A 144,179-nucleotide genomic window follows, 5' to 3' on the forward strand; every position below is an offset into this window, starting at 1 on the left:
TCATATTTTTTCGCCGGAACTCCGTCGGACCCAGTTCCTATCGAGAAATCAGCTCGTGTGTATGCTAGTCCGACGTATGAAAACCGACGCTAGGGCAGCTATTGGCTACTGGCTATGAACTTCCTTATTCTAGTCCGGTCGTACGTCATCCCATTCGAATCCGTCAGACTTTGGTGTGATTGTGTGTGGCCAAGTCCCTTCATTCGGAAAGTCCGTCGGAACTTCGCCAAAAGTCAGTCGGAAAGACCGTCGGACCTAGTCCGTCGAAAAGTCTGCTCGTGTGTACGCGGCATTACTGATGTGCATAAATCATGATAAAATACATACAATATTACTCTAATATACAAACAACAATAATGATGATGTTTACATAAACCAACAGTGCATATATATATATTAGAATGAAAGTCCCTAAAGTGACTCCAATATATAAAGTGACTTGTGAGATAAATCTGTGAACTAGTTGTCTGTTGATAATTCACCACCAAAAGGAAAGAGGGTTACCAGATAAGTTGAACCCAACTAGGCATACGCCTGATGAGTCATGGCTCTCATTAGGGCTGTCACACACAGTCTCGCCCCCCTGGCCCATCATTAGACCACTGCTCTGTCCATAATATGAGCCGGGGCGGGACTGTGAGTGACTGAGCGCCAGATACACAGGAGATTGCGGTTCTGTGTCATCCAGCACTAGCGCGGCTGCAATCATCTGCAAAGGCGAGTCTGCAGACTCAGACAGGCTGTAATCATGGGCATGCTAGAGGCTGCAGATGGGCATGTTAGAGGCTGCAATAATGGGCACATTAGAGGCTGCAGATGGGCATGTTAGAGGCTGAAATAATGGGCACATTTGAGGCTGCAGATGGGCATGTTAGAGGCTGCAATAATGGGCACATTAGAGGCTGCAGATGGGCATAGAAGAGGCTGCATTGATGGGCACTGGTGAGGCTGCAGAGCACTGACCCTTATTTTAAAATTAATTTTTTTTTCTGAAACTTCCCTCTTAAAGTTAAGGTGCGTGTTATATGCTGTTGAGTGTTATACACCGATAAATATGGTAAATAGAAATGGCTAAATACCTTTTTTCATCAGCAGTATATAGCAGTCTTGTGACTTCTATCGGTGTCTGGTTCAAGCTCGTAGGAGGAGTTTTCAATCTACTCTGAATATACAATGAGGCTCCATGAACCCTGACTCTCTGTCTGGACAGTGCTGATTGGCCCTGTGCCGATTCCAAAAAAACTCTCTAGCAATACACGCCAAACTGAGCATGTGAAGAGTGCCTCCAAGGCTCTGTTCTATCAGGAGATTGATTGGGGACAGTAAAAGAAGGGGAAGATCAGAGAAGACAGTATAAAACATCCTTTTTACAGAATGTGGAGAAATAACCCCTAAGGTGAGTAGGTATAAAGCCTCATACACACGATCGGACTTTAAACAAACTTTCCTGTGGATTTCTGTACAAAGGGCGTTGGCCATGAACTTGTTAAGCATACACATGATCAGACTTTTTCAGCCAACATTCAAAAAATCATGTGGTTTTTCTGCTCTTTACCGCCACCTTTGCTCAACTTCTGTATTGTTGTCTGATTTTTTGCATTGGTTCTGAGTATGCGTGCTTGTAAAGTCCAATGGTTTTCTGTACACACGATCGGACTTTGCTCCATCAGACTTATGTTGTTGAAAAGTTTGTTCGCACAGCCAACATTTATCCGATGAAAACCGAAAGAGTTTGTCCAATGGAGCGTACACACAGACGGATGTTGCCTTAAAACAGCTCATTTGCATGTTTGTTGTCAAAAAGTCCAATCATGGGTACGGGCCTTAACAAGCATGCTTTACTGCATATACAGTTTTACTGTTTTGGGTTTAGTAACACTTTAATTCCTATGATCATCCATGCTATCTTGTGGCCAAAATGCAGTATTTTCTTGAAACACTTTTTTTCATGAATGAGAAACATTCCACCTGTAAAGAAAATAGCCTGAAAACAATCAACTTTTGCCCCACTTGCACAGAATAAATGTACAATACACTACATAAAGAGTCTGTGAACCCTATAATGAACTTCTATTACTGGCTCTCTTTTTAGCTGGTAAATATGTGTTGAGTAAGTGCAAAAAAGCACCAGAAATCAAATCAAGCTAGAAATTATTTTGGATTGTAAGCTCTAAAGGTAGCCCTTTTCAACCAGGGTGCCTTGAGGTTTCTTTGGGGGTGCCTTGGCAAGATGCCTAAAAATTTATAAAAATTTGTATACAAAACACAAAGCCATGGGTTTTCATTAAGCACCATTAAGAATTTCTAGACACTGGCATCCTAACAACCCATGACATCATCAGTTGATAAGGAGGATGTCTGTTGCCTCCACAGCATCCTTGTTTGACCCTCCTGTGCTCCTCTCCCTCAGCACTGGGGTCACATTAGCTGACTGATAGAGAGAGATTGAGAGAGAAGAGAAACATTAGAATACTAGTCACTACCAGCGTGCAAAAGTATATTTGCTTTGGAAGAATAAATCACCTCTAATGTTGGGGGTCCTGTGTGTGGATGTTGCTGCATTATATAAAGCTTTTAGAATACTTTTTTTACATGCTAGAATGGGGTGTCTGGAGACTGTCCATGATTTTTAAGGGTGTCTTGAGATTGTCTATAATTTTAAAGGGTGCCTTGACTGAAAAATGGTTCCTCTGAATGGTCCTGTATTGAATTCTATACAAGATTCTGTTGGCACTAAAAATCCTGTATAATAATAATAATATTGTTAAAATAAGAATGCTGTCTGCCTTTGCTGCTATCAGATAGCATTATTTCTGCTATTTCTATGGACTACAGAACATCTATAGAAAAGAGGAGGGGGGTGTTCTGTAGTATTGTCCTAGGGGGACAGTGTTGCTCCTCCATACAATGGAGTATGAAACAATACGATGAGTGAGCGCTGTCACACTGTGAGAGCAAGTGTGTTATTAGCAGGATCACCAGAAGAAAATAAAGAAAAAAAAAGCCTATAAAAGAATAAATGCAGCTACATATAAAAAGTGTTATGCTGAGGTATATTACATTTCTGTTCTTGGGTTTAGATATAGTTTAATCCCAGTGGCATCGATGTCCAGTCATTACATGGAGCACAATGCCTGAGCCACAATTGCTCTGCCTGTTGGCCTACACAAGAAATGTTAGGGGCACTTTGGTCCAGCAAATACAGATTTAAAACAAAGAATAATAGAAATATTCTAATATAAAATAATCATAAATACTATTATTGACATATAAGCTTATTTTATGTCTTTTCTTTAGTTTTTATCCCTTTGAGTTTCTACAAAGTATATAGAACATACATGCACAAAACAAAATTTTATACAAACAGTATAACACAAAATTGTGTCCATTTGTTTTCCTCTGAATGTGGAATCTGATGTTTTAGATGTAAAGGAGAATTTAAAAAATATTTTAAATCTTCCCTAGTCCCATCAATACACCCCAGGTTCTTACTTACCTTCAAAGATGGCTGCAGCTTCCAAAAGCGGACTATAGCCTGACTAATTAAAATCGAATGGCGTGCTAACAGCGCACTAACTTCTCATAGGCTTGAAAGGGACATACCGCCACTGCAGGAGCATTTCCCCATTTAAAGTAGAGCTATTGGACAGAGCAATGGAAGGTTATAACCCCTGTCATATTTTTTTTTTCACCATTTGCATCCCATTGTGTTGATTTCCCTTCACTTCCTGTCCCATGACCAAACAGGAAGTGAGAGGAAAGCCCTGCAAATTAAGGGAATTCCTTGGGGACTCCCAGGTCACCAGAACTATTGGAAGATTTCCCCTCTATTACTTTTCTGGGGACAACCCAAAATTTGGGATTTTCTTTTACTTTAACTTTCAATGATAATGGTAAACAGGACAAATAGAGGGAGAATCCTATTAACGGGGGCACAGATAGCAATAAAAACTGACACTCTCCACTCTATTCAAAACAAAACAAAAAGTGTTGCCACGTTCTAGACACGCATGTCCCGATGCTGCGTGTGGGTGTGCTCTGTCCCCAGAACTAGCATTGCTTCCTTAAGTCAGGTGGTAGTAATATACATAGGACAGCCAATCACATCGGTTAGGAGATCAATTTTGATTTGTTGCTTTGGGCAATGCAGTTTAATACTGAACAAGTACTACATATTCCAAAGCTTGAAGTGATACAATTTAAATTTTCATTGATTAAATAGGATTTTTGTAATTGCCATAAAAGCTTTTTCTTGAAGTTCACTGAGGGACACAGAAAGTCTTTAACCTTTGGGTATTGCCATCTAAAACAGGATTGGACCCTGGCAAACCAAAACTAAAAAACATAAAACAGGCCAGCCCAGGATAACCACTCTTACTACCAGCAGGCCTCAGTTTTGTAGCAAAGCAGTGCTGAGAGCATTATCATAAACACACAAGAGTGGAACCTGTGTTCCTCAATGGACTTCAAGAAAAGGATTTATTGGTGAGTACAAAATTCCTGTCTACCTTCTTGCCCATTGAGGAACACAACGTCTTTAAAGAGGAACTGCAGTCTGCTCACATATTTTGTAATAAAAATATCTTTGCCATTCTGAAGCTTCCCTCCAACCACTTTGCATATTATTTATATTAACTGTGATTCTGTACTTGCCAAATATGCTGCAGAAAACTCCCTCCACTGAGTCTGGCTGCAACCATTTTAACTGAGGGCAGCTGAAGCTGCTGCCTATTAAATTCCTGGATTTACACAGAGGCACACCTCCAGCTCTGCAGCTCCCATTGGCCCTTTTATGACTCATCTCTCCCTCCCTTCCTGGCAAACTGTCACGAGAGTGAGAGGGAGCTGTGTATGGTGTCATAAGCCTAGGCTTTTTACCAGACAAGAAACAGGAAGTGGGCTGTAAAAGGTATTTACTGGCACAAAAAAAAAGTTTTACTATCCAAAGTTAAAACAACAAGGGCAGAATAATTAATAGATGGAAAGATGAAAAATTTATGAAGTTCCGCTTTTGTTCAGGACACCCAAATGTAGGCTGAGGAGTAGGCTACACAGGAAACAAACGTGAACAGGCCCAAGAAAGAACAACAGAACTGGGGACTGTATGCATTTCTAAGAGTCAACTGAAGGAAATTACCTCAACTTCTATCACTGCTCAAGGTAAGTCTGCAGTTAACATCCACTTTCCAAACACAGGAAGGGTGCTTGCCCAATGTGCTGCTGTACATGCACAAATGAGAAATCTGGATGACTGCACTCAATTGTTCTTCAGAGCAACACTTTATTAATTCAAAAACAGTCCAAAAGAGCAGCTCAATGGTACAAAAGTACACACGGGCAATTGAGACACCGGTGAGCATATCTCTCTCTCCCCCGTGTGTACTTCTGTAAAATTGAACTGCTTTCATGGACTGTTTTTGAATTAATAAAGCGTTGCTCTGAAAAAACAAGGTAGTGCAGCCTACCAGATTTTTCATTTGTGAAGTACATTACACCTGAAGCGTGCAAATAGAAATGGCAAAAACATACACCTGGTAGAACTCAAAAAACCTGTTCAGTTTGTTGATGAACCAAGAGGCCAGGAGATCCATATCTGGTGTTCCACATCCCTGACACAGGTTCGGGTAACAAGCCTATGGTGTAATAACCACTCCTCTGGGGCCCAGGTGTTGCCATCTGAGGAAGTTTGTGGCACTGTCTATGCCCGAGATGTAAACAGCAGACAAGGCTGGAATGTGAAGTTCTGCCCAGGACAGGACTGGATCGACCCCTCTTGCTGCAGCGGGACTTCTGGTTCCTCCCTGATTAGTTGATGTCCACCAATGTTGTGGCATAGACAGACTAAATCCAGACTAGATGACCTTCCAGCTGGAAGCTCACCCAAAGGTCCGGGATGCTGATTGGGAGATGAGACTCCGACAGTGACCAAGTCCCCTGCACTGACAAGATTCCCAGAACTGCTCCCCAGCTTGATAGGAGGCTGCTATCCATCATGAGGAAACTCCAAAAAAAATAGGAAAGGAAGGAAGGACTCCCCTGATTCTTGAGCAACCAAGCCAGGTATAACCTGGTCCTTGGTACCAAGGGACATGATTGACTTGTTCCACAATGGGCTATAGAGGTCTGATGTGGATCGGGGCAATTGGAACTGCCTTGAAGAAGGACAAAGACTATCATGCAAAAGTGGAGTGTTGGGTGACTTATAGACTGGGAAGCTTGAATCTGAGATTGGAGAATCTAAAGCTTCTCTGGTAAAAGAAACACTGGCCTAAACTGTGACTAGTACTAAATCCAACTGCTCCAAACGAGTTCCAGTGACGATTTCTGAATTGGTTACACCCAACAGCTAAAGGGGCCTGTGATGATGGAATAGATTCTAGGAGCAGGAGGGCACAATTACTGCAGGCTGCAGATGTGGGCAATTTCAGTTGACATGCTGTAAGCCACTGGGAGTCATTAATAGAGTGAGCTGGGACACCCAGTACAGAGGAACTGTCCTCCCGTGTCTAGAATTAGACACGTGGAGATATGCAAGGTTCAGGGTAAGAGGCAAGACCTAATGTATTTATAAAACCTGGTAGCAGGTGAGAGTCAGGAGGCCAAAAGTGACCAAAGCCACCATAGGCGGGAAGCAGGAATGTATCGAAGATTGAAATTCCAAATGGCTCTTTGCAAGCAGGAGCAGCAGTGGGGAGATGCTTCCTGTGAGCTGTATGGCATAAAAGAGAGCACAGGGGGAAGGTGACACACTCCTTGTCAGCACACTCCACTGTCTCAACATAGTGTTAACTCTTACTGTGGGAGAAACTGGCGGGGAACAAGGAATTTTAAAGAAAACCAGCAAGCTGTGAAATTAAGGTATATACCCATGCTTGGCTTGACCAGCCTACTCAAAAAGTGAGTCTTCAAAAACAGGGCAAGCACTGAAGTGATGCCAATGGCTCTGGTCCTGGAAAGCAAGCTGCAGATAACTTTTACCAGAACATAGTTTGGAAAGCTTTCCACACAGAACCCAGTTCACAAAGGTCACTCCCAGGCCATCCGTGTATCATCCAGTTCAGCAGGGTCCAGAGGAGGCATTATGTGACAGGTTGAAGTCAATGTATAACACTTGATCTCTGTAATCGAAGAAACAAGCTCTAGCAACAATGTAGAGAATAAGAGTCTTCATTGAAGAAAAAAATCAAAGAGTAAGAAAAAAATGTGCTAGCAAAAATAGATTCCTTTTTACCATAGCAGAGCTGAAGAAAGGATGTCCTTCCTCCTAGGACACTAGCAAAAAACTCACACATGCAGGTAGTAGGAGGGGTTAACCTGGGCTGGCCTACAGTTTATTTGTTTGCCAGTCTTTTAGTGGTTTGCCTGATCCTCTTATAGGTGACAATATAGCTCGAAATTCAAAGACCGTGTCCCTTCACCGACAGTAATTAATGAGCCAGTATACTAAGGCTTCATTCACATCTGTGAGTTTTTATGTGCATTTTGCAGCGATAAAAATAGATAGGTCATGAAAAACATTATTTCCAGCATCTGTGTGCTGTGTTGTAAAAAAAAAAAAAAATAGGCATGTCCTATTTTACAAGCATTCACCTGCTTTCTCTGGCCCATTAAAGTCTATGGAAGCGCATGTAAAACACACTAAAAAGCATGTGTTAAAGAACACAAACAAAATACAAGGAAAAGTGCATGACAGCAGAAGTGGGGAAATGTGAACGGGACCTTGAAGCCAAGCTCTAGCCAGATGTTTTATTTTTGTTGTTGGAGTGAGGGGGAATTGGAGTTCAAATTGGTTTTTATTTCTGTCTGTTATCTCATCGGATAGATTTTCCCTCATTTTCTGTCCCTTTGATATGCATGCAAGAAATGTGGATGTGGTTATACTGGGATACTGTAGGTTTTAATCATTCCTAACTGTACTAAAAATGTGTTTTTGTCTATATTCTTCAAAGTTCCTACAAAAAGCATTCACAAACACATATTAACTAGATCCCACATTTGTACACTATAACACTGACATAAGGCTTACCACAGCCTATTCTCCAAGTCATTTTAGGCTAAACCAGAAATCGACAAAGGCCTTCCACCATTATTTCATTGGTTTACTCAGTTGTTTCAAACATGAGTTTATATTTCCTCTTCAGTTCTGAAGATATATGTCTGCCAGTGCATCTCATGTCTCTAATATCATCCAAGTTGTAGATCAGGCCTACTGGCCCATTAGGGCGTTTCCACAGATCTGAAGATTTTTTCCTTGCCTTGCAACAAAGAGTGTGTGACACAAATGGTAGTGATATCTGGCACAAAGTCTTATGTCATCAGGTTCCTTTTTGGAAGTGGCGTGTCAGAGGGAGTCTGCTGGGGACACCTACTTGATATTTACAGCTCATGATGTCTGTCTTGACGTCCTCCTCTCACACAGAGACATCTTCTATGCCCGCTGTAAATGTAATTGAAACAGTTAGTTCATGATGACACACAGAGAAGATGAGATATCTCCCACTGTGACTGAGGTGATAGCACATCGGTATCACTGACAAGCAGACTGAAAGGAGGATAATTCCTTGTATTGACCCGGTCTCTCCCTGAAAGACTTGTTGTCCACATGTGACAAAGCAGCAGTAATTCTCTGTATGATGGATTTATTTATTTTTTTAAGTCTCAGACTGTAAAGCCCAAAATGAGGGAACAGTTAATGTTTGTCCTCTCTGTCCTCTATGAAAGCTGTAAATATATTTAACTCTTTTGTACTTTTTTTGATTTATGAATTTAATGAATGTGTGAACTCATTTCACACATCATTTTTCACTTGATAGACAGGCACATCTCATCTAATACCGTATTTTCTATCCACAACCAAGGTTTTTGTTTTAATATTTTACAATGACGACTTAACAGATTGGAGCAAGCAAACCACTATAATTCAAGTACAAAGCTATGCCTAGGTAATACAGGAGACTTGGAATACCTACTGTATGTATGGATTTGAGTTTATGGATGAAAGTATATCACTTACTGCAAGAGAGTGGTAATTCTTTTCTGCAGTTATACAGTATATATTGTGTATATATATATAGTAATGTGCATAAATTTGTACACCCCATGAGAATCGTTGCCTTTTTCAATACATTTGAACAGGCAAACATTAGATCTTCATTCAAACACTACCTACAGATAGATGATATTCTTGAATAAAAAAAACACATGGAAAATTGGTCTTCTCAATCATTTATTCAACAAAAATATCAAAGGATGTAATGGAGTACTGTGTCAAGTCTAATTACCCCCTTGTTTTTTAGAAGCTGAGAGTGCCCTCTTTTGGTAGAAATTACTTCTTCTGGGCGATTTGCATAATTGTTCACCAGTCTCTGACATCTGACCATTTCTTACTGCATAATTCTTTCAGCTGCAAGATATTTGCAGGTCTCCTTGACCATGAACTGCCTGTTTTAAATCTATGATGATTTAAACCAGGGATCTGTGTAGGCCAGTCCATAAGAAAATGAAATTCCGGCTCCAGGTGTATGAAGATAAAGCTGATTGGAATATCTTGCAGCCCCGGCCCGCCTCCGTGGGAAACTTAGGAAGAAGAAAGAAATGGCTGCACATCCAGAACTTCTGACTGCCTTTTATTTTGTTCACAAAGATAACACCAAACTGTGGTCATGTAGATGCGTTTCACACATGTCTCTTGTGCTTAATCATTACCTGGTAATGTGTGAAGCGCGTCTACGTGACCACAGTTTGGTGCTATCTTTGTGAACAAAATAAAAGGCAATCAGAAGTTTTGGTTGTGTATCCATTTCTTTCTTCTTTCTAGACCAGTCCATAACACTCCATTTTTTCTTTTTGAACCCTTAGTGGATTTACTAGTGTGATTTTCCTTGTTATTTTGAAAGAACCATTTTGGGTTCAACTTTAAATTTCAGACAGATGGTTTACCATTCTCATTAAGCATGTTTTTTTTTCCATTCTTTAATTATAAGTTTTTATCATTACAGAACAAAAAAAAACAAATGGTACAATCCATTACAGAATAGCCTAGGCACCTCATAGATTGATCAGACCGAAGAAAATATCTTGAGGCTGGATGGGGATAGGCTTGAACTCCAAGGATATGATTGAAAATAATTAAGTATGCACAATGGAGGTTATCAAGCACATTTGATATGATGCAGAATTCATAGGCGACTCAATGACTGCAAGATGCCCTGGCTTTGAAACAAAGCAACCATAAACTATAACATGTCCACCACCATGCTTCACAGGTGGTTTGAGGTTTTCTGAAATGCTTTTGTTTGTACCATACATGTTTGGTGTTACTGTGGTCAAATGTATCTATCTTTGGTCCATCAGTCCACAGCACATTGTTACAGAAGGCCTGGTCTTTGTTTATAAGGTCAATGGTAAACTGCGGTCTTGCCTTTATGATCTTTTTAGGCAGCAACGGTTTCTGCCAGGCCAAATCCCATTGAGGTTAACCTGGTGCAATTTTTATCCGATTGTAGATGCATGCATTTGGATACCAATTGTTGCTAAAGTTACCTGCAAATTCTGAAATGAAACTTTGGGGTTCTTGGAAATTCTTTTAACATTAGGCAGACATCTTTTGGGCTGAATTTGATGGGCAGGGCAGTCCTGGACAAATTAGCAGTTGTTTGAAATTTAAGCCTCTTGTAAATTATTTTCATTACAGACAGGTCTTTTCTTTAAAGACAGGTTCTACCCGCATGCTCTCTAAGGAGATTCTAATCTGGAACACAGACTCTAATTAATGGCTTTGTAGTGGTGGTAAATCTACTGGTCTACTTACTTGTTCCATTCGACATATCTGCATTTTGATTCATTAGAATTATTATAATAAATACATTGTGCCGATTTTATGTCTCATTAGTGCAAGTATTTTCCCTTTATTCATAGTGACAGTTTGAATGAAGATCTAATGTTTGCCTTTTTAAATATGTTGAAAAAGACAACAATTTCAGTGGGGTGTGCTTACTTTTTCTCATGACTATATGGTATAATTTGGTTATCTGAATGCTGTATTTACATTACTGAATGACTATTGTTTCTAAATGCTATTGTTTATACATTTGAATTAAAACAGTTTTACTTTTGCTCCCACTTTTCATATGACTGGCGGAATACTACCAGGTGTAAATAGAGAGTATGACAGTATGCAAAAAAAAAGCAAACTGGACAAGATAAGGAATTTAATTTACTCAGTACTTTATAATGCCTTTGTTTGTGTGAATGCTATGAGAGACAAACTTGTGATGATCAGACAATGTGCAAGCTGAAACTAAGTATTTCCAACCAATTCATAAAATAATGCGTAACATACTTTTCTGTACACTGTGCACAATTTCTCCTGCACCTCCTTTCCTTACCCATTATGTTACTGAGACATGCAGAAATCTAAAACCCTTATTTTATAGACACTACTGAGAAAAACACACAGCTTTGAACATAATGTAAACCAATAGCTATATAAGAGCACCTTCATATTTTTTCAACACAATCCTTTTAAAGACAAAGTTTACCTTTACAGAAAAGATAATAAATGCACATAATTTTGCAGAAAAATAATGTGAATTTATTATTTTTCCCTGCAGAAGCATGGAAAAGCATTTCAACCACAATCAGTAGATCACAAGTGCAATGTGGGCTCCTGCAGACATACAGCATTCTTTGACTTTCAGTCCATACCTCTGTATGAGCTTTCTGTTTAAAAGCCAGAGGACATGTCAGTGTCCTATGAAAGCGCTCTTTAGTGCTCCTGCAGCTCATAGAAATTGCACATCTGCCATGATAGAAGACTTTACTTGTAGTTTATTCATTTACAGGAATCTGTGAATGAATGAGAGGCTGTGTGGGCGGACCCCCCAAGAGCTGCGCTGTAGTTAAAAAGTAACATCACCTGCTGTCAAATGGAGGGGGGGGGGGGTTATGGGGGGAGGAGCTGGAAAATGTTACATGCTCCACCCTAAATAAAAGTATCCAAAAAAGTAGACAGACAAAATGGATACTAGGTATGTATTTTTCTAGCTAGAAGTTATACTTTACCAGACTAATCATAAATATTTAGATACAAAGAGGAGCACATGAGAAAAATGCAAAAGCAAAATTGGTTTCTGTGTTGCACAGCACTTAAAAATGTAGAAAATCTTTGACATGTGTGCTAAAAAGATGGCCTGTGGGAATCAAACGAGGAATATAAATCACAGCAAGGGAGTCGTGTCTGAGAACCTGTGTACAGATCTCTCCCAGTGTTAAAAATACTGAAAGGTACTGTATAAGTATCTACCAGAGGAAAGAGGTGAAATATCTGAGATGTCAGTGTAAAACCCCATCCATTCTTTACATAGCTTTTGACATTCTCTCTTGGACTCAGGCCAACAATGCTCTTCACTGCCAGTTCCACCCGCAGATAATGGCATAGGATTATGATTACAGGATTTATAGACGGAGCACATATATAATGGCTTTCAGGGCTTATTGCAATCAGCATTATTGACAGGAAACCTGGCATAGCTGAAATGTCCCTGAAGGAACTAGCTCATACATATTAATATTCACATGCATACTTGTGGCATACTTACGTTTTACCGCTAGGAGAGTGTTACCATGGCAACATGCCACTGAAGTTACTGTATAGGGGTGGCTCTCCTCCAGTTGAATCATTTTAGGTACCCCGATCCCCTCGTCTCTGCGTCCTAGTCGTCCTCTGGCTCCTTTCCCCCATGTGGAGACTTGGCCATCTGCACAGACAGTGTCTATAGGAGTTAGTGGAATCACTGCACTGCAACATAATGCAAACAGACAGTGCTGCTCCCATGTTGTCCCCATAAAAGCCTTACAGTCACATGTAAAGACATGAAAGCAAGGAAAATACAAAACTCTGCAGTAACACATTTGTCCAAACACTGTATTGGTTTGTTTTTTCGTGCATCTTCCAGGGATTGTCCATGCACATTTCACAACTTAAAACAACATTTAAAAAAACAAAAATAGCCTTTCTAAGGGCTCATGCACACTGCAGCTCAAAGGAAGTTGCTTGTACAGACATTTGAACTTGTATTTATCTGCCTTTTATTGAGCTTCTTCAAGCTTTTTTGAGCATAACTGTTTTTTTCACAAACCCACCCCTCAGCTCATTTTATCCTTTTTTGTGCATTTCGGAGCTTTTTCACGCGTTTATGGGCACTTAGGCATCTTTTCTGCTCAAAAGATCCTCTCAAAAACACAAGTTTGGTGGGGGTTTTTTTATGCCTGTAAACTCCTGAAAAAGCCATAGTGTGCATGGAGACCTCAAAAAAGCTCAAAAGCCTGTAGGAGTGGCTTCTTTGAACTTCTTTGAGATGCAGTGTGTGTGAGGGCTTCAAATTTTTAACTACCGTATTTATTGGCGTATAACACGCACCTTTTCCCCCTTAAAATCATGGGTGCGTGTTATAGGCCGATCCTCCGCCGATTGTGAGCTTCTCAGCGGCTTTCGGGCACTTTCGGCCGTTCTCAGCGGCTTTCGGAAAGCCGACGAGAACGCCCGAAAGCCGTTGAGAACGGCCGAGAGCTATCGAGTGCCGCCGAGATACACAAGACATCCACTCTGTATCTCGGCGGCGCCATTTTTAAATGGCAAGGCTGCAATGCAAGCCTGCAACGACACTGACAAGGCTGCAATGCAAGCCTGCAACGACACTTACAAGGCTGCAATGTAAGGCTGCAACGACAATGACAAGGCTGCAATGCAAGGCTGCAAATGACACTGACAAGGCTGCAATGCAAGCCTGCAATGACACTGACAAGGCTGCAATGACGAGGCTGCAAATGACACTGACAAGGCTGCAGATGGACACTGATAAGGCTGCATTGATGGGCATTTAAATGTAAGTTTTTTTCCTTAAGCTTCCCACCTAAAAGTTTTTTTCCTTGAAAATTCCCTCCTAAACTTGGGGTGCGTGTTATACGCCGGTGCGTGTTATACACCGATAAATACGGTAATTTTCAACCTTTTTGTCGCAATAAAATTACAATAATTCACTATATCTTATCTAGTCTCTCTCTCTCTCACTGTCCAAACCAGTGTTGTAGGGGTGCACCGAATGGGTTTTTTGGTGCCGAAACCGATACCGAAAATGAAAAATACACTAGGCTGAAAACCGAAACCGATACTGAAACAGCACCGATACCGAAAATGACTGTTTTAAAAAAATATTTTCATACAGCAGATGGTCAGAGACTGCAGGCATGGTACAGGAGATGGTCAGAGACTGCAGGCATGGTACAGGAGATGGTCAGAGACTGCAGGCATGGTACAGGAGATGGTCAGAGACTGCAGGCATGGTACAGGAGATGGTAAGAGACTGCAGGCATGGTACAGGAGATGGTCAGAGACTGCAGGCATGGTACAGGAGATGGTCAGAGACTGCAGGCATGGTACAGGAGATGGTCAGAGACTGCAGGCATGGTACAGGAGATGGTCAGGGACTGCAGGCATGGTACAGGAGATGGTCAGAGACTGCAGACATGGTACAGGAGATGGTCAGGGACTGCAGGCATGGTACAGGAGATGGTCAGAGACTGCAGGCATGGTACAGGAGATGGTCAGAGACTGCAGGCATGGTACAGGAGATGGTCAGAGACTTCAGACATGGTACAGGAGATGGTCAGGGACTGCAGGCATGGTACAGGAGATGGTCAGAGACTGCAGGCATGGTACAGGAGATGGTCAGAGACTGCAGGCATGGTACAGGAGATGGTCAGAGACTGCAGACATGGTACAGGAGATGGTCAGAGACTGCAGGCATGGTACAGGAGATGGTCAGAGACTGCAGGCATGGTACAGGAGATGGTCAGAGACTGCAGGCATGGTACAGGAGATGGTCAGAGACTGCAGGCATGGCACAGGAGATCAAAGCAGCCTCACCAGTTCCCCTCAGATGCAGCCTGCCTGATAAAAATACATGCACAGTGTTTTCCATGTATTCCAATGGCTTTAGTTCACACCACGCAGTCAGTTTCCGGTGCATGCATTTTGTGCAAAAAAAAAAAAAAAGCACACGGAACTGCATCTGGTGTGAACTGGCCCCAAGCAAGCTACCTGGTTCCGTTCCAACAGACTTCTATTGGGAATGCTCATATCCTTACCTCTACTAGCAATAACTTAACCCTTCCCCATTCTATCACATGGCGATAAAAACCTAGCTGGGTCAAAATAAAGATTTTTTTTTTTATATGGTCAATAAAGTGAGTACAGCCTTTGTCCTGTGACCTGGTTTATATAGCATGGCTCCATTCACACAATTGGCCAGATGTAGATAGTTTCAGAGGCAAACAAAGGACTTTTGGATGCAGCAGCACTGTGGGCACAAAAAAATTGATTTAGCTGCGGACAAAATCTCTGCAATGCTTGCCCTGGGCACACTCTTGCCCTGGGCACACTCTTTCCCCCTCATGCAGCTTGCCAGTGTCTAAACGCAGCCTCACCCATGTCCGGATCTGTGCGGTGATCTCCGTGTGTCACGGAGCCATGCATTGAATTGCCTGGGCGGCTGCAGTAACAATGTCCCGCCTCCTGTAATCACGTCATGCGGATTCAATGTCCCGCCATTGGATCAGTGTACCGTCTGTCACAGGAGGCGGGACATTGTTACTGCAGCCGCCCTGGCAATTCAATGCACAGCTCTGTGACACACGGAGATCACCGCACTGTCGGGCGGGAGGAAAGGAGGAGGGAGGACAGAGGACTGGGGACGAGCCAGGAAAACACCCGTGCAATGGGTGGCACCAGGGGGTGGAGCCCCGCACAGGCCACTCCCCCATTTTCGGCCCCATTATCGGCAAGATTTTCCTTTCGGCAATTTGCCGAAAACACAATTTTCGGCCGATATGTTTCGGCGGCCGAAATTTCGGTGCATCCCTACAGTGTTGTGTTGCTTAGTCTCTTTTTCCTTGCAACGACTCAGTGTTTCAAATAGTAACAGAGGGGCTGCTCCACACAGCCCACAACATATACATAGAGCACAGGCAACATCAACAGTAAACCGCTTAGAGCACACAAAGAATACACAGCAAATACATAATGAACCGGTGTTCTGTCAAAAACTGTCCAGCCATCGGATAGTGTCCACCCCGTACTGCACAGGGGCAGCGCTTGCGCAGTACGGAGGAGAAGGAGACTCCGAAAGTCTCCGAAGAAGAACGGCGCCTGTGCACTGAGTCCAGGTGCAAGCCCCACCATCCAAGTGGACATACGGTAGCACATAGTAAGAGGGCCCCTCACGGGCTCGCTTCACTCATCACGCTTCGTTCGCCATGCTTCACTCGCCACGCTTCGGGCACAGCCTCGCTTCGCTCGGCTATTTTTTATTCTAACTCTTTGTCCACTTGGATGGGAGAATTTATGCAGCTGTATTTACTCAGAACAACTTAAAATAGCCAATAGCCAAGTGAAAGATACCACACCAACATGTCCGAAAAATAAATAAATAAAGATCAGAATCACAGAGTTGGAAAAAGGTTCACCCCTCTTATGTCAGTATTTTGTTGGACCACATTTTGCTTTAATTACAGCCTTTAGTCAGTTGGGATATATCTCTGCTAACTAACTTTGCACATGTAGACTTTGCAATATTTGCCCACTCTTCTATGCAGAACTTCAGTTAAATATGATGGTGACTGTTTGTGGACTACAGTCTTAAAGTCAATCAACAGATTTTATTTTACAAAGGTTTTTTTAATAAGTAGCATGGATATACAGAAAAAAAAACAACTGATAGGCTATGGAAAAACCGGTACATTAGGCATAGCTTAGGGTTCAAATCCAGAGTGGAGTAAAATAATCCAATAGGTAAGCTGAACCACCTTATTAACCAATTCAATACTGGACACTTTCACCCCCTTCCTGCCCAGGCCAATTTTCAGCTTTCAGCACTGTAACATTTTGAATGACAATTGTCATTCAATTGTCAATGGTCATGCAACAGTGGAAACAAGTGAAGTTTTGATAATTTTTTTTCACACAAATAGAGCTTTCTTTTGGTGGTATTTGATCACCTCTGCATTTTTTTTTTTTTTGCACTATAAACAAAAAAAGAACGACAATTCTGAAAAAAAAAAACCCACAATGGAGCCTATTTACTAAAGGAAAATCCACTTTTCACTGCAAGTGCACTTGAAAGTAGAGTCGTTGTAGATCCGAGGGGGACATGCAAGGAAAATAAAAAACAGCATTTTAGCTTGCAAATGATTGGATGATAAAATCAGCAGAGCTTCCACTCATTTCAGATCTACCCCTTAGATTTAGAGCGACTGCACTTCCAAGTGCACTTGCAGTGCAAAGTGGATTTGCCTTTCGTAAATAACCCCCAATATTTTTTACTTTTTGCTATAATAAATATCCTAATTTAAATAAAAAAATAATAATTTTTTCCTCAGCTTAGGCTAATATGTATTCTTCTACATATTTTTGGTGAAATAAAAATCGCAATAAGCGTATATTGATTGGTTTGCGCAAAAGTTATAGCGCCTACAAAATAGGTTATTGATTTATGGCATTTTTATTATTCTTTTTTTTATTTTATTTTTTTTACTAGTAATGGAACCATTGACATTTATACAGCGATCAGTGCTATCAATAGCCATTGATTACTGTATAAATGTAACTGGCAGGGAAGGAGTTGACACTAGGGGCGATCAAGGGGTTAAATGTGTTACCTAGGGAGTGATTATAACTGTGGGGAGATGGGACTGACTGGAGGAGGAGACCGATTGGTGTTCCTATATAGTAGGAACACACGATCTGTCTCCTCTCCGATGACAGGACGTGGATCTGTGTTTACACACACAGATCCACGTTCCTGCTTTGTCACGAGTGATCGTGGTTGCTGGCGGACATCGCAGTCACCGGATATGCGCATCGGTGCCCCCTATGCTGGCGCGAAACTGAGGATGTCATATGGCGCCCGCCCTGGATGGGAGATCCCATCTGCGGACGTCAAATTACTATGGGCGGCTATTGAAGTGGTTAAGGTAATGTGCAGGTGTTCCTTGAATAAAGATATAACATTCTGTAGAAGCAATAACCAGAGAAAACAAGAGAGTCTTAAGCCGCGTACACACGGGCGGACTGTCTGTCCAACTTAGTCCGCCGAAACACATTTCAGCGGACAGTCCGCTCGTGTGTGGGCTTCAGTTGACTTTTTCAGCGTGCAGTCTGGCGGACTAAGTATTTCGGAATTTCCATAATATTGTCCGTCCAACTTTGGTTTCAGCGGACAGTCCGCTCGTGAGTAGGCTAGTTGGACGGACTAAGTATGGCGCATGCTCAGAAAGGATTTACACGGCGGAAGGTTGCATTGCTGTGTATTGGACGTCCTATTTCTAGTCCCGTCGTACGTGCTGTACACGTCATCGTGCAAGCTTTCAACGGACTGTTTGTTCATCGTGTGTGGTCAAGTCCGTTCATTCGAAAGTAGGACGGACTGTCCGTCGGATTGTCTGACGGACTTAGTTGGCCAGACAGTCCGCCCATGTGTACGCGGCTTAAGGGCGATTAAGCCTCAAAACTATAGAGAAAGACACTGAATTATTATCCAATTTCACATAATAAGCTGTGAGGCTGTCAGTCTGCTGTGCTATAGAGAGAGATGTAGAATAAGGAGGACTTCTTTAGCTAAAGAGAAGAAGGGAGAGAATGTTAAAATGAGAAAGGAAAAGAAAGTAAGAAGGAAAAGAGAGTGGTCTCAGAGGGCAATGCTTCTAAAAGTATCATAATGTCAGTAGTGTTTGGTCAAAGCGTGATGGGTGACGTATCTAGGGTTGCCAGACTCGCAGAAACTGGTCGTGGGAATCACAAAGTATAGTTGTTAATTTTTCATTGACCATAATATTGTTAATGCAATGTTTTACTGCTTCAAAACTGAGTGCAGAAGTTTTCCATGCTTTCGTTACAGTTAATTTGGTTGTGACAAAGAGATGCATTGCCAGCTTGCGGTCCACTCGTAATTAGGATTCTATTGGTTTGTATAGAAGCGTTTGCAAGGGTTTCTCTTCACATCTGAGTGAAGCAACATACATAAAAGTGCGTAACGCTGGGGAATATTGGGGAATTATTCGTGCCAGTCGTGCAGGTGTATAATACCATTAATAAATTACATTATAGGCATTTTCTAGAGTGACAACATTTCTGGAACTTTTAGAAGCAGCTTGGAGCATGATCTGCCAGTCCATCGGTTACAGCTTCACTGTTAGTTCACATTCCCAACGTTGTTGCAAAGAGCGCAGCGGAGGTTTCCTAGCGGATATAATTGAAGAGTATATCAGAGAGATTATACCTGTGGACTATGGGCGCAATCAACATATGCTCTCAAAGGCTGAAAGAAGGTAAGGTGTCAAGTGGGACCAGAGGAGTCTCTGAATAAAATGATGGATATGATTCCAACTGGGGTAAGTAAAGATTGTACATCAGAGAACCCGTGGTCTGTCCACCAACCAAACTGGTTGGGGCTGTCTATACTGGGGGGAAATAATGGACAGTTTAAGAAGCGTAGGAGGGGTAAATGTGGTGAGATCAAGCCTGCTGAGTATTTAATTGAATTCGAGAGGCGGAGCGTATATGATAAAGAAGGGCTTATTCCTTTTGGGCAGGAGGAAAGAGGAAGCCAAGGTAAGGAAGACAAAGGTATAGGATGTGAAGCTATCATGTCTATGGTGGACCATAAAGGAAGGTGGTGGGTCTTGTGTATCTAGGAGATAGATGCTAGATTAGCTGCAATGTAATAAGCATAGAGATTAGGGACTGGGAGACCACCATTTATCCTGTGAGTAAATAGGATTTGTTTATTGACTTGAAACAAGAAGAACCTCAAATAAAATAGGATTTTTAAAACAGCTTACCTGTAAAATCCTTTTCTTTGATGTACATCAGGGGACACAGAGCCATAGTAATAACTATGTGGGTTATATCGGAGTATCAGGTGCTGGACACTGGCACGCCCCTTAAGGCGTAAACTTCCCCCATATAATCCCTCCCATTACTGGGATTCCTCAGTTTTGTAGCCAAGCAATCAAAGTGTATAAGAAGAAGAAGAAGGGAGGGACCTCTGTGTCCCCTGATGTTGATGATGATCAAAGAAAAGTATTTTACAGGTAAGCTGTTTTAAAAATCCTATTTTCTTTTCTTATATCAGGGGACACAGAGCCATAGCAATAACTATATGGGATATCCCATAGCAATGGCAACTGAAGGAGGGAGACAGAATCAAGGAAACAGGAGGCCAGATGGCTCATACTATAGCCTGCAGTGTATGCTGTGCCCAAAGGCAATATCCTCATGACCTTTAATATCGATTTGATAAAATCGGATAAACTTCTGCACCGAAGACCAAGTTGCGGTCTTACAGATCTGAGTCATAGAGGCCTAATGATGTACCACCCAAGAGGCACTAAACACCCTGGATGAGTGTGCTCTTAATCTGAGAAGGAAGAATTTTCTTCTTTAAGCTGAAGCTTGAACAATCGCATGACAAATCCATTTGGAAAATAGTGGATCTTGACACTGCCTGTCTATATCTTGGACCCTCTGGCAGTACAAACAAAACCTGTGTTTTGTGAACCTGAGCAGTTGCCTTTAAACAGATTCTGATCGCTCTTACTACATCAAGAGAATGTAGTGCTTTCTCTTCCCCAGATTAAGGCTTCTGGGGAGAAAGAAGGAAGAATAATATCTTGGTTTAAATTAAAACCTGTTACCACTTTTGGTAAGAATTCAGAATGAGGACATCAAACCACCTCATCCTTATGCATGATGAAATATGACAGGGCCTTTAGTTCCGATACTCTTCTAGCAGAAGAAATGGCAAGCAAAAAAGATTATCTTTCTTGTCAAAGAACCAAGAGAATTTCTCGTAAGGTTCAAACGGCTGATTCAGCAAAGCCAAAAAGACCAATTTTAAATACTAAGGATTTAGAGGTGCCCCGATAGGGGGAATAAACCGTGTTACCCCCTGAATAAGCTACGCACCAAGAGTGGGAAGCAAAAGGCCATAGGAAAAGACATCGACACGGCCTGGATCTGGCTCTTGATAAAAGTCAAGGCCAGCTTCATTTCAGATCCCATATGCAGGAATCAGGAATTCTGCCTATTGACATACTTACTGGGGTGCCAACCCCTGGATCCATACCAAGAAACCTATGCCTTCCAGATTCTATAGTAAGTGATTCTGGAAGCCGGCTTCCTGGACTTAGTCAAAGTAGACACTACTGAAGGAGATCACCCACGACTTTTTATAGAGTGGGATTCAACAGTCAAACCTGTTAAACTCCTTGTCTGTAAAGTAGGATGAAATACCGGACATGTGCAAGAAGGTCTGGCTATAATGGCAGAGTCCAAAGGACTTCTACTGCCCTCTTTAGGATGTCGATAAATTAAGATCTTCTGGGACCCGGTTGGGGCCACCAGAATCACCTCCTTCTGTTCCTGCTTAATCCTGCGGAGAAGGCGCGGAAGTAGCAGAGATGGAGGAAATACATAGATCAGTGAAAAACTGATCCCCTGGGAAGACTAATGCGTCTGTTCTGCCTACTAGCAGACCCCTTGTTCTACATAAAGTTGTCGACCTTCATAATCAATCTGGACGCAAATAGGTCCATGTCCGGAGTACCCCATCTGACATATTGCTAGGAAAATGTCGGGGTGAAGAGATCATTCTCCCGGAAATAATTGTTGGCGTCTCAAGTAGTACGCCTGAAATATTAAAATTGCCAAAAGGCAAGGAGTGTTGAGTTCTACCAAAGCTAGAACATTATTCACCTCCTCTTTTGGGCTGCACGACTTCTCGTGCCTCCCCTGGTTATAGATGTAAGCCACCGCCGTGGCTCAGTCAGACTGAATCCTGTCAGGACAGTCCCGTAATCTGACCGCCAAAATTCTATGGTCAGATGTATCGCCTGAAACTTCCAACAAAGTTTATAGGCAAGGTCCTCTAACCTGGACCATCTCCCCTGGACAGAATCTTCTTCCAGGGCTGCTCCCCAGCCTAGAAGGCTGGCATCTGTTGTTGCAGGATAAAGATTTTCCCTCTTGCTGGATAACAACCACCAATTTAAGCTCTGACCTATGTCGGGAACCAAGCGTATTGGAAACAAACAAGGCCTGAATCCTCTTTATTCCAGACCGACAGGATGGTGTCTTGAAGAAGTCTTTGAATAAAACTGCGCGTAAGGGACGGCCCTGAAGGAGGCCACCATTTCCCCTAAAAATCTCCTGCAGCTGAATGAAGGAATTTTCCTTTATCATGATAAGTTGAATTAGTCCTACAATGGAACTGATTCACGACTGGGGTAAGAATACCTTCTTCTGTATGGCATCTATAACCAGCCCCCAAGTAACCTCCTTGATGGTTTTAAGGAGAATCTTCCTAGGCTGAGAATCCAACCTAGAGTTTTCAGATTATTTACAGCTGAGATCAGACTCTGGTTTTAGACCTGAGACTGAAGGATCTATTAAAAGTAGATCTTCTAGTAGGATAGGACCGTTATGCCTTGAGCCCTTAACCTGGCTAAAGGAGGTTCCAGAATCTTTGAGAACACTCATAGTGCTGTGGCTGAGCCGAATGGCAGTGCCCCGATTGATAAAAAATAGTTTTATATTTCAAACCGCAGAGATTTCTGGTAAGCGGGAAACTATGGCACATGGAGATATGCAACTCCCCTCCTTGCAGGATGGACACAGCCGATCGAATTATGAAAGGATCGGATGTTCAAGTGCTGATTCAGATCTCCGAGATCTAGAATGGGTCATACCTCTCTGTTTGGCTCTGGGACCTTAAAAGGTTTGAGACAAAAAAACCTGTTCCACTAAGGGAATCTCTGATATCACCGACTGTGATAACAGCTGATCCAGAGGCCAGAAAGAGAGACTTCTCTTCTTTCCCTTTTTTTTTTCTGGAACCTTAGGAGCATTCTTTGAGGGGACGGACACTCTTGCATAAAGACTGCCGCATCAGCAGCCCCAAGGACCCCACAGGCAGCACCCAAACTGACTGGGCCATCTGGGCTTTTGAAACTCTAGATGTAACCTAGAGAAGAAAATCGCAGAACTCCCTCTGCTCTTAGCATTGTTCCTGCCAGACTTTGAGAATCGCTGGACCTTTCCCCTCACCCGAAAGAGTGGGGGTGCTCCTTCATGAGAAGGCCTTAGCATTCTGCTTTATGGGCTTTCTGCCCAAGATCCTGGTGCTGTCCCTGGGAACTAACGCATAGGAGAGGCTGCATGATTAAAGGAGAACTGTCTGAACCTCCTTTTACTGGTAAAGAGAGCTTTACCCCTTTTGGATGTACTTATCCATTCTAAATAGTCGTACCCCAGAAAGGGACACAGACTGGCTAAGGGTTTTCACCTGGTGCTTCAGCTGATTAATATTTCAGCCACGGACCTCTGCAAAAATGCACTAGTCCAAGTATAAGCCATAGGGCTTAAACGATCGAGTCCTTCATAGCATCTGTGAGACACAGTTCATCAAATACACCAGCCCCTTGCCGTGATCAGGCAGAATTTTCAGGTATCTCACACCTGTTCCTTAACACCTTGGAGTCCATCTTCCAATGCATTGGCGTGACTCAAAATGTGCTCCACCAAAAAATAGTGGAACAGACGTTAAAGGGCTAATGGACTGAGTTACTTCAATTGCAGCCAAAACTGCAAAAGACATATTGTCTTTGAAAGGAAAATCCAACATTAACTTGCTGGATCCTTTAACATCAGTACATTATCCACTGGACATGTGAGACTCTGCTAACTGAGGTGATTGCAGCATCAATTGCTGGAACCCCCCCATTTCTTTCATAGAAATGTTCTCATTCAGAATACATAGCTATGCATGAATAAGAAAAACATCCCCAGGTGGGGGAGGTTCAAATGAACCATATTAGAGGCAGATACCTCAAAAGCCTGTGCTGCAGACAACAAAGGGGTTAAGTAAGGGAGTAGACAAACACCTGACCTGTGCGGCTACTCCCTCCTGTTGGGATCCTCCGAAGTGGAAAAATAAGTATCTTCCGATATTTGGTAAGGCCTACCTGATCCCCAGCCTCCTGCACCTCAACAAAAGGGCCCTGAGGACTAAATGGGAATCTGCTATGTTTAGTCCTACTATGGAGAGACATCATAGCAATAATCTTTTAAATGTTGTAAGAAAAAAACTGTATGAAATGCACAGGGACAGAAGTGTTCTACCCTAGACGGCTCATCTGACTGGCCATATTTTTCTTTCTTACCTCTCAGGAAAGGTTTTTAGTTTGTTGTATACCATTAACCCCTTAGAACCCTTAGAGGAGTTCCTGGTCCCTTTGTCACTCATAGCTTACAGTACAAAGCAGAGGCAGTACCAGCAAAATAATGTTACACTTGCTAGGCTATAGTACAGTAGAAAAGCTGCTATTAGTCCTAGCTATAGAGTACAATGTTGTCAACAAAAGGGAGATGCCTGTGTCACTAAACCTGACCAGCAACCACTCTGCTCTGTCCCTCCACCGCCAGACTGCAGCTTTTCCTGTATAGCTTAAATTACTTCCTCCACGTGTGGCCAGTGCCGTTTATCTACGCCCCCCCACGGGAAAACGCCCCCCCCTCCTCTTTCAACAGGGAAGTGTGTGAGCGCCGGCATCATGGCGACCGGCGGCAGGGCAGGGGAAGGGTAAAACGGCTGCGATTTTCTTAACCAAGAAAAAAGAGGCAGCTGGCTGGCATTCAAGGAGTCAAAAACCACCAATCTGGGGGCCCAGGAAGTGATCAGAACCCCGCTTCATACCTGAAGGTCTGAGCTGGCTTGAATGGAGAGGAGAGTGAAAGCTTCTGTTGTTTCCAGCCTCAGAATGGTGAGTGTTCAATACAGCCTCCAGTGGTGACATATAGACATGACCTGACAACACAATACATGGAAGGAGAGATTCCTTGCAGAAAATTTCCCCTACCTTTCCTCACCACAGGGTTTTATCAGGGATAAAAAACTCAATCTTCGCCCTTCATGGTAGGCTCCGAGACCTTGAAAGGAAACCTTCAGGAACAGGGGTACACACAGGTAATCCTGCAATCCTGGATTTGCGAGAAGACCCTGCCAGTAAACTTTTATTGGCCTCACTACCAAAAAGTACTGGATCCCAGGGCCCAGCTTTAAAAGCATTCCCAAGCAAAATCTTGTGTCTTCGGATGACGAGGCCTGGGTACTGTTCATTTAGTCCATTATGGAGACATCAGAAAGGATCCGGTCAGGATGGCTGGCTGTGAAAGGATTACTGCCTGAGGAGCTCAGTACAACACATCCTTACACGTGCCCAACACCTTAGACACTGGAGAAAAAATTGAGGACTGCCAGTAATGGGAGGGGTTATATGGGGGAAGTTCACGCTTTAAGGGGCGTGCCAGTGTCCAGCACCTGATACGCCAATATAACCCACATAGTTATTACTATGGTTCTGTGTCCCCTGTTGTAAGAAAATAAATAATTTCCTTGGGGGATACGGAGTATGTGTAGAGGAACAGAAATCGGAAGGACCCAGAAGGCATTTAGCAGTTTGGGTAGATAAGTTAACCAAACTGCGTTAATACCCTGTGACCGGACGAGACGCTGTCACTGTGAAATTGATGATTTAAAGGACACAGAGTGTGCACATTGGCTCAGTGCAGGACTACAGAGTGTAGTGGCTGAGTGGAGAAAACTGCTTTTGCAGCTTTCTCAGGTTTTGGTATACCTGTATGGAGCTCTGTAGTTGGAAGATTCCCTAGTGTCTTGGGTGGGATGGAATCTCCATTCCTGTGTTCAGGTTTTGCAGATGACCAGCAGGGTGAACACAGCCCTTACAATTAAGGTATAGGAATACTTCATGGCTCCCTGTTGGAGACTGCTCCACCCAAGGGAGACAGGAGGTTTCCAGGAGTCAGAAGCTGCAGGTGTAAGCCAGAGCACATGTGTGACTGCAAGAGGCAGTAAATGGCCTGAGGATTAAGGCCAGAGCGGAGCTGTAGGCACTAGAGTAAAGCCGTCCACACTGAAGAATCCTGCGGTCTGTGTAAAGAGCATCGGTACTGCTAAAGAGAGAGCCAGGTGGGCTAGCATTTTTCTGTTTGTGAATTTACTGGAGAACCCTTTATGTTACTGACTTTTTATTTGCCTTTTAATAAAAATGGGCTACCAGGCCCTTAAAATATAGTTCCTGACGACAGTGAATCACTACACAATCTACCACTAGATAGTAATGGTCCCCCATGTTACACCTGCCAAACCAAGATAGCGGAAGGTGATTCCAGGACAATAGTAGGTTTGATAATATTTTGAATAGAGCTAAGAAATCAGCTTGATAGAGCTCTTCATATGTAGGGGTCAATCCACAGATTTTCAGTGGGGTTTAAGTCTGGGCTCTGGCTAGACCATGCAAAGACATTCACCTTTTTCTCCGTCAACCACTGTGTGGGAATTTTTGCTGTGTGCTTTGGGTCATTGTCATGTTAGAAGGTAAACTTTCCTCCCATTGACAACTTTCTGGCAGAAGGCGGCAGATTTTCCTCAAGAATTTCCCCCATCCATTTTTCTTCTATCCTGACAAGTGCTCCAGTCCCTGCTACATAGAAACGCCCCTCCATGACAGGATTTTACCACCTCCATGCTTTACTGTAGGAATGGTGCTATCTGGGTGGTGAGCAGTATTGGATTTCCGCCAGACATATTGTTTGGTGTTGAGGCCAATTAATTCAAAAGGTGTTATGCTCAGATGAGATTAAAATGTAACTATTCAGCCTCAACACCAAACGAAATGTCTGGCGGAAATCCAATACAGCTCACCATCCAAATAACACCATTCCTACAGTAAAGCACAAAGGTGGTAATATTCTGTTATGGGGTGTTTCTCTGCAGCAGGGACTGGAGCACTTGTCAGGATGGAAGAAAAATGGATGGGGCAAAATACCATCAAATTATTGAGGAAAATCTGCTGCCCTCTGCCAGAAAGTTGTCAATGGGAAAAAGGTTTACCTTCCAACATGACAATGACCCAAAACACAAAAATGACCATACAGTGGTTGAAGGAGAAAATGACGATTATCCTTGTATGGGCTAGTAGGTGCCCAGATTTAAACCCCATTGAAAATCTGTGGAATGACTTGAAGACTGCAGTCCACAAACAGTCACCACCATATTTAACTGATCTCGAGCAGTTTTGCCAAGAACAGTGGGCAAATATTGCAAAGTATAGATGTGTAACGTTAGTAGAGACATATTCCAACAGACTAAAGGCTGTAATTGAAGCAAAAGGTGGTTGAACAAAATACTGACATAATAGGGGGTAATCCTTTTTCCAACTCAGTGATTCTGTTTTTGATTTTTTAGATTTTTTTTGTATAATCTGTTGGTGTCAAATCTTTCACTTGGATGTTAGGCACTAGTAAATGCAGCTGGATAAAACAAAAACTGCATCTGTTCATTTCAGGCTGCAAAATAACATGATGTGACTATTTTAAAGGGGGTGATTGTTTTCTCTACCCAAAGTAGTAGATCTCAGAGTATACATAGCATACACAGCACACAACACAAAGAGTACAAAAACTAGGGGTGGCACACAGTGCACACACAGGACACAGCAAACAGAGAACAAAGACTACATAAAATGCTACTTTCAGTTTGGCAAGCAAACAATATAAAGCTTTTTCAAATGCCATATATACAAGGGAACAAGCTATTATGAAATATTTGCTAACTTGGCATCTTGCAAAATATTATTCTCGAGAGGAAGATGTCTATTAAAGGGCATGAAATGCCAAAACTTTTTTTTTTTAGTAAGAATGGGTTAAAAATACCTTATTGTTTTGTGGGCTTTCTTTACCTCCTGTTCTGGAGATGCAACAGGAAGTGTGGGGGGGGGAATCTCTACAAAGCAAATATATGTCTTAGACAGTTGTTCCCCCCAATGAAAAATGTACCCTTGCCCGCTGCTTTGGTGACAACTGTAAAATTTGGGATTTACCACCATTTTTGTCTTTCTGACAAGGGAAAGAGACAGCAAACCTGACAGTGATTCTAGCCCTTGCCTACTCAATCCAAAAGTTAAAAAAAAGTTGTAATAAATATTACGCTGTGCTAGATAAGTTCTATACTTAATGATCCGTGCCTAGATCTATAATTATAGATCCACAAGTGAATAATAAAGTGCATAAATGATAAACACACAACTAGTATAAAGTGCACAAAAATGTAAGCACACAACTAGGTATAAAGTGCAAATTGTGCTGGAAACCACTCAATAAATGTAATTAAAATATGTGATCCCCTAACCATTACATGGTGCCACCATATACATATTTCACAAATACTCAAAGGAACAAACAAAATAAAAATAAAAGCAGAAGGTGCTTAATGCATACCAATGTGATAGCAGAATTACAAAAAAATAAAAAAGTGCAAGTACATAAACCATATAAGTGTCCCTATATCATAAACAATAAACAGTCTTTTGTAGCAACCTATCTTAAGCTGTGATAGAAAACACAAAATACTGATGGCAGTGAAATAGATACAAAATGACGTGATTCTGAATCATGCATAGGTGAAATCCGAAAACCCCTTATGGTAATGAGCTCACCTTGGAGCGTGTGACTAGTTTTTACACTAAGGCCGCGTACACACGGGCGGATTGTCTGTCCAACTTAGTCCGCTGAACCGTGTTTCAGCGGACAATCCGCTCGTGTGTGGGCTTCAGCGGACTTTTTCAGCGGACAGTCTGACGGACTTAGTCTTTCGGAATTTCCGTAATTTTGTCCGTCCAAACTTGGTTTCAGCGGACAGTCCGCTCGTGTGTAGGCAAGTTGGACGGACTAAGTATGGCGCATGCTCAGAAAGGATTTACACGGCCGAAGGTTGCATTGCAGTGTATTGGACGTCGTTTTTCTAGTCCCGTCGTACGTGCTGTACACGTCATCGCGCAAGTTTTCAGCGGACTGCCTGTTCATCGTGTGTGGTCAAGTCCGTTCATTCAAAAGTTGAACGGACTGTCTGTCGGATTGTCTGACGAACTTAGTTGGGCAGATAATCCGCCCGTGTGTACGCGGCCTAAGTCAAAACACGCATATGAACCACTATGGGGTTCTCAGCTGTTTCCCCGGATCAGAAGTTTGCTCAATGCAGTATTCAAAAGTGCATGAAAAAGGAAAAAAGCTGATAGTGCAATATTGTTTTAAAATTTTTATTACACACAAGTTAAACATTCCTCCGCCGGGGTACTCACATGTATAAGGTGCGTCAGTGCACCGTACTTCATAGAGCGTAAAAAATACTGAAAACAGTATGGGTATGGCTTGTATTTCCTCTAGGCAGGTGTGCTGTCTCTCACTCCCTCCTGGCCCCTCCCCTACGCGTGCCGATACTCAGGGTGTGACGTATCTTCCTGAGCACTCGGCTGGGGAGGTAGGAGACAGGAGTGCTGGCGGGGGACCCGAAAGGAGGAGGATTGGGGCTTCTCTGTGCAAAATCATTACACAGAGCAGGTAAGTATAACATTTGTTTGTCATTTTAATATAAAAAAAATAGGAAGCTTTACTATCACTTAAAAAACAAATGCTGTGTTCACTGAAGTATTATACAACACTATATATATTATAACTAATTACACTTAAACTGAACCTTCACTAAAGAGTGAAAGTACCACTCATCCCCCCTCCTCCCCTCTGCCTTGAATAAACTTGATTTTTTTTTTTTTTTTTTTTTGGGGAGCAGGTACCATTTTGTGACAGGTATCTGCTCTCACTCCCTCAAGTCTTACCTAGGTGAGAATTAAAGCGGTATTAAACCCAAAACCAAAAATGTAATATGTTGCAAAATTATTTTTTCCCCTCTGCTTTCCCCTGGTGATCTGGCCAGTAACACACCTCCTGTATTATACAGACACCACTCTGGATGAAGGAGCACAGTTGGCAGATTTGGACAGCAGTATTGTCAATCTGGGGGGGGGGGAGTGTTAGAAGCACTAGCAGATTTACATACACTAACAAACTATAATAACATACAGTAATATATATATATAACATACACAGGGCTCAAAATTTCAAGTCCTGAGCTACTAGCCAGGCCTCAAGGTTTACTCGCCACCAGTTGCCCCACCCAACCCCTACCCTGCCCCACCCCTAAACACATCCTCATAAATTATCTCATGAAATGACACTTAAATGTTTTATGCAGAATTAAGTTCTGAAAATAAATATTAACAACTTTATCCATGCCCATCAATGCAGCCCCACCTGTGCCCATCAATGATGCTCCAACCCTGTGCACCAACGCAGCCTGACCGTGTCCACCAACGCAGCCTGACCGTGTCCACCAACGCAGCCTGACCGTGTCCACCAACGCAGCCTGACCGTGTCCACCAACGCAGCCTGACCATATCCACCAACGCAGCCTCCCCGTGTCCACCAACACAGCCTTCCCGTGTCCACCAACGCAGCCTCCCGTGTCCACCAACGCAGCCTCCCCGTGTCCACCAACGCAGCCTCCATGTGTCCACCAACGCTGCCTCCATGTGTCCACCAACGCTGCCTCCATGTGTCCACCAACGTTGCCTCCATGTGTCCACCAACGCAGCCTCCATGTGTCCACCAACGCAGCCTCCATGTGTCCACCAACGCTGCCTCCATATGTCCATCAACGCTGCCTCCATGTGTCCATCAATGCTGCCTCCATGTGTCCATCAATGCTGCCTACCTGTGTCCATCATGCTGCCTCCATGTGTCCATCGTGCTGCTTCCATATGTCCCTCATGCAGGGGAAGAGAGGAGAGGAAGGGGATTGCTGGCCGGATGATCAGAGCACCGTGTGATATAACTGGAACAGCTTTCATTTCAATAGCAGTGGAGTGAGGGCTGACATACAGTAATAAACTGAACTCCAGCTAACACTTTATAATCAATTACAGCAAACAGTCTTTTCCTTCTGGGATAAAGGTCGAACATATATAAAAGCTGATCATTTTAAGCACTCCTGCCAGTGTTAAGTGGTCTGTCTGACCCCTGTAACTGCAAGAGAGCTTTTCTGTTGATGAGTTGGGTCCATTTTTTTACACTTTGTGGTGTGTTGAGCACATGTTATATATTGATTTATTCATGTATATAAATATGATTTATTAACCTGTTTATTATTATGTGCTGGAGTAAGCGCATTTCTTACTCTATTTAGGCTCTGAATAGGGCAATTACCACTTACATGTGATGTGTGCGGGTTTTTACATGTTTATCACTTATATGTGGTGTATGTGGGTTTTCACATATGTATCATATCTTTTGTAGCAGATTATTAATGTTCACTTTTTTATATATTTTTTGTAGTTTTTGAACACATATTCCACTACTTACACAGGGTATCTTTCAGAGTATCAGCCCTGTAGCTTTTGGCTGTAGTGCGATTCTCTATTGTGTGAGGTCTCACATATATTTTTATTTTTTATGAGCGCTACACTTTATATTTACATTTTTTCTTTAAATAAACCAACCATTCAAAGAATGAGCACATTTTGCTAGTAACAAAAATGCTGCATCTATCACCGCAGTTGCTAACTGCAGCATACAAGGCATAACATACACATCAATAAAACCTATGACACCGTTAACATAAAGATTATATAAAAAATAAATAAAACCTGTAGTTTTCCAAAACAGAAATAATCTGAAGTGCATCAGTATTGATTTTCTCACCAGTAATGACTAATGTGAGTTTGTTGGTACACAGTACTGCACGTCATCAGCTACACACTACATGAAATTTCAGAACTGCATGACTGCAGTTAGAGTGGAATAATTGTATTTACATATAGTGATTCAATAGTGAAGCTGGAAAATAATAAGTTACTAGAGTTTAATGTCACTCCAGCATCAAAATCTCACAGTATGAGTATACTACACTGGAACTATAAAAGTGATTAAATCTTGACTCTCATTTACCCTTGTGCAACAACATTTAATTGGTCTTTTTAACTGTTTAGCAAAAAAAAAAAAAAAAAAAAAAAAAGTACCAGACAGGAGAGCCCTTTTAACCACTTAAGCCCCAGACCCATTTGCAGCCATTGGACCAGGCCCCTTTTTGCGATTCGGCACTGCGTCGCTTTAACTGACAATTGCGCGGTCAAGCGACGCGGCTCCCAAACAAAATTGGCGTCCTTTTTTCCCCAGAAATATAGCTTTCTTTTGGTGGTATTTGATCACCTCTGCGGTTTTTATTTTTTGCGCTATAAACAAAAATAGAGCGACAATTTTGAAAAAGATGCAATATTTTTTACTATAATAAATATCCCCAAAAAATATATAAAAAAAAATGTTTTTCCTTAGTTTAGGCCGATACGTATTCTTCATATTTTTGTAAAAAAAAAAAAATCACAATTAGTGATTATTGATTGGTTTGCGCAAAAGTTATAGCGTTTATAGCATTTTTATTAATATTTTTTTTTTTACTACGCCACATTATGGCGGACACATGGCCAGCAGAAGGAGCTGCGTAGCCTGTATGTTTTATACTCTGTGTCTGGATGCTTGCTCAGCACTGCTGACATCACTTCCTCCCCCGCGTTCCAGGGTGGTTAGCGTGGAGCTTCCCACACCATGTACAACAGGGACTAGCTGCTAAAACAACCAGGACTAACATCCTTACAGCAAAAGGACTGCCAGCGGAGCCTGCACCCTATCACCAACACACTCCAGGATTTTTTAACCTTTATGAACCTGCAAACCAGTAAGTTAAAAAAACAATATATATTTATGTGATAGGAAAAAAAAAAAACCCTTCCTGTCTTTTTTACTCCAATGTGAAAGCCCGAGGGCTTTCACACTGGAGTGGTGCTCTAGCAGGACGTCCAAAAAAGTCCTGCAAGCAGCTTCTAAGAAACGGTTTAGGAGCGGTGTATACACCACTCCTAAAGCGCCCCTGCTCATTGAAATCAATGGGCAGGGCCGCCGAACCCCTCGGCAAAGCTCCGCTGCAGTGGCAATTTTTGGCTGCTAATGGGGGTTACAAGCGCTCCACTAGCGCCCGAAAATCACAGCTAAAATGACACCCCCAACTCCCCAGTGTGAAAGTGCCATTACAGTGACCGAACCAGAAAATCAAAAGGGTGTTAGGAGGCTCCTAGCAATGTATTTTTGATAATGAAACGCATGGCGTAAGGTTTGGACTGTGACACACCTTTCAGTCTTTGGAACACACAGGGAAAGTGAAAACCCATGGAGCATTCTACACAGAGAGTAATCAGCTTATCATGGTGCTAGTTCTAGGCACAGTGCTAGGTGAGTACATTTTTATATATGTTTTTAATTTGCATTTGTAATAAATGGTTTTACACTATGGGAGTATTTTTGTTTCATTCTGGTGCTTACTTATCTGGGCAGTTATGAGGAATGATCAATGAAGGTGATCATTAAAATCAGTTCATAATAAAGTGTCAGACCATCTAAAAATCCTAAAGGGAACCCACAGAGGAGGAAAAGGAGAGAAGAACCCACATTTGACTGCAATATCAACAGCTTTTAGACCCACCTATTAACCACTGAGGGGTCTAAACGTCTGGTGAGGGTATAAAAAAAGGAATTATGCCCTATACACATGGTTGGACATTCCGATGACAAAATCCATCGGATTTTGGCCCAAACTTGTCTTGCATACACACGGTTGCACAAAGTTGACGGAAAATCCGATCGTTCAGAACAAGGTGAAGTACAAGATGTACGATGGGACTATAAAGAGGGCAGTAGCCAATAGCTTTCATCTCGTAATTTATTCTGAGCATGCGTGGCACGTTGTCCGTCGGAATTGTCTACACACGATCGGAATTTAAACAATCAGATTCTGTTGTTGGAAAACTTTAGATCCAGCTCTCAAACTCTGTGTCGGAAATTCTGATGGAAAAAGTCTGATGGAGCCCACACATGATCAGATTTTCCAGCAACACGATCCGATCGCACATTTTCCGTCGTAAAGTGTACAGGACATTACACTTAATTTGTGAAGGTGTCAGCTACAAGATGTTGCTTAAAGTGTGGGATTTAAAGGCACAGTGAATGTGTTGGACGTACAGTGCCTTGCGAAAGTATTCGGCCCCCTTGAACTTTTCAACCTTTTGCCACATTTCAGGCTTCAAACATAAAGATATCAAATTTTTATTTTTTGTGAAGAATCACCAACAAGTGGGACACAATTGTGAAGTGGAACGAAATCTATTGAATTTTTGAAACTTTTTTAACTAATAAAAAAATGAAAAGTGGGGCGTGCAAAATTATTCGGCCCCCTTGCGTTAATACTTTGTAGAGCCACCTTTTGCTGCGATTACAGCTGCAAGTCACTTGGGGTATGTCTATATCAGTTTTGCACATCGAGAGACTGAAATTCTTGCACATTCTTCCTTGCAAAACAGCTCAAGCTCAGTGAGGTTGGATGGAGAGCGTTTGTGAACAGCAGTTTTCAGCTCTTTCCACAGATTCTCGATTGGATTCAGGTCTGGACTTTGACTTGGCCATTCTAACACCTGGATACGTTTATTTGTGAACCATTCCTTTGTAGATTTTGCTGTATGTTTGGGATCATTGTCTTGTTGGAAGATAAATCTCCGTCCCAGTTTCAGGTCTTTTGCAGACTCCAACAGGTTTTCATCCAGAATGGTCCTGTATTTGGCTGCATCCATCTTCCCCTCAATTTTAACCATCTTCCCTGTCCCTGCTGAAGAAAAGCAGGCCCAAACCATGATGCTGCCACCACCATGTTTGACAGTGGGGATGGTGTGTTGAGGGTGATGAGCTGTGTTGCTTTTACGCCAAACATATCGTTTTGCATTGTGGGCAAAAAGTTCGATTTTGGTTTCATCTGACCAGAGCACCTTCTTCCACATGTTTGGTGTGTCTCCCAGGTGGCTTGTGGCAAACTTTAGACAAGACTTTTCATGGATATCTTTGAGAAATGGCTTTCTTCTTGCCACTCTTCCATAAAGGGCAGATTTGTGCAGTGTACGACTGATTGTTGTCCTATGGACAGACTCTCCCACCTCAGCTGTAGTTCTCTGCAGTTCATCCAGAGTGATCATGGGCCTCTTGGCTGCATCTCTGATCAGTCTTCTCCTTGTCTGAGCTGAAAGTTTAGAGGGACGGCCAGGTCTTGGTAGATTTGCAGTGGTCTGATACTCCTTCCATTTCAAAATGATCGCTTGCACAGTGCTCCTTGGGATGTTTAAAGCTTGGGAAATCTTTTTGTATCCAAATCCGGCTTTAAACTTCACAACAGTATTACGGACCTGCTTGGTGTGTTCCTTGGTCTTCATGATGCTCTCTGCGCTTTCAACAGAACCCTGAGACTATCACAGAGCAGGTGCATTTATACAGAGACTTGATTACACACAGGTGGATTCTATTTATCACCATCAGTCATTTAGGACAACATTGGATCATTCAGAGATCCTCGCTGAACTTCTGGAGTGAGTTTGCTGCACTGAAAGTAAAGGGGCCGAATAATTTTGCACGCACCACTTTTCCGTTTTTTATTTGCTAAAAAAGTGTAAAATATCCAATAGATTTCGTTCCACTTCACAATTGTTTCTCACCTGTTGGTGATTCTTCACAAAAAATTAAAAATGTTATATCTTTATGTTTGAAGCCTGAAATGTGGCAAAAGGTTGAAAAGTTCAAGGGGGCCGAATACTTTCGCAAAGGCACTGTATTTGGGGACACAGTTTTGCACTCTGCACATTGTGGAAGTCAAACACAAGTATATGTATTGGAACTATTTGGGAATGCACATTTCCACTTTATATATTGAGGAAGCATAAAAATGTATTTGCAAGGTTTTACAGTTTTATAAGTATTATGGCACTGGTTGGCACAATTGATTTGGCATTGATTTAATTTTTAAGGTAATATTGTTTGAATATTTATGAATAGTATAGTAAAATACAGGCACGGTTTTGCACATAACAATAATTCAGACCTCACTCAAAACAAGCATTCAATTCTTTATTTAATGCTGTGTATATCTTGAAATAGAGTAATTCTGAATATCAGGGGGATAGTCTTATTGCAGCAGCTGGGGATCACTGAAAAATCACATAGCACAGGTTCACCAAAGTGTTTAAGTTTACTTTTTTTTTTTTTTTTTTTTTTGGGAGGGGGGGTAGGTAAATGGTCTACATCTATAGCAAGAGCATTATTGAACTTTAGACAAAGCTGCACAGTTTGTTTTCATCTACAGGCACCCCTTACCTACAGTTTTTTTGTAAAGGTGAAACAAACTTTTAAAGGGAAACTCCACTTTTGTGGGGGGAAAAATTAGCACAATAACAAGAAATATATATATTATAGCATATACAATTGCGACTCAAGTCATATTGTAACTGAATGTTATTAAAAATGATATTTCATTTTTAATATTCACAGCTGTACTTTTCTGTAAAATATAATGCAATATGGCTACCTGGAGGTGTTCTGTACACAGACTGTGTACAGAACGCCCCATGAAAATGTAATTTCCTGCTTGTGCGATTGGCTTACTGATTTTCTCAGAAGTCTACATTAAGATACAAGTCAGACTTTTGGCATCCCCGGCGGCAAAGTGTCATTTTTGGTGAGATACTTCCAAATGGAAATCACGTTTAATCTGATGCAGACCCTACCAATTTCCTCATTAGAGCCCTGCAGGAGCAGCAGCTGATCAATAATTATAAAACCACCCCCCCCATACATATTCACTTTGCACATGGACACAGACAAACAAACAGCTATTCCTTCAAAATAACAAAAGGTAGGAATCTGCAACAAAGTTTGTTAAAATCCTTGTAATGTACATTGATCACCCAGAGAGAATGTTTTTTTTTCTCAACAAAAGTGGAGTTACTCTTAAAGGGTTTCATAACATCTATTTAACATTTATAACCTGAAATTTCTTTTGAGACACTGTTAAATTGATGTGTTTGTTCCCTCTTTAAACGGTTTGTTCCACCTCAAACTGAAATTTTGCTAAATGACTTGGTTTTTAAAGGAAGTTGAAAAACAATGGATCTTCTGGCCAGGTCAACAGGTTATAAAAATATGCTACAAGGGGACTTCTGTGTTGATGCTATTGAAAGACTGCCTTTTTTATCTGCCGATTACAATTTTAAGATGAACTTCAGGCAGCAAAAAAAAAAAAAAAAAAACTCATTAAAGCCTAACATGTTTTTGTCCTTTTAAATAGTTCAGACATACTATTTACTGCACTAACAGGTGTGCCTTCTGGCACTGTATTAACAAGGTATGTAGCCTCTGCCACTCCAGGAACAAAAGAGAGTTGGCCTGAGTGCTAATCATCCATTCACGGGAAGCACTATACTCTAATCATGAATACAAAGCTTCCTCTGAATGGCTGAGAGGCAGACGGGATGACTTACGATCTCCGCCTCAGCCAAACAAAGAAGGCTTTGTATTAATTTATAGAATACAAACTCCCTGTGAATGGCTGAGCAGCACTCAGCCGGACTCTTTTTTTTGTTCTGGGAGTAAGATGGGAATATCTGCGTATTTAGTTGTTTGCATGAAGGCATGAAGAAAGAATAAAAAACTGAAGTGGTCATAACTAAAATAATGGAATTCACGATCACAATCCAGAAGCAGCATCACAAAAAATGACTGATAACCTTTAGCTGGAATTAAACTTAAATCTCTAGTTATTGCAAATGGGCTTACCCAAGGTCTTTTTGTTAGACCTTGATCTACATCAGTCTACATTCTATAACCACTCACTTTATTTTTTGTATTGATTTATTTAGCTGAATCTCCTGGGGTCATAAAGAAGCTGTAAATGTAATGGTTGCAATGTGTTCAATATACAATAGACTCACCTACACAAACAGATACAGTGAAGGCATCACCGCATGCCACCATTGTCACCTTTAACCCTTGTGGTGTACTGACGAGATAGGGCACTCTACTGTTTCGGTGAGCACTGGTACCTAGCTGTCCATGTTGATTGCTGCCAAAGGTGTAACACTGCCCCCGGGCTTTCATGGAGAAAGTAAAATAAAAAAAAAAAAAGGTAAGGGAATGAGAGCAATCTTTGCAAAGTTTCCACACTCATCTTTCATGTCTCTGTGTATTTGTTCATACAACAGCTTGTCAACACAAATGTTAGCTTTAGAATGTCAAAGTGAAAAGACTTTCCTAGTCATTCACAAAAGTAGAGAACTGTTGGTCATTCAGCTCAATACAAACACAAAATCCCATTGTAAACATGCTGTTCTCTCACTTTTCCTACACATTCTACACATTGCTTGTTCTCTTGTCTCTCTACTGACCTGTTACTACAGCGGAGTGGGAAGTGCCCACATCTGCGCACAGAATGGCCTCCAGATGCAGAGGTGCGGATTGGACTGGACTGAAGGTGTAGACCTCTTCCACTTGATCCTCAGAAGGTGGTTCACTAACAGTCGTTATCTTATCTAAGCCAAGCTTGTTAAACCTGAGAAAACCAAAGTAGTGCTTCAAGTTTATATTTATTAGAAAAAGTAAGCCTGTTAGAAGCCAGATATTTAACACAAAAATATGTAAGATTCAAGAGATTCAAAAAATATATCATTATACAATCACAGATCATACAATGAAATTCAAGTGCAGCTCTCATAAAACATAACACAGACACTGACAAATCAACATTTAAAAAATGCATATAAATAAAAATACATACTAAAAAATAAATCACATCACCTTATCCTAACGATTTAACTTCCTGAACTTAAAGTGGAACCTTACCCATAACAACTTGATAAAAATGATGTTCTTTAGCAAGCAACATACATTCCACAATAATAATTATGCTACCAAAATTAGAGTGTGCTGTAAATTCCCTCCAGCATTGTTCCTGATTCTTTTTGCAGGAGGCTGCCATTTTGTTGAAGCCCAGAGCTCCTGAACAGCAGTAATTCTTTAGGCTGTCAGCAGATCGGCTTCTACAAATTCGATAGTGTCTAAAAATAGAAAGCACATGAGAATGTGTAGAGCAGGGTGAGACAATGGGGTAGACTTACTAAAACTGGAGCACTCAGAATCTGGTGCAGTTGTGCATGGTAGCCAATCAGCTTCTAATCTCAGCTTGTTCAAATAAACTTTGGCAATAAAACCTGGAAGCTGATTGGTTTCTATACAGAGTTGCACCAGGTTCTGCATGGTTTTTGTAAATCAGCCTCAATGTATTATTGGATTTTAAACAACGTAGGCACTTATGTTTACATAGCTATACCTGCAAAAGGGGCCAGCCTGAAGTAATCTAGCAGGACTTAATTTTCTGACTAAAGTTCCACTTTAAAAGCTGCACTGCCAGAGAGAAAAAAAAATGTAAACTATTTGTATGAGCCCCAATGCTCCTATAACACTTCCCCAACTGTAGCATCTAAAAAAAATCTGAGTATATTTAAAGCGGTTCTGCACACATAATAATACATTTTCCCATTCTGTTGCCTCTAGACCGTACATTTGATAATGCCACATTTTTTTATTTTTTTATTAATCTACCTTTTGTAATTTGTAGTATTTGATTTTCCTCCCCTGCGGCGATGGGCGGTCTCTTGCGGGGATCAGCATCACTTCCTGCTGAACCCCGCACTGTCTCCTGGGATCTTGTCCAAGTAATCCCAGGAGACATTGCGGCTAATGCAGCCGAAATCTCGCGAGATTTCGGCTAATACAGCCAAAATCTCGCGTGATTTCGGTTAATACAGCCGAAATCTCGCGAGATTTCAGCTGTATTAGCCGAAATCTCGCGAGAGTTCGGCTGCATTAGCCGCAATGTCTCCTGGGATTACTTGGACGAGATCCCAGGAGACAGTGCGGGGTTCATCAGGAAGTGATGCTGATCCCCGCAAGAGACCGCCCATCGCCGCAGGGGAGGAAAATCAAATACTACAAATTACAAAAGGTAGATTAATAAAAAAATAAAAAAATGTGGCATTATCAAATGTACGGTCTAGAGGCAACAGAATGGGAAAATTTATTATTATGTGTGCAGAACCGCTTTAAACAATGCCATTTGCAGTCTTTACCCAAGAAGCAGTGTCCTGCACAGCACCTTATAAAAAAAAAGATAAAGCTATAAAGACATTAAACAGTCCAGTAACCCCAGTAGTTTGCATGCATGAAACCTGAACACTGGAATGAATGGAAGGATTATCTAAAATTGGGCCAGCTCTGTGAAAGCATTTGAAAACTGTTTTAGTTTTATTATTATTATCATACAGGACAGAAATAGTGCTGACAGTTTACGGAGCCCTTAACAACATAAGGGCAGACAGTACAATTACAATACAGTTTAATAAAGTAGAAATCAGAGAGCCCTGCTCGTTAGAGCTTAATGGAGTGTTTAGAGGTGTGTGTGTGTGTGTGTGTGTGTGTGTGTGTGTGTGTGTATGTGTGTGTGTATGTGTATGTGCGTGTGCGTGTGTGTGTATGTGTGTGGGGGGGGCACGGATGCTCAACCTGTGGTACTCCAGCTGTTGCGGAACTAAAAGTCCCATCATAACTCTGCTTTTGGAAGTCATGCTTGTAACTGTCAGCAGCTTGCAATGCCTCATGGGACTTGTAGTTCTGCAACAGCTGGAGGGCCACAGGTTGAGCATCCGTGTCCTAAAGCATTTTTTTTTTCCGAAATGAAGTTAAAAAGAAAAAAGCACTTACCTGAATGTGCCTAAAATGACTGGCATGTAAAAAGTATATGAACAGGAATGAATATTATTGTATATATAGTGCACCATCAAACCTGTTCTATAAATGTTTCAAGACCAACACTGCTGATTCTGCAAAGAACTGAATATTATTATGAGCTGCAGAACTAAAACTGCAGAGTATAAAATCTAGTGCAGTGTTGCATGGTAGCCAATCAGCTTCTAATTTCAGGTCAATTAAAGGGGTTGTACACCCTTGTGTTTTTTCACCTTAATGCATCCTATGCATTAAGGTGAAAAACACCTGGCAGTGACCGGCCCCCTAGCCCCCCCCCCCGTTTTACATACCTGAGCCCTGGAAGTTGACCCACCGGGGATGCACTGTCTCTCTGCCTGAGGTTCTTAGCTCTTGATTGGATAGATTGATAGCAGAGCAGTCATTGGCTCGATCGGGTCCGAGTCATACATTTGGTGGCTATAGACGCCAAATGCTGTACTCAGGAGAGAGCCCGCATGGTAACCCCCTCGGGAGAACGCTTCTCCTAGGGGGTTATCTGATGTGGGGAGGAGCCACGAGAGCTGCTGTGGGACCCCAGAAGACGAGGTTCGGGCCACTCTGCGCAAAACAACCTGCACAGTGGAGGTAAGTATGAAATGTCTGTTATTTAAAAAAAAAAAAATAAACCCTTACAATCACTTTAAGCTTTGACAAAAAAACAACTGGAAGCTGATCAGTTTCTATGCAGAGCTGCACCAATTTTGCACCCTCCAGTTTTTGTTAGTAACCACCAAGTGTTCCACATAGTGTGACCCAAATAAAGCTTAATAAAGGCTACAAATTAAAGTGTTACTAAACCCACGTAAAATTAAGTCTATATATGCAGTAAAGCATGCTTGTTATACTCACTGTGGAACCTAAGTGGTTAATCATTTGCGTTGTGTAAAAAGGCTGTTTGATCCTGTATGCAAATATCCTCCCTTCTTACATTGTCCCCAAAACATTTCCAGATAAGATAGAGTTAGTGGAATCTGCACATGCTCAGTTTGGTGTGTATTGCTAAAGATTTTTTTCTTTCTTGGGAGAGTGCAAGTGATCAGCACTGGGCCAATCAGCACTGTCCAGACAGAGTCAGGGGTCCTGCATCCTGACAGGACAGCCAGTGCAGTATGAAAGCTCTTCCTATAAGCTTTAACCAGGCACTGACAGAAGCCGCAAAGCTTCTATATACTGCTGATGAGAAAAGGTATTTAGCAGTTTATATTTACTAAAATAATTGCGTTTCCATGTTCTGTGTACTGTGAGACACCAGATATAGTACATGCAGGGTCCTGGGTCTGGTAACACTTTAAGACAAATCCAACCCCTTTTACTGCTCACAGGCCATCCTGTATCCTCTCCTATTCCCTGCAATAAGCTGGGTGTCAAAGCCCTGAAGTCTACTCTTTCTCCACTGCAATCCACCATCCAAATAACGGGCTCCACAGTGAAGACATTCAACTCCAGCCAGAGTTCCTGTCATGACAGCACATTGCTCACTCCCACACTTTGGGTGGAAGTGAGTGGTGTGCTGTCATTAAAATAAGCCTTGGCTGGAGCTGAATGTCTTTGATGACCAATACTGATAACATGAACATGTACTACAGTAAGGCAAGGAAAAGCTGTTGCCACCAGTGAGGACAATTGTGGCATGGCATTGCTGGAGGGGAGGAGAGTGAAGTATAATTTAGTTCCACTTTACATCCCCCTCCCAAACATATACTGACTAGGGATGCAATAATCCCCTTTTTTTATTGGCGAGTACAAACACTGATTTGCGTCCATACAAAATAAATGGGTGCAAATCACACTGCAAAAATTGCATGCGAATTGAACAAGAATGCGGTTAGATTCCTGTCCGAATCGCATACCACTTCCCTACCGCTCCTGTGTGAACCCAGGCTAGTCATAGTGGATTTGAGCCTAAGTTTATACAGGAGCGGGGAAACCATCTGACTGAGGAGATCTGCGGCTGTCGCTCCTCCTGCATCTCCCATGGTTTTGTTCCCCCTGGCCTCCAGCAGCTCTCTTGCCCCAGCCTCCAGCAGCTCCCTCTTCCCTGCCTCCAATGGTTTGAGCCATCCACTGGATCATCTCCCCATCCCCCCAGTCCCTCAGTACCAGATTGCTGATACCACACTATCAAAAAAGCCGATTCACCGGACTGGGGATTTTAAATCCCGTGGCTTTCTCTCTTATCCTGACAGTACAGACTAGACAGGTTCTGATTGGTCAGCAATATCAATGTCAGTACTACAAGGTGATGGCTCAAACCGCTAGAGGCTAAGGAGGGGGGGGGGGGGCTGGGGTAACAAAGTCAGGGGAGCCACAGATGTCCTCAGTTGAATGGGAGCCGGTGATGGTGAAACCTGTCATGCAGGAAGGTTTTCTACACCGACCCTGTTAAAATTGCATGCAGTTCTTTGCAGTGCAATTTGCACCCCTTCATTTTGTATAGACGCAATTCGCACCACAAAGTTTTGTTTCGGTATCGGAAGCATTTTTTACGAGTACTAGTGAAAATACTCTGCATCAGTGCATTCATAATACCGACCTTTCCTTTTTTCAAACCTTCCTCCATTCATCTGCCAGCAACAAAGAATGGAAGCCTGATGTAAGTTCCAAAGTACCTAAATGCGTTATTTCCTTCACTCCCAGCAAAGGCAAAACACAGGTTTGCTTTAACACGAAACACATCAATCATCAAACTTTCATTTTCAGGACTTATTTTTAAAGAATTAAAATTTAGAGAATTTCACATGATATACATTTTGGCCTCGAAAAGGTGCACCCACACGATTTGTGATGTGATCATTTGAAATAAACTATTGGACTAATGTGAATGAATTTTGTGCTGGTGACATGTTATTATTGTTTTTTTGTTTTTTTTTATGAGATAAAAATAAGCTGACATTTTTGTTCGGGGAAGATGGATAATATTAGGACACAAAAATCATTCTGCAGACATTATGACAATTTGGTATTACAAAACCTCCATTCTTCTGCAAGATTTGTCTGAAGTATTGAAATTCATAACATTTATATTCAAATAAGAAGTTGTTACATTGTTATCAATCTTAATGCCCTTTGCGTGCCATGTTTAGAACATACAAACCTGTTACTGCCACAGGCCAAGATCTGATTGCCAACGGTCAGAATCATAGAACTGTCAATACCACATACAACTCTCTGGGGTTCGTAGTCCTGAGGGATTGCCACCTGCTGAGGGGAATTATGAGATTCCTGGCTACCTAACCCCAGTCTTCCTGCAGTGAGGAAAGAAATAAGATCAGTAAAAAAAGGAAAACCTTGGATTGGATTGATGAAAAATGTAAATGCCCCCCTTCCTCCCCACTGTATAATCATCAATAACATCAAAAAACATATGATATGCACTTAATACCAAAAACCCAAAACTTGGGGTTTACTAGTTTTACTTCACATTTTTTGGGCACAGAAAAAATAATATATTTTTTAAATTACAGTGATGTGATGCTGTATATTCATTGAATGTATATATGAAAGGCTCCTGCGCTCTATGGTCAAAAGATGGTAAGAAGGCAAAGATCTATTCTAATGGGAGCAGCAAACACTCTATGAGTTGACTCTCAATAATAAACAGAAAAAAAAGGGGGGGGGGGGGTTGTGTTGCATTTCCCAAATACCAACAAAACTGATACAATCAAATAGAAAATAAATAATAAATTAATTAATAAGTGTCAAAAATGTATATTCATTAAAACCTAAAACAAGCAATTTATACAATATACAACTCATTTTATGTTATATAATTAGTTCTCATCAGATTTTAACTGCAGTGTACTATGACGTATAGCTTAGAGCTATCAATAATTCAATTATTGAATAAAACAAAAAAACAAAAAAACACTGTTGTGATGAAGCACTTCAAAAAGGAAAATATATCTGTATCTATTCTAGAAGCATCAAAAAAAATTGGTCTAGTTTATAGAGTTAGGTGCAGATGTATTGGAATATTCAGCGCAGGGTTGCCACCTCATCTCTTTAAAACCAAACACATATTAATTACTCAGGTTCTGTGGCTGATTAAGGTGGTAATTAAACTCACTTGGTGCCTTATTTGCATTAAAGCAGAGCTCCAGCCCTCCAGCCAAAAAATTAAAAGTCAGCAGCTACAAATACGGCACCCAAGCCAAATTTTTAGTTGGCTCTCGCTTGCTACCACCGCCATTCCTTGTAAGGGAAACTGGCAGTGAGGCCTTGCCTGGAAGTAGGAGTGGGTACCTGTCAAAAATAAGGTATCTGCTCCCAGACCCCCCCCACCCCCCCCCCCGAAAGGCTCCCTCCCACCCCTTTTGGGTGGAGTACTACTTTAATTTAGCCTCAGAACCTGTGTAATTCATATGTATTTGAGGTGGCAACCCTAACTGTACAGCCCTGTAATGGCACAGAAAATGTTTTACACAAGATATTTGTTTTTCAACATTACAGTCCTCTGATACACTCAAATCAATAAGATAAGTTCTAATACAGTAAAACCTTGGATCAAGAGTAACTTGGTTTGAAAGCATTTTTGCAAGACAAGCAAAATTATTTAATACATTTTGACTTGATATACAACGGATGTCTTGATATAAAAGTAGCGTCAAATCACAAATGAGCATAAAAGAGAAGAGAGGCTAAATGTAGCAATATGGTTACATTTAATGAAGGTACATCATTTATCAACACATTGCTACACTTAGAGGCGCCTCTCTTCTCTTTTATACTCTGTAGCTCCTGCTGGATTTTGCTTCTAATCCCCTTGTGGAGGCTTCCATTTGTGGATGGACATTTTATGGTTACACAACCCTACAATTTTCTACCTGGCCCATTTAAATATTCAGTCGAGGTCGGTCGAGCCAGATGGTGTTGAAAGGGCCTCCCACAGCAGCATTACTGCATTAGACAAAATGTAAACTGTATATGGTTAGATTAAGGATTTCCAACTTACTATGTCCTATGGCACCGCTTCTTTATTGCTCAAACCAGCCAGGTCTCTTTCCCGAAATTTCAGTACTTCCTAACTATTGTTCAAGTGACTGCAGTGTTATAGGCAGTGAGTAAGTTCCATTAACCACTTGCTTACTGGGTACTTAAACCCCCTTCCTGCCCAGACCAATTTTTAGCGCTGTCACTCTTTGAATGACAATTGCCCGATCGTGCTATAGTTTACCCAAATTAAACTTTTATAATTTTTTTCACACAGATACAGCTTTCTTTTAGTGGTATTTATTAGCTGCTGGGTTTTTTATTTTTTGCTAAATAAAACAAAAAGGGACCGAAATTTTGAAAAAACAAAACTGTTTCCTAGTTTGTCATAAAATATTGAAAGCAGATCATTTTTCTCCTTCACTGATGAGTACTGATGAGGCTCCACTGATGGACAAGGCTGTGCTGATGGGCACTGATAGGCACTGTTAGGTGGCACTGAAGGGCACTTATAAGCAGCACTGATAGGGGCTGATAGGGGCCACTGATGGGTGGAACTGGTAGGTGACACTGTGATCACGTGATCCTGCATTGAATCCGCCTCTGGGATCAATTTTATCTGAAAGACGGTGTTTCGTCAGATTAGGCGACCAGTCAGAATTTGTAACGGAAGTGTCGTTCCATCGCTGCCATCTTGCTACATCCTGCACTACTCAACAGTAAGGATACTGTGAGAAGGTGCCAAGCGGACATCTTGTTACACCGAACGGAGTAATGAATTTCACACTTATTTTTTAACAGTAAACGGTGCTTATATGGTGACACACAGTATTTAGAAATCCGACAGACTGTTTAGATGTTGAATTATAAAAGCAGCGACAAGACTGCTGATCTCACAGGTTTGCAAATCTGACAGAACACCGCTAAGTACTGTATTTCACCATATAAGCTCCATTTACTGTTAAAAGTAAGTGTAAAATACAAGACTCTGATGGGTGTAACAAGATGTCCACTTGTCGATTTCTCACTCTATCATTATTGTGGAGGAGTGTGGGGTATAGCAAGATGGCGGCGACGGAACATCACTTCTGTTATAAATTCTGATGGGTCGCCTAATATGACAAAACAACGGCCTCTTGAGGAAAAAGAAAATACTTGGTTTATGGAATCTAGTTGCAGCCACAACCCTGGTATTTAACGTCAAAGTAATGATGCAAATTCTCAGTTAGGCGGTCGGCAAGTAGTTATGGAAATGGCAGCTGTTTTTTCAGTGATTCACTAGTGTCACATGGCTTATAGTGCAGCAAGTAGGTTTAATTTTACCGCTCTTATAAAATCTTAGAATATGTTTAGGGTCTAAGGCAATAAGTAAGCTCAGTACACTTGTAATATTGTGCATCTTGCATTCAATTTTTTATTTATTTTTTGCAAAGGGTACAATCAGGGGCATAACTATAGGGGGTGCAGCAGTCACGACCGCAACTGGGCCCTGTGCTGCAGGGGGCCCATGCAGCCCCCTCTACATATGGCCGGCAGCAGCATAGGCAGCTAGGGGTACCAGTGCACCATGCACATGGGTGGCTGAAGGTGGAGGGTGACTAGCAGAGCTCCATGCTCAACTATCGCACTGGCTGCTCTTTAGTTGTGCATTCCCCGCATGACCCGTGTCCTTGGCCGGCTCCTCAGAGTGCCCCTCTCCTGCTCCATGCATTGCCACTCAGTCTGATGTCTGTTCTCCCCAGCCAGAGTCCCGCCCCCCCCCCCCCCAAGTCCGGCCCACACTGCACTGCATACTTCTCCTGGGTAAACAAACTTTAAGCACACAGATGCAGTGCAGCCCTATGAGAGCCGGCTCCCCGGAGGACACTGCAGGCTTGTCTACCAGCCCCCCTCCTCCCCCGTCATACCCAGATGATGAAAGTTCTTTCTGGGAGATATGCTGATCACTTGTCCAGCACACTGGATGGAACCCAGGCCAACATGGATAAGTGTGCGGCCTACAGCTTGGTCATGGTGAGTGAGAGGACCCCATCCCCCACACACCATTACTTACCCCCTCCATCTCCCCCTGGGGACAGAGGCCCCTTCTCACGTGGGGACAGGGACCCCCATCTTCCTGGGGACAGGGACCCCTTCTCACCTGGGGGCAGTAACTTCATATGCCCTGGAGAAAAGGACCTCATCTCTTCTGGGGACGGGGACCCCATCCTGCCTAGGGACAGTCCCCCAATGGGGCACCTAAAAATAAAAAAATTAAAAATTAAAAAAAAACGACTGATGCCAGTGGTGGAACTACAGGGCTCACAAAGGTCCATGCCCTGGAGTTCCACCACCGGACTCGGAGGGAAGGGCCCTGGCTGGGGTTCAGGGGGGCCCTTCATGGTTTCTTGCATCGGGGCCCTGAAGGTTCTAGTTACGCCACTGAGTACAATAGAGATTAAAATAAGCACTCAGGGAAACCTCTAAGCAAAACCTAAAATGCATTTTTGCTTTAGGAAATCTGGCATTGCTTTTACATCACCTATAAAGCTATGTGTAGACTATTATTCAATGGGATCACCTATTTCAAGTAATCATTGTATTCAGCTGGATTTTGGTCCGGGAATCAGCTTATGTAAGAAAACCCTAAACCAAAATTCAATCTTAGTCTAGGTAAATACCTGCAATGTTTATTTAAATCTGGGTGAACATTTTAAACTGTTCGTTTATATTAGCAACAGTACTTTAAGTATTATAGTCCTTTAAGGTAAATGATAATGTCACTACATAGAACAACTTAGAAGGTAATGATATATTCTCTATTAACCAGCAGTAATTTGTTTACAGGCCCTTTAAAGTAAATGATAATACCACTATTCTGAACAATTTTGTGAGATAATGATATATATTTGTAAGGTATACAAACACTATGGGAAACCACTGTAATCAGTAACTATGATAAAATCTAAGAGTCACCACTGTACACCAGACCTGGATGTTCTGGTTCTACCTGTATAGAGCTCACAGCTCTTGCATCCTGTGTGGTGTACTATAAAACTGTCAGAGTCTGAAGAACTGATGTTAATGTATATTAAAGACCAGAATGTAATAGCAATGTCAGTCTTCAATCACAGAGGTACTTGTCATACAGATTTATGCAGGCAGAGGTCAAAACAAGCCTTACCATTGTCCCCACGGCCCCAGGAAAACACTTCTTTTTCATTAGAAACAGCAAGGACATGTGAAGCCCCGCAGGACACATGAACTATCTCATAACCCAGAAGAGCTTCTACAATCTTAGGCTGTAAGAGAAAGCACAGGATGACTTAAGTTTCATAAAGCCAATTATAATAATATATGCATACTTTATAGACATTGACCATTGGACTGTCAGTTAGCAAGGGCCACAGGAAGCAAGCCAGAAACTGACAGTACAATACACAATTAATATATAGGACAAATATGCCAGAAACAGCTTTTAATGTGGTGCTACAATGACATTCTCACAATAGCCATTACACATGTATATATACATGGTGGGAATTAAAAGAATGAGAGACTGGGGGATCTGCATTGGCTGCAAAATTTGTCATGACTATGGCTTGTTGGCCACACTCAGCATGGATCGGGGGGGTTTGCGTACATAAAGGGGTCACAGGGGTCTCAATTGCAACCCAGTGCCATGCTCCAGAGGGCCCTGTACACCTGGATAGGAGGCCTTGACTGGGGCCTTGCTCACTACAAGCAGGAAATGGAGGGGAACAATTCCTTTACATGCTGCCTCGATGCCCCTACTATCTTCCTTCTGCTGTTATCGGCCCCTGTATGATCCCCTGCCCCCCATCTGTCAGCATGAAGATCAGGGAAGGGGGCCAGTAAATGTGTAATTTACCGACACCTTCCTTTTCCTAATAAATAGGTGTTTACTATGCTTCAGTTTGTGAATTAACAGGAAGCTCTGTACAGAGCTATCCCTGTCCATACATTCTATGCTGCTGAGGCTGCAGAGAAGAAGATTGAGGGCTGGGTCCATAATCTCCTTTCTCTGTCTCAAAAGGTGAAACATCGGAGATCTGTCTAGACCCCTGATATTTCACCAAGTCCCTCAACGGGGCTCCTAAAAAACTGTAAAAAATTCAATAACATAAAATGGTACAAAATATAAAAAAAAAGAAAATAACAAAACTAAAAAAAACTATTACCATTAGTGGCGGAACTAACAAGGTCACACTTGAGCCTGAAGTTTCTAGTTGAGCCTCTGACACGGATATATTACACTCAATCTCACCCAACAGAAGTATAAGAGGCTGTCACAAAAGAAGCAATGTGAATATCAACATTTTCAATATCACACTTTCAATAGTCCATTTTGGTCAGCCTGAATGAACAGAGGCTAATGCCGCGTACACACAATCGGAATTCCGGCCAGAAAAAGACAGATGAGAGCTTTTCATCGGAAAATGCGACCGTGTGTATGCTCCATCAGAATTTAGCTATCCGAATTTCCGCCAGCCAAAAATTGATAGCATGTTCTCAATTTTCAGGATGGAAAAACTTTCTATCGGAAATTCCGATCGTGTGTATGCAATTCCGACACGCCAAAAATCACGCATGCTCAGATTGAACTACGAGACGGAAGCTATTGGCTACTGGCTATTGAACTTCCTTTTTCTAGTCCCGTCAAACGCGTTGTACGTCACCGCATTATAAACTATTGGAAGTTGGTGTGACTGTGTGTAGGCAAGACAGCTTGAGCCAAATTCCCTCGGGAAAACCATCAGAGCTTTTTTCGACGAGAATTCCGATCGTTTGTGTAGCCGGCATTAGGGGACCCTGGTCCATATATTAAGGTATTTAAAAAAAAAATCAAATTAAAGTGGACCGACTGTAGGTGCTGTTGTGTATTGGGGGGTTTGGTTTGTTGTCTGGAGTCCTGTTTTAAGTTCTTAGCAAGACTAATTAGACAGCACTGAATTGCTTATAGAAAGCTGATCCCTTTGGCAGTAACAGCAATATAACATATGTAAATGCAGACCTATGTGTCTGAGCAATATTTATTTGCCTAAACAAGCAGGCAAATGGGAATCAATGCCAAGGAGAGCATGTTCTTTTTTTCCTCATTATTAATTAGATGTCACAGCTTTGCAAATATTTCTGCCCATGTTGTGCAATAGGAACATATGTTGTTCTTTTGCTAATGTGGTATCCCTGGAAAAATTCAGCTTTACAGCATTAATTAAATAGAAGGATATGTTATAAAAAAACTGATACTGATATTTTTAAAGCAGAACGCCAGTGAGGAAAAAACTAATGCGATTATGCACACTCTGCACTTTGTTTCTCTTTAGCTGAGAGCTAAACAAATGCATGTAATGAATTATCCAAATTATGGTGGAGGATTATGCAACAGAATGCAATCTGTCTAATCGCTACTGTGAAAAGAAAAAAAACTTTACTTGCAGCCCAAAACTTTATGGAAAAATCTGCCAAAACGTAACCACTTAAGCCCCGGACCATTTTCCAGCTAAAGGACCAGGCCCCTTTTTGTGATTCGGCACTACGTCGATTTAACTGACAATTGCGCGGTCGTGCGACGCGGCTCCCAAACAAAAATTGGCGTCCTTTTTTCCCCACAAATAGAGCTTTCTTTTGGTGGTATTGGATCACCTCTGCGGCTTTTATTTTGAAAAAAATGCAATATTTTTAAACTTTTTGCTATAATAAATATCCCCAAAAAATATATTTAAAAAAATGTTTTTCCTCAGTTTAGGCCGATACGTATTCTTCTACATATTTTTGGTTAGCGCTTATTGATTGGTTTGCGCAAAAGTTATGGCGTCTACAAAATAGGGGATAGCTTTATGGCATTTTTATTAATAATTTTTTTTTTTACTAGTAATGGCGGCGATCAGCGATTTTTATTGTGACTGCGACATTATGGCGGACACGTCGGACAATTTTGACACATTTTTGGGACCATTGTCATTAATAAGGAGATCAGTGCGATTAAAAATGCACTGATTGCTGTAAAAATGTCACTGGCAGTGAAGGGGTTAACCACTAGGGGGCAGTGCAGGAGTTAAGTGTGAGTGTGTGTGTTTTTTTACTGTTGGGGGGCATGGCTTGGCATGTGACGTCACTGATCGTCTTTCCCTATAACAGGGAACAGACGATCAGTGACAGCCACACTAGGAAGCGCGAGGAGTGGTTTGTTTACACATATCTCTCCTCGTTCTTCACCTCTGTGACCTGATCACGGGACACCGGCGGCAATCGGGTCCATGGGTCCTGTGGCCACGGTCACGGAGCTCAGGACCGGGTTGCGAGTGTGCCACCGGCGGCGCACGCACGACCCATGGTCTTAAAGGGCCACGTACCTGTACGTGCCTGTGCCCAGCCGTGCCATTCTGCCATTGTACATCGGCGTGAGGCGGTCCTTAAGTGGTTAAAACAGTACTAAACCCCAGACCAAAAATGGAAGATCTTTCAACTTACTAATCATTAGATGTCGTGGCTGCATCTGTTTTCTCTTTTTTTTAAGTCTTTTCCCCACCTGTTTTCAGCTGGTGATCTGACCATTATCACACCTCCTGTATTAGAGTGCCTCCAGTCTATGGATGAATGAGCACAGGGGGCACCTTTGGACAGCAGCATTGTCAGTCTGGGGGGGAGTGGAGTGTTAGATGTACTTGCAGGTTTAGCTACACTAACACATTGAAGACAAACTCCAACTCACACTTAGTAAGTGTTTTTGTTTTGTTTTCCTTTTGGGATAACGGTTATACATGAACAAATAAAATCTGTACATTGTAAGCACCCCTGTCAGTGGTAAATGGTTTGTCTCAACAGATGTACACTAACTGCTACATCTGGAGGATAACTTTTTCAGCTGAAAAACAAAATACTTTTTGCCTGGATCACCAGATAAAAATAAAGGAAAGAAAGCCTAGAAAAGAAAACGAAATCAGCAATCGCAACCTGCCACAATGTAAATGTTTGCTTTTGGGTTTAAAATCTCTTTAACAGAAGACACAGGAAAATAGATGTTCACTTCACATAGTCAAACCTGAATACGATGCCAAATCTGTTGTCCTCCTTTAGGAGGAATACTGTTTTAAAGCATATATTTTCATCAAGTAGAACTATGATCTCCAACGAAAAAAAAGTGCCGCAGCACACCACCAGATTTTCTGTCGGAATAAACTCCGTTTTATTTTCTGACGGAGTTCCGCTGAAACTGTCTTGTGTACACACAATCACATCAAAGTCCGACTGCCTAGAACAGGTGAAACACAACACGTAGGACAGGACTAGAAAAAAGAAGTTCAATAGCCAGTAGCCAATAGCTGCCATCTCGTACTTGTTCCAGAGCATGCGTTGTTTTTGGTCCGTCGGAACAGCGTACAGACGAGCGGTTTTCCCAGTAGGAATAGGTTCTGTCAGAAAGATTTAAAACATGTTCTATTTCTAGGTCCATCAGAATTTTCAAAAAAAATAAAAAAGTTAGATGAAGCCCACACATGATCGGAATGGCTGATGAAAAGATTCCATCTGACTTTTGCTGCCGGAAAGTCCGACCGTGTGTACACGGCATTAGTTAGGAAGTCTTTGTATTATTCATTTTTTTCCATTCAACCATCGGTTGGAAAAAAGAAATGAACTGATTCCCCCATCCACACATTAATTGTGGATGGTGTAAATGGCTCCGCCATCTGATCCCCCTGCAGAATACAATGATCAGTGTTGCTGGCTATAGCCACTGGGACTGATTTGGGAAAAATCGGACAAGCTGGTTGTACAACCAGATAGCCCATACATGCGTTGAAGATTTGCTCAGCCCCTGCTGTACCAGCAAAATATTGATCCATGTATGGCCAGCTTAAGGGGGGCTTTCTGATTTTTCCTTACTTCATAGCTAAACTTCATCAATTTCCACTCCTCTTGCCAATGAGAGTCCTACTACAGGTCACTGATGTCAGTGTGTATAGGGTGAGAAGTGCCTATTTCTAAAGAATCATGCAAATCTGTGGTCTGGTTCACATGCGATCTGGGTGCAGTGTGATTTCAGCCCATTTATTTGAATGGGCTGAAATCACGCCAGACCACACCAAAAGTAGTGCATGCACTACCTTTTAAAACATAAAGCAACCGAATCTGGGACAGGCAAGCGCACTGCGTTTGCGACTTGTGTTTCGGAGTGTCATTAAGTTAACACAGACACCTGTTGCAGATCGCAAGTGCACTGCATTTTGAACTCGCTGTGGGAAATGCACATGGGTTTCCTGCACCACGTTCTGGTGTGAACTGGCCCTTATTACAGTGATCATTGTGATCTGACAGGTCCTGTGCCAATCGGCTGCCCCAATGTCTCCGGGTCCATGTGACTGCATACTAGTCAAACAAGGCTGTGCAGGTAAGCCTGTACAGCCAATGTGAACCCATTTACTTATGGGCTGCAAGCACAATGCTATGCTATAGTGAAAAAAAGCAAACAAACAGGTCAGTGTGCTGCATGGGGCTGAGCATCTGAGTAAATGAACTCTAAAAGGTGATGAACTTACCTGTGTGACATCATTAAAATTAGCATGTCCCAAGCAACCGTTGCTGCCACTGCCAAAGGTCATAATTATGCCTCTGTCTAGAGAAAACCAAAAACAATGTCATAAAAACATTTATATTTTAAAACGTACGCATAGCCACAATATTTCACTTTAACTTTAGGACCCGTTCACAGGGGCGGACGCGATGTTAGTTTTTTCAGGCGGATGGGATCGGACCCTCCAGGCTCCTCTATGGAGTGGTGGGTGTCAACGAACATTTGTCTGTTGACACCCACAGCCTTCCGGTCAGATCCTTTCTGTTAAAAACGGATGGATGGGGATCTGTTCCCCATCCATCTGGCGGATCAGATCAGGTGGCAGTCAGGTGTAAACTGATAGGCGGTCCTTTTACATCCGATGGCACATAGAGGAGAGAGTGTCTGTGTCCGCTCTGCATCTGCGAAGCGGACACGGACCAGCCATCTGCCTGCTCACTGGGGATCAGCGGACAGATTTGTGTGGAAGGAGCCTTAGAGTACGGAAGGATTAAAATCTGCTATCAGTTTTTTTTTTTTTGTGTGGTCTGTGTTCTTACTGGGAAGATTCGCCTTCTGTCATGGTGACCACGGTCAGTGAGACAGAAAGCAATAAGAAATCTACATTGTCACCAGAACTGAGTGAGGGTAAATCTTTCAATAGGGACATCTGTTCCATTGACAACTATCTAAAAAAGGAATTCTAGTTACTTTGTAGAGATTGTCTTTCAAAAAATAAAGTTATTTATTATAGTAAAAATGTATAAAATTCTCACTGAAAACGGAGTCAGCCCTGATTTACACTGGAGCGTTTTGACATGCGATTTGACATGTCAAATCTGCTGCAATTGCCGTCAATAGCACTGTCCTAAATGGTGCGACGCCGCATCTGTGGAGCTGCACCGATTTCAAAAAGTTGTTTTTGTACTACTTTTTGTGATTTCGGGCTGTGATTTACATTGTGCAGAAACCTGTAGAGATGTCTCTGAAATTGCGTTCGAAATCGGGACTGACATGCGGGAGTGAAATCATGCGAGTTCAGCTGAACTCACACAGATTCATCCCCACGGCTCAGTGGGCTAAAATTTAGTTTTATGCAGTTCTTCAAGCACTTTACAGCAGGACACGGAACCCTCCAGTTTTTGCTAAAGAGATGAAGGTAATCATCAGTAGATTTCCAGTTTTCTTGGGAACATCCTTTAACCCAGTTTTAAAATGTCTTGGACTCAGTGGTTGTAACCGGCTCATGACTGCATTGTGCCCCTGATGACATCAGAACAGCGAAATGGGTAGGATGGAGCTTATCGATCTGGGAGAGAGAGAGAGAGAGAGAGATACTCGGTCTACTTGAATCTGATTCATTCCTGAGTGGCAGTGTGGAGCGGTTTTTATATCTATTTATATTAATTTCTTTCTATTTGTATACAAGTGCATATTTATTTTGTTTTAAATAAACAAAATTAGCAATGACCACTATGATGTTTTTTCTTTCTTGAGCTTGGTGGCATCCAGCTCCTCTTAGAGGCTGGGTTCATGGAGATCAAGTTCTTTCTGGAGATGCATTGATGTTTTGTTCAATTGCCTGCATTAACCTTGAGAGTCTACATGGGGGAATCCATCTAAGAATACCTGTCCATAGTTCTTTCCATATGCAAATTTGACCTTTTTAATGGGCAATTTGGTGGAGGTTGTCATAACAGTATTTCATTATATTCAAGTTTTCATTGATTGGGAATCCATCACTATTAAGCACAGATGTTTTATGTTCACTATATTTGGACTGTATTTTCAGGATTCACCAATATTATCAGCATCACTATTAGAGTGTTATATTGTATTATCAATAAAACCCTATAACTACTGTGCCACTAACATCACTATAAATCTAACAAATAACAACCTGTGTGTTTTATATTAAAGCAATTATAGTGCAAAAATGCAAAACAAATGACAGCTCCGCGAGGACGTCAAACTATTAGGGCGGGGCTAGGATGCTGACATCATCGGGTTTAGCCGGGATGGTGCTCGCGGCTTTCGTTATTGCAGCCAGAGCAGATTGACATATGTAGCCTTATGCCTTTGTTCCCTAGTGTTGGGTTGACACTTGAATAATGTGAGTTCTTTTAACAAATTTTAATAAACAAGCATTTATTAAATGGTATCACGCTATGGAGATATTTCTTTGTTCTCTCTAAAAAATCCTTGTGTTCAATTTGGGAGAGGAGCTGACAGGAGGACACATCAGAAACAGTGGAGATTGGATCTGCCTGACATATCACACAAAGCGCTTCCACTGGTTTATAATTTGACAAGCCATAGTTTCTGGTGAGTTACTTTTGGACCAATGGTGAAGGAGCACATCGGGCGTATGATCATATGAATAAGATATTTTGGACCACACTTTTTCTTGATTTTTTTCTGTGATTGAGAATATGAACTTTATTATGGACTGGGATTCGAATGTATGCACTTTATTTATTAACTACAACATATTTTCTAATATATATGAATTTTGGATGTATGCACTTGATCAATGAACACATTGTATTTGCACCAAGCACATTTTTTGATTGTGGTGACACATTCCTTGTTGGCAGAGAGGCAATTCAGTGTTAGAAAAGCCAATATTCATTGGTTTTTATAACACACCTGGATGGGCTCCGAGCACAATGCTCTGTGCAAATGAGTCCACTCTATATGGAAGCCTATTAGAGCCTATGGCTCTAATCAGGTGCTTCAAAAAAAAAAAAAAACCCGCCGCTGTAACTCATGCGCCTGGCGTCCTGAAAGGGGCCAGACGCATGAACAGGGGGTGGCCGTGGATAGATTCATGCTATGCAAGAATCTATCTATTAATCATATAGGGGATGGCGTGGGGCAGCACTCGTGCACCCTTAAAGCGGTTGTATACCCGCCGGCACTTTATTTATTTTTTAATACCCCTGTAAGGCAAGAGGCATAATGAGCTAGTATGCATCGCATACGAGCTCATTATGAAATACCTTAGAACGAGGGAGATGACATGTTGCCTCGGCGTGTCTTCCGGGTATCGCGGCTCCAGTACTGTGAGTGGCTGAAAACGCAATGTCGTTACTCCCACGCATGCGTGCAGGAGACTTCTTTCCGGCAAGGTCCGGCATCTGCCGGGCTTTCAGACGAGAATCCCCTGTACGCATGCACTGCTGCAGTCAGCGGCTCATGGCGCCGGGAATATCTCCTAAACCGTACAGGTTTAGGAGATATTTTTTTTACCTACAGGTAAGCCTTAGGCCGCGTACACACGGGCGGATTGTCTGTCCAACTTAGTCCGCTGAACCGTGTTTCAGCGGACAATCTGCTCGTGTGTGGGCTTCAGCTGACTTTTTCAGCGGACAATCTGACGAACAAAGTCTTACGGAATTTCCGTAAGACAGTCCGTTCAAACTTGGTTTCAGCGGACAGTCCGCTCGTGTGTAGGCAAGTTGGACGGACTAAGTATGGCGCATGCTCAGAAAGGATTTACACGGCCGAAGGTTGCATTGCAGTGTATAGGACGTCGTTTTTCTAGTCCCGTCGTATGTGCTGTACACGTCATCGCGCACGCTTTCAGCGGACTGTCTGCTCATCGTGTGTGGTCAAGTCCGTTCATGCAAATTTTGAACGGACTGTCTGTCGGATTGTCTGACGAACTTAGTTGGCCAGACGATCCGCCCGTGTGTACGCGGCCTAATTATAGGCTTACCTGTAGGTAAAAGTTAAAATATAGTCTATACAACCACTTTAATGGGTGGGCTGCCCCTGTCCAAGGTAAACGTAGTGATTTTGAAGCTGAGGGAAATTCTTGGTCCATTTGGTAAGGTATAGCCATAGTGGAGGTATAATCCAGGGACTGCCAGATTTTTTTTTTTTTTGAATAGATATTGCTTTTTTGTTTGGATTAGGATAATGTAAAAGCATGTTCGATTCATTTTAAATAAAATTACATTTTTTTAATATAAACAAAAAATAATAATAATAAAAAAATTCAAAGCACCTCTGCCCCCCACATATACATGACAAATACAACTGCGCGTAGGCCCCCCCCCCCCCCATGTATGAAAACAGCGATTGCGCCACACGTTGGGGAAAGACCAATAATTCCAGGGCCATAAAGACTTTTAGGCCTTATGCACACTAGGCTCTTCTGAACATGTTTCTTCCGACAAGAGAAAAGCAGCTTTAAAAACATGCCTAAAGCCGCATTTTTCAAATGCATTTAGACGTTCATTCATTTAGTTGGCCAAAATATTAATTTATTCTGGCAATTGAATTTAATGAATTGCAGTGTTTCTTGACACATTTATTTTTCGTTAGATGGACTGTGGCTGCATCACCTTGATCATGCCTGATCTCTGTTGATCAAAGCCTAAGCAGGATAAAGCCTGGTTAGTATATGGATGGGAGACTGCCCGGGAATAACAGATGCTGTAAGGTTTTCCCCACCTGTGTGAGGGAGGCATCTGAGGCTGCTGTGTTTTGAGAGTATCCCAGGCCAGTAGATCTTAGGGCAGTCTCTGAGGTGGTGTGCTCCATCTTTAGCCAACAGAAGCTTGGTAGGTTAGGTGTGCCTCCTTGGGCCTTATGGGTCTGCCACAGCGTCGTCCATCTTTTGCCTTGCATTTGACTCTTGGAGCAGAAGGTATGGGCTCATTATTAAAAAAAGAAAGAAAAAACTTAACCGGTGGTCCCAAAACCAGATGGAGACATTAGGTCTAGCTTAGATCTAAAGCCGCTGGACATCCTTCTGTTTCAGATAGGCTCTGTCCATTTAGTGTTGACCTCTCTGCGAGAGGTAGATTTCGGGGTCCACAGTCATCAATGACGCATATCTTTATGTGCTTAAGGGCTTTTGCAATTGCACTGCAGTGGTCTTTTTTTTTTTTTTGTGACTGCTCTTCGGGCTGACCACAACTCTGAGGATTCACAAAGCTCCCAGCTCCGCTGCTGGACTTGCTGAAAATGAAGGGGGTGCCAATCTCAGTATACTTCAATAATCTTTGTTCAGGGAGCAGTCGGTTCCAGTTTTTCCTTCGATACATTTCTAGGTCTTTAGTATGATGAACATTCTCTCTGGCTGGAACATGAGGATCAAAGCATTGGGTTGCCAGAGGACTCTCTTCCTGGGGTATTGCAGAGCTCAAATTGGTGGTTGATAGTTTGGAATCTGAAGGTGAAATTCTTCTTTTCAGGAGTTTGGAAGATAATAACCACTAGTTCTAGTCTCTCCAGTTGGTTTGAAGGTGACTACAGTTCAGAGGACTTGGTCTCCACAGGAGAGAATACTGTTCTGATATTTTGAAACTTTTGGCCAGTACACCTGGCTCTGGATTATTGAACAAATCAGTTGTAGATTCAATACAACAGTGCCTCTACAGTGGCATATATTATCCACCAGGGCGGCAACAGGAGTTGTGCGGCTCAGGAAGGTGAATCACATTCTGTCTGGGGCAGAACAACAGGTGCTGTCTCTGTCACCAGTACATATTCCAGGTATAGAGAAATGACGGGGGGGGGTCCAGTCATCAGCAACTAATGCCGGGACCATGCAGTTCCTGCTTCCTGAGACATTTTTTGGCAATCTGCCAATGTTGGAGAACTCTGCAGGGGGTTCTACTGATCCAAGTTCTACAAGGTGGAAAGGGCTAGATGCACTGGTTACACCTTAGGGACCAGTTCTCCCTAATTGACGCCTTCCCTCTGTTTCAACTCCCGAAGCATCTTTGAATCCGGGAGGTGGTAACAAGTAATGTAATAATAGTGTTAGTCAAATAACCTCGCTGAAAATGGGTCGCTTAGGAGAAGCCCTGCCAAACGAGCTTAGGCTGGACTTCTCCTTTAAGTAACATAACTTTTACCATTACACAGGTACACACAATTTTAAACCTTGACATGTTTTGTACCTATTTACTCAATGCAACCCCATCTTTTAGATTTTACCAAAAAATTTGCATTATATTTTGATAGTGTATATTACATTTTTTATTGTATTTTGTCCTGAAAAAATACATTTGGTAAACAGCTGCAAGTATTATGCAGCATAAATTGCAATGGCCACCGTTTTATTATCCAAAGCCTTAGCTTTCAGAAAATTTATAATGTTTGGGGGTTCTAAGTTTATTTTTTTTAGTTATTTTTTTTTTTTTAGCAAAAATGATGATTTTAACAATAAAATGTAAAAAATGAAAAAAATTGCCCCGGACAGGAAGTAGTTAAAGGAATTTCCAATTTTCATAAAACTTTTGCCCTAATCTGTCTATACCTGTTAAGCAAGCAGTAAAGAGGTCTCCACATGACACATGTTTTATGGTAACACCAGACTGGCCCTCCAGAAATCTTGAGATAAACTGAGGCTGAGCATGTTCTACAGCACCAGGAAGTGAGGGTGCACCGGTTCCTATGGGAGGTGCCTAGAATATAAAAAATAAATAATATATCTAATCCAAGTAACACAACAAATACAATTATTTGAATGTTAAAATCTCATATCTCATTTCTGAAAAAGTACAGAGGAGGAGCAGGCAGCCTAAATATCTGGATGTGTGGCCAATGTGAAGAGGCAATTGCTCTGTCAGACAGCAAAGATCGGAATAATGGGCAGCGGGACACGTGAGTATTAAGCCTCTTCTTTGGCAGGTTGTTACTCCAAACTGTGCATATGGTAAATATGTATTCAGTTTAAATGTTATAGTATTTTCCATTGCAAACCCTGGAGATGCTTAAAGACTAAAGGCCTGTACACATGATACGAAAATCGGAAGTAAAATTTCGTCTGATGAACGATCTCCCTGTTTTCGGATCGTTAGTATGGTGCTTTCGTCAGCCGTTTCCGGTTTTTATCCCGACAAAAGCTGGATGTGCAGACTATAACATTTTTGTCGTACGTGAACTCAACGTCCAATTTCCGTTTAATCAGTATGGTTTTTGTCTGCAAGAAATCGTAAGAGTAAGACTACGCATGCTCAGAAACGAAAGAATACATACAAAATTAGTCAACACATTTGTGAAGACTTCTGAAGTTGTATTCTGTCCTACGAGAATTTTCGTATGGCGAGTAACCTCTTCATTTTCGACATGAGACTAGCATGCAACAAAAAAAGGACGAATGGTCGTCCGAAAATCTGATCGTGTGTATGAGGCTTAAGGGTCCTTTCACATGGGCTTGTCCGTTTGACAGACTCTGCTTGCTCAGCGGGAGATAGATCCGCTGATCCCGCTGAGCAGGTGGATGACAGGTCCATCTCCGCTCACTGTGCAGAGACCGACCTGTCAGAGTCCTGCTCTTCTCTATGGGAGACAGGCGGTCCGTTTTCATCCGTTCCGCCAGATGTATGGAAAATAGAGTCCTCATCCATCTGGATTTGGCAGACAGGATTGGATAGGATAGCAGCGGACATGTCAGCGCTGACATCCGCTGCCCCAAAGGGGTGAATGAGCGTCCAAACAGGTCCGCCTGAAAAACTGACAGGCAGACCTGATCGGAAAGCCAGTGTGAAAGGGCCCTAAAGCCCCTTTCACATGGGCCTCATCTGTTCAGTCTAGCTTTTTGCCAAGAAAAAAAATAATGAAAATGGATTCAGATTTCATCAGTTAACATCAGTTTACACATCCAATTTCAGTTCAATTTACATCAGTTCAGTTTTAATTATTTAATTTTTATTATTATTTTCACCGATACAAAAAGAATAATTTACAATACCGGGGTGGCGTAGCCTGATACATTCCAAAACATAAAACAAAATATGATTGAATAATGACGCTAACATAGCATACATCACGCTTAAACCTAAATGTTAGATATAATGTTGACAAAGAAAAAAAAAAAAAAAAAAAAGAAGAGGGGGGGGAGGGGGCGTCGTCCCCACACCCAGACACTCCATCCAGGAGTAGTGTTGTGGGGTGGGGGGCGAGGCCTCCCTCCCTCCGCCCAGCGCCAACCCTCCTTCTCCATCTCCCCTTCTTGCCCTACTGCGGTCAGTGTGCTGTTTTATTGAAAATTTTTCGTACTTAACTAACCATATTATACTGTATAGAGAGGGAGAGAGAAAAAGAAAAAAAGAAAAAGAAAAAAGAAGAAAAAAAAAGGATACCAATAACGTGCCAAGCAGGTTAGTGCGCTAAAACTGCTATGTAGCGACTACTCATCGCTGCCACCCCTTGATGCACTTCCCCCGCCCTACCCCCCCGGACCTCCCTACCACCCACCCCACCTCGAGCGCGCAATGCCGGCAACAACCGTCCCAATCACAGCCAGACAACCACCTCCATACGGGCCAGGAAAAGGAAAAGAGAGAGAAAAAAAAAAAAAAAAAAAAAGAGGAAAAAGGGAGGGGCTCCGCATGAGGAGGAAGGGGGCAGAATCCCAAGCGGGTACTAGGCCATCCATATATTGACCTCACTCCAGGGGGAATCCCATATCAGTCAGCCAGGGATGCCATAATATCTCAAATTTTCTTAGATTGTTTAGCTTTATAAGCATTGCTCTCTCGCACCATATTAGGGAGTTGATTGCGTTGACCCATTGTCCAGTATCCGGGGGGTTTCTAGCTTGCCAATTAATTGCTATCAGTCGCCTAGCTTGATATAGGCACTTCAGGACGGATGGCTTGATTGGCGTAGGAATATTAACCCCATCAAATATCCCCAATATACAGGCCCTGGCCTCAGGTTTCAGGGTGGTCTTAAAAGCTCTATTTATTTTAATGACTATTTCTAGCCAATAACTATACAGCTTTGGGCATTTCCACACCATGTGGAAGAGGTCCCCCGGTGCCCCGCATCTAGGACATTCATCTCTAGTTTTCCTCCCCATTTTCCATAACTTCTGGGGGGTGTAATATGCCCGATATATGAGGAACAGATGGGACACGCGCTGCGATGGGGATATAGAGGCCAAGTGCCCCTGTTCAAGCGTTTTAGCCCACTGTTCCCGAGATATCGGGCCAAGATCCCCTATCCAACCCTGTCTACTCTTGGCTGGGCCTTCACCTTTCAAGAAACTGCTTCTAAGCTTCATATATAGGCCCGAGATCTGACCTTTTGCGTGTCCATGATCTATGAGGGCCTGGAGCAGAGGTATTTCAGTTCGCTCAATAGTAAGTGATCCATATTGGGCCTGAATTGCATGTCTCAGTTGCAAATATTTGTAAAATGACCTATTAGGGACATTGAATTCCTGGCTGATAGTTTCAAAAGATTTCATTACGTTCCCCTCATAAAGGTGTACTATTCTATTAATCCCCTGGCTATCCCATTCCGGAGCTTTGTCGACCTTATTTAATTCAAACAGATGGCGGTTACACCATAGAGGAGTATAAGTAGTTATTCCCACATATCCCAACTTACGCTTTGCTTGCTGCCATACCTTCCTCATTAGAGTATTGGTGGGGCAGCTATAAAAAAGAGCATTAGCCTCCAGAGCTTCGGGGACCAGTTTGTGAGGTGCTCCCATCATCATCAACTTGTGACCTATAGACCCCCCCTCTTGAAGTCCTGCCCCTGTTAAGTGCTGGAGTTGGGCGGCCAGGAAGTATGCCCCCAAATGTGGTATGGCCAACCCTCCCTCCGCGACGGGCAGCTGCAGCGTGTGTAAACCTATCCGAGCATGCCCCTTTTTCCAGATTAATTGCCGAATAAGCGAATCCATGACTTGGAACCATTTCTGGTTGATCCAAATTGGAGAGTTGTGTAGAATATAAAGTATTTGGGGTTGCCAAATCATTTTTACCAGGCTGCAGCGGCCCGCCACCGAGAGAGGGAGGCCACACCAACTATTAAGTTTCCTCTTCATTTTCGTCAATAATGGTGCCAGATTCTCGTTGGCATATTGACTTACGTCCCCTGATATCCAGATGCCCAGGTACTTCAGCTTAGTCACCAACTCCAGGCCGGTTATCGTTGGGGGTGCCCCATGTTCCCCATGCCGGAGCAGTGGTAGAAGAGCTGATTTGCCCCAATTGATCTCTAAGCCCGATTGTTGGCCGAACTCGCCCATCAGATGGATCACTCTATTCAGGGTAAAATCCAAATCACCAATAAAGAATAGAAGGTCATCTGCGAACAAGGCAATTTTTTCCTCGGAACTACCCCGCCGAAATCCCTGTATGTCCGGGCAAGATCTTACCAGGGCCGCAAGGGGCTCCATGGCCAATACAAAAAGGAGGGGGGAGAGCGGGCATCCCTGCCTTGTACCTCTTTCCAGTTGAAATGGTTCAGAGGTTTCAGTACCCAACTTGATTTTGGCCCTAGGTTTGTTATACATTAATTTTATCCACTGGGTGAATAGGGGGCCAAATCCAAACCTCTCTAGGACCCTCCACAGATAGCCCCATTCCAAGCTGTCGAAGGCCTTAGTGGCATCGAGCGCTAGGATGGCCCCCACCCCCTCATTATCTCTAGGTAATTGGACATTAAGGAAGACTCTTCTAATGTTGGTGCTAGTCGCCCTACCCGGGATAAAACCCGACTGGTCTGGGTGTATGAGTTTGTGAATGTATGTATTTAACCGGATTGCTAGTACTTTGGCTAGTATTTTAATATCCGTACATAGCAGGGATATCGGCCGGTATGATGAAACTTCCTGGGAATCCTTTCCCTCCTTCAGAATTAGAGTAATATTAGCCTCACGCATCGAGTCAGGGAGTTCCCCTGTCTCCAATGCGTGATTCAATATCACGAGGAGTTCCGGCAATAGGACCTCCCCGTAGCGTTTATAAATTTCTACTGGAAGGCCATCTGGCCCTGGGGATTTATCGTTAGGCATTGCGGCTACTGCATTCCTTAATTCTTCCAGCGTAAGTGGTAGCTCAAGGGAAGATTTATCATCTACTGATAGAGTTGGTATTGCTGTCCGAAGTAGAAAATCAGTCGCCGAATTACCTTGTCCCTGAATGACAGATTTATATAAATTCCTATAGTAATCATGGAATACCCTCATAATTGCGGAGGGGCTGGAGACAAGAACACCTGTGGGAGACTTAATTACCTGGGCTACTGTTGGCGCACTGTTAGTTTGAACCAGGAGAGAGAGGGTTCTACCTACTCTCTCTCCTTCGCCAAAATAATGCTGGCGCTGGAAAATCCGCCTGTTCTCTGCTTTTTTTAGGAGGGCTATTTTATAGACTTGTTGGCTATCCAGCCATTCCCGCTGACTTGCAATCGATGGTGCTGCTATGTATGCTTGTTCTGTCTGGGCTACCTTATTTCTCGTTGCTAGGTCCTGGTCTCGAGCTTTCCTCTTAATGATTGCTACTTGTTGTATTAATGTGCCCCTAATATAGGCTTTTAAGGAGTCCCAAACCACACCCGGGGGGGCAGAGCCCCTGTTTATTTGAAGAAATTCCTCTAACTTTTCCTGGTGGGAACTTGGGGGACCCATTAATACCAGCCAGCCCGGGTTAATCCTCCACTCTCTTGGACCTGGTCTAATACTCAGAGACAGTATCATGGACAGGGGGGAGTGGTCAGACACCCCCCTTACTCCATATTCTATCTCCTGGACCACCTCCGCGGCTGCTTTATTGCCCAGTACCATGTCAATTCTTGATAGTGTGCAATAAGTGCTAGAGAAGCAAGAATACTGTCTTACTTGAGGGTGGCGTGTTCGCCATAAGTCGCTCAAACCTATTTCAGAGATGAAGCCCTGCAAACGCCCCATTTTGGTCACCAGTGGAGCAGGAAATCTATCAATATGCGGGTCCAGCGTTTCGTTGAAATCGCCTACTACTATACATGGGACAACTGGTTTATCTAGACAGAACGTCGTCAATTTAACCATTACTTCCAGTTTAAAAGGAGGGGGTATATAGATATTGGCTAAAATACATTGGCGCCCGGACAGGAGACCAAACAAAAAAACAAATCTTCCCTCTTTGTCAATAGAGGACTCTTTGCACAAAAAATCTGTGCCTCTCTTAACAAGAACACTCACCCCTCTTGAATAAGTTGTGTGAAAAGAGTGATAGTATGCCGAGAACCTCCGGTTCCTTAACAATGGGGCTGTACTGGGAGTTAGGTGTGTCTCTTGAAGGAAAAGCAAGCCGGGACCTCCCCTTCCTGTTTCCAGAAAAACTGCTGCCCTCTTTTTTGGGTCTCCCAATCCCCTCACATTCCATGATAAAATATGTGCACTACCCATAGATGCTGTTAGTACTCAAACCGGACGGGACAGGGGGGAGGGAGAGAAGGGGGCCCGCCCTCCCACGACGGGCCCACTGTCCCTCCCCTCCCCCCAATTCCGTTGTACCGGCTATACGCGCTCGAGGTGGTCCCCTTAACCCTACTACCCACCCATCCTCCCCGCCCTCCCATCCCCCCACCCCCCCCCAACTTCCTGAGCAACTCCTCCCCCCCCCCTCCTCCTCCCACCCCCCCGCCCACCCATCAGGGTATCCCCTGGGGGACACTATTGTGGCTCGATTTTCCATACTCCCCAGGACCCTGGACACCCAACTCCGTTCCCCCCGCTCTCCCAAATAGCCCAGGGAGCCCTAGGCTCCCCGAAATGTCTCACCTCGACCCCGCTCAGTACCCCGCCACTAATGTCACCTGGGCTCAAAAGGGAAAAAGAAAGAGAAAAAAAAAAAAAAAAAAAAAAAAAAAAAAAAAGGGGGGGGGGGAAGGGAAAGTGGCAGGACATATTCAGTGAGGCATCCTCGATACTTAACCATTAAGCATTTCTAATAGTGTTTACACTATGTTATGACATACCTGCCATCTCCCTTTCTCACCCCCCCTTACTAATCAGTGATCCTATAAAACATACCACATACTTTCATAATAAAAAAAAAAAAAAAAAAAAATTCCCCCATGCTGCTCAATAAAGTTATTTCAAGTGCAGATATTATATAGAATTAAAACAGTGCGCTTTTGCATCAAAAAAAAAAAAAAAAAAAAAAAAAAAAAAAAACATCAGTTCAGTTTACATCCGTTTTTTCATCCATATTTTTAGTTGTTGCAAAAACCAGAGATGACAACTGTATAAACAAAAAAAAACTGTTCCTTGCCTAAAAACAGACATAAACATACCGAATGTAAATGGACGGCATCCGTTTACATCCATTCCATTTCAATGGATCTAGACGTTGGCTGTTGCATTTAAAAAAATGTAACTGAATAGACACACATGTAAACAGATGTAAACAGACGAATGGTGGGTCGGATTCGGCCTGCAGGCCTTGTGTTTGGCATATGTCCTCTAAAAAAAATTTAAAACGTTTTCTGAAGTTACACTTTCATAATACCATTAGTAGATGGAACTACATTTTGCATTACTTCTCTAAACTTCAGAGGCACAAGCGGACAGGGCTTACAAACATACCTGACCCCAAAGTCACTTTTGATTTAAAAATGGGGGCAGGCCTCAGATCATAATGAAGGACAGCTGCTTAGTGGTTAGCACTTCTACCTTACAGCACTAGGGTCGTCGGCTTGAATCCCAACCACAGCCCTACCTACACAAAGTTTGCATATTTTCCCTGTGCTTGCATGGGTTTCATCCCACACTCTAAAGACATGCTGGTAGGTGAATTTTCTCCTGTCTAAACTGGATTAATAATGTGTTTGTATGCATGTAAGGTAAAGACCTTAGATTGTATGCTCCTCCGCTGACTGATGTGAGTGTACAATATAAATGTAAAGCACTGCATAAATGGTCAGTACTATAAAAATGCCTGTAATAAAATAAAATAATGGAAAAATAACAGGGCCTACTAGAATGCTTCACATCAATAAAATAATGCCTGATGTCTGTGCACATTACCTATCATTGTTAATTGTACCTCACTGACCTACAGTATATAAACTATTTCCATGTTTTAAGTACATTTTTTTAGTAGAGACTGTTCTTTAAAAGAATGAGCCTGATGAACCATCATAGTTGGCTACCTTGGCAATCCTTCACATTCCCAATTCACTGTTACAATTCTTATTCAGCTAGGGATAATGTACTATATGTGTATCCCAGGCCATATGAATGTAGCCCACTACTGTGAAAAGGATTTGTAGAATTCCTTAAATTACTCTTTATGATGCGCTTGCACATGCTTGAGATACTTAAGAATTACATATTTCTCTTGGTGGATGTTTAGCGGTAGAAACCTCGGTCAGAGTTTCCTGATGCTCACCTCCCACATGATGAGCCTTCCAGACTTGGTGACTCCTGCTTTTTGTGTCCTTCCAGCTGATACCTGGATTACCTCTGTATTCAGCATTGGCAGTCGGAGAGGGGAGGTGATCCCACTACCCCATGTGTACACTGAGGACAGTGGGGGAGGAATGCCTGTTTTCGCAGAATACCCAACACGGCCACCTGATTGTAACAAATCAGCACAAATATGACAGTTAGCTGGAGCTCTCAATATAACATTCCACAAAAACATGCTGTGGCTAAACCCTGGTGATCATACGAGGAAATAAAGGAATGCATTAAAGAAAACTCCCTCTGGCTTGCTAATAGGCACCTGTCATGTTAAATGAATGGACAGGAACTCTAGAGAAGGATTTCATTAGTGCAAAGATGGGATGTTTATACTGGTGACAAATGATATTCATATATCTCTTTAGGAAATAGTGCATGATTCTTCAGATTTTCGTTAGATTTACAACACAGGATCAAGTATGAGCTGGTAACTCACTAAATTATGTATGACTGCAGTGTTGTATTCTAGCAGAAGGGAGGAGAGCAAATGACTATATCAACCACTGTTGATTGCAAACTAATTTACGGGAATAGGGCACTGCACATCTAATGGCATGAATTATCATTCAGTGCATTACCCTACAGTTCAAATCTGCTCACCTCGGGATCTGGCGCTGGGGATCCGTCCAGCCGGTCGGCCACGAGTCACTGCAGGCATTGCTGCCAGAGGCTTCTCTAGCCTGCAGAGAATAAATATTTGCTTATTAAAACAAGTGAAAATGAGAAAAAATGCAAAATGTAATTAACAATAGGTTGGACTACCATTACATAATACATAAACTGCCCCATAAACAACTATTGGGGATATAAAATAAAAGTATATGATTGACAGGAGGTTTAAGGTACACTGCTGCCTGCCCAAAACATTGTCAGCCATTTCCAAAAAACAAGATAGATACAATTTGTGATAAGACTGTCATGGTTCATTTATCTCCCTCAATTATTATACCATCTCTACCACCACATTCAACATTTTCTCTTTTGACCCTGTCACTAGTGAGGCAGTTGCTAAACTATTTTCTGGTACCCACCTCACCCCCTGCCCCCTAGATCCAGTTCACTTACTAGGGTCACCCTCTTGCTCTGTTCTACACTCTCTTATTCACATCTTCATTTTCTACATCTATAATGGCTTCATTCTCTCCCCTCTAAAACATGTACTGGTTGCCCTCTTAAATATAAATCCATCACTGGACCACACCAGTCTGAACAGCCTAAAGCCGCGTACACACGGGCGGATTGTATGGCCTACTTAGTCCGTCATACAATCCAAGGGACAGTCCGTCATACTTTCGAATTAATGGACTTGACCACACACGGATGCACAAACAGTCCGTCGAAAGCTTGCGCGATGACGTGTACAGCACGTACGACGGGACTAGAAATAGGAAGTCCAATACACAGCAATGCACCCTTCTGCCGTGTAAATCCTTTCTGAGCATGCGCCATTCTTAGTCCGTCGAACTAGCCTACTCACGAGCGGATTGTCCGCTGAAACCAAAGTATGACGGACAGTATTACGGAAATTCCGAAATACTTAGTACGCCAGACTGCACGCTGAAAAAGTCCGCTGAAGCCCACACACGAGCGGACTGTCCGCTGAAATGTGTTTCGGCGGACTAAGTAGGCCATACAGTCCGCCCGTGTGTACGCGGCATAAGACCTATCCTTTTACACCTTAGTACCTTAAAGTAGAACTATAGGCAAAACATTTTTTTACATGTTGGATAGAGTAAGAGATGGTTATAACCCCTGTCGGATTTTTTTTTCCACCATCTGTGTCCCATTGCAGAGATTTTCCTTCACTTCCTGTCCCATAGCCAAACAGGAAGTGAGAGGAAATAACTTCAAATTAAGGGAAATCCTTGAGGATCCCCAGGTCACCAGAACTAGTTTCCCCATTGGAAGATTTCCCCACCATTACTTTTCTGAGTACAACCCAAAATTTAGAATTTTCTTTTACTTTCACTTTCAATGATAATGGTAAACAGGACAAATGGAGAGGGGGAATCTCAGGGGGGCACAAATCGCAATAAAACTGACAGGCATTCTAATTCCCTGCACTCTATCCAAAACCTAAAAAAAAGTTTTGCCTTTAGTTATACTTTAAGCTGCTAGAACACCTAGTTTACAACCATCTGAACTGCTATCTCACTGACAACAATCTACTCAGACCCTTACAGTGTGGCTTTTACCCACAACACTCCACAAAAACTGCCCTTCTAAAACTCACTAACAACTTACCAAAGGCCACTACTCAGTACTCTTTTTTTATCTTTCTGCTGCCTACCCTGTTTCCCCTAAAATAAGACCTAGCGTGATTGTCGGTGTTGGCTGCAATATAAGCCCTACCACCCAAATAAGCCCTACTCTGTTTCCTCAAAAATAAGCCCTGAAAAGAAGACCTACAAGGACTTTAACTAGGGCTTATTTGGGGGGTAGGGCTTTTATTGCAGCTATCACCGACAATCACACTAGGTCTTATTTTAGGGGAAACAGGGTACAACACAGTTGACCACTGGCTCCTCTTAAAGAGGAAGCAAACCCTGATGGGTTCACTTCTTCTTTGTCTCCCTGCATGCGCCATAGACAGCTGTGTCTGTCTTTTTGTAAATCTCTCCTAAACCATATAGGTTTAGGAGATATTTCTTGGACCTAGGCTTACCTGTAGGTCAAAGTGGTTTGTAAGGGTTTACAACCACTTTAAAAAAAATTATTTGGCCTCCAAGAGTTTTCTGGTTCTCTTCATATTTATCTAAGCATTCCTTCAGTGTCACCTACAACTCTATCTCCTCTTTTCATCCTCTTCCATAGGGATCCCTGAGGCTCTGTATTGAGAGCCCTTCTGTTCTTTATCTATACCTCCTCCTATTCTCGTGTGCAGCACATCGCCAGAGCCTCTCCTATTCTATGGAACTCCCTACCCCAATCTATTAAGCTACTCTGACAGTCTTTAGACGACCCTTAAAATTTCATCACTTCAGGCAAGCTTATCCTGCCTCAAGTAAGTTTTACTTTCACCAGCTCATCCCCATACAGTTACTACCACTTCCACTTGCCTTTTGATTGTAAGCGCTCATGAGCAGGGACCTCTTAACTTTTCTGTCTAGAATTGTAACTTTACTGTCTTTATTATGGAAAATCGAGCTATATAAATCCAGTATAATATTAACAATAATAATACTAATTTAACTTGGGCATTGACCTGCTACTGATTTGTGGTAGTTACGTATTAGCTGGTATCATTTTGCTTCTAAATGGCCATGCATCTGACCCCGCAAAAAGGCAGGTCAAAAAGTTCCACATTTACAACACTAAATCTATATGGCTCCAGTCCACACATTTTGAACCACAAGGGAGAAGGTTGCAATCTGCCCACACAAACACTAAAACACAGGATGGTTGGAGCCCTGTTAACACACACTGGAGCATAGAAGGGTTCTTGCAACCTTTCCCACACACATGGAGCATGAGAGGTGGGCTGCCGACTTGCACACACAAACTGTGGCACAAAGGGTAAATATACAGTGGCACACTTGTGTGTCAGAAGTATTGCAGAGGACATGAGAACAGGGCTCAAGACAAACATCATGCATTAAAATCATAAAGCAAGCCTGTCCCTTTTGGCTTGAAAAAGGGAGAAGAGTCCTCCAGCCATTAACCATAGCAGCACCACTGTCTTTCCCCAACCCAGCAGTGTGAGCTTATTTTGAAGCTGTGACAAAGAGGAAGACACTGTCATCCCCCTAGTAACTTGTGGGACTGAGATTTTGTTTTACTGCAAGTATCCCAGGACAGGGCTCCCTTCCCACACAGCCTCTCCACTTGCATGGAGATCTGTGAGATCTTCTGCATTGGCTTGTGACAAGCTGCTCCATTCCTTTATCCTTGTGCTTTTTATTATCCTATTAAGGCGCAGGCATACCCCACTTTTAAGTAAACAATGGGGTTTATTTACTAAAGCTGGAAATTGCTAAATCAGGCTCACTTCTGCAAAGAAACCAATGAGCGTCTAACCCCAGCTTGTTCAATTAAGCTTTGGTAATAAAACCTGGAATCTCATTGGTTTCTATGCTGAAGTGAGCCTGATTTTGCACTTTTCAGCTTTAGTAAATAAACCCCATTGCGTACTTAAAAGTGGGGTATGCCTGTATGCTTTTTATGCACAAAGGTGGCCTTGCTCTCTGTTCTTATGCTTTCTTCAACATATTTCCTGTCCAGTTGACTTAAGGGAATGCATGACAGTGTATTTTAAGACCCTGTCAGTATTATACTTCTTCATTACCTGGAAACTCTGAAGTACAAGTTGCAACTGTTCTTTTTACTGTTTTGCTAGCAGTATGCTCCCAGCACTATAATCCAGTGTACATAATGTTCACCATATTACTAAAAATGTATCCCCTTCACTAATGCAGCTGATTAACATCTAACTTTTCCACAAACTCATACCTAACTCCTAAAATGACCTTAAAACGTAACCCCCCTACAATACACGCTCAAATCATAACATGTTTTCTAATACAAAAATATTTTTTTTTTTCATCAAAGTTTTATTTTTATTTTTTTCAGATTTTCTCCTTTATTTTCACCTGGTACTTCTGTGAATAGCTTACTTCCAGTCCCCAGGTACACTCACTCCTCCACAGAATCTAAAGATGGGGTCATGGTGGCCACCCAAGCTGGACTTCAAACAGGCCTGTCTTTGTCCGTCATAGGGTATGATGGAATTAGTAGTTTATATTACATAGAAGACTTTTGGCCCTCTATATGATATAGTATGTTTTGGTGAAAAGCTTTTAAACCCCCCCCCCCAAAAAAATATATTTTTGAGCTTCCCCCCATGTACTTGCACATATACATGTAGACACATCTCGTGGGTGCCTACGTGTGAAAACGTCACCTTTGCTACACGTTACATATCTCCATGAATGTTGAAGTAAGGGCAATAATTCTAGGCCCATTATTCATGGCTACATCTATAAACAGTAGGGGATTTTAAAGTGTCGCCTATGGAAAATTTAGTGCACCAACGTTTGTTGTCATTTCACTATTAGGTGTTCTAATATTAAACCACCTGCACTAGTTGCCATAGGGCAATGACCTCAGAGAGCCATGCAATCATATTGCAAATCATTTGGGGTTGGTCAAATTATCATTAAAAATCATTCCCACCATAATGAAAATCAACTTCCATGTTCATTCGGCAATCAGCAAAGAAACACCACCTCTGTATATTATAACAGCTCATGCTTGGAAAGCAGCAAGTGATTAAATGTGGAATCAGTTACACTTACAGACTAGAAGCAGAAGAGCTGGAAGTGACTTTAATTATACTGACCTCATTTTGACACTGCCAATGTCACTGTACAGATTAAGAAGTGCAGGTATACAGATATGATGAGCCATGATCTCATTAAGCTGGGGTCGTTTGGAAGGGTCTAGGTTCAGCATGCTAAGTATAAGCTGTCGGAGTTCAGGACTGTATCGGTCAGAAATAGGCGCAAAAGTACCACTCATGATCTTCAGCACTAAAGCAGGCAAGTTCTACACATAAAAGGAAGAGAACATGTAATATTATGAGGTTGTAAACTCGAGGAACAGTGTACATTTACACCACAATTTACATTAACTTTACATCTATTTATGCTGTGTGGCTGTTTTAAGACTTTAGTATGCCTTAGACTTGTTACTCACAACTACTCTACTCACCCACTATTCTACATTCTCTAAGGGCCGGTTCACACTGCAGGCGATGTGAGGCGACACGACTTGCCTCGCCGCGATCTGACAAGTCGCCCCCGTTCTGTACAATGGAACCGTTCTGAGAGGAGCGACTCGAGTCGCTCCGACTCAGAAAAAAGGTTCCTGTACTACTTTTGGGCGACCTCGGGGCGACTTGCATTGACTTCTATACAGAAGTCATTTGCAAGTCGCCGCTGAGGTCGCGGCAGGTCGCGGCGAGGCAAGTCGGTGTCGCCTCGCATCGCCCGCAGTGTGAACCGGCCCTTAGGCTGGCCATAGATGATTGTTTTTTTTTGATCCAGTAGGCTAATCACAAAAACAAAATCCTCTCTGCTGTGCTCAAAATACAGTACACTGATCAGCGCTGCAACTGTTGGTTGAATGAATATTTTCCAACATTCCTGTTCGACAGAAATCAACCGTTAGATTGATTTCTGTTGTGTGGGAATGACCATAGATTAAATGAAATTTGTCCGATCCTGCTGAATCTGCCAACTTTCAATCCATCTATGGTCACCTTAACTCACAACTTTTAACTCTCCCTCTCTACTAGAATTTTTCCAACTCTTATAAAACATGTACTGGTCACCCCCATACTTAAAAAGCTCTTGCTGGACCCCAATAGTGTCAAGAAAAAACTAAATCAAACTTAGAAAATGAATAGTCTACAACTGTCTGAACTACCACCTCAAATGGTAAAGAACCTTTGTGACCCCTTTCAGCCTGACTTTCGCCTGCAACACTTCACAGAAACTGCCCTCTTAAAATTCACTAACGGCTTACTATCTGCTAGAACCAATGGGCTTACTCTGTACACTAAAGCTTGGTATACACGTTCAGTTTTTTCATAGTTGCATAGTTGCTAAGGTTGAATAAAGTCACCAGTCCATCCAGTTCAAAATGCGTGGGTCTGTGTGTTGAGCAGGTTGAACTAAAAAAACCTGACAGATCCCCACATCCACACAATGATGTGAGATGCGGAGATCCCTCTCACTGTGCTATTGTATTCTGAGAGGAAGATTCCCCCACTCCCAGAATACCCTGATTGAATGCTGGTTTTCCAGCAAGACTGTTAGACAGAAGCCAGTTGTCGCTGAACCGGCTGATTTTTGGTATGTGTGTACCGAGCTACTATGTGCTAAAACCAATGGTCCTACTCTATACATTTTTTCTTTAGACCTTTTTGATGCCTTTAATACAGTTGACCACCACTCTGCCTCAAAAGACTCTACTCCCTTGATTTCTGAAACTCTTTGCTGGTTCTGTTCTTATCTCACTGCACCTTCAGTATCACCAACAACTCTACCTCCTCCTCTCCTCTTTCTGTAAGGTTTCCCCCAAGGCTATGTCCCTGGACCACTTTTATTCTGCATCTACATCTCGTCCCTCGGTCAGCTGGTAGCCTCCCATGGTGTGATGACACCCAACAGAACAACCCATGTAGCGAATTTTGGATGATTCTTCATGAACATTTACAGTGTATGGCCACCTTAAGGCCCCTTTCACACTGGGGTGTTTTTCAGGCGCTACAGCGCTAAAAATACCGCCTGAAAAAAATCTGGCCCCTTTCACTCCAGTGTGAAAGCCGGGGGGGCTTTCACACTGGAGCGGTGCGCTAGCAGGACGAAAAAAGTATTTGGAGCGGTGAAGGAGCAGTGTATTCACTGCTCCTAAACCACTCCTACCCATTGAAATCAATGGGGCAGCACGCGTATACCGCCGGCAAATCACCGCTACAGCTGCGCTTTGGCCGGCGGTTTTAACCCTTTTTTGGCCGCTAGCGGGGGTTAAAACTGCCCGCTAGCAGCCGCATACCGCTGCTAAAATGATGGTAAAGAGGCGCTAAAAATAGCGCCGCTTTACCGTCAACGCCACTCCCGCCCCAGTGTGAAAGGGGCCTTAGTAATCCAGTAAAGTAACCCAGCACAGCTAAATTCCACCATGCATATCTATGCACCCTCAGATTATAAAATGATTCTGTACAATGCAATGTCCACCACCAAGGCAATTCTAAATATTAGGGTAAACTTACTACAGCTATGCATTACATGAAAAACAGAAGCCCTATAAAATACATGTTCTCATTTGGCATTTCTAGGCTTAGTTTTATATTTTGACCAGAATGTACCTTTTGCACTGTACATTGCAGAAATATAAAGTACTGATATGAAGCCATACATGCCACAAATTAAGATTAATAGCCAGTGGCGTAACTAGAACCTTCAGGGCCCCGATGCAAGAAACCATGAAGGGCCCCCCTGAACCCCAGACAGGGCCCTTCCCTCCGAGTCACAGGTATGACCTTTGTGAGCCCTGTAGTTCCACCACTGGCATCAGTAGTTTTTTTTTATTATTTTTTTTTAATTTTTAGGTGCCCCATTGGGGGACTGTCCCTAGGCAGGATGGGGTTCCCATCCCCAGAAGAGATGAGGTCCTTTTCTCCAGAGCAGATGAAGTTACTGCCCCCAGGTGAGAAGGGGTCCCTGTCCCCAGGGGAGATGGGGGTCCCTGTCCCCATGTGAGAAAAGGCCCCTGTCCCCAGGGGGAGATGGAGGGGGTAAGTAATGGTGTGTGGGGGATGGGGTCCTTTCACTCACCATGACCAAGCTGCAGGCCACGCACTCATCCATGTTGGCCTGGGCTCCATCCAGTGTGCTGGACGGGTGATCAACATATCTCCCAGAAAGACCTTTCATCATCTGTGTATGACGGGGGAGGAGGGGGGCTGGCAGACAAGCCTGCAGTGTCCTCCGAGGAGCCGGCTCTCATAGGGCTGCACTGCATCTGTGTGCTTAAAGTTTGTTTACCCGAGAGAAGTATGCAGTGCAGTGTGGGCCGGACTCGGGGGGGGGGGGGGGGGCGGGACTCTGGCTGGGGAGAACAGACATCGGACTGAGCGGCAATGCATGGAGCAGGAGAGGGGTACTCTGAGGAGCCAGCCGAGGACACAGGTCATGCGGGGAATGCACAACTAAAGAGCAGCCAGTGTGATAGTTGAGTATGGAGCCCTGCTAGTCACCCTCCACCTCCAGTCACCCATGTACATGGTGCACTGGTACCCCTAGCTTGCCTATGCTGCTGCAGGCCATATGTAGAGGGGGCTGCATGGGCCCCCTGCAGCACAGGGCCCAGTTGCGGTTGCGACTGCTGCACCCCCTATAGTTACGCCCCTGTTAGTAGCCCCTTGGAATGCTATGCTAAGCCATATTGCCCAGAACAATAGGATTTTTTATCTGACATAATAATTGGATAGACAACAAATGTGCCAGAGCACAGACCAGATAGCTTTATATTGGTCCTAGATGTGTAAACTGGTAAGACTCAAAAAGTCCCCTAATTGAATTTTCTAATAGCGATGAACAATGAAAGTGGCCATAAATGCACCCATAAGGTCCTCAGATGATAACACTGGCTGTACCTGCCATACCTACCAAAGTGGAGAAATATCAGTATTGGGGTGACCCAATTGCAGCTTTTACTAGGTAAAGGAGCTGGATAACAACTTAATGGGCTTGATAATGGTGATGCATAGTGGCACATTTAGATGCCATTTAATGTCACAAAAGCCTACATGTTTTTCTACTGCACTGTCAAATAATTTTTTTTTTATCATCTAGAATAGATTATAGTAGGGGCTCACAGAGGAATTAGGGAGTCAATCTGGGCCTTAGTTTTTTTTTAAAAAAAACTATAATTATACTGCGCCTTAAATAAATTGGCCATGTCACAATATAGTTCCCAGAAACACTGGGTCAAAAGGTGACCAGATTACATCATTGATTGGAAGTAATGATATTTCACAGAAAAATAAAGGTTCAGGTAGCAGGCGTGAGCCCGTCACTGAGATACTTTTTAAAGATAAGTTATTTCCTGTGCTAAAAAAAAAAAAAAAACGCCAGAGGGTTGTTTGGCTGCACTTGCATGAAACTGTCACCCGGACCTTACCCTTGTAGAAGGAGTCTTGGTTTCGTGTCGCAAACAAAAAATGTAAAGTATTAAAAAGGTTAAACAGTAACCCAGTTCACAAGCTTTAGTAAACATTATGTACCTCTGAAATATGTTATCCACTTGCAGACTGCTTCATTTTTCTTGCCTTTTACATCCTACAAAGTACTCATAACAACTGTTCAGACACCTCTAAGCAGAACAATTTTGCAGAAAGAATAACCTGTTATCCTGGTAAAATCACTACTGTTTTTCTAAAATGAGACTGCTTCTATGATGTCTGCAAAAGTCATAACCCCAAAAAAATCAACTGATGTGATCGTCCACTTAGTACCTCAATCATTCTACAGAACAATCATGAGGCAGTCAGACCCATCTTATGTATAAAGGACCTTATACTGCAACATTTATAAATAAATTGCTTTGTATTTCTGGTCATTTTCACAAAAACATTTAATGGGTCTCTACAGATTCTATGCCTGGCTTTTCCCTTAGCCCCTGTACACATGGTCGGAGATTTCGACAACCAAATCCGTCGGATTTTGTCCGTCGGATCTTGTCCGAAACTGTTGCATACACACGGTCGGACAAAGTTGTCGAAAAATCCGATCTTTCAGAACGTGATGACGTAATTTTGTTACGATGGGACTACATTCAGGCTAGTAGCCAATAGCTTTGATGTAGGAATTTGATCTGAGCATGCGTGGCACTTGGTCCGATCAAAATTCTCTACACATGATCGGAGTATGTCCGATCGGCCCAGTTGGTCGGGAAATATTTCCAACAAGTTGGAAAATTGGGTCCGACGGATATTCAGACGGAATCAGTCCGATGCATACCACACACAGTCGGATTATCCGTCAACACGGTCCGATAGGACATATTCCAACAGATTCTCCGACCATGTGTACAAGGGCTTAGAAGATACCCCTGATCTATGCCTTGTGAGTCTATAACCCCTAACCAGAGAGTAGTTACAAGTTCCAACATGCTCTCTGATACATAAAGTTCTAAAACAGCTTTGTCTGCTCTAAATGAAGACAGGGGGTGACACCATAAGGCACAGTTAATCGAGATTTTGCTCTTACTGGTGCCTCAAATGCCCTCTTAAGACTTGCAAGTTCATATAGGACACATCCGAGTGCCCAGATGTCACTTTTCTGGTTGTAGGGCTTTCCTTCACATAGTTCTGGAGAGATGTAACATGGAGTTCCCACGACCTGCAGGAAAACAAAGTAATTATTATGATTTCACATACAATAAGAGGGAGATCAAAAATATTTACTATTGTGATGAAGTAATCATTTGTGACATCAATAGCTAATAAATAATGTAAAGCAGCTTTTCTCAACATCTTTAACATGGATGAACCCTCAAAGTAACTTTCAAGTCTCAGGGAACCCCTGATAAAAATTACTATTTCTAAAGTTCAGGGTACACTGGTGTGACAGGTGAGTTAACATAGAAAATAAATAAAAAATAAGGAATATGGCAAACGTATGGCTGTTGTATATACCAAAATATTTTTTAGTAATCATATTGAAATAATTTTTTTTTAAAAAGGCACATATTTTTGCATGTAAAAAAATTCATTTTTTCCCCTAGGAGCCTGGAAAGTATTGCCCATGTGATCAGCAGATCACGGGTGCTATGTAGGGCTTTTGCAGACTGTGTAGGCTGTTTGATCATGCTTCATACAGGCAGGCAGTTAGACACTGACAGGAAGCATCAACAGCAACCTGGCAGTTCATTGAGAACAACAAGCCGACAGCCGCAAAAGTTGTTAGTACTTGGGTAGTGGAGCCCTGCACTGCTAAGTTTTTTGAAAATTGTGATAGTGAGTGAGAGGCGAAGATCCCCCACTTGCTGTCATAATGGGGGATGGGGGGGGGGGGTTGCAGGATGCAAACAGTGAAAGGTGTAGTGTAATGCCGGCCATACACGGTTCAAATTTCAAAAGCATTTTCTTTCGAGAATCATATCTAAGAATTTTCGTACGAACTTCGCACCATTAGTGGGCTGCAGCAACAGCCGAATTTTGTGTGGAAATCAAATTTGAGGAATCGGACATGTTGAAATTTTTTGGAAAAACAAACGATTTTCTAATCAATGATGGCAGAATCGTGTGAGAAATGTAATAAGAAAAAAAAAAATTTACGGAGAGAAAAGAAGATTCCCGGCCATGAAAATTCTTTTCGGTAGCAACATGAGGTGAAATTGAAGGCTTGGTCGGCTGAATTTCGAAAATCAATGGTGGCATCATCGGATCACAAAAAAAAAAAACTTTCTGATTTTGAAAATAAATTTGACCATGTATGGCCTGCATAAGGAGAAGGGCTCCTTTACATTAATAGTAAATGGGAGAAGAGCCACCTTACATTCAGGCTCATAGGGAGAAGTTCTCCCTACACTGGTGATCAAAAGGAGAAGCGTCCTACTGCGCTGGTTATCAGTGGGAAGAATGCTACTTACATCAGTGGTTTAAAAAAAAAAACACCCCCCCCCCCTTGCCCCAACAGATAGCTAAAAAGATCACTTTAGGCGAGAAAATGCTAATTTCTCAACTAACTCCTGGTCACTTCTGGAGGAACCGTATTGGTTGGTATTGGTAAAGGCACAAGGCAATCACATAAGAGAAATATGTAATTGTAGCCACATGATCCTGTGTCCAACTTTCACCAAGAACATTGAGTTTTCATGATCTCCTAATATTTGTGTGTACTCCCAGATGTTCTAGTTTGCTCTCACAAGAAAACGCTGGTTGGTTAACTGGCATCTACTCAATTTAGCCCTTGGGTGTGCGTGTTTGTGTGACTGTGGCAGGTACATTAGATAGTAAGCTAATTATTGGGCAGGGACTGATGCAAAGTGCTCAGTGTTTTCTGCACTGGGCTGAAGGTTAGGTTGGAGCCAATACCAATGAGTAAAAACTAAAAAATAGCTCAGGTTTAAAATAAGACTTATGCCGCGTACACACGAGAATGTCCAACAGAAAAAGTCAGATGGAATCTTTTCATCGTATATTCCGATTGTGTGTATGCCTCATCTGACTTTTTTTCGAAAATTCTGACGACCTAGAAAGAGAACATGTTCTAAATATTTCCGATGGAACCAATTTCTATGGGGAAAACTGCTCATCTGTACGAGACAGAAGCTATTGGCTACTGGCTATTGAACTTCCTTTTTCTAGTCCCGTTGAACGTGTTGTACGTCACCGCGCTCTTGGCGGTTGGACTTTGGTGTGACCGTGTGCATGCAAGACAGTTTCAGCGGAATTCTGTCAGAACGCCGTCGGAAAAACCGTCAGAGTTTATTCCGAGGAGAAAAATGGTTGTGTGTACAGGACATTAGAATTACATTTCAGGGATAGTGAGAATTATATATATATATATATATATATATATTTATATACACATACACACACAGTATTGTTTGCGGAAGTCCATGATAAAATAACAACAAAAACTGCTCACACCGCAATGGTCAATGCTTTTTCAAATGTATGATATAGTGGAAAAGGGTTAAAGAGACCCTATCAACAGATCATTCAATTCAACAACAATAACATTATATGTGTATTTAATTTTAGGCATGTTATAACATTTTTTTTTATTATTATAAATTCATAAAAATAAAAAAAATACAATTGAAATAAAATAGGTAAAATAAAATCTGACTATTCTATCCCTGAGAAAGTAACCAAGTAAAGAGCAAAGTAAATGGAAAGTAAAAAGGATGATCTACTCTTTTAGGCTTCATACACACTAAGATCCCTTTCACACTGTGCCGACACCGCCATCAGTGGTAAAGCGGAGCTACTTTTAGCGCCGCTTTACCGTCGTTTTCGCAGTCGGTTTTAAACCCCGCTAGCGGCCGAAAAGAGGTTAAATCTGCCTGCAAAATGCAGCTGCAGCAGAATTTTGCCCACGTTATGACATCACTGCCCCATTGATTTCAATGGGAAGGAGCGGTGGAGCGCCCTGCCAGTGCAATGCTCCAGTGTGAAAGCCCTCGGGCTATAGCGCCTGCAAAACCCCCCAATGTGAAAGGGGTCTGAGTGTCCCTTTTAAGGGTGTTTGCCTTTTATTTTTTGGGCTCTAAACGTCTATGTTAGCCTATGTGTCCATGCACATATAGTTATTTACAGGCGTTTGCAGGCAGGAGCTCTTAGAGGCAGATGAAAAAAAACAAGGAGGGCCAGCACGTTTAGGAGAAGTGCGTTACAGCATAAGAGATGGAATGAATGAATGAACACACAAGCGCTTGACGTTTTTAATGCTGTTTTTCCTTCCCTGAAGCAAGGCGTACAGGGGAGTTAAAAAACCTCCAGTGTACACAAGTCTATCTGACATGTAGTCTGCCGGGAGGTCCACGACCTGCTTATACTGTCTGAGAGAGGTTGAAACAGTCTATCACAATAACAGCGCCACAGATGAATATGCGAGATATGGATGGTCTGATAGACAGCTGCTACTCAAACTATTGATAAAATTAATAAAAACACGCTAAAATTTGCTCTGTCTGAGAGAGGTGTCTGGTCACCACAATGACTGGTTGAGTAGATTTAAAAAATATTCAGCATATCAAACAGTTCACTTGTGTAATTTAAATGTGTATTAAGCTTAGAGGTGGGTGTTGAGTTTGAGGCTTTCCAATTGAGTTTGAGATTTACAGCATGTGATGGCAGTACCCAGAAGTGTACCCACCTTTTACTGGAAGATGCTTTAAACGACACTGCTGCAAACAAATGTTTATTGATACTGATGGCAGGGCTGGGCTCACCCCTTCCTTCTCTGCGCGGGCTGCTCAGCTGTCGACTAATTGCCAGCTCCTATCTCTCCACAGTTACTCAGCTGTTGATGATATCCTGCTCGTCAGTCCTGCCTACTTAAACCATCCAGCCTAAAGGATCTCTGCCTTTGCCAAGATCACAGAGATGCTCTCCTGTTAAAAGACTTGCATGGCTGACATCCCTTCTGGCTCCAGATCCTGCTTGTTGTTTTACTACGCTCATCTCTGGCTCCCTGACGTTTGGCGTGTCTGACTATCCATTCCGGTTCCTGAACTCTGGCTATATTTTGACTACATTTGTTCTATTTACTTTTATCATTAAACAAGTGTGATTTAACTGTACTTCTGTCTCGGTCCAATTTCATGGTTCCTGACACTGCTGTCTGGTGAGTGTTGAGTCTGAAGGGAGTGGTAACTCATACGGTGTGGTGCAGGTGACTAATATATATCACAGAAAATCAGAGTACTAGCCCACGGCAGTCTCTCATTTTTATTTCACATGGCGGACTTTATATGAACATAATCACCATTGGGGTTTGGGAGTGCATACACCACTTTATTTTAACTCACGGAGCGCTGTTTAGATTGTTGTAATGTTAATTTGTGACATTTTTATTTAGCGCATTTATAGCAGCAGTTGAATTTAGTATGGTGTTATAATAACAATTAGAGGACTTCCTGCCCATGTGCGCTTGATAGAGTGGTTCATCTATTCTGAGCACCTTTTAGAGACTGTGTATTAAGCTCGCTGTCTGGAGTTCAGCTTTAAAGTACGGTAAGTTATGGTAACACTTTGATGTTCAACTATAAAACCTAAAGCCCCTTTCACACGGGCGGACAGAATTGTGCTTTTAGCTGCTGACAGATGAAGTTATCTATCGCAGCTAAATGCACACAATGCTTTCCTATGGCCCTATTCACACACTGCGTTTAGCGACGGTTTCCTTACATGCAGTTTTGTGTAGATAGAAAAAATAAAGTTGACTGCGTTCCAGGAACGATGTATTGCAGCTATCTGCACATAACTGCAGGTTATCGCTGTGTACTATTTCTCCTGCAGATAGCAGCAGCAACAAGAAAACAAAAACAGGAAGCACATCAGAAATGGCAAGAATGTTCTAAAACGCAGCCACGCGTAAACGCAGCTAATCGCAATGCACAACTGCAAGTGAACGCTGTGCCAGGATTCTCTGAATTTCAAAATAACAAAACATGCTTTTAACAGCGGCAAAACAGCCGCCCGTGTGAAAGGGGCCTTATTCTTCTCAATGCTAGCCAAAGAGCCAACATCTTTATGTCTATTAACTAGAATATAAATACACTTCTCAGTTTTTAATGCCACTATCTAATTAAACAAAACTTAAGGCAGAACTAGACTGCATCTGAGCACCACAAACAAAAAATGCAATTTAACTACTTGCCTACTGGGCACTTTTACCCCCTTCCTGCCCATTTTCAGCACTGCCGAATGACAAATGAGTGGTCATACAATGCTGTACCCAATCAAAATGTTTATCATTCTTTTGAGACAGATAGAGCTTTCTTTTGGTGCTATTTAATTACCATTTTTTTTAACTAAAAAAACAAAAAAAAGACCGAACATTTTAAAAAAAAAAAAAAAAGTTTTTTTCTTAGTTTCTGTTATAAAAATTTGTAAACAAGTCATTTTTCTCCTTCACTTATGTGCGCTGAATTGATTGGCACTGACGAGACGGCACTAATATGCAGCACTGATGAACACTGATAGGTGGCAATGATAGGATGCACAGATAGTTGGCACTGAAAGGCATCACTGATGGGCTCTGTTGGAGCTACACTAATAATCAGGACACTGATCATCAGTGCCCTGATTATCTGTGCAGATCTCCCCTGTGAGGAATTGCTGCTGACTGGCATTTCCTTCTTTACATGTGATCAGATGTGATTGGACACAGCTGATGATGACACGGGTAAAGAGCCTCGCCATTGGCTCTTTACTGAGATCGGTGATGCCTCTTGTCCCAGGGACAGAGCGCAGCACCAAAGCCACGCTGTGTGTCAAGAGTGGGACAACGTCATATGAGAGCAGCCGTGCGTCCGTCAATTCACAATAAGGTGGGTGGAAGGTGGTTAAATCATTTTTAATATTCAAAGCAAACTCACCCATCCTTCCATGTCTCCATGCTTTTTTTGCAGAGAAATCACTTTGAAAAACACCACCTAGCATTTCTGGCAGATGATTCATGTAACATTTGCTTCTTAGAATCCATCTGCCCTTAGCTCAGGCATACAGACAGAAGGGTGTGCCTATCTAAGAAACCCCCCCCCCCCCCCCCCCCAAGGTTCCTGGGATGTATGACATTATTTGCCTAGGCCTGGAAACCAGGAAGTAACTAAAGAAATGTAAAAAAAAAAAAAAAGTTTAAAACAAGTAAATATGATATATTCTTCTATATATTTACTAATGCTAGCAGCAGAAGGATTAAAAATAGTCATTGTTGATTGAGAGAGAGAAGTTCCACTTTATGAGAAACATAAAGCATTAAAAGAGTCTAAAGCCTCGTACACACAATCGGATTTTCGGCAGGGAATTGTGTGATGACAGACTGTTGGCCTAAAATCCGACCATTAGTACGCTCCTCCAGACAATTGTTGTCCAACTTTCCACCAACAAATGTTGGATGGCAGGCTAGTAAATTTTCGGCAGACAGCGGTCTGTTGTCAGATTTTCCTATCGTCTCTACACAAATCTGTCACACAAAAGTTGAAAGTACAAACACTCATGCTCGGAATCAATGCTCACCAAACACGACATTAGCAGAAGGTGCCCAAAGGGTGGCGCTCAAGAGCTTAAATTAATCATAGTACGTCACTACGTTCGTGTTTGTTGGCTGACAATTGTGTACCGTTTGCAAGTTCCTGGCCTACGCCCTTCGAACAAAAGTCTGACGCTTTGTTGGCCAACAATCTGATTGTGTGTATGAGGCTTTAAAGTTTAAACTGACTTGCAGAAAAGATTACATTTTACAGAGCATGGAAAATCGGGGACATTTCCAAGGGCAAAGCGTTCAAATCTGGGACAGATCCCTAGAAAGCGGAGACAGCTGACAGCTGTGACACTGAAATGCCAGAAAACATATTTTCAGTATACATCATGTGTCTAACCTACAGATGTCTCCGGTTCTCCTACTTCCAAGTAAACATGAACATCGATTTAGAACTTTCTTGAAATGCGTTTTTCTTGATTTTTTTGTTGCTGTCAAAAATCAGCAGGGGTTCAAATACTTTTTACCCTTACTGTACCTGCCTAAAGACAGTGTTACTGCTTTAGATAGGAGGTAACGCTGTCTTCAGACTCTGAACCGTCAGCTCATCTAATACACTTCATAAACACACACTAGTACTGATCCAATACATTCCAACAACACGGCTCCAGCCACAGCTGCCAAACTCTCTCTGGCCTCGTCTTCTCCCACAGACACAAACAAGAAAACAAGACAGGACCTCAATCATTCGTCAGTCCATCTGACATCATAACTTTAAAGGCTTTAAAGTGGATGTAAAGCCACTTTCATCCTTTCTAAAGTACTGCAATATTGGTTATCTAGAAGGATATACATGCCTCCTGCATGTATACTTATCTGTCAAATGTCTCCCCTCTGTCTGCTATGAGACCCGAAAAACTGCAGATTTTGTGGGTGGCGTTGTGATGTCAGTAGACTCCCCGCCCACCTCAACACTCCCCTTATCAATATGCATTTTCTCCTGTGTATTTCTTACACTGAACTTCTGCTATGATCACTAACATCCAGTCAAAACCCAGAAAAGTCCCCACATGACTTCAGCATACCAAATCATGCTGAGGTGTGGAACAGCCAATCCGTGTAGAGCAGCAGAAGAAAGGAGTGGAATTAAAAAATAATGCATGTCTCTTAGGCTAGTGCACAAGATATGAAAATCACCTGTCATTCACAGCAAGGGGGAGGATTTGACAACGTTTTTCTCTGTTTGTCAAGATTTATCTCACTGAACAATAAAAGAGGATTGCTCACAGCTGGATTAAGCAAGACTGGGCTCTAATGATAGAAAATTGTATACTCTACATTATGACATCAAAAAAAAATTCGGGTTTACATCCACTTTAAAGTAAACCTCAAACATGAAATAGGAACAAAGCATATGTTTTTATAATGTGTACCTGTCTCAATCCAGATCACCAAGTGTAATTTCTACCTGCTTCTTTCCTCTGCTATCAGCATCAATTACTTCTGACAAGTTTTCCTGACACCAAAAAAAAAAATGTGGCAGGGGAGGGAGCTCCAGCTGATTGACAGCCTTCACTCTGTTCCTGTGTGCTGTGTGAAGGGGGTGTGTTCCTTCCCTCCAATCAGCTATCAGAGCTTTCCTTACTGAGCTCTGCAGAGTGTCATTTCAGCCCTCTACCCTCTGTTTTCTGACAGCTCAGGCAAGCTTTATAAATTTTGGAATTTGAACAGTTGTAGAGAAGAGAAGATGGCAGATAAACAGGTACAACCCGTGTATGAGGATTTGTTTCCTCTCTGATCTGAGGCCGGTCACTTCAGTGGGAATATGTACCACTTTAACCACTTCAACCATGGAAGGGTTTAACCCCTTCCTGACCAAGCCCTTTTTTGCGATACAGCACTGTGTCGCTTTGACAATTACACGGTCGCGCGATGTTGTGCCCAAACAAAATTGACGTCCTTTTTTTCCCACAAATAGAGCTTTCTTTTGGTATTTGATCACCTCTGAGGTTTTTATTTTTTGCGCTATAAACAAAAAAAGAGTGCCAATTTTGGAAAAGAAAAGCAATATTTTTAACTTTTTTCTATGATAAATATCCCCAAAAAACATATAAAAAATATTTTCTTCCACAGTTTAGGCCAATATGTATTCTTCTACATATTTTTGATTTAAAAAAAAATTGCAACATGTGTATATTGATTGGTTTGCGCATATGTTATTGTGTCTACAAAATAGGGGATAGATTTATGGCATTTTTATAAAAAAAAATTATTAGTAATGGCGGCAATCTGTGATTTTTATCATGACTGCGACATTGTGACAGAGAGATCGGACATTTCTGACGCTATTTTGGGACTATTGGCATTTATACAGCGATCAGTACTATAAAAATGCACCGATTACTGTATAAATGTCACTGCCAGGGATGGGGTTAAACACAAGGGGGTGATCAAGGGGTTAACTGTGTTCCCTCAACATGTTCTAACTGTAGGGGGGATGGGCTCACTAGAACATGACAGAGATCACTGCTCCCGATCACTGGGAGCAGTAGATCCCTGTCATGTTGCTAGGCAGAACAGGGAAATGCCTTGTTTACATCTCCCCGTTCTGCCTCTTCACGCCACAACCGCGGGCCACCGGCGGACATCGAGTCCCGCAAATCGCCGTAGGTAGGCGCCGGCTTGGGAACTTGATGTATGGCATTTTTATAAATATATATTTTTTATTAATAATGGTAGCGATCTGTGATTTTTAACATGACTGTGACATTGCGGCAGACAGACACACTTTTGACACTATTTTGGGACCATTGGCATTTATACAGTGATCAGTGTTATAAAAATGCACTGATTACTATGTAAATGTCACTGGCAGGGATGGGGTTAAACACTAGGGTGACATCAAGGAGTTAACTGTGTTCCCTCAGCATGTTCTAATTGTAGGGGGGGGTGGGCTCACTAGAACATGACATAGATCACTTCTCCCGATCACTGGGAGCAGTAGATCCCTGTCATGTTGCTAGGCAGAACAGGGAAATGCCTTTTTTACATCTCCCCGTTCTGCCTCTCCACGCCATGACCGCGGGGCACCGGCGGAGATCGAGTCCGCAGGACCCGCGGGCACGCTTCCGCGCGCCTGCTAACCACAGATGACATCGAGTTCGGAGGCTCGTGGAGGCGTGCACGAGCCGCTAGCCGCTGATGACGGCGCGACATATGGGTGCCACTTTGTCGATGGCATGAGGCGGTCAGCAAGTGGTTAAGGAGGGTGCAAGGCCATTGTTGATACAGTGGAATATAAGACTAAAAATGGGCAACACATCAATAAGCAAAGACTTCAACTCTTTACTGAGGTCTAAATTGCAATGACAACATAGAAGACTTCAAAACCACCAATGCTTCAGAGACACTATGGCCTCCTTACACAGAGATGAAACAAATCCTCCTACAATGCCTACATAGATTTTACTTGTTTATCTGCAGTCTTCTTTATCTGCAGTCTTCTCTACCCTACACCCCTTCAAAAGAACAGAAAAGTTTAAAATCTTTCTTCATCTGTCAACAGCACAGAGGAGAGGGCAAGAGGTTACAGTAGAAGGCTTGAGTTTTGCATTTAAAAAAGTCCCTGACCCTTTCCAAAAATGCAGAGGCACAAAAATGCATTGATGTGAACGTGTCCCAAAGGAACCCATTATAACAAAGCATGAAAAAAAAAAAACGCATCGGTGTAAATGGAGCCTAGTTTTTTAATTACGTCATCTTGTATCCACCTTGCTGCAGTCTAATATGGAAACATAAAACATGCAGAAATAAACAACTCTATCTGTCAGTATGTAACAGACGACCTGGACAAGCTGTCACAGTATGAATATATTGGCGTGACGTTCCGATGACAGCCCGTACATAGTCACTAAAGTGAGGGTCAAAGTCCGCACAGCGCAGGCTGGCTGAATAAGAACACGGGGAAGGTAAATATATGCAAGTTTGACAAGGAATTCTGCAGTCATCAACATCAATGATGAACAGCTGACAGGAAAAAGGGAGAGAGAGGTGAAGGCAAGGCCACACAGAATCGACAATTAGGATATTAAAGTAAATCATGACAAGGTGTTTTGTTTTTATTTATTCATCCCATGATGCTTTGGAATTTTTAATGAAATAATTCAAAAAATATCAAGGATGCATATACTAAAGAAAGTACTGGTATAAGCTTACATTGCACCGTAGTGTAATCAGCAACACACATACTGAATCACAGTTTGAAGACTAATCTTTATAAGAAGTTCTGCACCAGTGTTCATTTTGAGTTCAATTTAGTTTTAGTCATAGTCTTTTGACTAAAATGCCATTTTAGATTTAGTTGTATGTTAGTCATCTGAATTGTTTTACTTTAAGTCATCTTTTAGTCCTCGAATACATTTAGTTGACTAAAATAGCTTTAGAAGACTAAAATAGAATGAGTTTATTCACTTGCCGACAAGCCGCTGTGATTATACTGCGGCAAGGTGGCACGATCCCGCTGTAGGTAGGCGCCAGCTTGGGAACTTGATTTATGGCATTTTTATTAATATATATTTTATTTATTAATAATGGTGGCGATCTGTGATTTTTAACATGACTGCGACATTGCGGCAGACAGATCAAACACTTTTGACACTATTTTGGGACCATTGGCATTTATACAGTGATCAGTGTTATAAAAATGCACTGATTACTATGGAAATGTCACTGGCAGGGAAGGGGTTAAACACTAGGGGGACATCAAGGGGTTAACTGTGTTTCCTCAGCATGTTCTAATTGTAGGGGGGTGGGCTCACTAGAACATGGCAGAGATCACTGCTCCCGATCACTGGGAGCTGTAGATCCCTGTCATGTTGCTAGGCAGAACAGGGAAATGCCTTGTTTACATCTTCCTGTTCTGCCTCTCCATGCCACATAATCGCGGGCCACCGGCGGACATCGAGTCCGCAGGTGTGCGGGGCTGGCGGCGTGCACAAGCCCGCTAGCCGCTGATGACACAGCGACATACAGGTGGCACTTTGCCAACGTATATCGGCATGAGCCAGTTGGCAAGTTGTTAACCACTTGGCGCCCATACTACGTCTATTGACGTCATGGGCTTTCGGTGGTTATATCTGAAGGATGCCTGAGGCCACAGACATCATTCAGATATCGGTGTTTTCAGCCGTCGATTCCCTGCACCATAAGAATGATCATAGCAGCTGTTCCGCCGCTTGACCGTTCTTACGGGCAGTGGGAGGGTACGCCCCCCCCCCTCCCGCCGCCCTCCGGTGCTTGTACCGACTCACCGCTTCCATCCGCTGGCCCCTGTCATTTACCATAGAGATTTTTGTCGGACCAGATCGTCCCCGGAGTCTCTATGATCGTTCGGAGGCCGGGCGCGATGTTATGATGTCACGCCCGGCCTCGGTATTCAAATTAACGGCGCCGATTTGGCAGGGAAGCCAGGATCGATTTTTTTTTATTTTTTTATTTTATTCTTCCCAGCCTAGAGGTGAGATATGGGGTCTTATTGACCCCATATATCTCACTGTAAATATGTCCGATCGTGCCATATTCCTATTACAAGGGATGTTTACATTCCTTGTAATAGGAATAAAAGTCACACAGAAGAAAACGGTGTTCAAACCACACATGTGAGGTATCGCCGCAAACGTTAGAGCGAGAGCAATAATTCTAGCTCTAGACCTCCTCTGTAACCCAAAACATGTAACCAGTAAAAAAATTTAAAGCGTTGCCTATGGGGATTTTTAAATACCAAAGTTTGGCGCCATACCACAAGCGCATGCAATTTTGAAGCGTGACATGTTGGGTATCTATTTACTCGGCGTATCCTCCTCTTTCACATTGTGTATAATTTGGGCTAACTTTACTGTTTTTTTTTTTTTAAGCATGAAACTGTTTTTTTCTGAAAAAAACGTGTTAGAAAAATTGCTGTGCAAATACAGTGCGAGATAAAAAGTTGCAACGACCGCCATTGTATTCTCTAGGGTCTTTGCTAAAAAAACATATATAATGTTTGGGGGTTCTATGTAATTTTCTAGCAAAAAAAATAGGAATTTTACATGTAGGAGAGAAATGTCAGAATTGGCCTGGGCGCGAAGTGGTTAAGGAGGGTGCAAGGCCATTGTTGATACAGTGGAATATAAGACTAAAAATGGGCAGCACATCAATAAGCAAAGACTTCAACTCTTTACTGGGGTCTTAATTGCAATGACTTGCAATGGACTAAAATTGTTTTAGAAGACTAAAATAGAATGAGTTTAGTTAAATTGTAATGCATTATTTAACCACTTGACGACCAGCCACCATCATTATACTGCGGCAAGGTGGCATGATCCCGCAAATCGCTGTAGGTGTATGCCGGCTTGGGTACTCGCTTTTGTGGGAACTCCCACTGGCCAGCGGGGGAGCCAATCAGCAGGTATGGTGGTCTCGATGTCTGTCGGCCACCCGCGATCATTCCCCGCAGTGACAGAGCGGAGATCTGCCTGTGTAAACAAGGAAAATGTACATTCTGACAGGGGAGTTCACCCAGATCCCGTCTTTCTGCTAAGCAGGAACATGGATTTGTGTGTTTTCCCAGTCACACGGTCCCCCATACAGTTAGAAAACACCTGCAGGGAACAGGTTTATCCCCTTGATCGCCCCTGATGTTAACCCCTTGACCTGCCAGTGTCATTAGTACAATAACAGTGTATATTTTTAGCACTGATTACTGTAATAATTAGGGATGCACCGAATGGGTTTTTTGGTGCCGAAACCGATACCAAAAATGAAAAATACACTAGGCCGAAAACTGAAACCGATACCGAAACAGCACCGATACCGAAAATGACTGTTTTAAAAAAATATTTTTATACAGGAGGTGGTCAGAGACTGGGGACATGGTACAGGAGGTGGTCAGAGACTGGGGACATGGTTCAGGAGGTGGTCAGAGACTGGGGACATGGTTCAGGAGGTGGTCAGAGACTGGGGACATGGTTCAGGAGGTGGTCAGAGACTGGGGACATGGTTCAGGAGGTGGTCAGAGACTGGCGACATGGTTCAGGAGGTGGTCAGAGACTGGCGACATGGTTCAGGAGGTGGTCAGAGACTGGCGACATGGTTCAGGAGGTGGTCAGAGACTGGCGACATGGTTCAGGAGGTGGTCAGAGACTGGCGACATGGTTCAGGAGGTGGTCAGAGACTGGCGACATGGTACAGGAGGTGGTCAGAGACTGGCGACATGGTACACGAGGTGGTCAGAGACTGGCGACATGGTACACGAGGTGGTCAGAGACTGGCGTCATGATAAAAGAGATAAGTGTGGTGTCCCCTTGTGCAGCCAGTGTGGTGTCCCCTTGTGCAGCCAGTGTGATGTCCCCTTGTGCAGCCAGTGTGGTGTCCCCTGGTGCAGCCAGTGTGGTGTCCCCTGGTGCAGCCAGTGTGGTGTCCCCTGGTGCAGCCAGTGTGGTGTGCCCTCGTGCAGCCAGTGTGGTGTCCCCTCGTGCAGCCAGTGTTGTGTCCCCTCGTGCAGCCAGTGATGCCCCCGTGCAGCCAGTGATGCAGCAAAGAGAGAGGAGAGCCGCCTCTGCCGTCTGGTTCAATAGAGCGCCGGGAACATCACAGCTTTAATTTCAATAGCTGTGTGTTCCCCCGTCGCGCGCCGTCGCATACAGCCCCTCCCCCTTGTCCGGGGAACTGTGATAGACAGATCCCCCGTCCAATCTGGACGGGTGATCTGTCTATCAAAGTTCCCCGAACAAGGGGGAGGGGCTGTATGCGACGGCGCGCGACGGGGAACACACAGCTATTGAAATTAAAGCTGTGATGTTTCCGGTGTTGTGCCATATAGTGTCCGGCCATCATATAGCGTCCGCCCCGTACTGCGCATGCGCAGTACGGAGCAGACGAAGCTTCGGAAAATCTCCGTGAGTGGAGATGGTGGCCCCACCATCCAAGCGGACATAGGGTTGTGAATATTAGAGGGCCCCTCGCGGGCGAGCTTCGCTCGCCGCGCTTCGGGCTCGGCCTCGCTGCGCTCGGCTCTTTTATATTCCTACTCTATGTCCACTTGGATAGTGGGGATGGAACCTGGACTCACGGCGCAGGTGCCGTTCATCCTCTGCAATTTTCGGAATCTGTGTTGCTGTGTACTGCACATGCGCAGTACACAGCGGACACTATCGGATGGGGGACCTTATATGACAAGACACTGGCGCTCTACTGAACCAGACGGCAGAGGCGGCTCTCCTGTGCTATACACCTCCCGTGATGGGCTCCGCCCTGCCCAGGCCCCGCCCCATTTTCGGCTCAATTATCGGCCGTTTTTTCCTTTCAGCAAATTGATATGTTTCGGCGGCCGAAATTTCGGTGCATCCCTAGTAATAATGTCACCGGTTCCCAAAAAAAGTGTCAAAAATGTCAGTTAGGTGTCAAATCTGTCCGCCGCAATGTCGCAATCCCACTAAAAATCACTGATCGCTGCCATTACTAGTAAAAAAAAAGAATAATAAAAATATTATAAATCTATCCCTTATTTTGCAGACATAACTTTTGCACAAACCAACCAATATACGCTTATTGGAATTTTTTTAACCATAAATATGTAGAATACATATCGGCCTAAACTGATGAATACATTTGTTTTTTGGAAATGTTTTATAGCAGAAAGTACAACATTTTGTATTTTTTTTCAAAATTGTCGTTCTTTTTTTCTTTATAGCGCAAAAGAAAAAACCCCGCAGAGGTGATCAAATACCACCAAAAGAAAGCTCTATTTGTGGGAAAAAAAGGATAGAAAATTTGGTTTGGGTACAGCGTTGCACAACCGCGCAATTGTCAGTTAAAGCAACGCAGTGGCGTATCACAAAAAATGGCTTGGTAAGGAAGTGGGTAAATCCTTACGAGGCTGAAGTGGTTAAGCACTTGAATTTCTAAACTCATTATATACCGTTGCAGTAAAAATCGAATAATATGTTATTATTTATAGTATTAGGGTTTGAACATGCACTACAGACACAGATTTAGCCGTTGCGATATATAACTAGTGTTAATTTTGATGTCAAGTTTCGAAATGCCATTTTAGTTTTAGTCGTATTTTAGTCACCTGAATTGTTTTAGTCGTATTTCAGTCAACTAAACTAGTTTTTATTTCATCAACGAAATGGCCGGGCAATCTTTTGGGACACGTCACAGGACCCAGAAGATTGCCCGGCCATTCACAGCGCCGGCACAGCTCACGCATGCCCGGCTGTGAAGCCACAGCCACACGACCACAGCAAGAATGCCAGCGCCGTGGAGAGGAGGGGGGCTTCGTACATCCACATCGCTGGACCATGGGACAGGTGTGTATCTGATTATTAAAAGTAAACAGCTACACTTTTTTTACCTGCTGATTTTTTATTTATTCTTTTCGGCGGAACTCTGCTTTAAGTAACAATGGATGTAAATAAGTGCCAAGACGTTGAGACAGGATGCCCCCATACATGCCACAGTTCTCTGCTATATCCAAAACACCCGTGGTACGTCTCACGCATCCTGAGTCAAACTGGAGAGAATCCCAGCAGTCAACAGGGCATGACGTCACTCTGGCCTAGGCCAGAGAGCAGAAAGTGCTTCAGTGCAGCACAAAAAATGTATTGTTTATAAGGTAAGGATTTTATCTGGGAATAATATTTCCATGAAGAGGAGTACTTGGTCAACAACAATCTTTTAGGTAGGTGGTACGTGTCAAAGTAACATCACCATGAATGGTAGAATCCAAGGTTTCCCAGCAAAACATTGCCCAAAGCATCACACTGCCTCTGCCGGCTTGCCTTCTTCTCATAGTGCATCCTGGTGCCATCTTCTCCAGGTAAGCAACGCACATGAACCCAGCCATCTAAATGATGTAAAAGAAAATTCATTGGACCAGACCACCTTCTTCCATTGCTCTGTGGTCCAATTCTGATGCTCTCATGCCCATTGTAGGTGCTTTTGGCTGTGGACATGAGTTGGCATGGGGACCCTAACCCAGTCTGTGGCTACGCAGTACCATACACAAACTGCGATGCCCATTTTTCTGCATTCAACACATCAACTTCATGGACGACACGTTTTCTCACTGCCCTCATACATCCCACTGACTTTCAGATGCCTTTGTAACAAGATACTCAATATTATTCATGGTCAGTGGTGATGATGTTATGGCTGACGTATGGCATGTTTGCTTTTGCCCATATTTCCACTATATATGTAAGCAGTGGATCTTGGTGAGCTGATGTATATATAAGTCCCAAGGGTCCAACCAATACCAGGAGATTCGTTTAAATAGTAACAGTGTACAAAAATCTACCTACCTTTTTAGTTTTAGTAGTCAATAGAAACAAAATTTCACACTCTTCTTGGGTTTCTTGTTTTAGTATTTGTTAATGGGAATGCCTGGCATAGATATATACTTACAAAAGTTACATTATATTATATGTACTCTAAATATAATAATGACGTTCTCAGTTTGCATGTGGTGAACAAATAAAACTGTAGTGTCTGGTTTCTGTAGAATAGGGTGAGACAAAGAGGAATTCCAGGAATGGATAATTATGTGAGAAAACCTATGTAAGTCACCAATAAAATTTAAAGACAAATAATGTTTAAAAGGAAATAGTATGCTAAACATCATAAGAAGTGGCTATAAAGGTATAAAGTTATTTTGCTAAAAATATCAAGTTACCAGAAAAACAGCTGCGCTCACGTAGGATAAATATGTCATGAGAGAATTAAAGCCTATCTAAACCCCAAAAAACAAAAATGTAATATATTACAGCTTACCAGTCCCAGTGTTAAGATATGGTGTTCTTTTTTTCAGGCTTTCTTGCTTTATTTTCACCATTTAATCCTTTAGATAGCACACTACCTGTTTCTAGGACAGTGTTTCTCATCCAGGGTACCGTCTGCGTTCCCCCAGGGTACCTCGAGCACAGCACACAGTATACCCTCAATCAGCATCGTATTTAGCATGGTGTGTGTGGGCTGGGCGCCAACACCATAAGAACCTATGATGCTTTAGGGCCAGGACGCATGGCGTCATTCATTGCTATGCTCACCAGCACCATGGAAATGCATGAGTCTGATCCAGGGCAGGCAACAAGTAGGACTACTCCCAGAAAGCTTTGTGACGAGGGATTCCATGTAAATGTGGGACTCTATGGTGATGGACTTTGGTGTTATAGGGAGGCTCTGGTGTAATGGGAGGGGGGTTCATTTATAGGGTGCTGTTGATGTTAAGGGTACTGATGTGATTGGGAGGACCTCAGACATGATGGAGGGAATTGTGATGTGATGGGGGGAATTTTGATGTGAAGGGGGTTTTGATGTGATGGGGGGGGGGCTCTAATGTGATTGGGAGGGGCTTTTGACATAATGGGCCTTCTGATGTGAGAAGGGACCTCTGATGTGATGAGGGGACCTCTGATGTGATGGGGGGACATCTGATGTGATTGCGGGGGGCTTTTGACAGGAGGACTCTGATGTGATGAGGGGACTTCTGATGTGAGAAGGGAGCTCTGATGTGATGAGGGGACCTCTGATGTGATGGGGGGACCTCTGATGTGATTGGGAGGGGCTTTTGACATAAAGGGAGGAGGACTCTGATGTGATGAGGGGACTTCTGATGTGAGAGGGGAACTCTGATGTGATGAGGGGACCTCTGATGTGATGGGGGGACATCTGATGTGACGGGGGGACATCTGATGTGACTGGGGGACATCTGATGTGACGGGGGGACCTCTGATGTGACGGGGGGACCTCTGATGTGACGGGGGGACCTCTGATGTAATAGGTGGGAAACCTCTGATATGATGGGGGGACCTCTGGTGTGATGAAGGGATCTCTGATATGATAAAGGGATCTCTGATATGATAAAGGGACCTCTGATGTGATTAGAGGACCTCTGATGTGATGAAGGGACATCTGATGTGATAAGGGGACATCTGATGTGATTAGGGGACATCTGATATGAAGTTATTCTCATCAATGCGGTTGTGTGCATTGTCCCTGGTTCAGGTTTCCCATTGATAAGTAACATTTACATTTTTTACATTTTAGATGGGGGTGCCTCAGGATTTTGCATACTTTTAAAGGGTGATACTACTGATAAAAGGTTGAGAGACACTTCTCTGACCAAGAACCCAATTTATCATCTTTCTTTGGTGAAGTGGGAGAACCACATCCCCTGGATGTTGCTCTAACTCTGAAGGCCTGCTTGACAGCTACCTTTTCATTCAGGAAAGCTGAAATCTTTGGTTTGTCCCGTGTGGCTTAAGGCAGAATCAGTCAGCATCAACACATACAGTCAGACATTGTTAAGACAATTAAAAGAGTCTACTCTTCACAAGACCTCCCTGTTTTGGAAGACTTAAAGCGGCGTTCCCCACAAAAATTGAACTTCTGCTTTTCGGAAACCCTCCCCCCTCCAGTGTCACATTTGGCACCTTTCAGGGGGGAGGGGTGCAGATACCTAAGACAGGTATTTGCACCCACTTCCGGGTATAGACTCCCGCGGGAGTCTGACATTCGTTTGACATTCGATTCAGACTTTGGAAACAAAAATTTCCAAAGGGGCAAACCTCCAATTTTTTCTCGGAAGTGAACAGATGAACGATATTTATCTAATGTGTACCATTCTCGTAGATAACGAGAAAAGTCAGAAATGAAAGCCTGCTCATGATCAGAAACAATAAACAAAAAAAAAACCTTTGTCGTACAACAATTTTCATACATTATTTCTTTCCTCAGTTCCAACTTGTAAAACAGCGAGGAAAATTGGACAATCGTTTGCCTCATAGTGTGTACCAGCCTTAAAGTGATACTAAAGTCTTGTTTTTTGTTTTGTTTTTTCATTAAAAATAACAAACATGGTATACTTACCTGCTCTGTGCAGTTGGTTTTGCACAGGCCAGACCAGATCCCCCTCTTCTCTAATCCCTCTTCGGTGCTCCTGACCACTCCCTCCTGTTGAGTGCCCCCACAGCAAGCAGCTTGCTATGGGGGCACCTGAGCTGAGCCACAGCTCCCTGTGTCCATTCAGACACAGAGTCGCGACCCGGCTCCACCCCCCTATCTCCTCATTGGTTTACTGAATTTGATCGGCTCCCGCTGCTGTCTCAGCCAATGAGGAAGGGAGTCACGGACAGCCGAGTTTCTTGCGCAACATTTCTGGATCTAGATGGGGCTCAGGTAAGTATTAGGGAGGCTGAGTGGGCTGTTGATCGTGGAAGGCTTTTTATCCCCCGCTGGGAGAAGATATTGGCCCAGGCAGGAGGGATTCCTGCATCAACAGTGTCTGTGTTGATGGGGAAATCTAGCAAATCCGTGGTTGCAGGGAAGAATTTTTCTCCTTTTATGGTCAGCCTTATAGTTTTCCACTCTGAACAGCTTTTCTAAACAAAGCATCTATATAAAAGGCATGTGTGTTCATTCACAGAGATCAGCTATTCAGATAACATCTCATACTTTTTACACCATGGAGCTATTTCATACATATCTGTATGCTAATCATTGACTCTGGATTAGTGTCCTTTACTTACTGTATAAGCCTTGCTCTTGCTACTGAGAATTTTTGAAATGCCAAAGTCTCCAATCTTGACAATCATCTGATGTTTGTCCAGTAGGATGTTCTGGGTTTTGAGGTCCCGATGAAGAATGAGCTTATTGTGCACATGATGGAGAGCAAGGAGGATCTGGACGAAAAAGTGCAGAATAGTGTCTTCATCTAGAAGGGAATTACAGCGTTTCTGGATGTATTCGGCTAAAGTGCCACCTGCAAACCAAGAATGCCATATTATTATTCTGTGAAAAAAAAAATGTATCTGCTAAAATTTTAAAAGCTTTTTTTTTTCTCAGTGAACACGTATACTGAGTGGTTATTAAAATGTTTACTCAAAATCAATTTCTGAAGACACAGATCATAATTAATACACAGATCTCTAGGATCGTTCACCCTCTTGTGCAGTCAGCATAATTATATGTTTATTATGTGTTCCCATTCACACAGCACACCTACAAAATGGGGGGGGGGGGGTCGGGTCTTTTTATTTTTTTTTACGTTCAACCCACTGACCAACAAAAAAAAAAAGTACAATCACTCCACTGCTTAAAGTAAAAAAAAAAAAAAAATTATATTATATATATATATATATACACACACACATACAGATCCTTGTCCCTTAAAGCAGGTTAAACAGCACAGTGCTTGTACTGTGTAATCTGCCCCCCTCTAAATTGTAAAAAACAAAAACAAAACCCTGAATCGGTTATTTACGCATGCCCTCTCTGCGCTGACCACGAAAATCAGGGCTGCTCAGCCCTAATCACAGTGGTCAGAGTATGTCCTTGCATCATATGCCACTGTCCCCTCTGCTCTCCCCTCTTCCCCTTACCCCCTCCTTCCTGCCTGTCATCTCATTCTCTGTCACTGCCCTGGACCGCCCCCCCCCCCGCTGAAAAAAAACAAACTTAAACATGTCACTGCCAGCCCCTCTATCAGAGGGTGACATAGCACGTTATGAATGTTTTTTAAAAAAAATTCGGTTCTAAATACCAATTTTGAGCTGTCTTCAGGCCGGTCTTGTAACTCGTGGCCGCTTTACACCTACGAGACAGAGATTCTGTGAAGGACACGAGTGGCCACCTCCTGCAGAATCCATTCTTCGGAGCTGTAAAGCGGCTGCGAGTAATGTGACCGGCCTGAAGACAGCTCAAAATTGGTATTTAGAACACTCGTTTTTTAAAACAACTTTATATATAATAGATAGTGTGCTATGCCAGCTTCTAATAGAGGGGCTGGCATAGTCTTGTATAAATGGGTTCACTAACAATTTAACAGAAAGAACTTGTAATGAGTATATATGGCTGCTTACATGTACATATGCATATAAGAAAACAACAGATAGAAATAATTCCAAAATGAAAATATAGCCGCACATTAATAACATTGTTTATTTTGCTTTGTCATTGTGCATTTTTAATGCACGTGCAATAAACTTCACACATTGCGTAAAAATTATGAATGTCAGAAATGTTGAACAATACAAACAGCAAATAATTATTTTTAAATTGTTAATCATGGAAAGGGACTTTTAGTGTTAAACTAGATAGGTGCCATTCAACTTACTAAAGCACTGAGCTTCGCAAACAGGCACCATGGTGTTTTTTCTAAGACATACTGGAGGAGATTTACTAAAACTGGAGCAGCTGAGCATAGTAACCAATCAGCTTCCAGGTTTAAGCCCTCGTTCACACTGAGGGCAATTTCTCGCACAATTTTAAACCAGCATTTCAGTGCGAATTTGGGGGCGATTTGAAAGACATCTGTGCAAGTTCAAGCAAAGATGTCTATTGAAATTGCCCTCCAAAGTTGCCAAAAGTAGTGCAGGAACTACTTTTGGGAATCAGTGCGGTGTCGCATAGTCAGGCCGTCCCCCTGTCAGAACACAACAGCTCAACAGGGAAGATTTCTGTACTAATGTCGGATGATTAGCATAGTGGCTCCGACTGGAGCTGTGAGGTTTTTTTTTGCAGGTTGCGCGAAAACAAAATCTGTTATGCCCCATACACACGGTCGGACTTTCCGACAGAAAATGAGCGATCGGATCTTGTTGCCGGAAAATCCGATCATGTGTGGGCTCCATCAGACTTTTTCTGTCGGAATTTCCGACACAAAGTTTGGGAGCTGGAGCTAAAATTTTCCAACAACAAAGTGCCACGCATGCTCAGAATAAATTACGAGACGAAAGCTATTGGCTACTGCCCTCTTTATAGTCCCGTCGTACGTGGTTTACGTCACCTCGTTCTGAACGATCGGATTTTCCGACAACTTTGTGCGACCGCGTGTATGCAAGACAAGTTTGGGCCAAAATCTGTCTGAAAAAATCAGACGGACTTTGTCGTCGGAATGTCCGACCGTGTGTATGGGGCATTAGGGTGTACCAGGCTTTAATGGCCTTTAGATGAGGTGGCTGTTTTGTTTTGTTTTTTGTTTGTTTTTTTGTTTAGGCCTTTTTCCCTTTAGTATCACCTGGTGATCTTGCAACTAATATTCGATAGTAGTTGGTCACCTCAAGATATACACACTGATAACATCTGCATATTTACCTTTTGGAGTCAATGCACTCTAGACAGCAGAAAAAATGCCAGAACTGCTGGCAGAAAAAAGCAGCATTAAAAAATGCTCCTATGGAGCATATTGTACATGCGTTAAGGCAAATTTGCATTTACAAACGTCCCCCCCAAAACACTAGAAAAATGCATTTAAAATATCAAATAGTGTAGCGCTAAATTCTACATAAGTCCTTCAAATGTCACCAAACGCAATTATACAATGGGAAAAAGGTCTCTCTCCACCCATGAAATTTTAACTCCTGTTACCACTGTGTTCACACCATCACCAGTTGTGCTCTCACCTGAACCACTTGACCATACATCCTATGTAAGGTCAAAATAGGCTTGTGTCCCCTTTAAATGGACTTCTGGTACACCTCGATGTCACTTTGGTAGTCCACACTTAGCCTTAAGTTAAAAGCTCTTTCCCGTAAATGCAGATCCTTCTCCTTTAAGGTGACCTCTCCAGCTCTCCCTCTCCTTCTCCACTCAGCCATATATCTCATGTAAAGTCCCAATTCCTTTCCTCTTCTTTGTGCAACATACAGGGTGGAGGCACTTCATTGTTCTAATATGGTTGTGACAGGCCACATACTCCTAACTATTCAGCCATATACATAGAAAAAAAGGACTGAAATAGGGCTTTATCCTTAACCACCTCAATACCGGACACTTTTACCCCCTTTCTGCCCAGGCCAGTTTTCAGCTTTCAGCGCTGTCGTACTTTGAATGACTATTGCAAGGTCAGGCAACACTGTACCCATATGAACATTTTAAAATTTCTTTAGATAGATAGAGCTTTCTTTTCATGGTATTTAATCATCACTGGGTTTTTTTTTTTTTGCTAAATGAATGAAAAAAGACAGAAAATGTTGAAAAAAAAAAACACCTTTTTGTTTGTTTCCATTATAAACTTTTGCAAATAAGTGATTTTTCTTCTTTACTAATGTGCGCTGATGAGGCTGCACTGATGGGCATCCATAGGGCTACAAAGATGGCCACTGATGTGACGGCACGGGTGGCCACTGATGAGGCTGCACTGATGGCCATTGATGAGGCGGCACTGATGGCCGCTGATAAGCTGCACTGATGAGCATTGATGGAGAGACACTGATGAGGCTGCACTGATCATTAGGGCATTGATGATCAGTGCCCTGATTATCAGTATAAGTGTGCCCTGTCACAGGAAAGCCGGTTATTGTTTTTCTTACCCTCAGACAGTGACAGCACTGAGGAAAGGAAATGCAAATAACTGTCATTTGTTTACATGTGATCAGCTGTGATTGGACACCGATAATCACATGTTAAAGAGCCAACTTCAATTTGCTCTTTACCCTGATCGGTGATGTGCTGTGTCTGAGGGTCACAGCCCACCACCTATCACTGTGTGACAAAAATGGGAGGATATCATTTGATGTCCTCTCAGAACAAGAGCTGTCCCGCCAAGCCTTCATTGTACAATGGCCCAGGTGGGAACTGGTTAATATTTATTTTATTCACACACTCTCAAATAAAACTACACTTGCATTGTTCAGGTGCTTACATGCACCACAATACAATTGCCTGTGTCCTTAAAAAACTCCTTTATGCTTTAAACACAGACCACACAGCAAAAGTACCCACACTTACTGTATTTCCAAATGTGATGACTTCATCCAGTAAGCCCAGCCCCTGACAGTTTCGTCACAGGGTCATGTGACTTTCTCAGGGGGAAGTCACATGACCTGGTTAACACTAACACTAATTATATGAGACAATTCCATTTGCATAGCAGCTCTCGCGGGACACTATATTATACTAGAAAAATTTATATTAAACATGCTTCACATGTCTAAACTCTGCTTTAGTAATGGCAATCTACAAATAAATAGATAACTACAGGCATTTTATTCTTCGCATATCTTTTTTTTTTCCTTTTCCTCTCCATTCTTCTCACGGTGGCCAATTTCACTAAGAAGAATTCATCTCCCACTACTTCCTATAACTCTGGACCTGCCTCCTGGACCATGTGATTATGAGGGGGAAGGCACTGGTGATGTAGTCTTCCCAGGATGAATCTGTAAGACTCTTCCTCCATCACCAGTGTCTCATTCAACCAGGAAGTGGAAAAACTGTAATTGTAAGAAAAAGCAAAAAATATAAAATGATTTCATATCAGCAAGCAAAGCTGAATGCTGATGTGATTTTTAGTGAAAGGGGGGAAAGGTGTGCTTTAATAATATCAGTGCTTATGAACTAAATCATAAAAGGTGGAACTGTTTTGACTGAAACAAGAACATGAGAGTGGCAAGGCCCAATCTGTCACTAATAGACAAGATGAAGCCACATTCCTGAATCAGTGAAGAATCTGTATGACAAAACAATGACTGTCCTTATGTCAACAATCTGAGTCACTCTGTTTTCTGACCTGAATTTACATAAGCAGCTGGTTTCGGTCCTGTTATCAGATTACAATAAAAGTAACAATGCAGCATAAAAAGAAAAAGAAAACAAGTCAGATACTTTCTGCTGGGTGTAACCAATGAGGGTGATACATAAATGAAGGAATTCGAATTATACACAGAGCAGAAGATGACCCAATTTTTTTACAGATTATTAACTAGGATAACATTCATTTTTCAGAGGATTTCGATGTTATTTTTAGACAATTACATTTAAAGGCTGAATTGTACAATAGGCTCTGGGCTTGCCAATCATTTTATATCAGTTTGAGACATTTCTGTGATCATTCGGAATTCAATGACACGAGCATATGACCTGCAGTTGACCTGCTTCTGACCTGCTACAAGTGTGTTTTGTATTCTCATGGATTTTTATGCAAAACCCATTGGAAGTGAACAAAAGCTGCTGACACTGTTTCTATGGCTAAGTTCACATGGACGACTGGGGGAGGCAGCAAAAACAGGAGGGTGATCTGCATTTTTACCACCCCGACTGCCTACCTACAATATGACATTTTAGCCAGTCAGGTCTGTTTGGGTTGCTGAAATTGTGATGATTTGATTCTCTGATTAATTCACCATGCATAGCAAAAACACATGGGATCCAAATGGCTGCATTTCCAAAAAAAAAGAAGGCAATTACAAATGTAAAAATGCCCAAAACTACAAACCAGACACTGTAGGAGCAGGGGATAAAGTCAACACATTTCGTGCTAACTAGCGCTTACTCCTGACACTCACAAGTCACGAGTAACACTCGTTAGCGTGAAATGCGTCAACTTCATCCCTTGCTTCCGCAGTGTCCGGTTTGCTGTTTTTGGCATTTTTATATTTGTAATAAAATGGATGATTTTTTTCTGAAGTGTTTTCACTAAGCATGGCTTGATGAGCAGAGCTGGCACCTGAGGAAACAAGAGTTAAAGAAGATTGCAGTGGTAGACCCACCTGGAGCAGCAGCATATGTATTGCACATAGGCCCCTTTCACACTGGGGTGGTGCGGGCATCGGGGGTAAAGCGCCGCTATTTTTAGCGGAGCTTTACCATCGTTTTAGCGGCAGTATGCTGCCGCTAGTGGGGCAGTTTTAACCCCCACTAGCAGCCAAAAAAGGGTTAAAACCGCCTGCAAAGCGCCGCTGCAGCGGCGCTTTGCCGGCGGTATAGCCGCGCTGCCCCATTGATTTCAATGGGTAGGATCGGTGAATACACCGCTCCTTCACCACTCCAAAGCTGCGGCTAGCAGGACTTTTTTCACCTTCCGGCTAGCGCATCGCTCCAGTGTGAAAGCCCTCCGGCTTTCACACTGGAGTGAAAGGGGCTGGTTTTTTCAGGTGCTACACAGGCGCTATTTTTAGCAATTTAGCACCTGAAAACCACCTCAGTGTGAAAGGGGCCATATTTTACTCAGTGTTGCGTTTGATAGGCAGCTTCGCCTGCCAAACAAGCCCACTGAAATCAATTGGACTGTGCTGCAACCGTATGCCAAACACAGCTATGGAGGTTGCAGCAAGGAGATTCCATGCAATCTGTTTACAACTCAAATGCACCAAAAATTACTAAAAAATTAAAAAAATGCTTAAGACCCCTTTCACACTGGGGTGGGGCGGCGTTGACGGTAAAACGGCACTATTTTTAGTGGCGCTTCACCGTCAATTTTGCGGCGATATTCGGCCGCTAGCGCTTTCCCCCCCCCCCCGCTAGCAGCCAAGAAAGGGTTAAAACCAACGCATTTCAATGGGCAGGAGCGGTGAAGGAGCGGCTCCAAAGATGCTGCTAGCAGGACTTTTTTACTGTCCTGCCAGCGCACAGCTCCAGTGTGAAAGCTCTCGGGGCTTTCACACTGGAGACACAGGAGCAGCTCTTTCAGGGAGCTTTCCCGGCGCTATTTTTAGCGCTGTAGCGCCTGCAAAGTGGTCCCTTTCACACTGAGGCGGTTTTCAGGCACTACATCGCTAAAAATAGCACCTGTGTAGAGCCTGAAAAAACCGCCCCCTTTCACTCCGGTATGTGAAAGCCGGAGGGCTTTCACACTGGAGCGGTGCGCTAGCAGGACGGTGAAAAAAGTCTGAGGGCCGGTTCACACAGGGGGCGATGCGAGGCGACACCGACTTGCCTCACCGCGACCTGCCGCGACCTCAGCGGCGACTTGCAAATGACTTCTGTATAGAAGTCAATGCAAGTCGCCCCGAGGTCGCCCAAAAGTAGCAGAGGAAGAGAGCACATGAAGATATCAGCTCATACAGTTTCTGTCAGGATCATCTGGTTTTTTTTGCCCTTATTGAACAAATATAACAAAACACTCTGAACAGTATTGTGATGGAATCACTTTGACACCGCTTTGATACTTCCTTCCACCAAACAGTGACTCCTGCCCTCCAAACCGACTAAGAGCTAATACCAGCTAATTACCGCAATTGTCGTACACAGACAAGATTTTGAGATACAACCAAAGGAATGCTTGTTTATTGAAACTCAGACACACAGGAGGAAATTCCCCTCTTGAGGATGTTAGCATGACAATGCAACTTTACCCCAACACCAATCCAATTAACAGCTAATAATGATCTTAAAGAGGAAGTAAACCCTTTCAAACCACTTTGACCTACAGGTAAGCCTAGATTAAGGCTTACCTGTAGGTCCAAGCAATATCTCCTAAACCTATATGGTTTAGGAGATATTTGCCCGAAAATGGGCACCGCTGTCTACGGCGCATGCGCCATAGACAGCGGCGCGCAGGCGCACTAAATGCGGCAAGTCCAAGAATGGATTTGCCTAATTTGTCGACTCCCGTGCGCATGCGCGCGAGTGACGTCATCGCGGCTTCGCCGAATGGCAGCGGCGGAGCTGCGAGACGCGACTCCCGTGCGCATGCGCGGGAGTGACGTCATCGCGGCTTCGCTGCTGTGATTCGTCGGAGCTGCGAGACGCCACCAGCAAGATGGATGCGGCGGACTACAGGGGACAGCGGCGACTTCGCTGGCTCCTGTGTCAGGTAAGTGACACATAATGAGCTACTATGCGATGCATAGTAGTCCATTATGCTTTACCTTTGCAGGGAAAAAAAGAGGAAGTAAACCCATCAGGGTTTACTTCCTCTTTAAAGTGTATGTAAACCCTCACATATACCCAGTGAAGTGAAGAGCCTCAGATGATACACAGAGATTAAACAAATCTCCCTACATAAGTTTTACATGCATATCTGCTGTCTTCATCTGTATATATCCTTTAGAAAGTGCACATCATATTACAGTTTATCTCTTCCTGGTTACCACTGGGAGTGGATTATTGGTATACAGCCAACACAGCTGATTGGAGGAAAGGCACACACCCCCTCTCCTCATAGGCAAAGAAAGAAAAGAATGTGCATAGCTCTGCTTTTAGATGGCAGGCTGACTGCTAATCTATATATAGCAACCTCCCCCGACACATCTCGGACAACATGTGAGAATTTTTCAGACCGACGACAGAGCTACGGAGCAAGAGACAACTACGGGACATAGTGCTTTGGAGAGAGATACCAAAACACTACAGATATATGTGCCCAGCTCAAATGTCATGAATCGGGGTACATCCACTTTAATTAACAAGTAATCTAATTAAACAGTAAGTTAATCAACATATAATATCCCGGCATAGTTTGCTAACACGGTGGAGTGGACACAATACTAGCAGACAAACAGAAACAATAGGTGACTCAATCAACAATGGGAGAGACACAAAGTTGTGATTAATTTATTTTCAAAGATCTCTTGAGGATTATGGTTGATAAATATTTCTGTCTCGAGTGAAGAAGCCTCTCTAACCCAATCTGCAGGAGGGCCACCATATTACCTCTGACCATTAGCCTGTGCAAGATTAATATTACACCTTTCAATCCACTCCAGAAGGGAAGATTTATTGTCCCCAGTCATACAATTAATCCAAGCCTTGCTCTCAGCATCCATGACACCGTTGTTCATCACTGGAGAATGATCTGCTCTCTCGATATAAGCATAAATATTAATTCATTTTCCCTAGGAATGTATTGTGCTTACAAATGCACATATATGTGCAAATACCGTATGTGCATAGATACGCACAAAACAATCGCCTGAAATTGCAGTCAAAAAAGCAGATGTCCAAACATCAGTACCGTGTGCAAGAGGCCTTTGATTTTTTTTTTTTTTAGCTAGCATACAGGCTAAATAAAAGAAATCTATTTGTTGATGCCCAACGTTACTCTTAGCCCTTGTACACACGGTCGGACATTCCGACAACAAAATCCGTCTGATTTTTTCCGACGGATTTTGTCCGAAACTGGTGTTGCATACACACGGTCGGGCAAAGTTGTCGGAAAATCTGATCGTTCAGAACGTGATGACATTCGCTCGTTACAAAGGGACTACGTTCAGGCTAGTAGCCAATAGCTTTGGTCTCGTAATTTGATCAGGGCATGCGCAGCACTTTGTCTGATCGGAATTCTCTACAAACGATCGGACAAAGTCCGATCAGATCATGTTGTCGGAAAATGTTATATCCAGCTCTCAAACTTTGTCGGACATTCCAACAGAAAAAGTCCGATGGAGCCCACACATGGTCGGATTATCCGACAACACGGTCCGATCTGACATTTTCCATCGGAAATACCGACCGTATGTACAAGGGCTAAGGATGCCCATGAATATGAGGGTGGTCATATGTGCAGGCATGATGTGACCAGGCTCTAGGACCTCTGTTATCAACTAGAACAGCCTATTTCTAAAGAAAGCAGTTGCAAAAAAGATGTGCACATCTGTAAGATGTGGCTGAGGGTGGGATCTGCGTGAAACAGAAGCTTAGAATGGTTGCTCAGGCAGCCAATCACAATCTTCATCTTATACTGATCCAACCCTTCACTGAGGCTGACAGATAGAAAGGAAGGAATGAATCATAGAGAATTCTCTAGGAGAGAGGTAAGTATTTAGAAGGTAGTTAGGAGGACATTTATGACAGCTTCAGAGGGGATCAGTGGACCAAATGTAATTTTTTTTTTTTTTTTTACTTACGTTCACTTAAAAGTGTATGCAAACCCAACTGCAAAAAGTAATTCTCAATATTTTTTCCATTTTAGCTTTCATTTAAGTAACGATCACGCATTTTCTGTTATATTGTGACATTGTTCTGCCCCCCAGATGTGCACCTGTGTTGTCACCCTGTCTCTCAAAAAAAGTTGCTATTTCAACACACATTACACAGGAATAGTCCACTGATGTCAGCAATAGGAAACCCAGCCTGACAAATGGTAAGACTGCAAAGCCTAAAGCTGGCCACAAACGTCTCAAATCTCAGCCGGGACCGACCGAGATTCAAACCAAGTATGGGCAGGCTGATTCTACCCAAGTTGATCGATTAATCAACTTGGGTACAACCAGCATGTTGGATATTTCATGTGATTATTGTCAGCGGTTAACCAAGCCCCCGCCAGGGGAACACAATAGCGGAAGGGATTATCCCATCAACACTTCTTGTGTTGATGGGGGAATCGGGTCATTTTCTTTTGTGCAGCCCATAGTTGCAAGAGAGAAAATCACACTATGGCCGGCTTAAGGACTTCATAGAGCATTCAAAACTTTTATGGTTAGCGACTATCATCAGTTAATAGTCACAAAGTTAAAAATGTAATGTGCAGTAAAAAAACACGTACAGGTATTTTGGCTGCAATTTTTACAGATTACTGTATATTTTATAAATGTAGGTATGTCATCAGAAATTTACAGTATCATACAGATGACCACCATCTGCAGTGGTAAACCCTTTTTACTCACCAGGAGCATACTCCATTGCAATCATAAGGGCCTTGTCTTCTAAGAAATTCTCATAGTATTCAATGATGTTTGGATGATTTAATAGTTTCAGCACTTGACATTCATTCTGGGCTGCAAGTCGCTCATCTTTGGTCATCTGCTCCACAGGTATTTGTTTAATGATCACCAACTTCTGGTCTGCTTTTCTCAGGCAGAGGTGCACAATCCTGCAAACACACAAATATGAATTACCTGCTAGAAGAGACCCTGACCACCAAAGATCACCGAAGAACTACAACAAATCAACTGTATGACATTGGTCATGTGCTACTTCCATAATTCTAGTATGTTATCATAAATGAATGCAGACTAAATTGGTGCTGGAAGAACTAGCAATGGAGCATTGCCATGTAAGAGAATATAGAGAGTGAATTCAGGCGATCGCTTTGTGCTTTCCATTTTTCAAATTGAGAAAAAAGCTTGTTTCCTGTTTACCATAATCATTTCAAGTGGGCAAATAAAATTCTGTACAAAACAATGTGGCATTTTCTCCACGTTTATGAAACCCTGATCAAAACTAAACCATTTAGAAGCTTATTGATTGTATATAATGATGTATAAAATGTATGACCTAGACAACAATGACCCATTTGCACATTGCATTCAGATTACCTAATATTACTTAATATAGGCAGCTGAGCTTTTTAATTAAGGTTAGCAGTGATTGAGCGACTATCAGATCATGTAAGGGTAAATCAGATGGCAAACATAAGCGGTTATATATGTATCAACCAGTATCCCACACAGAGAACATCTAACTTTAAAAAAAAAATAATAATCCCTATATGAAAAGCGGATGAACCTTTAAACCACTTCAGCTCCGGAAGGTTTTACCCCCTTCATTTCCAGGCCATTTTTTGCTATTCAGCACTGCGCTAATTAAACTAGTAATTGCACAGTCATGCAACACTGTACCCAAATTAAATTTATAATAGAGCTTTCTTTTGGGGGTATTTGATCACCACCTGTTTTTTTATTTTTTTGTGCTATAGACCAATATTTTTTTACTTTGTCATAAAACATATCCAATAAAAACATTTTTAAATATCTAATTTCTTCAAAAAATTTAGGCCAAAATGTATTCTCCCACATGACTTTGGTAAAAAAAAAATCCCAATAAGTGTATATTAATTGGTTTGTGTGAAAGTTATAGCGTCTACAAATGATGGTGTAAACTGTATATACTGTAATTTTTATTTATTTTAATTTTTTTTATACTAGTAATGGCAGTGATCAGACTTATAGCGGGAATATCGGGCGGACAATCTGACACGAACTGACACCAACATAACTAGTGATGCTAATAAAGTGATCAGTGCTAATACTGTACACGGTCACTGTACTAATGACACTGGCTGCGAAGGGGTTAACATCTAGGGACGATCAAGGGGTTAACTGTGTGCCTAACAATGTGTAATATGTGCTGCTTTTACTAAGCAATCTTGTTTTTTTCCCTGCTTTGCAGGGAATAAAAAACAGCAAGATGGCCTGTCAGTGTACAGAGCTCTGTGTTCTTTACCAACACAGAGGTCTCTTCCATGAATGATGTAGCTGATCAGCAGGTCCCAGCAATCAATCATTGGCCAGAACCTGCTGATCAGCTTGTGCCTTAACAAAACAGAGCACAGCCGAGGCATGCCTTACCTGGAAGCGCTGATCACATACCAGATACATGATCCAGCGCACATCGGACACCCTGCCACAGTAGATGTACGTGGGGCGGTCCACAAGCAGTTAAAACAGAATGGCTAATGCCAAGATCTTCCCCTTGATGGTACTTAGAGACATCTCTACACCAGACTGAAGAAAAACCAAAATGCACCTACATATAGTGTCAGGGATGAGACTTACAATCCTCGCACCAGGTAAAATAAGCCTTCCATGTATGATGATATACTTTCCTGGAGATTGACTTTCTTGCCTTGAGCAGTGTAGAAGTTACAGTCAAAAACACCCCTATACCTCAAGACTTGGGTTTCAACAGTTATGAGGTCTAAGCCAGCGACCATAAAGCAGGATAGAAGGTTAGATCCTGCTACAAAAAAGTTTGACCAATTTGGAAGAGTCCACGGCTCATTTCCCAAGAGATTGCCATGATGTCCGCATACCATGTTTTTCTTGGCCAAGCATATGCAATAAGAATCAGAAAGTCCTCCAACTTTATCCTGTGGAACAGGCAAGGGAGAAGCTACAGTAGAGGGGAGATATACAGTAGATCAGGGAAAGGCCAGACAAATCTCCCAAAGTTCTGTAATGTTAATCAGCGACTTCCGCTCCCCGCAAAAGGGGTAAGGGGGAGGAGAGCACCCAAGACTTGACCCAGGCATACCAAATCACTGAACACTCCTAAGAACTGGTCATGCAAACCAGAAATGGCCACTGAAAATTCCTTCCTTGACAAAAAGGAACCCTCAGACTGTGCCCTGAAACAGCGCGATTACCAGATGGGGCAGGGATTCAAAGATAATCTGAACCTGAGGGGAGCATTAACAACTATGGTTGTGAAGGAGCTGTGCTGGATTATTTTAGGAATTGTGCTGGAGCTGTGCCAATACTGTGCTGCAACTGCCTATGCTGAGCTGCTGGTTGCACGTGTTTCCATGCCAAGGGAAACTGAAAAGGGTGCCCACACATGGACAGATGATCGCGATGATATAATTGCATCCGATCCGCACCTTTTTTGAAAGCACTACAGCGGTGTGTCATTCCAGTGCTGCCCTCACAGCTCAAATCACAATGGGAACACTGGGCGACTGACACATTTTCCACATACAGAGGCGCTCGCCGTTCCTTGCAACAACACCAAAAGGCACAATCTTCACCTCTCACAGCAGGCACGCCCCACGGGGCCTTCAAGGTCTAAACTCACCAAGGAGATCACTGCCCTGGACCTCCACAGCACCTTGTCAGTGAGGTAATCAGTAACTTGGTACCCTGGAGATTGCCGTCTGCAAGATCCAGTGCCAAAGGGCAACATTTTTAGAGAGACCTCATAGGCACACTCAATACTTAAGGGCACTACCTAAACACTGAGGCTTAGCTGAGCTTGGAGGGGTTATGCCTGGGTGGGGAATTGTTTTTTTGGCCAGTGTCCTGCAGGTAACAGCATAACCCAAGAAGTCAAGAATATGAAATGCCTTATGTTCTCTGAGGTACGAATAGGAACATCAATTTACAATAACATTCATCTACCAATTTCAAAAATAAGAAAGGGCGGCGCTCACCAACCCAGTGCATTAGTATGTAGATGATCAGCCAGTATTGCTTTAGCCGCGCTCCACCGACATGTTTCGCCCTGCTCACTGGGGCTTGGTCACAGAGGTCATATACCCCATGTACCTTTATAAATGTATAGCACCAAGCTTGGATTATGTCCATGTTCCTGTTCTCCCGCAATCAGCCTGTAAAACTGCCAACTACTATAAGCAACACCATGCAACACATGGTGTCACTCATTTCCTCTCCTACCATCAGAATCCAAACAACATAAGTATAAAGAGGAAGTGTGTGCACGTAATTCTCAGTCTATTGACAGGCGCATGAGTATACATTAGGTAGGCGCACAAATACAAAGGGACGCTGGGATGCAAGCTGGCATGCATGCTTAGGGACTGTTATTAGTGGTGGGCGTTCATTTAAGAGAGAGCCTTTGATGTCATGTGCCCGCCTACTGGTTTCTAAAAACAAAGCAAAGCTGACTGCCGTGCTCCTATTCAGAATTCTGCCAAACAAGGATAAGCGCAGAAATCAATATATTGAATATGTTATTTTTATCGGTCTGAATAACTTGACGCTTGTCTATTGATTTGGTGACTGTGGAACTTTATTTTCACTTCAAGCGCTCTTTCACACGGGTGACCAGAGAGTGGTAAAATAAAATAAAAAAGGTTTGGCCTACAGATACACTAGAAATTTGGCAATGCACCGTGTATCGTAAACGTCTGCTACATTCTTATATTTATAGCTGAACTGAAAGTAACAATCCCCCCCTGCAGTGGGGCGGCCCCCTTCACTACAAAGGAGAAATGCCTGTCTAGGGGCCACAAAAAGTACTTTTGCTTACATGGTCTTCCTCTCCTGCAAGCTCCCTTGCAGGAGAAAAGGCTGGACTGCAGCCTCTTCTCCCCCATGCTGTGAAGGTCGCGGGGGAAGAGGTCCTGTGTAAGTTCCCCTTACAAATTTTTCTATAAAGGTGAACTTACTCTTTAATTTTAATTTTGTCTCAGTGGTGCTGATCTCCTCAGGCCTTTTCAGACACATTTAGGGCCCATTCACACTTAGGCGACTTTGAACATGACAAGCCGCAGCCCATGACTTAAAGTTGCAGTGATTTGGAAAAGGTGTCTGCATTATTTTAATGCGACTTTGGTCCAGACAATGCAAAGTCGCACTGGTGATCCTGTGACTTTGGAGAAGCGCTAAGGTGAATGGAGCTCTAGGGCTGCATGTGTAAAACAGGTGTGGCTCCAACACAAACTGAACTGAATGAGGAGCGGCCAGTCACATGACCTGGCAAAGTCAAATGCCCCCTCACAGGCTCCACCCAGTGGCCTGTATTTTCTGATTGGCACATAAAGCGCAGGCTGGGTGTAACTCTGCAGTGTAGAACAGATGGTGACATCAGAACTCTGCCAGGAATCCCTCCAGCCCTGGCTACTCACCATTAGAATGGCTTCCTAATCGTTTCAGCAGTGGAGCCGAGCATGCACAATGTGCCACCCAACCGAGGGGTGACAATACAGGTGTACTGTACTCATTGTCACCCCATAACAGGAAGTGATTACAATGCATTACTTTAACTACTTGCCAACCGCCGCACACCCATATACGTCGGCACAATGGCAGCGGTGGGCAAATGGGCATACCTGTACGTCCCCTTTAAATGGTGCGCGCCCGCCACATGCAGCGTGACCGTGCCCGCAGGTCCTGCGATCTCAGTGTCCGCCGGTGTCCCGGCGATTGTGTCGCGGAGCCTCAGAACGGGGAAATGCCTATGTAAACAATGTATTTCCCCATTCTGCCTAGTGACACGACAAAGATCACTGCTCTCTGTCATCGAGACTGATCGCTGTCATGTGAGTTGAAGCCCAGCCCCCCCACCCTACAGTTAGAATCATTCCCTAGGACACACTTATCCCCTTGATCGCGCCCCAGTATTTAACTCCTTCCCTGCCAGTGTCATTTATACAGTAATCAGTGCATTTTTATAGCACTGATCGCTGTATAAATGACAATGGTCCCAAAATAGTGTCAAAAGTGTCCAATGTGTCCGCCATAATGTCGCAGTTACGATAAAAATTGCAGATCGTCGCCATTACTAATAAGAAAAAAAAAATGATAAAAATGACATAAATCCACCCCCAATTTTGTAGACGCTATAACTTTTGCACAAACCAATGTAGGCTCATTGCGATTTTTTTTACCAAAAATATGTAGAAGAATACATATCGGCCTAAACTGAGGAAAAAAATAGTTTTTGTTTTTTTATATAATTTTGGGGGATATTTATTATATCAAAAAGTAAAAAACAATGATTTTTTTTCAAAATTGTTGCTTTTTTTTGTTTATAGCGCAAAAAAAAAACAAAAAAAAAACGCAGAGGTGATCAAATACCGCCAAAAAAAAGCTCTATTTGTGGGAAAAAAAAGAATAGCAATTTTGTTTGGTTATAACGATGCATGACCGCGCAATTGTCAGTTAAAGTGACGCAGTGCCAAATCGCAAAAAGTGCTGTCAGGAAGGGGGTAAAATCTTCCGAGGCTGAAGTGGTTAAACAAAGCCGAAGCTTTTAAAAGATTGAAAACATTTTATGAATAAAACTGAGATGTCTGTGATTGTGATTTATTCTAATATCAGTGGGCACTCACTGCTTACATAAAACAAGAGACAAGAAGGGGGTGGGTGTGGATAGCTGGGAGTTCTGACAGGAAAGGAGACCACACACCGGGCATGCTGGGACTAGTAGTTCCACAACGGCTGGACAAGCCATGACTAATGCCCTCCAATACCTACACACTGTGCCCCAGAGAACAGCCTTCCTACAGCCTAACAAGCTCACCCAAATGCCCCTCGGCCGACCACCCGGATTCTCTGGTATTTCTCCATCTTGCAGACCCCGGGCACAAACTTCCCTCCGTCTCCATGGGAACAGTTCCGACAGAGAATACGGCGGCTCCGGGGGGACAAACAGCTGCAAAACCTCTGGAATGCGGAGAAGAGATGTGATTGGAGTGGGCCAGGGTCACGTGATTGCTGGGGCCGCTGCTGTGCGGACAGTGCGGGTTCGGGTCTCGGTGTCTGTAGAATAAAGATCTGTATATAATAAAGAACGGTCATTTAATAAAAATCTGTATATAATAAAGAACTATCCTTTATTAAAGATCTTTATATAATAAAGAACTGTCCTGTAATAAAGATCTGTATATAATAAAGAGCTTTCCTTTAATAAAGATCTGTATATAATAAATAACTGTCCTTTAATAAAGGTCTGTATATAATAAAGAGCTGTCCTGTAATAAAGATCTGTCATAAAGAGCTATCCTTTAATAAAGATCTGTATATAATAAGCATATCTGTATAATAAAGAATCGTCCTATAATACAGATATATGTATAATTGTGCATAAAGGTCTGTATATAAGAGTTGTCCTATAATAAACGTGTATAATAACACTGAGTAATAAAGAGTTGTCCTGTAATAAACATTTGTATATAATAAACATATGTGAGTATTAGACATCTGTATACATAGCTCCCAACTGTCCCTGATTTCGAGGGACTGTCCCTAATTTGGAGCAATTTCCTCATTTCCCACTTTTTGGTCGGATCCATATAGTTGTATATAAAATGCACTTTTTATCTTCCAAAAAGTGTCACCCAGTCAGAGCTAAACCTTTCATCTGATTTCTAAACGTCCGCATTTGTGAATTTTAAAACCCAATATAAAGGAATAGTAGCGGTAAAAAAGCTCTTGTGGATTTCATTAACTTTTTTTTTTTTAAATAGATTGAACATTTGAGCCCAGAATATATAAAAATAGATTGAACAGTTGAGCCCAGGATATCAAAAAATTGATTGAACAGTTGAGCCCAGGATATCTAAAAATAGATTGAACAGTTGAGCCCAGGATATCTAAAAATAGATTGAACAATTGAGCCCAGAATATATAAAAGTAGATTGAACAGTTGAGCCCAAGATATATAAAAATAGATTGAACAGTTGAGCCCAGAATATATAAAAATAGATTGAACAGCTGAGCCCAGGATATATAGAAATAGATTGAACAGTTGAGTACAGGATATATAAAAATAGATTGAACAGTTGAGCCCAGGATATATAAAAATATATGGACAGTTGAGCCCAGGATTTAAAAATAGATCAAATAGCTGAGCCTAGGATTTAAACATAGATTGAACAGTTCAGTCCAGAACCCAGGATCTAAAACTAGATCAAACAGTTGAGTCCACATTGCTTATGCTGTCAACTGGCTCTGTCATAACTATGCCATAACTCTGTCATGCCATCAAATGGCTCTGTCATAACCAGGGCTTTATTTCTCAGAGAATAGGTGCCGGAACTCAACCATGCCCCCCCCCCCCCCACACACACACACACACAACCCCCCTCCCCCACACTGTAGGCGGCTCTGCCTCTCTCACTCACAGGGAGATCATCCAGCGGGGGCATCAGCATCTGGGCACCAGGGTAAAATGGAGATCACAGAGCGTGCAGCATACCATACCATGCACCCTCTCCTGCCCATGACTACACTGCAACCCGGGCACCTGCATTTCCTCTGTCCCTGTCCTGCCCTCAGTGGGATCCGCTCTTGAGATCCGATTTGTGGGACCATTGGGAGACCAGCTATCACTTGTAAAAGCAGAAGCCAGATCTCTGTGTTTACAAGTGATAGTGATAAGCAGGGAGCGGAGGCCTGAGCCAGAGGTAGCAGAACTGAGTTCCACCAAGTTCCAGCTGAAAGAAAGCCCTGGGACTCATAACTGATCACTTGTGCAGCACCAGAGATCACAGTTCATCCACTGCACACAGCATATATATACCGTCTGTTCATGTAAGGGCCCTTTCACACAAGCATTCAGTCTGGATCCTACTGTCATTTTTTTCAGAATCCAGACTGAGGTGTGGTTTACACTGATGTGGTGCAGAATTCACAGCAAATTCTGTGCGGTTTCCGCACTGCATCAAAATCGCACCCCGTTAACCCCTGCTGCGGGTGTGTATGTTACGTTAACGGCACCCCAAAATTTGTTTGCAAAACGCAGTGTAATTTGCAGAATCGGATCACATGGGTGTGAACACTAATGCAATCTGATTCTGGTGTGGCAAAAAGAAAAGGGTTCTGCGCAATTTTAGGGAGGATGCAGTGCAATTTGAGCCATACAGAATTATGGTTCAAGTTGCACTGCTGCAGAAACACATGCGATTTGAACAGGAATGCAGTGCGATTCCTGTTCAAATCACATGCCGTTCCCACACCGCATTCAGTGTGAACCAGGACTGAACTACACTGGAGGGGAACTTATCAAAACTGGAGCAGCTGTGAATGGCACCCAAATCAGCTTCTATCATCAGCTTGTTTAGTTAGACCCCTTTCACACAGCTAGCGCGGCCGAGGGTGGATCTTCCCTACTGGGGCACCCTCCAGGGCCAGTGAAGTGAGTAGCCTCCTCACAAGATTGATGTTAATGCCTATCAACAAATAATTTCGGCCTGCCCCAGGAGGTCAGGGGCAGACAACAGCCGTGTCAAAAGTCTCTGGTTTTCCAGCCAGGACTGGACTTAAAGCGGGGTTCCACCCTAAATTGGAACTTCCGCTGATCGGAACCCTCCCCTCCTCCGGTGTCACAATTGGCACCTTTCAGGGGGGAGGGGGTGCAGATACCTGTCAAAGACAGGTATTTACATCCACTTCCGGGCATAGACTCCCGTGGGAGTCTATGCCATTTCCTGTCCTGCCGCGCTGTCTGCTGGGACACACACGGGTCCCAGAGACAGCGCAGACAACTCCTATTGCGCTGCGCGACTCGCGCATGCGCAGTAGGGAACCGGGAAGTGAAGCCGATTCGCTTCACTTCCTGATTCCCTCACCTAGAATGGTGGCGGCAGCAGCCGAGAGCCGGGCAATCGATCGGCCTCGGCTGCTGGCATCGCTGGACCCCGGGACAGGTGAGTGTCCATTTATTAAAAGTCAGCAGCTGTAGTATTTGTAGCTGCTGGCTTTTAATATTTTTTTCCGCAGTACAGTCCCGCTTTAAAGCGGAGTTCCACCCAAAAATGAATTGAATGAATGATTGCCAGTCACAGCACGCCGCGCGGCTCGTGCATGCGCAGTGGGTTCCCAGTTGTGAAGCCACAGCCAGGCACCCACAGTTACAATGCAGGAGCTGCAGAGAGGAGGGGGAGACGAGCGGGGCTTCATTCCTCCACATCGCTAGACTCTGGCACAGGTAAGTGTCCGATTATCAGTCAGCATCTGCAATATTTGTAGCCGGTGACTACATTTTTTTTTTTAAGCGGAACTCTGCTTTAAGATGCAAACTTACGTTTTCATGCTTTTTTTTTCTTATTCAGTTTTCCTGACAGAAATGATGACGCTTGTGTGAAAGGACCCTAATATAGATTTGTCCTTCCATGAGATTTTCGCATGGGATAATCACGTGGACTCCAGTCTTAGTTCAAGACAAAATCCTTTATGCTAGATACAATGTACATTATTATTACATTATTTTGTTGAAGATGACATTATTTGACCTCTAAGTGCTTACTCCATGAGATTGTGAAATGCTGTGTTTTGTTTTGTGCTTCATATCAATGCTATTTGTGCTGTTATTATGTGACACAGAGAATTAAATTGGCTTCCACTGATGTGTACACAAGATCAACCGATACCGGAGCCACAGACAAAATTCCAACACTGGCTGCACAGCAACACCCAACACAACCATTGTAAATGGAGAGTATGGCAAACAGCTACTTCCGCGTTGTGCTCTGTGAAGCGGGAACATTATTTTAGTTGGTTTATATTGCTCCCAACAGGACTGGCAGAGTAGAAAGTTATGTGCCAGTCAGTAAAGAAAAATCAATCTCCTATAAATGCTGGGCCTGTACTAAAAATTGAAGCCTTTCTCAAACAACCTATAGGCAGGTGCAGTCTACTTTCTCCACTGCAGGTGGCGCTCATCCATAGCAGCCCTGTAGCTGGAGAGGAAGTCAAGAGGAACGCAAGTACTCTATGGTTTCCTGGGTCACTGGGGAAGCAATCCAGCTGGACGCTGCCGCCCCATGTAACTCTGGCAGCCATGACTTTGATTGAAAGCAGCGGGAGCCAATGGTGGCATTCATGAACATCGCTGGATAGAGATGGGCTCAGGAAAGTATTAGGGGGTGCTGGGGAGGCTGCTGCACACAGAAGATTTTTTATCTTAATGCATAGAATGCATTAAGATAAAAAAAAACGTTTGCCTTTACAACCACTTTAATTCCCTTTTCCTCCAGATGTAAAGAGTGCCTCTTGTCCTTTGTAATGACCTTAAAGTGAATAACATTACACCAAGTTCACTATACAGACCCCTTAGGTCCCTTTTACACTGGTGATTCTCTTTGCTGATCCCCGCTGAGCAGGCAGATGACAAATTCGTTGATCTATTTATGCAGATCCATTGATGCAGAGTCCTCTATGGACTGTCGGATGGAAACTGACCCCCTGTCTGTTTTCATCCGACTGTCATCCGATCTGCCAGGTGGATGGGGAATGGGTCCCCTTCAAGCTGTTTTTAGTGGACAGGATAGGATCAGACATCAGCGGGTATCCATTGACATCTGCCGCTTCATAGAGAGCAATAGAAGGTCTGATCAGGTCCCCCTGAAAAACTGACAGCCGGACACGATTGGTCTGTCCATGTGAAATTGACCTTATGTATTTATACATAGTGATCATCATAAATTCAGTTCCTCTAAGCTTGGGACTGTAGGCCACACCCGCCCCCACCTACATACCCAGATACAATCATAGCACCCAAGAAAAACACCATATAAGTTGGCAGAAAATGGCCGCGGCACTTTATTGGTTTAACATATTTACATGACCATATAAATCAAACACTTTTAATAAAATACACCATAAATCACTTAACCTTGCCCAGTTATTGGAACTTGGGCAACTTCACTAAACCAACAATGAATATGTCCCCCTCCCCCTGGATTCCAGGGTGACCCTACCACATAAAAAGACCACGACGGGAAGGGAGGGAGCTTCTTTTCTTCACCAGGTCAGCTGCAGGGGAAGCACAAGACCCTCTGCAGCCCCTTATATAGACTGTCTAGATGGGGAAATTGTCCCTAGCTCACACATTGGCTACCCCACACCTGCCTAATCACCCACCAGAAACGCCCACTCCAACCTGCACCTGCTTAACCCCTAGACTACGGGAATGAGGTGCTAAGTGGCCACATTCCCAGGAAAGCGGGCCCCAATGCTTTTGCCCGCTTTTGCATTCCTCAAAGCAGAGCTCCCTCGAGTCTCTGATCAGTTTGATTGTCCTTCTCTGCACTTTCTACAACTCCCCTGTGTGTTTAAAATATGTGTGGTTGCACAATTTGCTTTAAGGATACTTATTTAGTTTTTATTTTTTACTTTTTTAAGACAATACATTTTTTTTTCATGGTGTGGGTTTTAGCCTTAAAACCAGGTCTGAAGACATACATCAAAGGTAGATAGCAACAGGGGTTGGCAGAGGAAACAACAACTAGGGTCATGGCTCTATGCAGGCGCTTTGCTTGTATTTGGCACCTATGACTCCAGTTCCTGTCTTTGCACCAGGTGAATCATTGTCATTTATGCTTTGTGTATGCAGAGCTTGTCCTGACACCTGCACTGAACAGATCTTCCTGGTGCTCTTGAATAGGGCTTAATATTAGCCTATGAGAAGTGTGTCGGATATACACATGACAGCTCCTGAACACAGCTCAACTCAAGTGTAAACTACTTTGTGTCATCCACTTGTGTGGACATGCTGCTTGGAGTTTCCATGGGCAGAGCAAGTATGCTTCCTGTGTAGGCTAAGCCCTATTCAGGAGCATCAGGAACATTATTTTGCACTCAACAAATCCATCATGCATAGGTCTCAGGTGCAGAGTTGAGTGCTTGTATACAAAAACTCTCACCCAGAAGAGGCTTGTGTACTTACATTTAGTTTAATGATGTGTATGGTGAATGGTTTTTAAAAGATGAATTTCAGGTATGGTAAATTTATATAAAGTTACATTGATCCAGCTTGGATCAATGTACCCATGTAGCTATCTATGTATCATACCTGGCCGATGACCATGGAAGCTAGAAATCACTGAAGTGGACACCAGTACTCCAGTGATTTCTACTTGTTTCTGGATCCTGTGCTGAGCGGGCCCGTCTGATACATTATGAACACAGGAGGTTGGCTACCAGGCATGTACTGGCCATCGGGACTACCGGGAGATTCCCAGGGGGGCGATGGCTCAGTGGGCCAGTCAGGTGCAGTTCTGGAGCCACTCCTCTCTGACAGTGAGTGATTGCGATTTTACTCCTGTCAGGAGGAGAAGCTTCCGTCATATGCTGGAGAGAGCATTAGGCGTTATACTCCCTCCAGCCTGCAGGGGGAAATAGACAGCGGCAGACTTTCCTTCCTCTCTCCCCTATCACTTGTTATCACATGACTGGAGAGAGGAAGAAGGGAAGCTGCCTTCAGAACTGTGAGTACATGTGGGGGGAGGACTTTCTGGTGTAAGGGGGCTGCTGATGGGACACTCTGTTGTAAGGGGGCTGCTGATGGGACACTCTGATGTAAGGGGGCTGCTGATCGGACACTGATATAAGGGGGCTGCTGATGGGACTCTGATGTAAGGGGGCTGGTGGTGGGACACTCTGATGTAAGGGGGCTGCTGATGGGACTCTGATGTAAGGGGGCTGGTGGTGGGACACTCTGATGTAAGGGGGCCGGTGGTGGGACACTCTGATATAAGGGGGCTGGTGGTGGGACACTCTGGTGTAAGGGGGCTGCTGATGGGACTCTGATGTAAGGGTCCTGCTGGTGGGACTCTGATGTAAGGGTCCTGCTAATGGGACTCTGATGTAAGGGTCCTGCTGATGGGACTCTGATGTAAGGGGGCTGCTGATGGGACTCTGATGTAAGAGGGCTGGTGGTGGGACACTCTGGTGTAAGGGGGCTGCTGATGGGACACTCTGGTGTAAGGAGGCTGCTGATGGGACTCTGATGTAAGGGGGCTGGTGGTGGGACACTCTGCTGTAAGGGGCTGGTGATGGGACTCTGATGTAAGGGTCCTGCTGATGGGAATTTGATGTAAGTGGGCTGCTGATGGGACACTCTGATGTTAGGGGGCTGCTGATGGGACACTCTGATGTAAGGGGGCTGCTGATGGGACACTCTGTAAGGGGGCTGCTGATGGGACTGTGATGTAAGGGGGCTGCTGATGGGACTGTGATGTAAGGGGGCTGCTGATGGAAAACTCTAGTGTAAGGGGGCTGCTGATGGGACACTCTGGTGTAAGGGGGCTAATGATGGGACTCTGATGTAAGGGGGCTGGTGGTGGGACACTCTGCTGTAAGGGGCTGGTGATGGGACTCTGATGTAAGGGTCCTGCTGATGGGAATTTGATGTAAGTGGGCTGCTGATGGGACACTCTGATGTTAGGGGGCTGCTGATGGGACACTCTGATGTAAGGGGGCTGCTGATGGGACACTCTGATGTAAGGGGGCTGCTGATGGGACTGTGATGTAAGGGGGCTGCTGATGGGACTGTGATGTAAGGGGGCTGCTGATGGAAAACTCTAGTGTAAGGGGGCTGCTGATGGGACACTCTGGTGTAAGGGGGCTGCTGATGGGACTCTGATGTAAGGGGGCTGCTGATGGAAATCTGATGTAAGGGGGCTGCTGGTGGGACTCTGATGTAAGGGGGCTGCTGGTGGGACTCTGATGTAAGGGGGCTGCTGATTGGACTCTGATGTAAGGGGGCTGCTGATGGGACTCTGATGTAAGGGTCCTGCTGATGGAACTTTGATGTAAGGGTCCTGCTGATGGAACTTTGATGTAAGGGGGCTGGTGATGGGGCACTCTGATGTAAGGGGGCTGGTGGTGGGACACTCTGATGTAAGGGGGCTGGTGGTGGGACACTCTGATGTAAGGGGGCTGGTGGTGGGACACTCTGATGTAAGGGGGCTGCTGATTGGACACTCTGATGTAAGGGGGCTGGTGGTGGGACACTCTGATGTAAGGGGGCTGCTGATGGGTCACTTTGATGTAAGGGGGCTGCTGATGGGTCACTCTGATGTAAGGGGGCTGGTGGTGGGATGGTCTGGATGAAGTCCAGGTCCAAATTTCTGTCCCAGTCCAGCCCTGTTGGCTACTCACCACGGGTGCTATTTAGAGAATGCTTTGCATTTTGTGAAGGAATGCACAGTGTTCTCTGATTGGAAAAGTGGAGAGCGAGACATCAGGTCCCACCTTTTCATCTCCTCCAATCAGAGAACGTTTTGGATTTAGGTCGGCCGTGCAGCGTGGGAACTGGAATCAAGTGGGGATCACTGGAGCAGCAGTATCTGCTTCAGTGATTTCCAGGTTCCGAGGACTTTGTCTAGGTTTGGTATATGAATAGTTACATTGATTCAAGCTGGACCAATGTAGCTTAGTATAAAATATAAAATGTAGTGCATGGCCTTGGCGTACGAAACATACCAGCTCAAATTTTGTGTTTATATACAAATTTTGTATACAAAAGTGTGGTAGAGCAGCAGCTATGTGTTAGTATCAGTTTTGTTCCACTGAGCCATTGAAAAGCCCATCTACAGAAGCTGCATGCCTTATCTGAGCTGAATTTCAAGATGATTAGCACTTCCATCACACCCCCAATCTGCAAGTCTTGCTTCTCATTTAGGATCAGACAAGCAAGTTTAGCCAAGACCATGCTTAGTTACAGCTTGCACTACGTTTTTAATACAACGACTCTGGCTGAGGTGTTCATAGCTGGTAAGGAGATGGGGTGGTGGTTTTGAGCAGCACCATGGCTACTGGAACACTCAAGACCTGCTAGGCTTTTCCTGGCATGTTACCTTATTGGTAACATTTCGTGGCACTTCTGAGGCTAGCAGGGCACCAAAAAACCTAGCAGTATCATGTCAGCTGTCTGCTTGTAGGCAGGTGCAGTCTATGTTATCCACTGCAGGTGACACTTATTCACAGCACCATTGCAGGGGGAGAAGAAATTAAGAGGAACACGGTTCCTCTATGGTTTCCAGGGTCACTAGGGAAGCTATCTGTTTGGATGCTGCCACCCCGTGTAACTCTAACTGCCATCTTGGGTCAAGGAGAGATGATTTAAGGCCCTGGCTCCTAGGCTTGGTGCGCATTTTGCATGTGGGTAGTGTAAGACAGGTCACCCGTCTTGCAGGGAGAAGTTCCATTTGAGTAGGGAAAGGATAAGGACATGCCATCCTTCTGTAGACCTCCTCATTTGGGTCAGGACTGGCCAGGTCACATTCTGTCCCTCAAAACAGATGTCGGCACATCTGAGACTGCTCTGCTACACGTTTCTGATATTGCCGTGAGTGTTCCCAGTTGAGTGCCTTCCCACCGGGTTTGTTGTGCATTACTGGATTCTGCATTAGTACCAGTTCTGTTCTCTCCAACTGGACTCTGTGTTTACTGCCACCCACTATGCTGCACCTCCCCACATGCTGCAAAGCTGCCAAAAAATTTTTAATTGAAATAGTTGGTCATCAGCAAGGATCCAAGGGTGGAAAACCCTGATGTTTAACACCCTCCATAAATATTGCAGTACTGCAGCAATTTGCAGAGATTTTGTTTATCTGCATACGGAAATACAGTTAGGACCCTTTTCTCAAACTGCTCACTGCATATGACAAGTATTGGAAGATCTATCTCCACATGAATTTGGAGCTACTAGAACCAACACAACCTTCTCTTTAGGGTGGTACACACTTGCCGAATATTGGGCAGCATTAGCCAGTCCAATAGAAACTGGCCAACAATCGTCCCATGTGTACGGCAAAAAATATTAAAAAATAGTATGTACTAGGCTTTAAGCTGGCCACAATTCCTGTCAATAGGCCAAAATTCGAATCATGAGTGGCCATGACGGCACTAGGGATGAGCTCAGGCGTGTTTGCATGGAACATGTACAGAGCCCGCCAGAAAGTCGGTGCAGCGCTGTGCTAATCACAGGCAGTGAGACATTGCCCTATGTGCGGTTGCAGAGATCGGGGCAATGTCTCACTGCCTGTGATTAGCGCCGCGCTGCACCGACTTCCTGGCGGGCTCTGCACGTGTTCCATGCGAACACGCCTGAGCTCATCCCTAGTCGGCACCCAAACTTTCAGAATACAATATCCATCAGGGGAGATGTATCCACCCTCTTTAGCATGGATGGGGTATTTGAGTGATATCTCTCATTCAGCTAACAAGTGTGTTTGGCCAGCATTAGATGGAACCAAAGAATACACGTTCTTCTGTTTTTAATAGAAAAAGAGGGAGCAAATGACGATTGATCATTTTGAAATTTTCAAATTACTGTAAGTGAATAGAAATGCCATTGATATTCTAACCCTACACAACCATTTTCTTATGTGATGTTCATATCTGCCACATAGTTTGCATTTATTGGGATACATATGGCCAATTATGCATTGTGCTTTAAGGCAATAGAGTCATAATTAGCAAATTTTTTTCATTGGTTCTGTTATGTTCAGGCAATTAACATTTGATAAGATTAGAAGGATTTAGTCATAATTTTCTAAGAGCAAACCAGAACACAATGCTTTGTCCTGATCTATTCAGTCTCAAGCTAATTAAATGCCATTTTATTGCCCGTGCAATGCCTATTCACAGTATGATGACACGCTGCTGCTTTTTAATTGCCTTGGCTAGTGGCAGTCATTAGCCACCTCCAGAGAGGTGTTTATAGAGATATGTGGGTGGGGGAGGGGAGGGACTGCACCTTCTTGTATTATAACCAATACATGAAGTGTCCCTTTGTATTTCTAGCAGTCACTGCTTGAGGCCTTAACCGATACCTTGAGTCCCGTAGCCTGCTGAGACCTAAGAACATCAAACAGGAGACACTGGTCCCGGTGGGTGGGTGGCTGAAAAGAAGTCACCTTACATTCCTACACATCATCAAAGCAGGCTCTGTGTAATAATCCTATTACTGTCCTGAGAAGGTACATTCCTTGGTTGATTAATCATAGTAGTGTAACATTATTGAAATGTACTACAATCATCAAATATAGTTACATGATGTTAACCATTTCAGCCCCGGAAGGATATGCCCCCTTCTTGAGCAGAGCACTTTTTGCGATTCAGCACTGCGTCCCTTTAACTGACAATTGCGCAGTCATTGCGACATTGTACCCAAGCAAACGTCCTTTTTATCCCCCAAATAACGCTTTCTTTTGGTGGTATTTGATAATCTCTGTGGTTTTTATTTTTTGCGCTATAAACAAAAAAAAAAAGAGCGAAATTTTGAAAAAAACGCAATATATTTTACTTTTTGCTATAATAAATATCCCCCAAAATCTATAAAAAAAAGTTTTTCCTCAGTTTAGGCCGTTATGTATTCTTCTACATATTTTTTGGTAAAAAAAAATTGTAATAAGCGCATATTGATTGGCTTGCATAACATTTATAGTGTCTACAAAATAGGGGATACTTTTATGGCATTTTTATTATTTTTTTATTAGTAATGGTGGCCATCTGCGATTTTTTTTTATTTTTTTATCGTGACTGCGACATTATGGCAGACACATTGGACACTTTTGACACTATTTTGAGACCATTGTCATTTATGCAGCGATCGGTGCTTTAAAAACGCACTGATTACTGTGTAAATGACACTGGCAGTGAAGGGGTTAACCACTAGGGGAAGAAGAAGGGGTTAAGTGTGTCCTAGGGAGTTATTCTAACTGTGGGGGGGGGGGGGTGGCCTTCAACACACATGACAGCAATCACTGCTCTCGATGACAGAGAACAGTGCTCTCTGTCATGCCACAAGGCAGAACGGTGAAATGCCTTGTTTACAAAGGCATCTCTCTGTTCTACCTCTCCACGACACGATTGCGGGCACCCAGCGGACATCGAGTTTGCGGGACCCGTGGTCACGGAGGATGGGGTGGGCGCGTGCGTGGCCCCTGCACCGCTTCTTAAAGGGGACGTACCTGTACGCCCTTTTGCCCACCTGTGCCATTCTGCCGACGTATAGCGTCGTGCAGCGGTCGGGAAGCGGTTAAATAATGCATGCATTGTGGATAAGAAAAAAAAAGCTATATCAAATGCATCATCCAAATTTTCAATTACTTCAGTAGCTGCAACAGGGGAGGGCTGTTGGGTTGAGCATAGAGTCTATGTGTCCTGTGGAACTATTTGGTTCAGAAGACCAAAGAATGCTGTCACTGCTCAGAAAAGGTGACTTGCTGCCATTGCTTATCATTTGGGTCCCTCTGCTAAATAAAAATTAGGCCTCAGCAAGAATTCTTAGATATTCAAATATGGTGGCATGTCTGTGGGTATGCTGATTCAAGTAACAGCACAGGAAGTGACTCCTCTTTTTTGTTGGTGATATCATGATATCAGAGAGGATACATCTGGAGCAAATCCAGAAGGGGACGATACGATAGCAGGAACCATGGAACACCCAGTAAGATAAAATTTGCCATACACTAGTAAAATTTCACTCAAGCGTTCATACAGATATTCAGAAAAAAAATCTGTCAGAGTTTTCGATTGTACTATTGTAGACTACAAGACTTACATAAAAAATCGCGTTTGATTGCCAATGTATCGAGATCAACGATCAATTCTGGGATGCACATGCTCATTTCAGTAGGGAAGATTTTTGCCAAATGAAACCCACATTAGGGCCGGGTTCACATATGTGCGGCTCGCCGGTTCGTGCTTGAGGTCTGGTGCGTGTCTGTTCACCGGATCAGGTACGATTCAGGTCCGAATTTTTGTCTGAATTTGCACCTGAACCGGACCCAAACACGCACATGACCCTTTTTGAATGTGGACTGTGGCCACCTTGGACCTGTGTTCACCGGCTCCATTGAGAGCGAGTCACACTCGTCTGTAATGAAAATTAGTTGCGGGGAAACCCACATCCAATTTGTATATGTGTGAACTTTCCATCGTTCTACTTTTATTTTTATTTCATCACTGTGGTTAAAAAGAGCAGCGATCAATCAATTTGATCCCATTACCTATTAGAAATTCTACTGGTTTATCTTAGGTTTCAACATGCTGTAGGCATACAGCAACAAGCAAATAGTGCTTTGATGGCAACTATAATCCAACTAAAACAGACATTATCCGCATTGATTGTGGCAAAAATGCATCCACATACATGGAAGACAATGGTGGAGACAGAATCGGGTGCAGCTTAGAATAGTAAGTAGGTTTTAGTCCAGGTTCACACTGCTGTGGGTTAGAAATCGTGCAAATTCAGCTGGACTCGCACAATTTCAAACTGGCAATGCAGTCCGACTTCGGGCACTTCGGGGGCAATTTGACAGACATCTGTGCGGGTTCATGCAGCAACGTCTGTTCAAATCACCCCCGAAGTCGCCAAAAGTAGTACAGGAACCACTTTTGTGCATCGTGTGGCGCCGCACTAATTCGGACGGTGCCATTGACGGCAATAGCCACCGATATGACATGTCAAATCGCATGCAAAAAAGGCCCAACGTGAATGTGGGCTCATTGTCAAAGCCTTATTGAACAAGCTGAAGTTAAAAGCTGAATGAATACTATGTACAGCTACACTAGTGTAGCAGTACACCCGTAGGAGCTGCTGAGTATTGAGGTCCACCTGTCACCCTGCTCAGCCTGGCATTCACCTCTCAGACACTCCGAGCCATAGAACAGTCCATGTACTTTGTTTTTATGTGTTATTGAGGGATATTGAACTTGGTAAGGGAAGTAGAATTAGTAGAACTTGCTTGAGACAACTATATACATCCAGTATACACACTTCAGTCACCACTCCAGCACAATTCTTGCTGCAGACTATCGTTTCTCAGCTCCTCCAGCACTTTGTTTACTTGAGCTTTCAAGCACAGCTAGCACAAAGTGGTTAGGCCTGACACTGGCTCCACCAGGCCTTAGCAAGTGCCCTTTACAGGCAGGGACCACATGTCCCTATAGTGTAGCAAAAATAGAAAGTTCCTGGTGCTAGCTGTCCTAAAATGTGGCCACTATGCCCAGTTACCCAATTTTGAGCCCTGACAGCCCTCCTGGCTGCAGCTGCCCTTCTCCACTGCCCATGACATCACAGTCCACTCCTATGGTTCTGCACCATCCCACATGCATTCTGGGATGCAGATGTTCTGCACTCTCCCAGTCCTCTCAGGCATGCCTCCCCGGTCCTCATAGGCCTGTGCATGTCACTCACCAGCCCTCTTGGCTGCGACCATTAGTTCCTCCCCCTGGAAACTTGTCCAGCAGTGCTTTCTCCTGCTGTCCTCTCTTGCTTTCCCAGGACACCTCCACATGTTTCTTGAAGGGCACCGTCCGCACCCGAGTCCGGTCTGGCTACCAGCCAAGCCTGAAAATGTACCTACACTAAACAAAAATTCACTATCACACTAGAGTGTGCTACACTAGATTCCATGTGCTCCAGTTTTAGTAAATCTCCCCCAATGCATCCTTTCATAGAGGGACACGCATTATTTATCTGAAATTGGACCTCTGGAGTCCTTGTGCTTCAAAGTTTTTCTAATGGAACTGTGTGATAATTATATCACTGCTGCCCCTACAATTGATAGAAAATACTGAAAGAAGGTAGCAAATTTAGTTTTGAACATAGTCAATACTGCTATATGGTCACCATTTAAAGAGGGTTGGCCTTAGTTACAAATACATGGCCATGTAGATCTGAGATATTTACATATGTCCTTTGTACTTGTATATCCATTCATCTGTGTGATGAACAAAGAATATTTATACCACATATCACAGCACTGGTCTGCAAATTAATGAAACAAAGATGCACAAAATCTGCATGTGATGTGTCCTGCAGTAAGCTTCCTTCATTACAGAGCTACACTATATTGGCAAAAGTTTTTGGATGCCTCCCTTTACACGCACATGAACTTTAATGGCATCACAGTTTTAGTCTGTAGGGTTCAATGTTGCGTTGTCCCACCCTTTGCAACTATAACAGCTTCAACTCTTCTTGGAAGGCTGTCCACAAGGTTTAGGAGTGTGTTTATGGGAATGTTTGGCCATTTTTTCAGAAGCGCATTTGTGAGGTCAGGCACTGATGTTGGACGAGAAGGTCTGGCCCCCAGAGCTTTGGGTGGAGGAAATTGACTGGCCTGGACAGAGTCCTGACCTCAACCTGGTAGAACACCTTTGAGATACATTAGAGTGGAGACTGTGAGCCAGGCCATCCAGTCCACATCAGTGACTCAAAAATGCAGTTTTGGAAGAATGGTCAAACGACACATAGACACACTCCTAAACCTTGTGGACAAACTTCCCAGAAGAGTTGAAGCTTTTATAGCTGCAAAGGGTGGGCCAACTCAATATTGAACCCCATGGACCAAGACTAGGATGCCAGGCATCCTACATTTGGCAATATAGTGCATATAGAGGTCTGGATAGAGTTACTGACAGCCAACTCAGTAGGTTGCAGAACTGGTATCCTAGCTTGGAATGATTGGTCTTTGGCTCAAAGGGTCCCAGTGCAGTAGAGGTAAGTATGCAGAGGTCAAGTCTACATTAGGGTTAAGTATGATGTTACAGAATCATTTGTATGAAAGTCACCTATCATCTGTCGCTGCACTGAAAATTAATGCTATCAATTTCCTGGTGCTGACAGATGTCAGAGTCCCAATTAGCCACCAGGTAAGCCTGGCAATATATTCATTGCAGTAAATGTCCTCATGTTGGTACTCCCATAGATAAAGATATACTTTAGCATGGAGTGGCATATGGAGTCTATATCTACAGTATTTTCAAATGTATGCAACTAAAATCTGCATCTTTACTCTTGCAATGGGTCCCCTCCCAGATATAAGGGACCTGAAGGGGCCTTACCTACCAGAGGCATTACAGAGGAAGAAACTTGAAGGGTGAAATACTTGCAACCAACCTGTGGTTAAAGATAAGAAGATTGCATAATGTAAGGCCGCGTACACACGCGCGGACTGTTTGCCCAACCTTGTTCGTCAAACAGTTTCGGCAAACAGTCCGCTCAAAATTTGCATGAGCGGACTTGCCCACACACGAGCGGACTGTTTGACGAACAAGGTTGGGCAAACAGTTCGCTCAACTTTTGAAATGAACGGACTCGCCCACGTAAGGAGGAGGCAAATCCGCCCATTTCGAGCGCGTGTACAGGTAGGCGGGGCCCGCGAAGGAGACGTCGCGGGCTCCGCCGCCTGGAATGGGCTTAAAGGGGAACCCCAACGCCGAAAAAAATCGGCGTGGGGGTTCCCCCAAAGTCCACACCAGACCCTTGTCCGAGCACGCTACCCGGCCGGCCAGGAAAGGGGGGCGAGCGAGCGGGCCCCCCCTCCTGAGCCGTACCAGGCCGCGTGCCCTCAACATGGGGGGGTGCCTTGGGGAAGGGGGGGCCGCGCGGCCCCCCCACCCCAAAGCACCTTGTCCCCATGTTGATGAGGACAAGGGCCTCTTCCCGACAACCCTGGCCGTTGGTTGTCGGGGTCTGCGGGCGGGGGGCTTATCGGAATCCGGGAGCCCCCTTTAAGAAGGGGGCCCCCGGATACCGGCCCCCCACCCTATGTGAATGAGTATGGGGTACAATGTACCCCTACCCATTCACCTGTGAAATAAAGTACAAAAAAAAACACAACACAGGGAAAAAATATTTTATTGCACAGCTCCGGGGGTCTTCCGTCTTCGGGGGTCTTCTCGCCGGACTCCTCCGCTATGTGTGTGTAGCTCTTTTACTAGCGGAGGAGTCCGGCTTTCTTCCTCCCCGCCGCCGGCCTCTTCTCCTGACTTCGGGGGTCTTGTCCCCCTCTTCGGTTCTTCTGCCGGGCCACCGCGCCTTCTTGTAGCTCTTTTACAGGCGGTGGCCCGGTCTTCTGTCGCCGCTGTCGTCGTCGCCGCCGCCGCCGCCGCCTTTCGTTCTTGTTCTTCTTCTTGTTCTTCTTCTTCTTCTCCTGGAGATGTTGACTCGACGATCTCTCCGGCCGGAATGCCAGGGACACGCTCCGCTGCCACTTATATAGTGACAATGGGGCGGTGTCACATGGTATATGTCACATGGGTTGGTCACATGGTGACCCCGCCCCCTTACGATGTCATAGTCCCCATGTGACATCAACCCATGTGACCAACCCATGTGACATATACCATGTGACACCGCCCCATTGTCCCTATATAAGTGGCAGCGGAGCGTGTCCCTGGCATTCCGGCCGGAGAGATCGTCGAGTCAACATCTCCAGGAGAAGAAGAAGAAGAACAAGAAGAAGAACAAGAACGGAAGGCGGCGGCGGCGGCGACGACGACAGCGGCGACAGAAGACCGGGCCACCGCCTGTAAAAGAGCTACAAGAAGGCGCGGTGGCCCGGCAGAAGAACCGAAGAGGGGGACAAGACCCCCGAAGTCGGGAGAAGAGGCCGGCGGCGGGGAGGAAGAAAGCCGGACTCCTCCGCTAGTAAAAGAGCTACACACACATAGCGGAGGAGTCCGGCGAGAAGACCCCCGAAGACGGAAGACCCCCGGAGCTGTGCAATAAAATATTTTTTCCCTGTGTTGTGTTTTTTTTTGTACTTTATTTCACAGGTGAATGGGTAGGGGTACATTGTACCCCATACTCATTCACATAGGGTGGGGGGCCGGTATCCGGGGGCCCCCTTCTTAAAGGGGGCTCCCGGATTCCGATAAGCCCCCCGCCCGCAGACCCCGACAACCAACGGCCAGGGTTGTCGGGAAGAGGCCCTTGTCCTCATCAACATGGGGACAAGGTGCTTTGGGGTGGGGGGGCCGCGCGGCCCCCCCTTCCCCAAGGCACCCCCCCATGTTGAGGGCACGCGGCCTGGTACGGCTCAGGAGGGGGGGCGCGCTCGCTCGCCCCCCTTTCCTGGCCGGCTGGGTAGCGTGCTCGGACAAGGGTCTGGTGTGGACTTTGGGGGAACCCCCACGCCGATTTTTTTCGGCGTTGGGGTTCCCCTTTAAGCCCATTCCAGGCGGCGGAGCCCGCGACGTCTCCTTCGCGGGCCCCGCCTACCTGTACACGCGCTCGAAATGGGCGGACTTTCCGAGCGGGAACAGTCCCCTCATTTCGAAAGTACAGCGGACAAGCCCACACACGGGCGGACTGTTCGCTCAAACACAGTTTCAGCGGACAGTTTTTCGGAATTTCCGAAAGACTTTGTCCGTCCAACTGTCCGCTGAAACTGTCCGCTGAAAGCCCACACACGAGCGGACTGTCCGCCCAAACACTGTTCAGCGGACAAGGTTGGGCGAACAGTCCGCCCGTGTGTACGCGGCCTTAGGCCTGTCTTAAGTAAACCCCCCTATCGTTTTCAGCCAAGGAAGCTGCCATCTTGGCCTCTGTGTAACCAACAACTGCCATGATGATGCACATGTCATCAGTTATGACACCAGCCATTGGATGGTTTGACAATTTGGCTGAGAGCACAACCAATGGGAGTGTTACATTTCCGCTACGTGCCAGAAATGAAACTGTTTTATGGATGGGTTTACTTCCGCTTTAAGCCAGACATACATGGATTGAAATTTGGCCTGTGTAGTGTCATATTTTGCTCCCTATCATAGAATGCTCCCGAAGTGATGTTGCGGCCAGAAATTTCGCATTGCGCATGCACGATGTGTTCCAAACACTTGCGCCATGCGTTCCAGAGGATTTGCGACAATGCTGTTCAGTGAAACCGTCAGATAATGTCACGGAAGTGAGGGAAGGCAATCGTGACGTTAACTTTAGACAGAGCGGAGAGCGGCGGAGAGGGCGCGGATTACCTCCCCTCACTTCCGCAACATTATCTGATGGTCTCAATGGTCTGCATTGTCGCAAATCCTTTGGAACGCATGGCGCAAGTGTTTGTAATGCATCGTGCATGCGTAGTGCGACATTTCTGGCCGCAACGTCACTTCCGGAGCATTCTACGATGGGGAGCAAAATATGACACTACACCGGCTCAGTAGGGACTGGCCGAAATTTGATCCATCTATGGGCAGGCTGATTGGACCCAAGTCAATTCATCCATTTTTTTTTTTTACTATCTGCACTATATACATGTGTATATATATATATGTGTTGATCCATATTTCAATAAACTCCAGAAGGTATTCCAGAGTGGCCGGCTCTCCATGTGTTTGTTTGTTTGAGCAATTCATCCATCGGCTTGGGTACAACAAGCCTATCTGATTTTTTTACATATGATTACTCCCAGTGGTAAAGCCGCTAGCAGTAATCGCTGTGTTTTGCTGTCCGGGAAGGCTTCCCTGCTGCCGGCAGAACACAGTCAGTGTTAGTGGGGGAATGCTTCCCACAGCACTATTGTGTTGATGGAAATATCGAGCAATTTTCTTTCCTTCCATCCATGGTGGAAAGTAAGAAAATCAAATCATCTATGGGCTGCTTTAGTGGCTGACTAGCGGAAACATAATTTTCAGTAGGGGATGTAGAATTCAATCTATAAGTGTCCAATACCAGCAGTGGGTGTAGCTCTGCAAGATATCAAGATTGGTATCTCCTCTTGCCAGACATGTAAGTATTATTAATCTTCTTTACAGGTTGCTGCTACTTCAACTTCTTTTTGTATAGTGACAGTGTCACTTTCGGGTTGACAATTACCATCCATATAGGGGCAATACAATTTATGATCCAAAGTTTAAAGCCTAACTCTAGGAATACTATGACTTTAAATAGTCAAGCTGGTCCAAGTGAACTGTTTAAGTCATTGTATTCCTAAAGTTAGACTTTACGCTGACAATAGATGGATAGTTTCCTTCTTTTTGATCAGCCAGCATGCTGATAAAAACAAACAAATGGATTCCTCCCATCCACACAAGTCAGGTTTATGGAGTAACCCTCTCCGCTGTACCATTGCATTCTGACAGAAGGCACTCCTCCGCTGTCAGAATACACTGATAAACGCTGCAGCCCAACCTGCCGATTTTCAATCCATTCAATATTTGTTGAGAAAAAAAAAACACTCCCCTCTGGGTGATCTGTGTACTTTGCAGGGATTTTAGCAAATTTTGTTGCAGATTCCTACCTTTTGTTATTCTTAAGAAATTGTTTATTAGCCTGTGTCTATGTGTAAAGTGAATCTGTATGGGTGTGGTTTTATAATTATCAATCAGCTGCTGCACCTGCAGGGCTCTATTGAGGAAATTGGCAGGGTCTGCATCCCTTTAGACATAATTTCTCTTTGAGAGTATTACACCAAAAATTACACTCTTATTGCAGGGGATGCTCAAAACCTGATTTGTATCTTAGTGCAGACTTCTGGGAAAATCAGGAAGCCAATCACACAAGCTGGACATTATTTTTCTGGGGAGTGTCTGTACACCATCTGTGTACAGAACATCTCCAGGTAGCCAAATTGCATTTTACAGAAAATTACAACGCTACAGATTGAAAAGGATAGCTCAATTAGAATATGACTTGTGTAGCAATTGTATACGCTATAGCAGGGATATGCAATTAGCGGACCTCCAGCTGTTGCCAAACTACAAGTCCCATCATGCTTCTTCCTCTGGGTTTCATGTTTGTGGCTGTCAGAGTATTGCTATGCCTCATGGGACTTGTAGTTCTGCAACAGCTGGAGGTCCGCTAATTGCATATCCCTGCGCTATAGTATAATATAGAATTTTTTCCCCACCAAAGGGCAGTTACCCTTTAAGTAAAATAATCTATCTGTAAATCTTGGAGACACAAACAAGGGCGTCCGATGCCACAAGCTATTGTTTTCCCCTGGGGAGAGTTTCTAAAGCTGGCTATATAAAATTTTAGATTTTCATGCAAATGTTTGCATGATTGTTGCATTTGATAATATCAGTGACAATACTATTTTTTTATTTTTTTATTATTAAAGTCCTGAAAGATTTTGTGCCAATTTTGCAAATTTTACCATTTCATTTTGGGATGCACAGAAATGAATGTGATTCTAAACAGTGACAGGCATACATCTCCCCCACCTGTCATTCTCTGGGAGTCATTTCCTTGTCTATGGCTATTGATTGTGTTGATTTGTTAGAAGTGATACCTAAGCTGTAAGACTTGAAACCTTATCAGCTGAAGTAATGAGTCACACTTGAGGTGTGTGTGTGTGTGTGTGTGTGTGTGTGTGTGTGTGTGTGTGTGTTTTTTTCTATGGGGCTTCTGTACAGGTGATACTTGCAAACATTCCATGCATAACTGTCCAACATTGCAAAGTTGATCAGCTAATTATGTGAAAGGCTGATGAAATAAAACCATGTCAATAAAAGCTAATTAAGGCAAAAGAGACACATTCTAGTAGTGCCACACTGCCACCTAGTGGTGTTTGAAAAGTGTAAGATTTTGCATACAACCAGTTTCACATAACTAATACCACTGTAGCGGCCATAACCCATTGCAGGGCGGCCTTGACTTATTCGGCTTACCAGTTACCTTCTCTTGGCCTGCTCTTCCACGTCCAGGGGTTCCCAGGGTTGATACCCAACAACTTGAACACTTACACAGATGAAGTCCTCCTAAAAAGGTTTTATTTTGCAGCAAGAACTTTCACATAACACAGTCTCTTAGGGAACAGAGGGCACGGATGAAGAACTCAGGCACCTTGAACTGCAGGTCTAGCAAAGTCTCTATTTCCACCCAGAGAGTAGCCACTCGCAGCTGGGTACTTCAAGGCTGAACAGATCTCTAGCCAGAGATCATGGCAGTCAGCACGTTGACTCAAAACTTGAACAATCAACTAAGGGTGAACAGGAACCTTTTTCCGCCATACCTGGAACGTTTCCCGTCTCCTCAATGGCACTGGAAAAATGTGAATTCATCAATGTCCTTCCCAACTCAGTAACCAGGCACTTCCCAGGATGCCACTTGCTGGCCCTCCTCCAAAGAGTCCTCTCTCGGTTACTTCCACAAGCTGTGGCGCCCCTCCAAGCCGAGAGCACACCTGGACACCTTGAATCCTCCCTCAGTTACTGCGCCTCGGACCAGCCGCTTCCAAGACTCGGGAACAGACGGATCCCTACCCCAGACAAGGCAGGTCTATCAGGGGCTACCAACAGGAACATGTTGTGGGATGTCAAACACCCCGTGACCAGGACCCCTCATGGGGCTACCCCGGTCCTGGAACCAGAACAGACCACACGGGTCTCACGAACACCTCTCCCCGAACCACGTGACCCACACCTCTTAAGTACCCCTTCCCAGACTCCTCAGCGGGCCCCGGCACTCCCACTGATTGGTTCCGAGAAGGCTGACACCCAAACATCCAACCAGGCCTGGTTCTGGCCTGTCATGTGCACCTCACTGTTCACATGACCAGGCAGAACTTCCAAACACAGCCTGGCCAGACTGGTGTTAAGGCCTAACCTACATAATCACCCCCAGAACCCCTATTGTTCTGAGGCAAAAACTAAATTTACATGCGTATGACATTTGGTCCCAAATGTCATTCGCTACACCACTATCATGCTGGTCATTAAGGATGAGCTCAGGTGTGTAATTGCATACTAGTCCAAACTCGTCTAAGCTATCCCAACAGGAAACTGTCACTGCAGATCGCCAATCATAAGCCAACGCATCCCCCACCCCACAGCTGCACGCATACAAGGAGCATGGCAAAATTTAGTACCCGCCTGCCCACCATCCTTGGATTGAAAGACCAAAGGAGCCAGGTGAAAAATTATCAGACAAACAGCAGCTGCTGTTCAGTTATTTTGAGAGCCACAGTTGCCAGCTGTCAGAATACAATAGTCAGCAATATACTGTAGATTTGTCCATCTGCACTGTACTGTATGTAGCGCCCACCACCTTTAGGTGGGTGCTAAATAGGTTTAGGTAGGGTAAGTGTTAGGTAAATTTAACCAGGGCCTTGCACTTTTAGGCCTGGTTGTCTGGGAGAGGGGAGTGACAGAGTAGAGGGTAGGATGTGGCCACCTGCATTCTGACCCGGAAAGATCTCCCTTACCTTCCATTGGAAATGTTCTGGAAGGAAGGTGGACTGGGGTGCAGGCAGTTTGTATGGAGAGCCCTGAACCAATCATTAAATTGTATTGGCATATAAGCTGGGGGTTACATGCTCCAGGGGAGGATGGGAAGAGTCTGGAGCAGAAATGTAACCATCAAGGAGCAGGCTTGAAGGCCTGGGGGTTCAGAGACCCCAGCACTGGATAGCAGATTGGGGCTTGAAGGCCTGAGGGTTCAGAGACCTCAGCGCCGGATAGTCATTGCAACCGCCACAATGTAATCTGCAGGAGTGGACCAGGCATCCCAGCCTGGGATGCATCCGACCATGCAGAGTGGGAAGTAGCTACAAAGAGGACGGAGTAAACTGGGATCGACTTTCGGTGGCAATCATGGACTGTCGATGGGAGAGAGCAAAGGGAGCGCAACCCAGCAGTGCTTAACCATCAGAACCTTTTCCTGAACTGACGCCGGGAGGATTGCAGGAGTCAAGATGAGATGAGGTCTGGGGCTTCCAGCATCCATATACCACAATGTCTTTCAGAGGGGCATTGGCCAGTTCCCTATGGAAAAGGACATGGGAACAGAAATGGGACCCAGAGTTTAGGGGCAACTCATATCCTCTAACAGCAATGTAACATTCACCAAGCAAGAAATAAAAGTTTTCAAAGTTTAATGGACTGTATGAACACACCCAGCAGCTCTTGTGAGCTACATGTATAACATGGATGGAGGAATCTGTTGGATATTTTTCATTCAACTTGCAGGCTAAATGATAAAATTCTATTCCAGATAATGCCAAGCCAATTTGCAGGAACTTGGCCCTGGAAAACGTACCTATTTCTCTCGATTGCCCTGTAACACTCCTAATTTACCATCTCATACATATTTTAATTACCTGGTTCACTCAAAACCATAGGTACAATATTCTATTGAATTATTTATAGTCTCCATACTCATTTCTGAAATAAGAAGTATTCTAATTTCAGTCATATATGTTGCAAGTAACTTTGTATCATCTACTAATTTTTACCTTATAGCTTATTTTAATGTTTATTACTAATGAAACTTAATTTCTATTTTGTATTCCATCAAATATTGTATTTCCATATATGATATTACTGTATATATGTTGTTAAAACATAGGAAAACATAATAAAAACGTTTAAAAAAAACTAAGGCCGCGTACACACGGGCGGACTGTTCGCCCAACTTAGTCCGCTGAACAGTGTTTCAGCGGACAATCCGCTCGTGTGTGGGCTTCAGCGGACAGTTTCAGCGGACAGTCTGACGAACAAAGTTTTACGGACTTTCCGTAAGACAGTCCGCTGAAACTTGGTTTTGTCCGTCCAAACTTGGTTTCAGCGGACAGTCCGCTCGTGTGTAGGCAAGTTGGACGGACTAAGTATCGCGCATACTCAGAAAGGGTTTACATGGCCGAAGGTTGCATTGCAGTGTATAGGACGTTGTTTTTCTAGTCCCGTCGTACGTGCTGTACACGTCATCACGCTCGTTTTCAGCGGACTGTTCGTTCATCGTGTGTGGTCAAGTCCGTTCATGCAAATTTTGAGCGGACTGTTTGTCGGATTGTTTGACGAACAAAGTTGGGCGAACAGTCCGCCCGTGTGTACGCGGCCTAAAAGAAAAAATTCTATCAGTGTCTTACCAGCTTTAGAGATTTTTTTCATCTATATGTCTCCCAGCATTTGAAGAGACCAAATCAAAGCACAAAGATAAGCCTTCTCTTGCACCTACCTATCAACAAGGGTAGGTAACACATACATGTGTTTTTTTTTTTGTGTTACTATATAAAATAGCTTGTTTGTATCCTTTTAGCATACGGCCCCTTTCACACTGTCAGACTGTTCAGGGCCGCCTGTCAGTTTTGACGACGGATATGAACGGGCCCTCCATGCAGGTCTATGGAGCGACGGATGTCAGCGGTGACATGTCCGATGACATCAGACCTGGTCTGATCCGCTAAAAGCAGATGGATGCCGATACGGTCGCATCTGTCCCTGGTGGATCGGATAGGGTGAGATCTGATGAAAACAGACTGTCCATTTTCGTCCGATCTCTCCATAGCAACCAGCGGTGCTCGACAGGCCCCTCCCCGCTCAGTGTCATCCGCCGGCTCAGCGGAGATCAACGGAGAGATCTCCCGCTGAGCCGGCGGACTCCGAGGCAGCGGATCCGCCTCGGGAGAATGATGCCTTATAAATAAATGACTGAGGTGGCCATTCAGTAATAATATTTCACATTTCTGGAGGGATTTTTTTCTAGAAAATTACTTAGAGCCCCCAAACATTATTCATTTTCTGAAAGCCGAGGCCCAGACAAATAAAATGGTGGCTGCGTTTTTTTTTTCTAACACAATATTTACACAGCCCTTTATCAAATACAAAACTTGAGTTAATGCACACAAAATAATACCCATTTGTTTGGTAAAAAACGGTACAAAAAATACTTATCATTACTTTATTTATTTATATATCCCCTTTCCCCACTTCCATCTCCCAGAAATTCGCCCCGCCTTTCTCCTGCCGCCGGGCCAATTAGAAAGTGCGGAGTGCTTTGCGCATGCGCAGTAGGGAACCCGCTGTGAAAGGCTTCACCACCAGGTTCCCTTACCAGGAATGGCGGTGGCAGCACCCGGGATTCGATCCAATGATCGGCTGGGGTGCTGACATCGCAGGCTCCATGGACAGGTAAGTGCCCTAATATTGAAAGTCAGCAGCTACAGTATTTGTAGCTGCTGACTTTTATTTTTTTCACCCAGGGTGGACCTACTCTTTAAGACTACAGTGATCAGATGGTACTCACGTGATCCACTATGACATAAAAATTGATTTTTTTCATTCCTGGTGGATACTTGCCATATTGGCAGCCCACCTACTATTGAGTAGGTCCCCCTTTTACTGTCAAAACAGCCCTGTCCTGATGAAGCATGCACACCACTGGACCTCTGTAGCTGTGCTGTGGTATTTGGCACCAAGCTGTCAGTTCTAGATCCTTTAAATCCCATAAGTGGGGCCTCCATGGATCGGATTTATTTTTCTACCACATCCCACAGATGCTTGATTTGATTGAAATCTGGAGAATTTGGAGACCAAGTCAACCTCAAACTCTTTGTTGTGTCCCTTACACCATTTATGCAGTGTGGAAGGGCGCATTATCCTGCTGAAAGGCCACTGCCTTTAGGGAATACTGTTTCCATTAAAGGATCTAATTGGTCAGCAACAATATTTAGGTAGGTGGTACGTGTCAACACATGAACATGAATAACAGCGATGAACATGCACCCACATGATGTAAAAAAGAAAACATAATTCACCAGACCAGACCACCTTCCATTGTTCGATGGTCCACTTCTGATGCTCACATGCCCATTTTAGGCAGGTTTGGCTGTGGACACGGGTCAGCATGGGCACCCTAACTGGTCTGTGGCTACACAGCCCCATACACAAACAAACTGTGATGCCCATTTTTTCTGCTTTCAACACAACTTCAGGGACAACATGTTTACTTGCTGTCTAATATATCTTAATTTTCAGATGCCATTTTAACAAGATAATCAGTTATTCACTGTCGGTATTCATAAAGTTATGGCTGATCGGTGTATATACAGTGTATGAATATACAGTGTATACACACACACACACACACGTTTCGTAGTTTATTGACAGAAAAGTGCTGATGGTTTGCTGACATCTAGTGGTCATAAAAGGGAATTTATCATCTTTTCATGCAGAAGGTTGGGTGTTTGATACTCTTTACTGACCAACACTAACCCTCGCTCTACCCAGTAACTTTTCTTACTTAAAGTGGAGGGCCACCCTGAAAAAAAAAATACATAAAAAATTAGAAAAAAATCCGAAAAAAAAAAGAAAAAAAAAAGTTTTTTTAACTTACCAGAAATGCCTGTTGCTAGGCACATCGTCCTAATCTGCCTCTTCCTCCTCCGTGGAGATCTTCTGTCTTCTCTCCTCCGTGCGGTGTCTTCTGGGTAATGGGTCGCGCTGTGTTCTGGGAACTGTGTGTCCCAGAACACAGAGCACCCCATTCACAAAGCTATGCGCGACTCGTGCATGCGCAGTAGGAAACGGGAAGTGAAGCCGCAAGGGTCCACTGCCTGTTTCCCTGCGTCGGGACAGTGTTTGCAGCTGCTGACTTTTAATTTTTTTTTTTTTTTTTAAACAGGCCCTCCTCTTTAATCTTAATCCTACCCCACTCATATCTAAAAAATGCAAACTGCTTTATTATTGTTATTTCTCCCCCTACTTCATAAGTTCCCACCTAGGTGAGAAGATATTTCACTTCCCACAGCCTTCTAGGACATTGTGTCTCAACCTTTTTTTAGTCAATGCACCCTTTAAAATAATAGACAATCTCAAGGCACCCTTTATGGACAGCCTCAATGCACCCCATTCTAAAATGAAAAATTATATTCTAAAATAACGATTCTAAAAGACTTACCCAATGCAGCAACGTCCACACATAAGACACCCAACGTTAGAGGTGAGTTATTCTTCCAAAGCAAATACACTTTTGCACACTGCTAGTGACTAGTATTCCAATGTTTCGCTTCTCCCTCAATTTCTCTCTATCAGTTAGCTTATGTGACCCCAGTGCTGAAGGAAAGGGGCAGAGGAGGGTCAAACAAGGATGCTCAGGAGGCAACAGACAGCCTCTTAACTGATGATGTCACTGGTTGTTAGGATGCCAGTGTCTAGAAAGTCATTATGGTGCTTAATGAAAACCTCTCTAAAAGGCAGGCTTGATCCACCTGCTGTATACATTTTTTGATACATTTTTAGGCATTTTGCCAAGGCACTTCTGAAGAAGCCTCAAGGCACCCTGGTTGAAAATGGCTGTTTTAGGATACCCGTGTCAAGCATCCCTGTAGGTCCTGGGTAATCC

The 144,179-nt window shown here is 43.4% G+C and overlaps 1 protein-coding gene across 1 annotated transcript; it reads right to left on the reverse strand.

Annotated features, from left to right (window-relative positions):
* Nucleotides 1-2,029: 2,029 nt before the first annotated feature.
* On the reverse strand, nt 2,030-116,290 carry NEK8 (NIMA related kinase 8). The gene is made up of 15 exons (XM_077480406.1): nt 116,121-116,290; nt 110,024-110,229; nt 99,230-99,462; nt 79,215-79,346; nt 73,778-73,983; nt 69,040-69,119; nt 68,366-68,550; nt 60,505-60,652; nt 54,214-54,290; nt 48,837-48,954; nt 43,839-43,989; nt 38,329-38,492; nt 37,876-38,034; nt 12,600-12,758; nt 2,030-8,437 (listed from the first exon to the last, which is right to left on the reverse strand). Exons 1-15 carry the CDS (start codon nt 116,165-116,167, stop codon nt 8,412-8,414), a joined length of 2,091 nt encoding a protein of 696 aa, XP_077336532.1. The 5' UTR covers nt 116,168-116,290; the 3' UTR covers nt 2,030-8,411.
* Between the last annotated feature and the right edge of the window lie 27,889 nt (nt 116,291-144,179).

This window comes from Lithobates pipiens, unplaced genomic scaffold (genome assembly GCF_037356315.1).
Source record: "Lithobates pipiens isolate NorthernLeopardFrog02 unplaced genomic scaffold, aLitPip1_a1.2 Scaffold_16, whole genome shotgun sequence".
Classification (NCBI taxonomy): Eukaryota; Metazoa; Chordata; class Amphibia; order Anura; family Ranidae; genus Lithobates; species Lithobates pipiens.

Excerpts from the sequence above, each read along its gene's own strand:
- NEK8 (XM_077480406.1), bottom strand. The coding sequence starts at position 116,167 with ATGGAGAAATACCAGAGAATCCGGGTGGTCGGCCGAGGGGCATTTGG. Across the intron at positions 99,463-110,023 it reads TGCAATGGAGTATGCTCCTG|GTGGCACTTTAGCCGAATAC; the intron begins GTGAGTAAAAAG and ends CTTGGTTTGCAG. Across the intron at positions 69,120-73,777 it reads ATTGGCAGTGTCAAAATGAG|GCTAGAGAAGCCTCTGGCAG; the intron begins GTCAGTATAATT and ends TATTCTCTGCAG.